We start from the raw sequence: 111,163 nt of genomic DNA, 5'->3' as shown, positions 1-111,163 counted from the left end.
GAGTAAATACATCACGGCACGTCAGCGCAGCTAAACAAACGCCCCCTTCCGATGAAGCACTGCGAAACAAATTGGAAGCGCTTGACTGCAGATTTCATTATGAAGTCTGGTAATAAGTTCAGTACTCCGAGGACTGAATAACCCACAGATACTACGATTCACTTCCATCATGCAATTTCCCTGTGTAATTTTACTATGAAAAACATGTGCAATCTCAGCCGGCCCCTTCCAAGACAGCTTATAATGTACAAAAACACAATGCAACTGGTCATTTATTGCTTTCCGTTACAAAAAATCTCATCTTTTTTTTTCTTGTAAAAGATTACCATTTCAGGCAAAATGACAGTGTGATATTACCAAGGCTCTGGGCGTCTCTCTCTAGCCACAATGGGAGCTTGGAGATTCGGTGACAGTCAGAATGGGGGAGTCAGCCACTAATGTATCCACACAGCAGGATATTGGAACAACAAGGCAAATGGCTCTCCTGTGAGGAGCCAAGGTCCATTGCACACATTTTCTCGGTTTATTCCTAACAGGTGCACACACACACACACACATACCGGCGCTGTGTGTTGTACTCTCATTTTGTCTTAATGCTGAGGCGGTGATTGCTATGCCCCAGAGATCATAATATGAACAGGGCCCTCCCTGAAGCGGTTTGTACAGCCGAGAGCACAGTCAGACATGCATCTCTGCGCTTCATACCGCCATAAATCCTGTTCCTGTTGAGGGGGAAGCAATTTGGTGGGCAGAGCGATATGGGCCGTGACAGGACCGGGTCTTGGGCCTCAGAGCCATGACACAGGCCTCGTGGCCCGGAGCAATGCTGGTCGGCTTGTTTGCTGTCAGCACATGCAGTAATGAAGGAAGGCAGAGGCTCTGGACTGAGACTCCTTCCAATCCACAGACCCCAGAGGGTCAAAGCACCGCTTCACTGAAATGAAGCCATTTTCTACCCAGCAATCACTTTTGAATTATTCCACTTTCCCTTTTATACTGATGGACTGAGACTGCCGGTAAATGTTTTTTTTTATTTATTTTTTTTTATACTGCAATCATTTTAATGGGTCATAAATGGTAAAATGCTCCTGCAATATGGAAGACCCTTGCTCCGAGGACCTTAATGTTTAATGCAGTCCTAAAACAAACACTCAATCATATCTCCATTCAAACGCAGCTTGTGATCGGTAACGGTGGAAATCAGCCACGCTTCCATTCGGGGGCCATTTTATGCTGGCCTTGGTGATGAAAGGCACAAAATGGACTCTGGATATTGAGGGGAAGTGTAGAGGAAAAGTCAACCATTAGTGTGTAGAACTTCAAATGGCATCCCTGGTGAGAGATTGAGCTGCCGACGTCCTCTCCATCACAGTACGCTTCCATCGTTCGGCGCGCGTTAATTGTTCCACGCCTCAGTTCGTTAAATGAGCATTCCGGCTAAATGACTCCTGAATAGTTTATCATGATGGAGGGTATGAATATTGCATGCCTGCTTTCTGCTTTTTTTTGTCTTATTAGCATAATGATTCTTTGCATTGCGCTGTGGCCCGTTCTGACAGAGGATCATAGCTAGTCGACAGAGACGAAGGTGGCCTTTGGTGGGTTTGTTGGAGGGTTTAATTGCTTTTATGAGCTTTGACAGCGGCGGTTGACTCCCGCAAGGCCGCAGCTCTGCTCTTAAAAATACTAACTTTTTTTTGTGGGTGTCATAATGCATGTAGCCATGGTGTATAAATATATGCTCCCTTTGAGCAACCGCATCTCTTTGACTGTTGTCATTTTCACACACAGCGGGAGTCGCCGATTACTCAGGGCACATTATTGAGCCATAGCTGCCTTGCCCCAGAGATCCTGTTCTCTCATTTATTTAAATGAAATTCCATGATAATTCTAAGGTGGTACACCTCTGAATATTTTTTAGTCACATGTGATTTCTCTAGTGTTGAAAGGACAAGCAGAAGAGCGTTTTGAGTGTCATTATTCTGTAATTTCGCATACTTACTAAACCGATACTATAGGTCACAGGAAGCATGCAATACCCTGATTGCGCCTTGTTGCAAGTTACCCATGTGCTCAAAGAGATGCAGAGGTCTCAAAAAAAAAAATAAAATAAAAAAAATAATGCAATGCCACTGTTTAAGTGATTGACATGAAAACTGCCTGCGTTCTGATGTGTTGACTTGACCTCAAAGCAGCAAGTTCAAACATATCTTTAGCTGGGATGGATCGCACCACCTCAAACGGGAGCGTTTGTGAGTGTCTTTTCACGGGAGATATGGAGGGATTTGTTTCTCCTTTGTTTTTATGAACGTGATCCATGAAAGGATTGTGAAACCCCGCTGAAATACAGCGAACCCAAATGTGGGAGTTAAAGAGATGGTTCAGAACAAAACAACAACAACAAAAAAAATCTGTAATTTTGTGCCTTATTTCACTCTTAAAGGGACCAATATTTCATCTGAACCTTCTTCACAACCATTTGTTTTAATTGTAAATATTCTTTTTGCTTATTAGAACAAAGTACGAGAAATCATGATGCTTGCCTCGATATGCAAGATGCATTTTGATAGTAATAAAATTTAAGGTGCACTTCTGTTAGATTGCATTATGCTAATTTTATGCCACTTCAAGCAAAATCAAAAGACATGCATTTTGAAATCTCATCTGCAGTGCTAATGGAAATTGAGAAGTTGTGCTTTTGATGGCGAAAAAATAAGCCAAGGGCATTAAATTCAACATGATTTGTGACAGCACAAAGCAAGCATTCTTTCCGATTTCACAAGCACTTAAAATGCAATCTCTTCCTTATTTAGACTAGACTGGAAGAGTGAATGCTTTCAAACAGTGGAGTCCCAGTCATGCCAGCCCACTAATAATAGAAGTTCCCTACAATGAGAGCACTTTAGTTCCATTTCACCATGGTACACTAGAGATCAGCGACTACGCAAACATGTTTTGCCATTTTGGCAGGGAGGTGGCTCGATTCCACTTGAAGAAATTATTTATGAATGGTCAACACTAAACATGACTCCCTTGGTAACATTAATTGCTCAAGAAACCTTTTCCCCCCTCAAAGCAAGCTTCGATGAATTCACTAAAGATGTTGCACTAGCATTAGCAAAATGAGCTCAGCTTCAGTTCAATGCGACAACAGCTGCTATAAATTGTAAATTGTTCCAGGAAGCTCTAAAACGGCATCCTGATGGATGTGATTGCTCACAAGGGAGACTCAGAAACCACCTCTTGCCTAACAAAACACCCTGGTGACCTTTTGAATCTATTGCACCACTGTGAACAGTGTGCAATGAATCATCACGCATGCTGAAAAACGCTCTTTCAGAAATGGGATTTTTAAAGGAAGGGGGGGGGGCATTCCATTGCCGGTTAAATGGCTCAAGGACTACCATAACACAAATAACAATCATTCAATAGAGCACCACAATATTTTCACAAAGGACAACATTAATTTTCTTCAGTGTGGACATGAATATGCAATTCAGCTATGTTGTAAGATGAAACCTTTTTTTATGGCATTCCTGTGGTCACATGACTGAAATTTCAGTATCATGGTGGTCATAAGGAAGACTGAGTCTTATGGCTCAGTTCTCACAAACATCTTTAAAGATGCACTTATACAGCAAATGACAGGAGCTGTAAAAAGCACATCAGGTCATAATAAGTGTTTTCCCAAAAGGCTTTGGATCCAAAAACAACGTAGATTATTGAGGCACTTCAGAGCCAGAGGGTTTTACACAGTCGATTAAATAGCAAAAAAAAACACAAAACAGACAAACTCAATTCCATTTCATGACGTTTATTGATGAACTAGAAAATACTGAGATATTAAAAGAATTGAAAAACACTGATAATGCTGGTTGCGTCTGTGTAAAAAAAAAAAAAGTAAGTTCCAATTCCATACGTTCACACACACAAGTCAACAGCAATCTTTAATATTGGTTTCAATGTTTAAAAAATTTATTTTGTAATTTTGCTTTTTACAAGATTAAATGTGTGTACAAAGTATATCCATACTCATCTCCCCCTCTCATAAAGGATCATTTACAAAACCTTGATGCTTTAAAATTTCAAATAATTTCAAAACTATAGCTTTTTATTATTATTTTTCATTTTGTAACAGGACCGTATCGATGCTGAAGGAACAGCAGATGAAGACCAGTGAAGGACCAGCCTCCAGTCCACGCTAACTTTCTCTCGCTCATCTCCCACATTCATGAACACGTTCCTTCCCTCACTAGCAGCTACCTCACAGAATCCAAATTCAGCAGTATTGCACATTAAGCATGGAGGACGATTGTTCCGAGAGGGGGAATGTCAAAGAAAGAAACGAAAAGAAAACGGCTGAACAGAATCATGCAAACAGTGAACTCTATAACGCATCTACTCGGCTATACACTGTTTTCTAATAAGCCAGTTAAACCTTATACATGGTAAGATACACTCAAACGGACCCTGGACAAGTAGCAGAGGACTTGAGCGCTTCATCCCACATGACTGCTACCAGCAGAGGCCACTGTCTCATTCAGTGACCCAAAGGGAAGGGGATGGACTCCGGCCTCCATTCACGTTACACTACATCACAATAAGCAAAATATATTTTCGTTGATTGCTCTAATATTACTCCTAGAAGCATATATGCGATTTCTAAAACATGCAGACAAAAATACTCTAAAAAGTGCTTTCAGCTTGACTCAAGCTCAGAGTAAACGTTTGTTTTGAGGGGCACTTAAATTGTACAACTCGCTAGACAGGCAAAAGTACTCGACACAGATCGTGTCAAATCAAAAAGAGCTTGCTTAATGTTGCTTCAGATTCACTGTGCATTCGAAGATCATTTGGCATTTGAATTAGCTTTGGGTATGTGTAAAATCCTCAACTAAATTAGGTGACTTAGAAAAACAGTCCGAACCGGAATAGGCTGAATATCGTTTTAAGCCTCGAAACCACACATACAATGATAAAACATGTTAAGAAATACAACCTATTGAATATCAACAAGATAATATCTCTTTAAGAGAGACTGGGCAATGCAATATGAAACGTACATGAAAAAAATATATATTTCAGACGGTTCTACTGTACTTAATAGTGTCAACATTTCTATAATAGAAAGAAATTTCCAAAATACTGAGTAGGCCAAATATTTTCCCAATCGCAAAAGACTGGAAGTCTCTAGTGTCCATACCCTTTCATGATCTCCCTATTCTCCCTCTAAAAACGGGGGAAAAAAATAAAACAAAACAAAACCGAAAGAACCAATAAGTATCCGACGACCATCATTCACAGAGACATCGGGGTATTCATCATGATGAAAGAATTAAAATCAGGCAATGGTTTAAAAGCCCGCATGCAGTGACATTTCTTTCACAAGTGTAAAAATACCACCAAGAGAAAATATCAAACAAAAACATGAAACGTTGAACCAAGGTGGGAGGTAGAATTACAAAGTTAAAAAAAAATTTGGCTGGGCAACTGCAGACAACAGCAAAAGTAGTAGCCTCTAACCCTTATGTTTTCTATAGATCTCGGTAATCATAATTGTTTAAAAAAAAGATCAGTACAGATCATCCAATAGTTTTGTTTCATTATTTAAAAAAAAAAAAAAAAAAACAACAAAAAAAACCCATACACACAGACATGAAAAACGTTTAAGAACAATTTCCTTCCAGCATCAAACAACACGTGTACTTGACTAACACGTGCCCAACCTTTAAAAATAAAAAGACATTCATACCTCCTCTGAACCGTAAAAACGAGGCACAAATAAGAACCATTATTACAATTAAGCAAATAAGGTGTTTGCTAGTCTCTTCATCCATGCAAGGATGCCATAAATCAAATACATTTGACTGGTCTTGATTAGACAAGCAGCAAATACATAGCCTGGTCCTAACTGCTTCTGATGACTGATGCCACTTATATCAATATCAATCAGAAGGACCCATTTTCAAAGACAACATTCAGACTTTGATTCTGCCGGCACATGGCAGCTTTTAGGGACCAAGGTTAAGGCTATTAAGAACGAACCAGAAAACGGCTTGGAATAAAAATGGCAAAAAAAACGTAGACGTGGAAAGGCAAAAAACAACTCCGCTTTTGACTTTCAGCGCTAACAGATAACGTCACCTGCACTGCTGCTATTTGTTTATTCGAAGAAAGTGCTTTCATGCATGAGATGTAATTGCTTTCTGTGGGGGATAATTCTAGAAAAAAGAGAAAGCCGAGTAAAATAGACATAAGCAAGCGTAGCCTGATTATATGGTGCTTTTAAACTCTAATTCTCCATCTCTCACTGACCCTGAGAAGCAATGAGAGAACTAAAACGGTTTTCCCGCAAAGCGCTTCACGTCCACCTGAACTGGGGATTGTCAAGGGAAGTCTGTCCTGTGTAAGACCAAGGGCAGAATTTAAGTGCTTTCTGTTGTAAAACTGCATCATGGGACAACTGGCTTTCGAACACTTTTAAATCCCACAAACCATTTGTCCTGTAATAGTAGTTTCGATATCAAGATTTACATTACATTACGTCGTCAATGTAGTGGGCATCTGAGATTCCAGTAACGACTTACAAGATCTGTACTCTAAAACTAGTTCCTGATATTTGTTAACATTTCAAACATTATTCACAGTTTATTAAAGCTTTTTTTTCTTTTTTTTTTCTTTTGCCGCTTTAAAAAAATTACTGTCACATAAATCTATGGTACATGAAAATAAAATATATTTGTCCATATCATATATAGCTTGTATGCATGTATTTACAAACGGGCGTCATCTGCATCTGTTTCTGTCCCAGTAGAGCCCTTGACTCGTAAAAAGAAACCTTTCTGCCGCGAGAATCGCGTATAAATATTCCGATAGATCTTCTGGGCCACTCGGTGGAAAAGTGACTCACACTTTCCTATTAATAAACAGTCCTTGCAGGCTCGCAGACCACAGTTCAGTCCTTTCTTTAAGTGCTTCTCACATGGGCCGCAGCTTTACGTCTGCTATCGTTTTACCCGTCTGAGTTCATTAGCCAGCCCTTGAAGCTCTGCCAGGGATCTACCAGTAGTAACTGGACAGCGGAGCGTGTGGTGAAGACGACTCTCTGGGCAGAAGTGTGACACAGCCTGTCAGCTTTAATTACTCTTTCCGTTGTTGGTCCCACGACCAAAGAAGCTGGTTCCAAGCAGGCCTTCTCACCCGCAGAAGTGGTGTCACCTCTATTTTAGCCGCACCGATGATGGCTGAGGCAAACAGGACTCAGCGGTGCAGGTGCAGTTGACCTTCGAGACATTTTTGACGCACTTTCACTTTCTTCGCCACGATTTACTCTTCAATTCCGAAAACATAATTTGTCCACCACAATCACAAAGCAGAGCAGTCCATTAATAGACCAAACAGTTGCGTTGAACTTACAAATCTTGCGCAATTTGACAATACCATCTTGTTTGAAATAATGGGCATCTGTTGAAGTGGTCTCTGTACTCGTCTGATTGGTCAGGCTTTGGGTGAAGTCAACACACCTGTCTAGCCCCTTGTATCTCATTCGTTTGGGTCCACTTGTCTTGTTTGTTGATCTTCAGCAGATAACAGGAACCCCATCAGTGTTGAATATCATTCCCGTGGTGGGTTCATAAGTGCCGGCCAGGTAGTAGAGGTCTTCGCTGTCTTGGTACTTCTTGGTTTTAATCATCTGCTCATATTGCTCAAGGCTGACCACCAGACATTTATGAGAAATGGTCTGGACGTCATTCTCATCAATGTGAGAGGACTGGTAGAGTGCCCGCTGAAAAGAGAAAGCAGAGAGAGCTATCAGCCTGTTTTTTTCCCACCAGGATGAAGAGGATCTAATCATTTACTGGATTGGCTTCCTTACCTCCATGAAGTCTTTTCTCTGGTTGGAAGCCTGCAGAACAGCAGGAAGACTTTGGCCAGACATTTGATCCCAGTTCTGCCAAACAAAATTTGATTAGTTACAAACCCAGATAAAGGCAAGACTGGGACAGATCAAGTAACGTCATAATGTACTAACGTCATAATGCTGTGCCCGCAAACCATTATTCTTGTTTAGCAAAGAGAGATGAAAGTAACCTTTTTGTCATGAAGTTTCTTTCCAGGGTTGGTTTCCTCAGGATGATAGAACCATTTGACACGGACCACCATGTTGTTTCCCCAGGACTCCCACATGCTCTGGATGTGTCCAATGAAAGGAAGGTTGGGTCGTCCAGCAGACAGGAATACGGCACAGTCTCCAATACGGATCATTTCCTTCCCACGCATTATGGCTTTGTAGAAAAGCTTCTTCGCCTTCCCTTTCATTCCCCGCCTCTGTCAGAAGTTGAAGGAAAAGCAAAAAAAATGTTTCTTTGGGCCCTTTTATTAAAACCTTTATCAAAAACAGATTTTCTAAAAATACTATGGCACTTAAAACAAAGAGTGAAACAACCATTTTTAAATAAAAAATAAAATACATTCAATAAATTGTATTTAGTATACATACAATGCTACCTTAGAATTTTTTTTTTTAATCATAATTCAATTAGCAAAATCTATTTTATACACTCAGTATGCATTTAGTGTGAATTTCATCAACATAGTACTGCACAGTCAGATCATTCTAACCATGCATACATGCATAATATTTTAGCATTAATTGGTCCAGGCACGTTGTTTTCACAGTAAAAAAAAACATGAAGACAGAACAACAACAAATAAAAACTACTGGAGATGGCAACAACAGACATCTATATCAATGAGTACTGATAAACGCCACTCCAGTATAAATGAATACAAAGACATTTTTAATCAGTCATCACTTCTGAGGAACAGCGCAGACACTGGACAAGGATGAAGCTTGTGTATGCATAATTTGAGATGCTGTGGATATAGCATAGGTAGGACTTTAAGAAAGACATGATCCTAAAATCCATGGGCTTACCTGAGTAGGCTTTCCAAACCACTTCCACAGCTGTCTGGCAGGAAGGAAAGCAGAGATCTTGGGCCTGTTCTCAACGGAGGGCAGCCTCTGTCTTTTTGCCAACTCCTTAGTAGTTGGGAGGTGGATTCCCTCTCGTCTTTTGGGGCGACCGACTCCCTGCTTCACCTTCTGCTGTCTCTGGGGCTTGTGCTGCTGGTTGGCAGACTCTTGCTTCTGGAGCTTATGGATGCTGGCAGCAGGCCCCGTTTTTGACTTGGTCTTCTCGTCCTCGTCCTCCTCCTCCTCTTGAGATGGTACATGCTCTGTGGCTGGGGACAGTTGAGAAACAGCAGCCGGTTCCTCATCTGAGCTACAGGAAGATTCTTCATCACTGGTGGTGGAGGACGAGGAGGAGGATGAGGAGGAGTGAGAACCAGCTGAGGATGAGGAGCTGCTTGTGGATGAGCTGGAAGAGGTGGGACTTGATGCCCGTGAGCTGTTGGAGCTGGTCGAATCTTGTTTGGGCTTCTTTTCCTGCGAGGCCCCTCGCTCTTCTTCTCCCTCAGACTCTGAGCTGCTGCTGCTGCTACTGCAGTTGGGACACTCCAGTTCTTTCTTTTCCTTCTCCCCCGATTTGCTCACCTTCATCAGACCCTCGCTTCCACTGCCAAGCTTACGGACACTGTAGGTGGACACGCTCTCACTAGTAGGCGGGTCTGCCTCACTCGGCTTGTTTTTAGCTTTCAGTGTTTTGTCTGCAGTGGATATTGTAGTGTAGCTGACACCCATGACAGACTTATTCTCTCTTTTGGAGAGATTTTGACCCTCCATCATCATGAGGGCTTTGGTCTTCTTGGTTTTAGGTGACATGACTCCCTCATGGTCCAGTTTGATAAGGATCTCAGTCTGCGGTTGCTTGCGTTGCGTCTTCACACCAAATCCAGGTGCCTCCTCCTCAGGCTTTCGCAATCGTTTGACCGGCTTTCCTTTCCCCGTGGGAGTCACAGTCTCGTTGTTGGATATAAAGGAGGCTAGAGATGTGGAGGGCTCATTATAAAGATCCACAGACAGAACTTTTCCATAGAGCGGCGACGAATAGACAGACTGGGGCTGGGAACGCACTTTGGCCGGCGGCTTGATTCCTGTGGTTTTCTTCTGGCTTTCATTAGATACGGGGATGGAGGGGCTGGCTGTGCTGCCTTGCTTAATTTTTCTACCTGGCCGTGGGCCGCTTTTCTGGCTGGACAGGGGCCTCTCGGGGACCAGCGTTGGGGTTGGTGTGTCAGGTTTTTCATGCTCCTTTGGAGAGACTTCAGGCTCTGGAAAGCAGCACAGGAGGGAAGGTTTTAATATGCCAGACCAAAAACACACTTACCTCCATAAAAATGCTGGGAGGCTAAAAGCAGTTCCTGTTCTGACAGTAAGCTCTTTCCAAGCAAGTATGTGATTTACTATCTATAAAACCACCAATCCAATCCACTTTTGTAAGATCACTGCATTTCTCATTTCAGCAACACCAGTTCTGATGTATTAATGTTTAATTTGAACCAAAGCAATAACCACTTTTACAAAAATGCCAACCATGTCAATGAGAATTCAAAGGAGTGGAAATTACCTGGCTTGGGTTTGGGTTTTCTTCCTCTGCCCTTGCTTTTTGGAGCAGACTCCTCTGTGTTTTTGGGTGGTGTCTCTTTGCCATCAGGTACATCCTTACTGCACTTTCTTCCTCGCCTTTTGGTGCTGGCCACGAGGAGCGCAGGGGATGGTTCTGCACCTGTTGAGATAAATTCAGTTATTAATGGACCCCATAAGGACATTTGTGACAGAAAAAATTGACAAACACACAAAAACTGGCAGATTTCCATGTGCTTCTCTATTTGATATATTTCAACAACGATCATTCACAAACATTTCCACAGTCAAACACACATGCACACATTAATATTTACCCAGTGCTCTTAAATATTACACACAAGCCTTCAAATCTCTCAGTCGCGCTCTCAATCATATGCAACCCTCTGGCAACTAGTGGAAAAACATCTTTTACTGAATCCATCATCAAGCTTCAAGAGCAAAACCAAACACAAATCAGTGGCCGCATGGACTCCAAATCAAACAGAGCGCATGTGGGCTGTTTACCTAACTCTGACATTCAGGTAACGTTTCATGTGCTCCTTCGTGTCTTGGCTTTTACTCCCTGCTTTCGCTGAATACTCACACTGAATCTTGTAGTCTGCCGGCAGCAGCCTAATATGAGAGAGAGGGATCCGGCCAGTGTCTCCATCGTCAAACTCCACTGTAATCAAATCGTCCACGTCTTCCATGTCCGGGCTCCCTGTGGACAAGTAACAGGGTTGACGACCGACGCAGAAGAACACGCATCACCTCAATTTACGTTTCCACTGAGTGAAACAGCAAGCGCTGCTGTGCAAAAAGAGCGACCGCATATTTCTCAGCAGCTGCCGGGATTCATACAGGGCCTTTTCATTCTCATTGGCTGACAGCGGCAGTAGCAGCGACCTCCCTTTAAGAGTTTCTTGACAAGTCTCCAGCTCCCTCCTTCCTCAGCGGGAGGGAAAATAAATAATAATAGAGCAGAGCTCTGCATGTAGCTAACCACACCATCCTTCATTCCCCGGCTCGGTTTATCTGGCAGCGCTTATGGGCTTGGCTAAAAGATTTAGATTAAAGGAAATGAAACAACCCTGAAAGGTTCTCTCACTACGCCTCTATGTGGAGGACAGTGGACATTTGTGCATATTTAAGAAACGCAGATGCTGTAAAACACATCGGTTAATAGTCTGTAATAGCCAGTGAAAGGCGCTCAATTAAGCAGAACAGGAAAGCTGTACCTCTGACGACCGTGCCAGGGTAAAGGCAACGGTACTGCTGGCTCCAGTAGGCTGCAATCCGGGTCCCCTGAGGAAGGTATCTAACGGAGGGAGGTTTCACATCAATAATCTGTAGGACAAAGGCAGTGTGGATCAGAGAGGATTATTAAATCAACACCTGTGTGCATTCAGACACTTCTCGGTCGTCTATCTTCTAAGCCGAATAACTAATGAATCATTTTTTGGCGAGGAAATGTACATTTTGTGTATATAATCCATCTTAGAGAGGCGGTAATGGCTAAGGTTGCTCTTGGCAGTGGTCCGCTTCCAACGGTACATTAGGAAGGAAAGGCGGTAGCCGCGAAAGCGCGTGTGCCTAAACCAACAGACAGAGGTACTGGAGCAAAACATGCCCTTAGCTTAATAGCAGGAGAAGGTGCTAAACAGCTTCTATATTACACAGTGCCTCTGGCCTGTTAGCAGAGAGAGGAAACAGAGGAGTGTGCCTGGAGTAAAAACACACAGGCCTGTTTTGGTGAGCCGTAACGTGTATGTGGGTCAGCAAACGGTGTAGGGCAGTGTACTGACCGCCTCCTGTAGCAGCTGCTCCAGGCAGTAGATATGTGGCCTGTTCCCTCTCTCGCCCTCCACCACCACACTGTATCTGTAAGACAGGACATAGTCATCAGCCCAAAACAAAAGGGAACGCACATCCTGTTGTCATGAAAATATTAACATTAAATGAACATTTCCTTATTTCGACTTATTTCAGAACGAGACAGGGTATTCAATGGAACAAACAAAAATGTAGGCCAGGACGTATTTCATCCACCAGGAATTGATTTGACGATAGAATAAAGTGATTGTCCCATTTTGGAAAAGAACTACTCAGTTTCTGAAATACAGGCACTATAATTTGTGAATATAATCTTATCTGGCATTAAATTACTGAAAATTACTAATAAACAGTGACAGAGCTCTTGTATCATGTAGTACATTGGAGTCCAATAAATCATTTAAATCCATACAAAAAAAAATATAGGGTAGGGATTTAATATTTACTATTTCTTGTTATGATTTTAAATCTCTATTTTACCTCAGAATGATCTCACATTCTGAGGTAAAAATAGGTGCTAAAGTCTGATCCGAGGTGGCCGTTTTGAAAATAAAGTTATTATAATCTTAATTCAAAGGATGAAGGATTTTGAAAGTCCAATAGAAATAAAAAAGTTAACATTTTAAAATGATAAACATTCCTTACATACATATACATACATATATATTTATTTAAAAAAAGTAATCAGAGTATTCAAAAATTTATCAAGAGTAACAGTTTAATAAAAGTGGACTAATTCAAAGAGTTACACTACGTGAAGAGGATCACTTTTTCATGCTGAATAGGTAAGAACACACGTGAAACTGGTGAAGGAAGCTGCCTGTACCCAGTGCATTACAGTTTTGTCTAAAAATATATTGTAGTAGGCTGTTGAGAAGAGATGTAGAGAGGCTGAACCAAAAGAGTCAGCAGCCCAAGAGCTTGAAGACAGGGCTCTTTTGAGAAACACACAGAGCTTTGAAGCAGCCTTTATTCACAATGCCCAAAGGAGCTTGGCTTTCTCTCTAACTACCCTCCCTTCCTTATTCAAGCTCAACCTTAGGGATACAATTTGGAGGGGCTTGCCCCCTTTTTTTTAATTCCTTGCCCGATAAATTTATCCTTTTGTGGTGCTTTTATTGTCTTTACTGTCAAGGAGTCAGAGCAGTGGGGATATGTAAGATAAGTCAGTTTCTTGACATCACATGTGAGCCAAAATGGGCTCTGACGCAAATGGAAAAAAGGAATTAAAAAAAAAAAAAAAAAAGAAAAAAAAGAGGCAGACCAGGCTAAGTCAGTGTGTAGGCGGAGCACAATCCAAACATAGGGTTCTCTCTCCAGATTTGGAATATTATTGGAATATTATTTCTTGAAGTTGGCAGATTTCACCTTTGAAAAATCTGCAACACCCACTTCCAGCTAAACTAGTCTCCACTGCCAAAGTGAACAGACAAGCAAATGCATCAATACTGTTAAATAAAAAAAGGAAGCGTTTGGACTTTTATTGGTTGTCTGAGGAAAAGAGAAACAACAGTGACCGGTCCTTTAAAGTGCAAGTCACTCTCTGTAATTGGATGCAAGCACATGAGCCTTATAAATCAGATTGGGTGCATACATGCAGCTGCATATGTGACATCCAAGATGGTGCTTCTGGACTTAAAAAAAAAAAAAAAAAGCAGTGACAGTTAGATGTTTGGCCTTTTTCATTTGGATTCATGAGGGTGCCTGCAGTTCAAGCATAGACCCAGAGCCAGGCTTCAGAGGTGTCCATCACCGAGTGGCAGTCTTATTACTGTGACATGGACCTGGGAGGTGATGTGGGACAGCGTCCCCCAGATCACTTCCTCCTGGATCTGGCCTGAGGGGGAGGACTCTGCTGGCCAAACCTGATTGGTTCTGTCTGCAAAGCTTGGGATAAATTCACACCAGCTGTGTCAGGGGGGAAAGAAGACTGACCGGACAAGCAGGGTTAAATATCTGTCGTGTCTGCGGATGGCTCGCCTGATGTGGGCTTGGGACATGGAAATGATCATGGTAAATTTGTTTTTGTTTCTTAAGTGAAAGGTATTTGGTACTAAAAGTCTTTACAGAATAATCTGCAATAAAATGATTCTGACTGGTCAAACATTTTTGTTTAATGACCACAATAGTTTATATTCCCAAGAAACTGGTTTTCCCAAATAGCAAGTAACTATTGTCATTGCAGAGATTTAGTTTGTTCTCAAATAAAATTTTTTTCATAACATTGTTTTATTTATTTTGGGAAAACCATTGTTTTATTTTTATTTTATTTATTTATTATTTATTTTTCAGCCTTACCCTGGTTGCTCCGTGTGGGTTTATTTTAGTGTTGAATGTCTTAAAACTGTACTTGATTCACACACACACACACACACACACACACACACACACACACACACACACACACACACACACTACAACATCACTTAATATAAATAAATCCTTCAACATTCAGCAGAACAGCATAAAAAACAGGTAAAAAAAAAAACTATTTACATGGCAATGTAGAAAACGGTGTGTGTGTAGAGGCATAAAATGCAATTTGACATATTATATTTCTCTCCGAGATGACATGATGACATTGAGAAATCTTTGATTATTGTCGGAACAGTGAGAGATGGGGAACTTTAGCTGTGAAAAATCACATTTTTCTCTCTCTTTACATAGTGCCACATCTCTAAAACATAATTAAAGATACAACAGAGGCGAGCCAGTGAAGGATGGAGTGAAAGCTTCAATTAGTTTGCCATTACCCATAAATAATGGGCCTGTGCCATTAGCATGGTCTTCACGTCGGAAAGTGTGACAATGGCTTTGCCAAAGGACTTTTCTGAGCAGAACACAAAGGCTTCATGAAAGCCGAGGCTCAGGCTGAGAACAGACACTTTTCCTTACCCTAGATTTCAGTTCCAATTCGACACCGGCTGTGTGAGCTATTGACTGCACAATTAACCAGTCCGCTCTTATGTACTGCAAGTATGTTCGTGCCTGCAGAAGCCCAGGCTCTCCACAACAGGCTCTGTTAATGAAGACAGGCGAGGCATATAAACAGCATCGGCGGTGGCATATAAACATCCGAGTGCCCAAGCACAGATTTTCAATCTCTGAATGCGTTTAAGGTGTCTTGTAGCACAAGCCGTCACAGAATTACATTTCTAGAGGGCAGGGTGGACAACAAGCGATCCGTTGCAGTCGAGCCCTCCGCACTAGCGCCTGCTCTCGTCATATTAAATCCTCTCGCAAGCAGTTCTCACCGAACTACCCGCTTTGAAGAGTCGCGGTAACACAGTCCTGCACAAAGGCACCTTCCCTCGCTTGGCTGGAACTGCTATTTTTAGTACAAGAGACACATGCAGAGCAGGCGATAGAGGGAGAGATTTTTCACTGCCAAAATACGACAAACATATCTCATTATGCCACGCAAATGTGCTGCAAATGGACAGATAAAGCACCACCTTCCCGCTCCCTTAATTTCGGGTTTCAGGTTTGTGAACAAGCATCCAGATTTTCAACACGTCGCCTGACCTCTGGCTCGCAGACCGCTGGAGTTTGGGAGAAGGGATTGTGATGGCTGCTCCTCGCTTTCGGACTGATAAGAGGAAGACGTGTTTCTGTGCTGAATGCTAAACACGGTCATTGAGCGACAGTGGGCCACCGTTCTAATGAAACTAAAATGGAGGACAACACATTTCACAGAGGGCAGAAACGCAACAGAGCCCCTCTCATTAGAGATCCCCGGACCAGATGCTGCACCAGTTTGACATTTTTCACCAAATGAGATTATCTTTTATAGAGTTGACTTTGAGAGGAACTCTCTCACCCCTCGATGGACTAAAACTCGTTCATCCAAGTGGATAATAGGCCATGGGAGACTACAAAGTCCAAACAAAACAAAACTGCCCATTTCTGTCATCGCCTCCCGCAAGACACTTCACACCCCTTCTGTTTCCTGACCAAACAAAATGTTGTACTTCCCAATTTTTCCATGGAGAACCCTGAACCGGACCTTACAATAGGAAAAAACTTGGCAATATTTCACTGACTGTAACACCGAGTGGCTCAAGTAAGCGGTAAAAAATATCTGTAAATGGCCAGGGACCTACAGCTAAATAGGGCACAAAGATGAACGCCATCTTTTTTAGTGGCCTTGGTTCAAAGCCTTGAACCAAACCAACTGCCTCTGAGATCAATCAAAACATTAAAACATTCAGAGGAAAACTAGATGAAACTTTAGTACACAGAAATATGCAATCAAATGAGGGAATTTTGTATCACTGTAATGCATCTGCCTACAATAAACCATCTCTTCTTTTGATTTACACATGCATCAACCACCACTTTCAGGTGGGATTTGTTTTACTTAGCCATCTTTACTTGGATTACTGTTACAGATATACTTCTCTAATAAGTTGATGTCACTTTGTCAATTAAACACGATTATAAATAGCAGTAAACAAATACTAACTTGCTGGCTCTACAGAAGGATGTACCCTTGCCAAAGACTGTTTATATACCAGACAGTTCACGCATATTAATAAAATGGTAAGAATCCACAACATGCAATGTGATACGGTGTAATAAATCCTACCTTCTAATAAAAACATCTAAATTGCAAATTTGTAAAATTGTGTTACTGCAGCTTCTGTGACCTTTCCCAATCCCGACCCCCTCTCCCTCTCTCACACTACACTTCCTGCCAGTTCTGATCGGTCCTATCATAATAAAGCCAAAAAATAAATAAAAAATAGGAGGTTCCCACAAAAACAATCAGTGTCCTAAAATGTATGTGTTTTATGTTATTTAACCATTTTAACCGATATATTTGTGCAGATTTGAAAAGGTACTTTAAATGTGAATATGGCATTTTTCAAATTTCAGTATTTCTCCATTCAAGCAGCTCGAAGTGGGATCCAGCAAGCATTTTACACTGTATTTCACAGATGCTTCTATGAGTTATTGTAGCCTATAAGAGATTTATGCCCAGACAAAAAAGAAGCAAGACACAGCAGAGGGTATTACGATAATGAAAACAGCTCGGGCGGGGGGTATCTTACATGTCAGGAGAGTGAACTGTGTTGATGTGGCCGGCATACAGGAGTTTGTCATCCATAGGGATGAGGACCCGTAACCCATCCTGCAGTTCGTCTTTGTTAATGACACAGTTCCGAGGGGCTGGGGGAAACAGAACGCAGGGAGATGAGAAGAGAGACATGCCGAAACTTGTGCTATTAAATAAAACCAGAGACATCTCATCACCACCTTAAAACTGCAAATGTTAGAGAAAATAGCTAGCTTCCAAAACCCAGAGCTGCTTATGGATGCAGCATCTTAATGTGAAAACTGTTCCCAAAGGCAACTTAATTATGCTGCTCTCCAAGATACCTCATTTTAGCCAAATTCTAAGGCCCTGTTTACACTAGTCAGTTTTCATTTTAAAATTTATTTTTAGAATGAAAATGATCCCCTGCTGGGTCTCCGTTTACACAGCATTAAACGCATGTCAGGTACAACTATAGATATTTAAAATCTATATGGTGATGATACACACACACACACACACACATATCTAAAAAAAAAGACATATTTATAAAAAAAAAGAAGTATCATGTTTTTACTTCATGTTTTTATTCCATTTAGGAAAGTGACGTGAACTGCATTATAATGCTCTATAATCAGTAATTATACATTTACAAAATTTTATATTATTGTAACAGTTTAATATGGTTTTATTTTACATTACATAAAAAATAAATAATCGATTTAAACAAATCTACTGTCAGTATAGACCGTCTTTGGCTGTGTCCATTGCATCCATAATGTTTTCTTACAGATACGCCTCCAACTTGGAAACTCTGGGCTTAAAGAAAATTTAGTTTGCCCACTCGTAACAACGATTTTATGGTGGCGTTCATGTGAGTTCAACTCGTAAATACAATCTATCTGACATGACTTGAACGCACCATAAAACATAAAATAAAACCATAAAACAGTCACGTATTAATCGCAGAGAAGTGAATTTCAGAGTGCATTGTGATAAAAAAAAATCTGATTTAAATTGAATGAAATAAAAAAAATGGGTAATATTATAAATTCATGTGCTATGTGTACAGCAGAGGTAGCTTAGAAACATCCTCACATCATGAAATCAATTGTGAACAATTGTGCCTCTCTCTCTCTCTCATGGGAAGGGACTGTTTGCGGCCTATGCACACTCTTCAGAATCATTCACTTTGAGGTTTCATGACGATTATGTGCAGTGCAGGTAGCAACAGCTCACAAGCTAATGCATGCAATAACTCTCAGCTTGTCCCATTAATGTATGAACGCAATCAGGCCGAATCAATTTTCTGATTTTTAATGCTGGATTAAGATAAGATAGGCTGTGAAATTATCTCTTCCTCACGTCATTCAAAAGACATTCACTTTTAATTGCATGCACGGACAAGAAAATGAAGTCTGATTTAGTCATAAAACAGCAATTAAAAGCGGGGGAGCAGCGAATGGAAAGCGCTCTGCGGTCCTGCTGACGAGAGGGAATGTGAAAGCGTCTCACCGGGGGTGCAGGGTCTTTCGGGCTGAGCGCTCACAGGGGGATTCTCATCCTCGGAGAAGCTGCTGTCCTGGTTGGGCTCAAAGTCCTCATCAGCAGCCATACTTTCCATCAGTTTGCTGACAGCACCGCCCTTCCCTCGAGCCTGCTGGGGGAATTCAAGCACATTTTGCCCCAATTCCTGTGACAATATGAAATATTGAACACTGAGCCATTGTTGGTTCAGTTCTAAAGATGAGACCCATGTGCTTACTAGAGGAGAATTGATTCAGTAAAACCCATTTAGATGAGTGACAAGCTTGGCTCGTGAGATGTAGGATTTCTTGATTTCGAATGCGCCAAATACCCAGAGGAGTTCCTGAGCTTCTGCACTGTGCATTATAACATGTGATTTATACATAAGATGAAAAAACAGCAGCGGCGGAGAGTTTTTAAAATGCAGTGGAGATTTATCTTTAGAGGAAATAAATAAATTGTGCGGAAGGGGGGCGGAGAAATGGATGGAGCGAGATGTCGTTTGGTTAATTTCACTGCTTTCCCGCTGAGTGTGCAGTCTAATTAGGCTTGCTGCTCTACTGCACTCGCCCCTTTTCTCTCTCCTTCTCCTTCCCCATCTCACCTCCTTCTCTCCCTTTGGTCACGGTGGGTACGGAGAGCAGGCCCATGCAGACTGGGACAGGGGAACAGGAAGGGGTGGCTCATTTAAATGCAAGGCTTCTCCCAATAGGCCTTGAGCCTGCCAGGTAAAATTATTCTAATCCCTCTCTCTGTTTCTCCTCGGCGTCACAGTGTAGCACAAAATGGCTGCTCAAGCCTAAGTCCGTTTCAAATATTTATTATGTGGCATGTTAAAAAATTGAGGTAACGCAAAGTGCATCACATATTTTATGAGTGTTAAGGCAGGCCAAATAATAAAAGCATGATATTTTTGTCATCAATTGTATGAGAGGCCAAAACATGTAATATAATATAATATTAAAGAGGTTGGTAATATTTTTGGGGTTTATTGAAAATTATCTGTAACGCTGCCAAGGCTGCCTGTTAAGTATTATTCAAATTGAAAAGATCTGTTTTCTATTTCATTATATTTTACAATCTAATTTATTCCTAAGATGGTAACGTTGAATTCTCAGCAGTCATTACTCGTTTTTTCCAATCTCATAATCCTTCGAAATCACTCTCTTATGCTGATAAATCTTAAAGACATCAAACTTCTAAACGGAAATAAATACTGAAATATTACTGAATGATATTTAATGAACGTAAAATGACATTTGATACAATTGCATGAGCCTAAATAAAATAAATAAGCTTAGCTTGTAATACCTTTATAATGCAATAGTCAACATTTGAAGTGGATCAAAACCCTTCATCAAATCTGTCATAAAAGCAAAATGCATTCTTGTCTTAGAATCATTTTGATACACTTCAGATGTTAACTACTGTTTTCAAGAAACAATACAAAAAGATTTATTTCACGGTTGATTGGTAGATCTTGGCACTGACTCAAGAGAAAACTACTATTTCTGTTCTTCATTCCAAATATTGAAAAAGAGTTTATCAGAGAGTTTATGATTTGATAGCATCAAGCACCAAGTTACCTCTCTGGCTTTGGGCTTCACCTTGCTCTTGCGCCCTGGGCTGACAGGGAGAGCTCCGGTGCCCTCCGCGGGTGTGCTGGAGAGCTGGGGAGGGGGCAGACACAGGGGGGTCTCTTTAATCCTCTTCTTCTAGAACATTCACACCAGATACAAAGCCAAACCATCAGCATGGACTAGAGTGAAAAGCCTCACACAAATGCACCACACTGGAATCAGGTCTCCCACACATTACAGCCACTCAACACTGGACAGATCAGCAAACATTAACAGGCAGTCATGCACTAAAATACAAAAAAATATATACATACATAAAAAAAATATATATAAAAAAAAAAAACACGACGGAGGATTGGGAGGGTGGAATGGTGATGGCTGGTAATTGTAGTCTGGCAAGCGGCAGTCATCCTTTTGTGTCCAACAACATGACACTCACAGCGGGAGGCTTTCTTGTCCGACAAATGTAGCAGGACACCTGCTGGTATCAAGCGCCCGCACCGTTTCGTTGGGTCTGGCGCATACATGACTAGATCTACATCAATAAAACAAGGGCTTACCTTGTTGGGGTCTTTCGCTTCCTTGCCTTTGGCCAGCTCCTTAGGGCTCTGCGGGGACGTTTTGGGTCCACGGGTGGGTTTGGGAGTAAGCGGAAGAGGAGTTTTGCTGGACGGGGAGATGGGGTTGGCTTGGGCTGCATCGTGCAGGAAGATGCGCTCGCTCCTCCGCCGCGTCCATTGTTCGTCCTCGCTTCCGTCAGCGGTGAGGTCGAAACTGAACTCCCGGGGAGACTTGGGTTTCTTGGGTTTGCGTCCACGCTTGCTTGGGCTACAGTCGTCACGCATGACGCTCGCAGGAGGCAAAAGCGGGAGCTCAGGAGCCGACCGCTTGCCGTGCAACAGCGACGGAAACTTCTTTCTCGTCTTCACATCGCTCTCAGAATCGGTGAACTCGAACTCCGTGCCTACAATCAAGAAGACACAGCCTTCAGTTATCGCTAAAGCATGCAAACTAATCGCACTCGCACAGAAACGCAAAGTGCCTTTTATGAAAAACACACCAGTAAAGTAAATACTAGGCCATCTGCTATAATTTAAACCATCTACATGCGGTCAGCTCGTTTGCAAACGAAGGACAATATCATGTGCACATGTGAGATATAAACGGGGCCAGATGTGAAAGCAGAATTAAGTCCGAGCGTCGTGGCGGGGTCTTGGAATAGTTAATGAAGGGGGCTGTTGGTCTCTGCTGGCAGGCCTGTCGTGTGCACTGCTGGGTACCCGCTCAGGATCACAGCCCAACCTCATCAAAGCAAAGCCTGTCAGCATCACATTCTCAGCGAGAGCAAGCGGAGCAGCAAACACACACACACACACACACGGATGCGGCGGGGGGATAATGACACTCCATTCTCAAGGTGGGGCACAACTGATGGGTGTCTATATTGAATAACACCCCTACTGAGTGACTGCTCCAAGCACAATGTGTTTTCATCTGCCAGCACCCTTCAATTCTCTCACTCGTCGGCGCACATGCACTACACAGCGCAACAAAAGACAGCCAATAACAATGCATCACCTTGTCACCTGGGAATTCAAGCCTCATGGGCTTGGGAAAGCAGCTGATGTCACATTTAAGAGATTACAGATGAAAAAAATAAAAAAAAGCACTTCCTTACCCAGAAGACTCTGTCGTTCCTCTTTCTTCTTGGCTTTCTGTTTAGCCTCCAGTTGGACAATGGAGAGCGGATTGGTGACGATGGGGCTCGGGATAGCGCTGGCGGCGAAGCGGGCCAGAAGACCCAGCCCGCTTTCTTCTATAGATGATGAACACAGGCCGTCGCTTTCATCAAGCTCGTAATCATAAAGATCTTCGTCCTCATCATCATCCTCATCATCATCATCCTCATAATCATCCCCTTCGGTAAAATACTCTGTTAACAGTGGGAAGAAAGTCATTTAGGTTTTTTGACAAAACATGAACAGTTCAGAAATTGATGAAGCCTGCGATATAATGCAGAGCTTTTCAACTCTAGACCTGAAGGAGTAGTGTCCTGCTGAGTTTAACTATAACCTCAACCAAACACCCAATCAAGCTAAATTACAACTCTTAAAAACAAAGGTGCCAAAATTTTTTTTTTTTAAGAACCATTGTGCTGTTAAACCATTAATCGTGATTAATCACATCCAAAAAAAACAATTTTTTTAACAAAAAAAAATCAGAGTACACACTTTTTTGAAAATGTTTAAATGTATATAAATTCATCATATATAAATATATTTCATTTAATATATACATGCAAGTTTGTGTGTGTGTGTGTGTGTATATATAATATTAATGTAAATAACTTATTTTGGATACGATTAATTGCTTAATCGCACTACCAAACGATTTCATAGTATAATAAACATTTTTATAATCTAAACACCTTTTCACTAAAAATTTTTGTGCAGTGGGAAAATTCTTTATGGAATTGTGGATGGTAATAAAAAAATGTATATATTTTTAAGGAGCATGCATGCAAGTAAGTTAAACAGTTTAAAGTTTGCAGGGCACTGGTCCTCCAGCACTGGAGTTGAAGTGACCAGGTTTAAAGTGATAGTTTACTCAAATAAGAAAATTCTGTCATTATTTGCTTACCTTTATGTCGTTCCAAACCTGTATGAGTTTCTTTCTTATGCTGAACATTAAGATCACTTAAAGAATTTTTCTCCATACAATAAATGTTGGGTCTATCAATGTTGTTTCAGACCCTATTGAGTTTCATTGCATGGAAAAAAAAAATCTTTAAAATATAATCTCTCTTTATTGTTCTGAATTAGGAAAAGATAAAAAATAAATAAATAACAGGTTTGGAATAACATGAGGGAGTTTAAATGGCAAAATTTAAATTTTGTGTGAACTATCCATATCAATCATCCTCCGTTAAATCAGAACTTCAATCCCATGCAAATAAATAAGAAATATCCAACATATAAAGACCGTTTTTTCCTGCTAGTTCTCTTTGTAGAACAGTAAAACCATCAAACCCAATCTGCATAGCTATGAATACTAGATTACTATCACTAATGCATCATTCTGCCAGCAGTACTGTTCTTCTCACTTTCACGTATCCATTGTAATCTAGCACCGCAGAAGCAGACTTTCTCTAGATTAATGTGTTCTTGCTCAAACACTGCAGCCCACCCACCACTACACAAGATTACTGGTGGGGGACAAAGCCTGGTTTCATGCGGGCAGCATATACTAAGCTGGGTAGGCAGGATCTAGCAAGTGCAGCTTTCAAACCTTCAGAGCTTTAGGGCAGGATTTAAAATCAGCATGGCTGCTGGCTCGTTCCAAATCGAGAGGGGCTGGGAATGCAAAAGCCCAAACCAAATAAGAGAAGCCAGTAAAGTGGCCTTGCCCAATGTGCTGAATGAGCTGAATCACTGAGGGAAAAATGGGAATAGAAATAAGCCACAAGCGCTGCAGAAAGCTAAGGTTGCTGGCAGAATCCCTGACTAAGAAAGTCATCAATTATTAACAGTCTCTTCAGCTCGGAGCTTGTCTAAACTGATAAAGGACGAAAAAAAAAAAAAAAAAAAAAAACCTCAAGGACTAACTGTAAGACAGTAGGTACCCACTTTAAGCAACACCCCTTTTTCTCATTCTCTGGAGGGTGAGGAACACACTTGGTGATGGACACAGACACACAGGATGTTTCAGCGTGGTTGTGAGTAGCTGAAGCCAAAGGTGAGTTTGTTAAAGACAGAGACTTTGTAGCAGACAAGAACTTCCGATTGGTTACGTTGCAAACATAATTTAATAGACGCAAAAGCGTTAAAATCTGAAGCATGTGTTAAGTGAACTGACGGCAAGCAGAGGATGTGCACAGGAAGAAAAAAGCTGAGGAACACAAAGCAGGCTCTGTGAGGACAGTCCTCCATGGCTCCTGAGACTCAACTCAGACCATTAACCACTTCAACCATGGTTATGTTCTTTTTCAATTTAAACCTCTCGCTTCCTTTGCGGTAAATTATAAATTATGAAGAAAAAAAAAATGAAGGGAAAATAATAATAAAAACTGAATCAAAATTACAATTAAATATTATACATAGCAATCTTAATCATGCAATAAATTCTAACCAAAATCAAAGAGAAATGCTATTTATATACTGTATAACAAATGGCAAAATAATTCCAAATCCTCCAAAAATGTAGATAACTTCTAAAACAATTTTTTTAGGCACTAAAAAAATAGTGGTGGAGAAAAAAAGTGAAGGTAAAGAAGACTGTGAAGGTGAAGGAGGTAGTGAAGGAGAAAAAGAAGATCAAGATGAAGAACAAGGCTGTGAAGTAGATTGAGGAAGAGGAGAAGATTATTATGATGGTGGTGATCTAAAATAAAAAAAAATAAAAATAAAAATAATAAAAAAAAATAAATAAATAAAAAAAAAAATCAACTTTTGTTCACCAAATATAAACATAACCATGGCTTCAGGGCATATATAACAGGGAGGTGAGCATGTTACTAAAGTATTTTTAACACCTCGCCTGTCATTCAGTTTTTGTTTGTTTGTTTGCGTTTTGGTTCTGTAACAGTGTAAGCACAAATTAGTAGATATTATTGAGAAGTCACAGCAAAAGAGGGTGGTGGCCTACTTACAGAACAATGCTCAAGGCTCAGGTGACATGGATAGTGACCTCACGCTGAACAGCTGGCTGCCCTACTCCCAGCCAAGCCCTTTGCTTCTTATTTTGTTGCAGCAGGACAAGCAAACGCACAGACCGATAGACATTCAAAAGCATCATGGGTAGGAGAAGGGGTCAGAGGTGGAGGGGTGGCCAAGCAGCTGCAGGGAGAGAGCGAGCAGTCTAGAGAAGCTAGGTTATTCATTTTTTTTTTTTTTTTTTTTTTTTTTTTTTTTTTTTAGTAAATCAGGGAGCTCCCTATTTTCCAAATATCCCACAATGCTAGTTCACCATATAGTTAAAACACTTCTTTATGATTGCAGTTTAAGCTTTAAGGTTCTAGACATTCTGGTTGTGCGTTTAGTGACATAAGTGTAGTTATAATGGTAGTATGCTCTACTACCAGTGCTTTCATGTTAGTTCATAGAACTAATTAAAATGATAAATGTATACGATATTGTCAAATGCAGAAAGCATTAGCCAACATCCATCTTATCCGGATTCAACAGTTTCCCATTTGTTAAATGTGTGATCTCTTTGAAGAACCTAACAAGAAGTTAGTTACGTTGCTCAAAGTCATTTGGCCTAATGAATGTCATCAGCACTGCTCATGAGGGCTGAATTTATGCAAAGATCTCCTTGTGGCAGCTCTTCACTGATGAAAGGGATATTTGAACAACAGAGAAAACCAGGAGTGTGGAGCGTTGCAATCTAACACTCTACAGCAGGAGATGTAGCGAAAGAGACAGAGAACACTGCATTTCTTTACTTTCAGTAAAAATGAAATCAGCATGTTTAATAAAGCTTGGGTACCAAACTGCAATACAATAAAGAACACTTTCCACAGCCACACACATTTTAATGCACAATGGCAAGACATTCCCATATAAAAAGTAAAACCATTTCGAAGTGACTCTAACAAGAGCCGATTATATTATATACTGGATGTGAGGTAGCAAATTCTGACGCAAGCATCTTAAAATGGCTTCTCAGGAAAAAATGTCATCATGACCAATGGTCATGGTTAAAAATACAAGACAGACAAAAAAAAAAAAAGAAAAGGAAAAAAAAAGGGAGCTAAAACCGAGAGGCTGCCTTCTCGATTCTGTGCATAGTGAGGTATGCTTTATTAACCTTGGTCAAATGAGTCCTCAGAGGAGCTGACTCCTGCCTCCTGTAGCAATAAAGCAAAGTGCTTATGTTTCCTCTCTTTGGCCGCCTGCTTGGACTTGAGTGATGAAGACGAAGATGAAGAGGCTCTCTTGGACGATGAGCGCTTTTTCTTGGATGGAGTGCTGCACAGGCCGGGGAGCTGTGGACGTGACCCTGTTCTTCCCAACATCGAGCTGGGAGGCCAGCCATCCTTCAGGGAATCGTCCTCTTCTGAGTCTGTGTCTGGCACAAATCACAACAGATTTCACTCAGGATGGAAGGCTGAAAGCACGATAAACTAAAAAAAACGATTTAAAACAATTATACTAGACTATTATTACATATACTTTTTATATACTATAAAACTTTGCTTAAATTGATAAAAAGTGACAGAACTGACATTCAAAAAACAAAAAATTCAAGGAAAAATGCGGTTCTTTTGAACTTTCTATTCATCAAAGAATCCTGGACAAATGCATCATAATTTCGGAAGAAAAAAAAAAAAAAAAAAAAAAAGTAAAATAATTAAGCTGCTTTGAAGTTTTCAACATAATTCTTTCTTGAGCAGCAATTCAGCATAACTGAATTATTTCTGAAGAATCATGTGACACTGAAGATTGAAGTATGAAAATGCTGAATATTTCTCAATAGCACTGTTTTACTGTATTTACGGTAAAAAAAAGCAGCCTTGAGCATTAAAGACGTCTTTCAAAACATCAGTAAAAATCGTACCAATCCCAAACTTTTGAATGTCAATGATTACATTTAAATATCATTACCACATTTTTGTTTATTTGTTAATTTTGATTAATACCTTTATTCATACTGCTTTGATCCTACACATCTAAATGCAGTAATTTATTACTGATATTATCATTAACACATAATGGTAGATGGTTATCAACAATAACTCTCCATTATCCGATACAACCCCCCCCCCAAAAAAACAAAAACATATTTAGCAAGAAAAAGCCCCTGGGGTTCTTATAACCCATATTAGTAACAAAACACTGGCAACAACAACATAAAAAAATTTACACTTACAAAAAGTCTGACTTACTGTTAGAATAGCTGCTGATTTCTGACCTCATTGGAGAATAAGGTGCTTTCCGCTGGCCTTTTCCCTTAAGGCATGGATCTGAAGACTTCGTTTTGGCTGCCATTTTGCTTTTACCTCCTTTGGAAGACTTCTGAAAGATGCTGAGATCTTTCGAAAGGCTGGATTTTCCCATCTTGACTCTTATGTCTATATCATTGAGCATGGGGACTCTGTTTCCAGAACTAGCCCTGGACTTCCCGGAGGAACCGTCTATGAACTTACAAGAGGGCTTGCTGAGTTTACTGAGCTTAGTGAGGGACAAGGCCTTGTCGAGTTTGGATGCCAACTGCTCCTGCTCGCTCACTCGGCTCTTCTTCACAGCCATTTTAGGTGCCTGTAAAAGGAGATAAAAGCGACGAATGGATTTTATTTGATACAGCATGTTTGTTCAACAAAAGCAAAACTGTTCAGATATTCCGGCACTAGAAATCCACTCCACTATACCAGAGACCAACCTCATGAGAGAAGCTTGAAGATGCCTCCTGCTCACTCCAGCTCTTTTTTTTCTTCTTCAATCTCAACGCACTCTCTTCCTCCTCCTCCTCATCTCGGTTAGAGGCCCGAAAGCGCTTCCTCAGCACCTCCCCGCTCTCAGAGTCCTCTGAGTAAAGCACGCTTCTGCCCAACCTGCAAAACAACAGAGCGTTCAGCTGCAGGGCAGGCCGTGTGGAGCACAGCTGGGCCTTATCGGTGCTTGAGCTGCACACTCACTTCGCACACTTCGAATCCAGCTTGCTGGAGGGTGGAGACAGTGCGCATAGGCCATGTTTTCTCTTTCGGGGACGTCCCGGGCCCCTGCGGGCTAAACTTCTGTTCCTCTCCTGCTGCTGGATCTGTTGTTGCTGCTGCCGTTTATCTCTGCGAATCACAGAGATCACAAATAGCAGACTGTTTGTTAGAGGGATTAAACGAGGTTGAATTGCATTACTGGTTTTAACGAAGATGTGTAAAGAGAGGTAATGTTAATTGGGAGGCTCACTCTTTGTCTCTCCGCCTCTGCAGTTTGACCAGCTCTCGTTGCTTTTCTTTGTAACGCTGCTGAAGCTCAGCGAGTCTCACACGGTAGTCCACTTCCACTGTGTCCATTCCCTCCAAAGAGGATTTGGAGAACATCTAAGAGAGGAAAACAAGATTACCGCCTGTGGTTGGACTCCCATAGCCAGTGCTTTAAGCAGCAACAAAAATATTATTAGCTAAAAGCGAGATAAGAGGTTAGGACCCCATGCAAAATATCTGAGGTAAAAGCCAAATGTAAAAAATTTAAATGCCATTGGATTTTGCATGTTAACTGCATTTAAAACGTAAAAACTACAAATGCCTTTGACTGAAAACAACTAAAAAAAAAACTAAAATAAATGAAATGCCACTGGAATTTGTAAAGACTGCTCAAATGTAAGAAAGCAATGCCACCATTTGTAAACATTGTCATGTTTACAAATTTCTATAGCATTTGACGTGCTCATGTTTTTAACAAATTTAGAAATGTCAACATCGCTTGTATTTACACATACAAAAGATTTTAGATTCAACATTCTTGAGCAAAAAAATCCCAACCAAACGCTTAAGCACATGTTTATAAGGAGGAGAAAAAAACAGTAATAAAAAGGCAAGCATACAGGTTCATCTTTCTTCTGTCTCCAGCTGTATTTCTTATTAGGGTTGAGCTCTCGTGGGAGGCGGATGATAACCTGAGGTTGACATTCGATGGCCTCCAGGAGGACCTGCCTGCCAGCTTCCAGCAGACTCTCCAGTCCACAGAGCATTACAGCTGCACACACAAACACACGATCGATAGCAACATTAATTACCTCTAGGGAGCACGGGGCAGCCCCACATTCTCCAATACATCAGTATATATATATATATATGGGTGTTTCTTGTGTCAGACTGCATTAATGGAGTTAACATCCAGACACATCCAAAAGACCGGACAGTCACATTTACATATTCTTTAAATGAATGTTGTTTTTTTTCACTCTAAAAGCAGCTTGAAGAACAAGCAGCACTGTCACACCATTCAACGCTCCAGCAAATTCTGAATATATTCACTAGAGCTGAAACAATTTCTGAGCTTGTTTCAGCACATTTTACTTTATGGCACACTACAGCGAGCAAATCTCTCTCCCCAATCACCCCGCTTCCCTGAGAACTGTTGGAGCGCGCTAGATCAAGTGCTGCATCCTTCAGATTTCCCATCCTCCTTCTGAGATGAGACTCACCCTGTGCATCATCTCTGGGTTGCCTCTGCATCTCCAGCTCCGCCATCTGGCTGAGCAGAGCCATGCCTTCCAAAGCAGTGGATTCAAGGGGACTGACACCCACGCAGAGTTCAGATCTAGAGCTGCACGCGTCTGCTAGGATGGACACCGCTCCGGCCTGCGGAAGCTCGCTCGCTGTGACCAGGGCAAACATGCCTGCCATGGGGTCTTCGGGCAGGATGGCCACCGGTGCAGAAGCGGGCTGAAGACGAGGAGGGCTGTTATAAGGATTGTCAAGTTTGGACTCCAGATGTGGAGAGTCCGGGACAGGATCACTGAGGTCTTCTGGGTTCAGGCTATCAGAAAGATCTAAGGGCGGTTTTGCTGGTTGGATGTCACAAACCATGTGGTGTGTTTCCGTGTAACTAGAAGAAGATTTGTAGACTTGGTCTAAAAGACCAATCGAGGACTCCGCTGTTTCTGTTCTAGTGGTGGAGTCCAGCCTAGACGTTTTGTACAGCCCTGGAAGGCTTGAGGCGGCAGCTTCAATTTTGCTATCTTCCTTATCTAATTCCTCCTCTGGAGATGGTGTGGCTTTGTCTCTAGGGTGGGCTTCGGCCTCTGTGGGGGTATTAGAGTCTTGGGCGGTGATGGCTGCAAGCCTCAGGCTGTCCTGGCTCAGAACATCTTTGCTGTCTTCTAGATTTGGCTCTTTTTTGAACACCGTGCCACCCTCCTCCATGACCTCTGGTTTTCTGGACGCCTGCAGTGGCTCCACAACCACTGGAGAACACAAGTGCTGGGGTTTGACATCTGCAGCGGCTGCCAAGTGCTCGGAAGTCTCGGCCGGCAACGGGACATCTGGAGCCAGGCCGTCAGCATCTGCCGCAGCGGCCGGCTGGAGGAGGTAGGGGTAATGGCTGCCGAAAGGTGCCGTTATCGATTGGTACGGGTAGCCAGGAGGAATTTCTGCCAAAGAAACAGAAGAGACAGGTTTTTGAGGTGCTTATGCAAAGAGTAGAGGGACTTTAGTTCCCTGCGACAGAGTGACAAAGTGATTAATAACCCCACATGTTCTTCGGCACAGGAGCTTTATGAAACTTTCATGAACCAAATGGCTTCAGCACAAGCATCCCAAAAGCCCTTATACAAACATAGGCCAACACGTTCGTGCATACTCATACATTCAGAATGCACCGTGAGCAGAAAATCTATTTATTCTGAGCATTGAACATTTTTAAAGGGAAACCGCCAGGGGATATGGGTACAAAAGGGCTGCTGTCATAAGAAGTCTCTATTCCAGTGAAGTGGCAGCTGGTAATCCCATATGTGAGGATATTTGCAGGCTACTCATTAAGACTGCACTACCCTGCACATTCTGACATGAAGAATAGCACACTGCGTTTGACTGCAGTCCTGTGTGGATTCTCGATCCCCTCCCAAACAGATTTCCTTAAAAACGGCGCTATGGTGATTAATGACCCTGCATTATTAACCAGCTTTCCTTTCGGTTTTTGATTAGTGTCTCTCTCGTTTACTGTGCAATATGCCAACAAACAATTATTTAATAAGGCCGTGCAAATCTACAGTTGAGACGACTGTGACAAATAAAGCAGACTCAATCCTGGACATTTTATTTTTAGGAAAGCTGATCTTCTCACTTACCACGGTACATGGATGGGAAGGGAGCAGAAGGTTGCTTCTGTAAACTGAGTGGTTCTTTCTCAGGCACTTCCAGAGACTCCTCTTTGGTCTGGATGGGGGAGGCTGGAGAGGGCGATGCTGAAGCGGGGCTGACTAAGAGAGCGACAGGAGACGACGGATGGGAGTAGGGCTGTTGAGTGAGGGACTTCTCCACTTTGGGTCTGTCCTCAGACTTCAGTGCAGTGACAGGTGAAGGCAGTGGTGGGACGGGTAGCGGAGGGCCGGGCAGTGGCGTCAGGGCTTTGCTGTATGAGGTGGAGGGGGTCGGGGAGCGTGGGAGGTGCTTGCGTGAGTGCAGGGCTGGAGTGGGGATACCCGAGAGACTGAATTTGGACCCTTCGGCTCCTCTCTTGTCTGGCTTTTCCTCCAAATCGGTCCTCGATTGACTTGCATTTAATCTCTCCTGCACCATCGATAAAACAAATCAAAACATTTTTAACACATAATTACAAGCCTATCCAATGAATATACTATCAGGAAATTTGAATTCTGGAAGTGTCCTTTCAGGACTACAAAATGGGAAATACAGGCATGCCTCCCAACAATTATAATGACATTGACAGACAAAGAGCCTCGTACCACTAACTGTGCGTTCCTCTGCAGCTCCATGACCTGTGCGGTCTGGTGTTGGATCATGTAGAGCTCCTGTTGGCGGAGGAGCTGCTGGTGGGAGAGGAGCTGGAGCTGATGGGCATGCTGCAGAGTGCTTCCTGCCGGCGGGTACATGGCCGACCACAGCGGGGGGCCTCGCTCTAACATCTCAGCTTTTAAAAGAACAGGAGGAATACTTGAGCATCACGCATTGAGTAGATTTATTCTACTACATGTCAGGCATATCACTCCCACTCAGTTTTAGAAATGCATGTTTTATGCGTATGTGAGAACGGAAACAATGGAAAATATAAACACAGAAGCTGTGGCGAATACATGATGGGACCTACCATAGTGTGGCAAATGCTCTGTCGGAATAACAACCACCTGCCCGGTTTGTGGATCTCGTGCAAACTGGTAAGGTGGGGGGATGGAGCCCGTCAAGGCAGGAGGATATCCTGGAGGCAGAGCCTGATGAAGGGAAGGCGGACCCAGACCTGTACAGAACACAGGGGGAAACGGTTGAGTTCACCATGCTTGTAGTTGATGGTCCATTTGCACTTGCTTTCTGGCAGCTTCGTGAACACTCAAGAGTTAATTCCCAAGAGAAACACCATTCCCACCATAATCTCACCCTTGAGTGTGGAGAACGGACCTTGTTGAAACCCTGCCAAGAGGCACAGTACTTTAACTACAGCAATTTACTTAGGGGACATTTTTGTTTTTAAAGTAAAGTCTAGACAGAAACTCAAACGTCAGACAACTGTGAACTGACCGTGCTGTTTGCTGTTATTCTTGGATGGAAGTTGTGGAGTGAGACTGATTGTTTCTAAGAATGTCTAAAACACTCAGCCTAGACAAAACGCTCGGGCCGTCTGGCAGGGCAACAGACTGCCTCGAGGAAATAATTCAGCGTCCAAATCCCATTCACAACACAGTTCTGCAGCATTCCAAAGTCCATGACCCACAATCATTTATTACTCATTAAAACAGGGATAAATGCAAGCCAATTGCTTGTTGTAACATGACATAATACTTATACAACAGGCATAAGCAAAGAAAAGGTGGTTACCATATGGAGAGCCAGACAGCCACATGGAGGGGGCTCCTGGCCGAGGTAGCCATGGGTGGGAGGCTAGATGGGAAGCGGGGTCAGAAGGCCAGCGGCCCGCACCAGCCAGAGAGGGTCCACCAGTCACCATCAGGTTGGGGTTCAGTCCACTAGCAGACATCATAGGTGGATGCAACTGGGTGTAGTCTGCCAACTCTTTATTCTCTCTGTAAATGAGAAAGAGACTTACTTGTTAGCATTTGACCAGTCTATAGTAATTAAATAAATTTTTTTTATAAAAATCAAAAGTAGTATTTTAGTGGGAAAAAAAAACTATTGCCAAAAGTCAGTTCTCTCATTTACTTTTTTACTAATTCATTTAATTATTAATTTACTATTTAAAAGGTGTTTATTATTTATAATATATATATATATATATATATATATATATATATATATATATATATATATATATATATATATATATATATATTTTTTTTTTTTTTTTTTTTTTTTTTTTTTTTTTTTTTTCATTTTTTTATTTTGCTACTTATTAATGGTTATTAAAGTAGTTGTTAAATTTAGGTATTGGGTAGGATTAGGGATGTAGAATACGGTCATGTAGAATAAGGCATTATAATGTGCTTAATTACATTTACTGAACTATCCCTAAAAAGCTTAACTGATTGAAAGCACAGTTCATTACCATCTTCAAAATCTTTATGACCTTTTGTTTGAACACAGTGAAATAAACAAAAAAGGTTCTTAAGGTGTTTTTCTTATCATTTGAATCTCACAGGACTATAACAATATGAGGGCAAGAAAATTATTACCATTTTTGGCTACACTATTCCTTTAAGTGCCCAAAATCCAGGCATTCACATTTGACAACCAGTAAAATGTCATGGATGTTTTCACATTGCAAAATGTATGCTTATTCAAGCCCAACAGGAAGACTGGTGGCCATTTAGCCCTGACTGAGGCACAAATTCCCCAGTCCATGACTTCTATTCTGCCTTACACTTAAGGACAGACACTGAGGGCGGAATCCTGCTGAGAGAGAAAGTCGCTTTTATAAGCACCAATTTCCCCACTGGGGAAGACTGACTTTTTCTGCTCCTCGAAATGAGAGCCACACTTTGAAAATGGGCTCAGATTTGCCGAGAACTGTTGCCATAAATCTACCACTCTAAAGAAAACCACACAGAGTGTGACCAATGAAAGTAAAACGTTGCACTATTAAGCCAGTGTGTGGAATCAAAGAAACAAAAATCCATTTGCATTGGCTGGATATGCTTAATCCTTACAAGGTGAATTATTTTAAGAAAAAGGTGCTTTTAATTAACAGACTTTCATCCAGGCCTCTAAAACCTCTAATAAAAAAAAACAAGAAAGCATCTTTTTGGCACATATCAGCACTTCAGTAGTGCTGCTAAATGTCTGCTGAGATTATAAACTAGCTTCGACCAAGGCAGCAGACAGAGTATCTTTAAAGATCCACACATTTAAGCTGTCAGTGATTTGTACTGAAGTGACTTTAATGAGTCACCTTCACAGGGCATCTATGCATTAGCTGCCCATATCACCAGCTTCCACACAACATCAGGGCTACAAAAAGAAAAAAAAAAAAAAAAAAAAAAAAAAATCAATAGCTCTTTTTTAGATCACTGCTGTGCTTTTTCAAGAAATCTGTAAAAATGTCCCATTCCATTTTCAATCAAACCTCTGAACCAAGACTGTTGACACATTTGAATTTGTATGACCAAATAAAATGACACTGTATAATATACTGTTTGGCATTAGGAAGTGAAAGTTGTAGAAAATACCAATGTTTTAATGCAGGGACTCTAAAAGGTGCCCTTATTCATTGTTATCCATCTTGTGCTGGACAATATGTTAGTGGTCTTGACAGCTAACAATGTGGACACCAGCATTACCAATGAAAAACTACATTTGTAGTGAGTAATGATGCATTTACTTTGAAAATGGCCAATCATGCGATGCACTATGTAAAATAAAATGCTTTTATTAGGCTATACAGTACATATTTGAGTGTATGGCTTACCACAAAAATGACCAACGTCAATGTGATTTCAGCCCTCAGTCTTGTTTAAGGCAACATCAACAGCTGTCACCACACAGTTAAAATTTACAGCCAGTGAAACATAAACCTTTATAAATCTCCAGCGCAAGAGTTTGAAAAGTTATCCTAAGAAATTACTTGTGAACTAAAACGGAGACGTTTACATAAATATAAAAAGGAAGGTTCCAGCGTCTTTCCAGAACTGCTGAACTAATGCAGCTAAAACACAGGATTGAATTAGCAGCTAGACCAATGCCCAGTACATTTCTGAGAGCTGGCTTCATTATGCACTCAAAGTGCTCAAGGCGCTTTTCGCCAGCGCTTATAAACTCTCATCTTACCTTAACACTTTCTCCTGCTCACGCTCCACACGTCCCGACAGCAGACGCTCGTCCCCATGACGCGTCCTCTCATCTCCTCTCTCTTCTTCTGCGTGGATTGGGCCTATAGGATAGTACATCAATTAAAGACACTGACATATTTTAACCAAGTATACTAACTTGATCCTATTTTATTTTAGGTGCCCTTAACAACAATGTACTTACATTTTAATTAATCATTTGGTACAGGGCACTTATTGTGTACGTTATATGCTTTTACAGTATACCTAAATTATCAATGTATTTACATCTTTAACTTCTGTAATTACACTGTTGACCCATCTCTTACGCATTAACCCACTCTTAAACCTATACCTACCACCAAACCTGTCCCAAATCTTACCCATTCCCCAACTCAATAGAGGCAGAAGTGATTTGCAATGCAATATGAACACAATAAGTACATTTTACTTATTTTTTGATGCAAGTACATACTAGGCAAGGCCATATAAAGTGTGGGACCTCTAACATTATGGTGTTTGACAATGATATCTCATTTTTCACAATTTAAGATCTGTTTGATACAAAGCACATTGCTTACCATTCTGAGCTTACGAACAACTGAAGTCTCCGCCAGTCTGGCAAGACTTAAATGTTACGGTTTTCTCTTTATAAATACACCGCTCCAGAAATAGCCCAAACTCTAAGGGTGTTTATCAGTCCTGACACTCAGCACCAGTCATAAGCAGTGTCTTACACATCTATGAGATTACAGACAGACCGCGCAGAGGAAAAAACCCACGAAGAACCTATGCAGAGCAACATATCACATTTACAAGAACCCATTGAGGCCCATCAATCACTTATCAATGTTTCAACACCACTGTGGTGTCATATACGGTTCAAATTGCTCTTCATAGAGACAGCAATTTGGAGAATCACCAGACAAAACAAGCACTGTTTCAGATTTCGAACTAAACTAAAAGAGCCTTTGAAGTCGGTGTTCAAAATACCACAGCAACACAGCCCTGTATAGCAAAAGATGAATGCGCAGAAAGTATCTGAGCGGGATTTAGTTAGGAGTGTATTGAACCTTTCAGTACTGACAGACAGCAGCTGAGAAGAGATTGTGTTCTTCTAAACCGAGGAGGGGGACGAAAGTGCACACAGATCTCTGTCATGCTCCAGGGAAAAGGTTTCAGTCTGTTTCCAAGGTTACCGAAAGCCTGTCCGACATGCTATCCGTTTGCATCAAAAAGAGGGCAAATTAGTCAAGCAAAGCTCTGTCCCCAACACTTGTTTTAGATGTAAATTCAAACCTTCTCTCAGAGTGTGGGGACTAATGTTATTACTGCAATTTCCTTGCACACAAGAGGACATAAATTAATGCCTTTCTCCCCACCCTTTTCTGTCCCTTTCCGAAGCAGATTCGATTGCTAAGCAACAAACCTAAAGTCATATTAGAATGCACTGCTTGTTTGCCACCTTTAGTAGAGCTCTGTAAATTATGTTTATAAGCAGGCGGGCATCGGTGTCTCAGTGAAAGGTTTAACACACTCCCTATGCTTACAGGAAACGCTGTGGGCCAAAGCAATAGCAAAGCTCATGCTGTTTAAGAAATGAAACGAAAGAGGGAGTGACCTTGCTGTCAAGCATGCCCACGTAAATGGGCTGTAACCACGGAAGATAAGACTGGGTCAGTGTGTTGTTCTTCATTTCGTTAAAGGCACAAAAGCATTTAACAACAGAGGCCAAAAATGTACACTTTTTGCCACCTCAAAAGGGTTAGTTGTGCTGCTTTTTTCCTGCTGCCCACAAAAAAACTACATAGAAAAAAAACAAAATAAAAGTCAATGGGGCCTGAATTAACATAAAAATAGGCTTTGTATTTTTCCAAAATAAGTGACCAGTGGTGGCAACATGAGTTACAATGAGCAAATAATTTTTTGCCATTTTTATATGCACATTCTTCACTAATCCACCTTAAATATGAATCAGCACAGTTCTGAAGCAAAATAAGCAATGTTAAATCTTTTCCTCCAGTTTCTGTCTGTATATTTCAGCACAAGGTGCGAGTGGACATCGTCATAAAGTACTCCTCTCAAAAACATACAAATTAATATCATTCTATATGTTTATTTACTATTTGGAGCATTATGATTGGCGTAATAAACACCTCAATTTATTTTTCACTTTTTGTGCCTTGAGATTAGCCCATTTCAAGTCATTTTGCTAACATGGGTTCACATATATCCTGTGTTCCATAACTTCGTAACCGCATGATGATGAGTATCAGACTACAAAACTATCATTTTTAGAATAGTGCATTTAAAGATAAGCGGCAACACACCTTTGATGGCTCCTCCAAGAATCGGCCTGTCCCTGTCTGATACCGAGCTGGGCTTGCTGCTGTTGTCCCTCTGGCGGGCAACAGCCACCGCAATGCCTACCGGTGGATGACGAACCTCGGCTTCTCCCTGAGAAGAGCTTCCTTCTCTGCCAAAGGATTTAGCGCTCTCAGGTCTCTCAGGTTCCTTCTTCAACTGTTTTCCAGACTGCTGGGGCGGAAGGTGCTGAACTCTGGACACTCCTGGATAACCAGACTCCAGTTTCATGCTGCCCAGTCCCCCAAATGGACTACGGCTGTCAGATCCGTGCCTGGAGCCAGACTCGCCGGAGAAGTTGCCACTGTACTTGATGAGGCTCTGCATGGCTGAAACCTCCCCATGGCCCTTGGGACTCCCACCGCTGCCTACCGGTCTATGTAAGCCAGTAGTGTCCAAGTACATTCTCTTGCCCTCTTCTTCACCCCGGGTGCCATGGGTGTGTTGGGCGCCAACGCGGCAATGTGACTGGTTGCATAATTGCCCATCTCAAAAGGCTTCCACTTAGGTTCAGTGGAACCCAAGGCCTTCAACGGATGTTGTTCCGAATGGAGCGTAGCCGGATCCATTCCAGAAAAGGGATGGGTGGACCTTTGAACCCTATCCCGCTCTTGGATGCGGGATTCGGTCTCGAGTCCCGTTTTGATCGTGTGTTTTGATGTAGTGTTCGATAAGTCCCGGGCATCTGGGCTGTTTCCAGATTTATTTGTGCACATTTCCAAATGCAAGGGCTTTTTCATGGCCAAACCATTTGACCTAATTATTGAGCCTTCCTCTCGTAAAATGTCTTTCTTAACGTCTCCGTGAGGGGGAGACTCGCTCCTAACGGAGGACCGACCGTGGTCCATATGCGTTCTCTCATTCCCCACCTGCAGGGCTGATCTGTGCGAGTCCCTCTCCCTGCTCTTGTCATTTTTATTATCTCGAGCTTGGGAGGCAATTTGAATTGGCCCTTTTCGCTCGTCGTAAACCTCGACAGAAGGCACATAAGTAGGAGCTATCACTCTGTGTTCTTTGCCTGGCTCTTTTGCTGTAGAGTAGAGCGGGTACATGCTGGGTGGCATGTGGTGAGGGGGAGGGTAGGTGCCAGAGGACACCAGCCTGGGCGGGAGATGGGACGGGTTGGGCTGCAGGGAAGAGGGACTGGCATACGACACATGCAGAGTGCCAGCTGATGTAGCAACCGAATCGCTTCTTTTCTGCTTGTCGGAGGAAAGGTGGCCCCCCGGTCGGCTGGTTTCGTCATCCCGGTCCCTGTCCCTCCTGTCCTGTTCTGTACTCTGGTGTCGGGTCGGCGTGCTGCTCGTCCCGCAGTTACCGAGTAAACTATGATGAGACTGTTTGGATTTAGTGTCCGTGATGCTCAGAGCAGGCGAGTGCTGGTGAGAGAAAGGCCGAGCGTGCTCCACAGCTTTTGCAGACCTCTCCGAATGGCTCACTCTACGCTCGTCTTCCGCCTTGACATCCAAGGTAAGGTCCACCACGCTGTGGGGCCGTGACTCCTCTTTTGCCCTTTCTCGTTCCTTCCTTGGGAGGGAGTGGCTGAGGTCACTCCTACAGGGCTTCTCTTTTCCCAGATCCCTGCTCGAGTCTTTAGAGCTTTTGTGAGGAGGCAGGACCTCCTTTTCCCTGGAGAAAGAGCTGGGCATGTGAGCCACTGGGCTCCTGGCCATTGCAGACTGGGAGTGCACTGAACCTGGCAGGTAAAACCCCTCTGAGAAAATGAGAACAAAATAGAAAGAGTGAGCCAGACAGACCTTAAGACATCTGGTGTAAAAGATAAGACTGCTCGAAGGCCCTAAAGTGCAGACAGTACATAAAAAGATCGACCATATACTATTAAAACGTTAAAACACTCTTAATGAGACACACTATCTGCAAGTACAGCTGAGAGAATGTAAAAGTTCACAAGTTAGTGAATGTAAACTTCAAATGTAAAGGCTTCATTTAGGGTGACTTTCTTCACAGTTTAGAGAAATTCACCCTGATAGATAACTTTATATACACAAACAGGCCTAAATGTTATGATAGTCATATACACACATAAATCACAGTGATAATGGTTAAACATGCTATTTCACAGACATATACAGACCTTTTTGTGAGTCAAAGAGTGCATGTTGGCTGAGCTGCGGATGCTCAAGGTGGCCCAATGGAATGTAAGGGCTGGGGTACAAACTGCTTGGCAAATGAGGAAAACCTGGAAAAAAAAAAAGAGAGAGCAGAAACTTGTTAAGTCATGTTATTCAAGAGACTAAAGGAGTGGCCCAAGCTGTCAGTACTATCTGTATCTGGCTATCATCAGGCAGAAGGAACGTTAGTACAATAACCTTAGAAAATAGTTTATGACAGTGACACTCGAGTCGCTGACTGTACACCGGTCCACAAAATCTTTTTCCAGGCAAGCAAAAACCTTTCCGTGTCATTATTCAAAGCCAAATTATGCACACTTACAAATACACAGATTTGATGATTTATTATCTTATCAGTTCATGAATCTGCTTCATAGCTTTAGCAGCAGCTCACCTCGGCCCAATCATAAAACTGACTTATTACCACCCAAAGCAAAGGGAGAGAAATATTTCTCAAATCTGACATCTGGTAACCGGGGAGCGGCCATTCACACATGCAAAGTCATGAATTTCATCTAAGATTTCACCAAGGGCAAAGACGCACAAATGCACATTCATAACCTCAAACACTACAAACAGCCATAAACAAAAGCACAAAGGCACGCACAAATAGCGTTGACACATAACATTATCCCTCCTTTAAAAAAATAAGCTCTAATGAAAGACAAAAGGGCTGTCAAGGCTAAGAACAAACTGCCTCCTAAAGATAGAAATGCTCAACATTCAAAGGGGAGGATGAAATGTTTAGAGCATAATCCTCTGGAAGATATATAGGGTCATGCAAGTGCATTCATCATTCCTGCTTGTAGGAGATGCATTCAAATGGGGTGGATCGCATCCTTCACTCAGAGCCTCCATTGTGAAACTTGCACTGCATTGTGGGTGGGGCACGCTCACATTTAAAAGCAGCAGGACCCGAGGGGCACTTTTATGGAGTGAACAGGCAGGCCCCCGGTGCACACCGATCCGAGAGCGACTCTGCATGAGGACAGGCCAATGAAATGTTTGTTTTCAAACGGACGCGTCTTAAAGCTCGCAATTACTCAAAAGACCAGCGGCTGCGTCATGCAGGCTTGGCACTTTTAGCGAGAGGTCAGGTGGTGTTGGAATGACTCATAAGAACACCCTGAAGAGATGAGTAACCACTAAATCAAAGAGCGCGGTGTAAACGATGTGTTCACGCTAAATGCTAGCTGCCGAAACGGCAAGCGAGAGCAGCTTCTGCTGCAAACGAATGAGGCCGGAATGCGCGCTTCTCCCATCCCTCTGGCAAAATTGCAACACGTTCAGAGAGGCTTTGCTAGAGAAAGGTCAAGCAGCCGTTATATTGGATTTACAGCCAAGCTACGGGGGCACATGGCTGCCTTTTAAGATTTCACAACAAATTACTGCAACTCAAGAAGAGCTGAAAGCAGAGGGTTAGAACTGAATTCCAAATAAACAAAGATTACAAGAAGTGCATAGAAAACTCTTCATCCTTTGCAATCAAATGCAGCGTTACCAGACCGGTCTCCTCTCCATGCAGATATTGACAAGTTCAGTTTATGAACAACAGCAGGAGTGTCTTAGGTGTAATGGATTAGTTCTTACCATCAATGCAATTCAAATCAGGTCACATCAAGCATTATGGATTGACTTGTGTGTCAGTTCATCGACGCAAAGTTTAGAGAGATAGATACAGGGTACTGGAGGGGCAGGGTCAAAGGTCAGGCCATTTCAATGGGTGTTACCAGAGCTATGAAGCAAGTATTATTGGGGGCACATGGAACCGGCCTCAAAGAAAAACGAAACTGTGTCTTTAATCTCTCTGTGGATCTCATATGTCATAGATTAAATTCCTCGAACAGAGCAGGCAGGGCTTCTTAAAACACATAGTGTCAACAACAGGCTAAATAAAGGACTGAGTCAGCCCACAAAACTAGTGCGGTAATATTATTTAGTCACACGATTGCCAAAATGCCAGTGGTTGAGCTGTTTATTTATGCTTTGTATGGGTGGTGAAGCCATTCATCGGTCGATCTGTCTAAATAAGCTGCATTTACGTGGAAAGACTGCGTTCGTTTTTTATTTTAATTGGAAGACGGAGACCAAACATGGCAAATAAAACACCAGGGTTACTCAACACTTATCTATGATAGCAGGCTCGCAGTCAAAGCAAAGTCTTCATAATTAGTGATAACAGTAACGTGAGAACATTAAGTGTTATTGACGGTCTAAAAATACAACCTTGTTTCAAAAGTGCACGTTGCACAGTGTGTATCTTTATGGCACTACATGCAAGACGAGCGGTGGTTCAAAGGCTGTCACTTTATTTAGTACATCTCAGGTGACTGGGTACTGCTATACCGCTGATTGCATTCCCACACCATACCGAGAGATGATTGAAGGCATCCTACTCTTAGCAACAGAGCTGCAGCGACGCATTTATTTCTGTGTTTTTCTGCATGCCTCGTGAGGGGTGTGGTGGAGCCAGGCGTGCTCTCAATGTAAGGCACATCTAATCTCAGTTAATCTCGCTTTCTCTAAAGTGAAATAGAGAGAGAAAGTCTCAGCCTACATGATATGTGCAGACTAATTGGTTTTGATTGCCACTGCCATTTCCTACAGTTCTGCACCACAATGTGTCTAATGCTGAGAAACTTCCTGACAAGCCAGGAAGCTAGATACAGGGTTCCCACACATTTTGACCAATGAACGTATATGACTTCTCAATGCCCTTGCGATTACTGGAAAGATTTTTTTAAAAATTATTTTTTAGGTATTGCCGGGCAGAATATCCATTAGTTTGCATTTTAATGAACAGATGTATACTAGGGGTGTGGCGAGACGTTTATCTCACAAGACAAGACACTGGGTTCATGAGAACGAGATTTTTAGGCTTTTTATAGTATAAAATAGTATTTTATTCATAATGTTTTTGAAATTAAACTTCTGTTTAAAGGAATTACATGCAGTAATAAACTAAAAATAAATGTCATTAAACTGAAAGTCAAGTAATTAGACAAAATAGTATTAAAAAAAAATTAATAATACAAAATACAAAAGCGTAGTCAGGTCAAATACTAAAACTTGTAGCCAATCAGCAGTATGTGAGAATTGTAGTTACTGAATAATATTAGTAGCAGTACAATTAAAATTTTTATATTATAATTTTACAATTACTAATTACCAAATACTAATTGCCTCCTACTACTACTACAATTATTTAAACATGAAAAACTAAAAATGAAGGGGAAAAACTAAAATCAAAATTATAATGAACTCTTAAAAGTTTCCATTTATTATACAAATATATTTAGAAATGCTAGTATTGTTAGTAAACAAAATCAATAATAGGAGTTATGAGAGAATATGTAATTTATTTTAAGAGATTTTTTTTCCTTGCAGGAAATTAAGATTATTACTTTTATGAAGTTTCCAAACATTTTTAAAATGACCAAAACTTCCAGAAATGTAAGAGCTGGGAGAACAATATAGATAAAAATACCCCCTGAAATGCCCTATAACTGCTTTAGTCAGTGTGACTGTAGAGAGTAAAGATGTGTGTGTGTTCTGGAGCACAGAACCATTTAACCTAGCTCATTCTTTAGGGATCTATTACTAAGGACAGTGGAAGGTTACGTGTAAGTGGGCTACATGTGGAGAGGGGAATTTAGCAAAAAGGAACAGTCAAAAAAGGAGGCCATTAACATTCAAAAGCAAAGATGCTACGACATACCCTTGCTGACATAAAAGAGAAAAACTGTTCCCTAAGGTTCGGCACTATATAAAAGTCATAGAAAAGGGCTTTGAAGGAGAGGAGCTGGTTCAAGACCTGTATTTAGGCACAGAGGGTCTGGAAAGGTCAGAAGAAGCCGAACGAATTTCAACAAACCCCTCTGCATGCACCAGAAAGAGGCACCTTCCAGAATTTCTGCCTGGTGCATCCGCCTCCACACTCTCTCTTTTCATTATCTTTATTATACATCTCCAATTTCACAAACACATCAGTATTCAAAACCGTCATCTGGACCCCAGGGATGCCACAGGAAGCGCAGCAGAACATCAAAGCGCTACCTGCGCCAGCAAATCCATCATCACAGTCAAACAGGGGCATTCCTTTCAGAGCACAGTCCAGCGCGAGCAGCAGACACGGGCGCCCTATCAATCACACAGCGCCGCCCTGCAGCCACCAGCATCTCCTGCACGGTCCAAAGGTGAGCGGACCTCAACGGCCACGCATCTGATTACAAACCACAGACCGCTGCAGATGATGCCACAGACACATGCTCAGACCAAACGCAAAGCAGCGATGCAGCTGGGAAAGCCACAACGGCCCGTGGATTAAAACCAGGGAGGACACATTCCAGGGATACTCCGATTCTTGTCTAAAACAAACAGAGACGAGGTTCAAACCATCACACAGGGCTCCACCGCCGTCCTCTCCAAAATCTCGTCCACGTAAACTGCTTATTTTTAAGTTAACCGCCACGCGAGCGCATACACGAGCCTTGCATCCAAACAAACTAACATTTCACAGTTCGCGGCGATTCATGTTTATTAATTGAACTTCAAAGATAATCCGACAGCGACTTTTCTCCCTCTGATTGTGGAGCATTCGCAATGCGCAGAGGAGGGAGTGCGCGGCGTGCCTGATTGTTTCGCACGTTTCGTGTAAAAATAGCCAAATTCCACAGCTGCTACTTCGACTTCCTTCAGTTAATAAGAGCCAGGTGCACCCTTCAGAATAAACAGGCATGTTCAAATATTTTCACAGGCTGCGGAGACAGAGTACACTTCAATGTCAGCTATTCATCGCATTTCTACGCAGGCAGAGCGAGGCAGGCTTGCTATGATCTGTGCCAAGGTTTTAGACAATTCATCTGTACTTTCTCTGTGGGGACTTGAAACAAAGGCCTATGGGTACAAGGCCCTTCAACAAACCTTGTTAATAATCCACCCACGCCCTTTTACAGAGCTAGCATTGCTTTTCTTTCGATTGTTTGCTATACATGTGAACCATTTTGAGAGCTGAAATCTCTGTCTTCTCAAAATGGCAGGGGCTGGAACGGCTTCAGTGCCGAATGAATCATCTTGCTTGAGTGTGCAAGTTTGAAGTTGGAGCACAGATAAGGGCTTGACTTTACACACTGGATGGGGTGAGGAGGAGAAAATATGAAGGAAATGCAACTGCAGGGCAAAATAAAGACCTCAAAATGCTACAGGGCTCCGTGAGGAGAGAGGTTTGGTGGGCCGCTGAGATTTGGGCAAGCTGATGTAACACTGCGCCGACACTAAAGCTTACATTGGTTGATCGTATACACTAAAATATCTGCTCATGATCTCATTATCTAGCTAACATAAGCAAAGTTTTATGGGAATTTCAGGAAATGCTGCAAGTATAACACCAAGATAAAAATACATTAGAGAATGTGCATAAAGCTTTGTTTGTGAACAAAGTTGAAAGTTGATTTATTTATGCACTTTGTAAGATGACATGCACATAAACTATGGTGATTTATTATTTATGTTTTTATGACAGTCAGATTTTTTTAACCTGAGTGGAAACTACAGATATAGAATTTTTTTTTAACTGCAAGAATGATTTGTTATAGTCTTGGAAGCACTGGTTAAAATGGATTAAAAAAAGAAATCATTAATCATCATATAACACTGCTGCCACATTGTTACATTTTATGTCCGATTCCAGATACAGATTTTATTGCCATGTATACACTTAAAATTTTATGATTCGGAATCAGCAACACTTTTTTTTTTTTAAAGAAATGAATACATTTATCATCATCAAGGACACAATAAATTGATCAAGTGTGACCGTAAAATCATTTATAAAATGTTCCAAAAAAATTCATTTGAACTTTCTATTTATCAAAGAATCTTGATGATGTATCAGTTTCCACAGAAACATTAGCCTAATCAGCTTCTCTAAAGTCTCTCTAGTTCTTGGAAGTGACACAGGAAAAAATTACATGTTAAAATACATTGAAATAATATTGTATTTCGCTAAAAATAAATGCAGCCTTGGTGAGACTAAGAGACTTAATTCAAATCACATTTGAGATTCTGAACTAGTAGTCCTAAAACAAAAAAAGAAAAAAAAAAAAAAAAGCTTCAAGTTAAGGCTCTGTATCTAAACACAGCAATACAATATAATATACACAGCACTGTTACATTAAGAACTGCAGCACTAATATCTATCTTAAGCTCTGTCAAATCTCTTAGATATTGACTATTGACCGACACCAGCTATTTCAAGAAAAGAATTGGTTACAATTACGTTGCAGCAGAGCGGCTGTCAGATGTGGCCTATTCTACATTAGGATTGCAGGGACGAAATTGATTTTTTATTGTCTTTTCTACAGTCGTTGCACACCATTCACACAAATGTAGTTTATTGACTTCGAGAGAGAGAGAGAGAGAGAGAGAGAGAGAGAGAGAGAGAGAGAGAGAGAGAGAGAGAGAGAGAGAGAGAGAGAGAGAGAGAGAGAGAGAGAGAGAGAGAGAGAGAGAGAGAGAGAGAGAGAGAGAGAGAGAGAGAGAGAGAGAGAGAGAGAGAGAGAGAGAGAGAATGAATAAGGGTAATCCATCGTAGACATCAGACATGACTGCATATTACACATCACTGGCCGACAGCCTTAACCAGCCACACACACGCACACACGCACACACGCTTATCAAAAACAATACTGCACTATCTGCTCAAGCACAGTCCACAGCACATGCTCGTACTTCCAATACCACGTCGATTTCCATTAACTTCAAATACAAAGCCGCCTAAAAGTCCCCGTGGGTCGTATAGTAGAGGGTGTGTTTTTTCCATTAGCCCGTTCACCCGGTCCTGCCTGTCACCCAGACCTCTGACTACAGTCTTTGTCTGAGTTCACTGAACTGCCAACAAACCTAATCGTTAAACCCAATACGTTTCAGGCCGTCTCGTGCGAATGCAGCTCTCAATTCTTTTTAGGCTCTAAAACGCTGCAACGTTTCTCCCCATCTCTCGTTTGGACACATAGAAAGGCTGTGATTCTTACCTTCGTGAGGGTGAGCGGGCCAGAGCTGGGCCATTTGCAGGCTGGCTGAGTTAGGGGCTCGGAAAGCCGGATCCGACGACCCGTGAGCACCGGAGGCGCTGACGTATCCGCCGAGGAATGGGCTAGAGGCACCTGGGAAGGCATCACCTGCGAAAGAAAGGATCAAACGTTCGCTTATGAAGTGATAGAATAAAATGAGGCCCGTAAAGCGTCCGTGAGCGCTGTCATTTGATATGATGACATTCCACTCAGGAGAATAGCCTCGGCAAAAGTGGAATGATTAGTCTGTGAGGCTCTGCGGTTTTCTTTTGAAATCCAGGAACCGCAAACCTGCTTCTACTGCCGGACGGCCTTTTAATTCGCTTCAAAAGAAGTATGTTTACCGAGAGGCACAGAAAGACCACAAACACAAATTGCTTTTGCTTGTAAACAAATGTCACGAATAATTATTACTCATTCTAAATGTTATGTTAACTGTCATTACAATAGCCACCAGATGTGCGGCTTCAAAAGGGGGGAATGTCTAAATAAAAGAGTGTTTTCATTTTTCCAGCTTTGACATCGAATGGAGAGACGACGCAGAGACACGTATGGCATTCTGTCCATTGCTTCATCTGAGCTTTTCAAGTCAAACTGATAAAAAAAAAAAAACAACAGCGATAAGATCTGCCAAAGCTTTACAAACGTTGGCCGAGTCTGTAACGACTTTGGACGGGTCACTGAAAATCCACAGGAACGGATACGTGCTTGACGTTTCACCCTAGCACGGGATATTGCTTGCATTTAAATCAACAAAAGGTCCATCTACACGGCACACTATCTATTCAAGCATGACGTACAAACAGGGATGGCCGTGGAAATTAATGAGCCCTTCCCCCCAATTCCTCTGATGCGACTGCTTTTCGTTCCCACATGCCTTTCCTCAATCCAACGTGGGAGGAGCACTTCACACTTATTACTCAAACCAGAGATGGAGTCGGACACACTTTCACAGATACACACACACACACAGAGCACTTCCTCCTGTGCCGCAGACACCTTGGCACAATGGGTCCATTTTTTGCATGTGTAAATAGTGCATTAGCATGACAAGAGGAGGAGGAACAACAAGGCATCAACGGCAACATGAGCCTTTTGTAGTAGAGGTTAGCATGCGATTAACCTAGGAGGGAAGCAGTCTTGCTCTGCTGATGAACCGTTGGGCCATTGTATTGCACATCGCTAACAGCAGATGTGAACCCTTTGGACTACATCTAAACATTAACCACAGGACAGATTAGACCTCTGGATGGGGTGCAAATGGAGGAGAGGAGATAGCAGAGCAGGAGGAGATCCATACTTGGGAGACCTATTCTATGGGTAGGTTATTCTTCAGAACCCCAGAATATCGTTTGCATTAACATACGCCTATTCCCTTGAGGAGGATGAAAGAATGTATTCTTCTAAATGAAGGAGTGCAAAACCACTGGGCTCGTAACTCTAGATCTATTGACTTGGCTAGGGGTGCATTTCACACTCGTAAGCCTTTTCTTCTAACACACAGCAAGGGCACTACCTCATTCATTTGAACAGAAGCTCTGGACTATTGTAGGGGTCACAAACCAAGAAGCTATGTTTTTTTTTTTTTTTTTTTTTACCTATGAGTTCAGTCCTATAAATGCAAATAATAAGATGCACAGGAGACAACACAAAGCAAAGAATGGTACATTTTTACTACAGGGTCATCCTCCCCTCAGGAGTGCAATGGTTACTGGGTAACAGTGACTGTCCAGTTTGCAGTTCTCTCCTTTGGTTTGAATGGAGAACTTTAGGGTTACTCTTTAACCACTACGCCAACACAACGCTGGGATCATCAAGACTCTTATTTTAAAATATCAAAGCGCTTATATTGAGTTGGGCAAATATGAAACTGGGTCACAATTCAGCCAGGGATAATTATGAAATTATTCTTAATATTCTCCAAAAATATGCAGAGGACGGCAACTGGAGAGACGGATTGTACTATAGTCAAATAGTAACAGAAAAAAACCAAAAAAACAGACTATACATTCACAGTCCCACTAACTGAATGTTGAAGAAACAGTATTTACATTTGGAAGGAAAAAAAAAAAAAGTAAAAAAGTACTTTTACGGTAACAAATTTAAAAAAAAAAAAAAAAAAGAAAAAAAAAGGTAATTGGTATGCCTATCAATATATCTACTGAATGCCTTGTTTTCAAAAAAATTACCCAAATTCCCCCTCCAATAGGAAGCTGATTTAAAAAAAAAAAAAAAAAAAAAAAAAAAAAAAAACTCTCAGATGGAGCTTTATGTTTTTGCATCCGAAGTCTTCATTTATTATTGATACAAAAGAAAATGAGTAATATGGAGTCTGCAAAGTGACAAACAAACACACAGACAGTTTGGTAATGTCTATTAAATATGCATTACAAATTTGTATACCATGTGAAATGTATTGAATCAAAAACATACACATTTTAAATCAAGGAGACTTAAAGAATAAAACTGTACATTAAATTAAATGAATGCACAAATAATCATCGAGATCTGCATTAGGCAACACTTCTAAATTTATCCTCCACAACACGCATTTAAAAAAAATAAATCTTAATTACCACACTGATGCATAGGAATGCATTTTTGCATGCCTAGTCCCTATTTGATGTTGCAATGGGTTTTGGCTCCATTCAGCTCAGGAACATTAATGTCAGGCATTGGTATCAGGCATTCAGACGAGCTGGCATTCAGCTCCATCCCAAAGGTGTTCATTCAGGTTGATTTCAATGCTCTGTGCAGGTCAATCAAGTTATGCAATTCCCCATCCGATTTCTTCACTGGCCACTTTTTGCGCATGTTTATACAGACCTATTAAAACAGGAAAGGGCCTTGCCTAAACAAAAAGTCTGAAGCATCTTTGTGTTTCCTCTCCATATTTTTGACCGCAAAAAAAAAAAAAAAAAACTGAAAAGTGCCGATTTTAAAGAGATGGCATCCTGTCTGTGTTGGCTCCACATCACATCCTAAAGCTCCTCAATATGGTCCATTTTACTCTCATTGTTTGTCTATGGCTGTGTGCTTTGCTTTTGGGTGCGGCTGGAATGACTGAATCACAAGTTTGTCCAGACATTTGGCCATGCACAGTAAACATTCTTGCATATTATCGAGTTTTGGCTGAGAACAAGTTCTTTCTGCGTTTCTGCATGGTGAGCGCTCCACGCGAAAAGGTATCACAGCGACGTCTGCGCCACGGCCTGTAACATAAGCAGCAGCTCCTGTCAAATAAATACAACTAAACCTCAAAGCCAGCATCGTGTCTGCGTGCAGTTTCTGAGCGCGGTGTGAGAACCACAACACAACAGCAACCAAAAACTGTTGCCCTGATCAGTGCCGCAAGATCGTTTACCTAGAAGTACGTCCAAGAAAGTCTCAGTGGGAATTTACAAAGTCAGTTGTTTCACATCATCTCTGAAATATTCATATCCCATCTGCAAACATTTCCCAGTGCCATATAATCCCTCTGAACCCAGAGTTTGCAGGGCATGTTAATTGTTTCCAATCACTCAGCTTTATAGCGCTCACAGTCGTCATCTCAGATGCATGAAGAAAAACACAAGAAGTTCAGTAGGTCAGAAAAAGTTCAATTCCTTAACATGAGAGTTTTTCCAGGAGGATTCGACTCGATTTTCCTCCTCCAAAAGAAATGGCCACTGTCGGAGACTAGCTGAATAGGACGCAGGAATTTCCTAATTGCTCATGTTGCTCAACTCGTCTGCAACCCAACAGGCCTTGCGGTGAGCTTTCGCAATTCCCCTACCAACACCCCTTATAATTAAAGCCAGACCCTTAAAAACAATTCCGAAAGAACTGTTGTAAATTAGAGAAAAGAGAGACACTAATTAGAATAAGGTCTTAAACTGAGGCAAAGAAAACGGGACCATTAAAATACTCAGAGCCACTCTTAACTGGTCCTTCAAAGCCCACCACCTGCTCTGAAAAACATAAAGAGCACTCCCACACGACAATAGACCACATTATGATAGACATTACAATGCTGTAGACGCAAAGCATGCTCGGCAGACCAATTCACACATCAAGGGGAAAAAAGAATTTAATGTCACTTAAAGCAAAAACCGTGACAGAAATACACAAGAATGCAAAACATTGCAGTGAACATGCAAAAAAACTAAAGACATTTTAACTGTGAAATGGACAAAGTTAAAGTACTTTCCTTCCTACCTTCCACTTGGAAATGTGTTACAATATGAAAGTTGGTCGCAATTTATGTGTCATGCTGACTTTTAATGTGCAGACAACTATATTTAAAAACAATAGTAAAACCAAGTACAGCATCAGGCAACAATCAGCCTAACACAGCAATGCTGTTTCACTCAATGGAAACATCTGTTTGTCGACCAATAGCAGACGCTAAATTATAATTCAAGCTTTTTTTAAAACCTGAACTGGAAATTACTTATTTTAATCTTAATGTTTAGATACCCTAATACGTAACAGAAGGGCAAAAAAATCTTTGCGAAAAATCTAAGCGGAGATCTAACAGGGTCCTTATTAGTTTTTGCTGTTAAAAAAAAAAAAAAAAAAAAAAAAAAAAAAAGTTTATGTGCCAGTTCCTTTTCAACTTACCCTACTGGTAGCCCAATGATTATGGTGGAAAACAGCTGTTCAACTTTTACTACTAGCCTACCAATAAGATTTAAACACCATCCTTGTAGAGCAAAGCAACGCTCACTTGGGGAAAGCATAAATTTAAGTTGCTGTTTTTTTTTTTAATCTCTTTCTGATGTTTTGGTTATTTTTGCAAGCATTCCTATCCATTAAGCTCTGCACATTTTAATGGCCCAATGAAAAACGAGTAATTTGGGATTCTAGCCCAACTCAATGCATCACCTGCGAAGAAACAAAAACATGTCAAAACGTACCAGTTCTAACAAGTCAACCTGGATCTTATACAATGCACCGAATTCCTGCACCTCGCTCGCACTGCAGGGCTCAAACTGAAACTTTGTTCAGATGTTTTGACAGGAAAGAGTGACAAAATAATTGCTGCCTATATTCGTAAATCCAACGTACTGAGGTAATCTTTGTCTAATAAACAAGCTTCTAAGCGTCAAGTTTAGGCGTCACTGCCTATTCAACTACCGAGCCTACAACTGTGTTAAACAATGCGTCTGGGCAGCAATTCATCCGAGAAAATGGCAAGGATTATACATGGCCCTTTGTTGTATACAATAGTGGATGTTTAGTTTTGCAAGCAGAGTTTGTCCTTTAGTTTGAGCAGAATAATATGCACTCATAAAGCACACGGGAAGTAAATATGATTCAGGACAAAAGGTACTTTTCTTTATTATTTAAACGGACTCGATACACAAAGGCTCAACTAAACATATAATCTAAATAAAGTATGTGTTCTATTGCTGTCAGAGGATTTTCCTTTGAGCTCCACCCAACACCTGATTGGTTCCCAGCAGAGGCAGAAACACGAGCCAGCAATAGAAAGGTCAAGCACATTTGTGACCATCAACATTCAATCCTTCCTTTCAAGAAAGAACGCTGTTAAAGTTACAAAAGTAGCACTTGTTCACAGCGTGTCTTTTTAAGGTGCTGCCAGCAGCCAGAGCCATGACCTTGCGGCCAAGAAATGACGCGAGTGTGCGATAATATTTAGCAATTTCTTACCCACAATGAGACTAGGGGAAAAAAAGCAGCGTGGGGGGAAAAAAACCCAACAAAAACAGAAAAGCAGCTCTGTATTATGCAGCAGCTTTTTCATCATATCTACTTCAAACAGCTGTGCGATGTGACGTACTGGCCGACTAACATTAATATCTGCACTGAAGAAAAGCTGCTCGTCACCTTTTCATTACACAAGAACAACGCTGCACATCAGTGGCTTCGTGTCCAAATTCAAGTTCCCACCATTTCAGATATTACACGGGGTGCTGTGATTTCACCTGACCTTTTCAGCATTTTTCTGACAAATTAGGACATGATGACAAACGCCTCAGGAGAAAAAAAATTAAAAAATTCCTTTGAACTATTGCTGCACAATTAAATCGAATTTCTAATAGCAATTACAATTACGGATGCCACAATTACACAGTCGTTCAAAGCGGCAATTAAGGGTTTTTATATTGTTTTAGTATAGCATTATAATACAATGCATGTTTTTACTTTTTTTTTTTTTAAAAGAAGAAACCAATCCGATGTATTGTTCACATTTGAGGAGTAATACTTTAGAAAAGCATTAGGTTTTTCAGTTGTTTAGATTCATTTCTTCAAGGGAATAATGAACAATTATGATTTGTCATAATAGTGCAGCCCTGCTGTGAATTATTACGATGGTTATTAAATACATTTCCATACAGGCGTATCAAATTTCTATAATAAATATCTAAATAATAAAGATATACCTAGTAGAATTGACCATGTGCTGGAAAACATTGTAACCACAGGAAATTTCTTTAAACTGCAGCTGCACTATAAATTTTAGTGTAACATAACCAAATTCAAGCCAAGATTGCTCAAAGTAAAAGTGGTTACTTAACCTAATACTGCACATTTAAAGAACCAAAAAAATTTAGTAAACTAAATGAATACAACGGTGTGCATTTGGTAAATGTTTGCCCCTGCTAGGCAAGCTAAAATAGCATGAGCGTCTTCAGCACTTTGTATCAGGCACTGTAACTGGAGTCAGTGATATGAGAGCAGGGCTGCAGTGCTGGCTTTCATTTCACATCCTTTGTTAGCTTTTCAGAGGCACGGCCTAATCCCAGGTCAGGTCACTGCTATCCTGTGTGGCCCTTCCCCCGACAAAAACTACCCCATCCTCATGCAGGCCGGCCTCGACACCACCCTCGCTGCCCTTTGGCCCATCCTTCAGACCCGTGAGCACATGCAGTCTCAGCAGCTTCAGTCGAGAGCACTAATTAATACTGCCAGTGACTCAATGTACAGTAAAATGCCATTATCAGCCTATAAAATGAGTTTTAGATACCAAATTATAAAAGAACTTCCAGCAAAGCAAGCATTAGGGCAAAGGTTTGAAAATCAAAGATGTAGGAAAACAAATAATAATAATTAAAAAAAAAGTATATAAACCAGTATAACATAACCCATCTGAACCATAACATAAGCTATCTGAGCCATAACTTATAACAAGTGCTTTTGTTTACATAATATATGTATATATAAACACACAAACACATTACATGTACATATACAAACATACAAATTATTTTGTAATTTTGCAATTAAACAATTACTTGTTTGACAGAACTACATGTATAATATAATAATGTATCATTACTTATTTTACAGCCACTTGGTATAGCGATGCCAAAAATAATGGAAATTTTAAATCTCAATAATGAAGTGATAAATTAAGCGAGCAATAAATGTGAATCAGTTCGCTTTTTCCGTTTTGTCTTTTAGCAAAGAGAGCCAAATTAAACAGCACAGACAAACTGTTGTTTTTCTAGGCCATGAGGTTCTGCGACACAGAAACTTGATCTTTTCAGCCTTCCAATCAGTTCAGTCTAATTACATTTATTAACATTTTCACCCCACTGACTTCATGCAGATGTTAAATCGAGGATGTTCCATTTCCCACTCTTGTTGTACAACGCTATCATCTAAAGGATCAGAAAAAAAAAATACCCTAAAAATCATCCGGACACTTAAAATAGGAAATAAAAATAAAGCTGCAAGCCGCCCTCCAGTGAGACCCCAGCGCTTCTCATAAAACACATTCACATGAGCATGTCTAACAGCCAGGGCAGTTTATTTCAAACGTGCGCAGCGCATAACCCATGTAGGATGAAGCAAATGGGGTCTACGCGCCAGGACACTAAACACTTTATGTTTAATTCAGAGGAAAGTCAAGGCTGCAGGACGTTTACACACATCCTCCCCCTCCTGCTCTGTTTCCATCAGTCCCTGCGCTCCTGCCATACCACTCAGGACGAGAGGGGGTAGGACTCCTGCATTTTACCATTCACCCTTTCAGCTGAGCTCCTCGCCTGTCACAGTAGATCACGATGAGGGACAGGTCTCATACTGTCTACTACAGCCCGCTCCTGGCCCACGCTGCAGGCGGACCACAGAGTAAGTTCCACTGCCGTGATACAAGCAGACAGCACCGAGGACTGCCACACATTAATTCGGCTCTCGTCGCATCCCGTTGCTAAATAAATGGCAACAATCGCTGGCTTAGCTCTTTCCCCCTCCCTGCACTTTATAGGAAGGCTCCTGTAACCTTGAAACCTCAACGCACGGAGCGGGAAAGGATAACACCTGGATGGCAAAGGCCATTTTTACAAGTGGTTTTCCCCCCTAAAAACACCCTTCAGGTTATAAATAAGGGTTTGTTCCCTTCCCGATTAAGGCAGCGCAGACATTTCTGGAGAAGCCATCAAAACGATGGTGTAATGTACAGCTTATTTCAGCCTTTTCCATTTAATGACAAAACACAGCACAACAGGAACGGCTCTGTATACCCACAAGCTTCTGCAACCAACGGACGGACAGTTCTTCAAAAATAGAAATATTCGCACAAAACCGAGCTGCCGTATGGGGTTTCAGAAAAAAAAAAAAAAAAAAAAAAAAAAAGGAGGGTGCTCAAATGGAATCAATAAAACAAACCCCAAAATCTAGAGGGGAGTGAACCATGTGGAGGCAGTCATTCCTATCTTGAGGCCAAACACCAGGGTCCTCTATTAAAAACAGCCCATAAACCAACAGCAGGGCTGCAACCCTGGGATCCTCTGATGCGCCATATGAAAATCGATCAATTGTACATTCCAAAAGGCGGCGCACTTCAAAGGCATATCAAGCGAAGATTTGCATTTTCCCATGATGCACGGGAACCTTGTTAAACGAGTGGGATGTGGAGTAGAAAGGCACTTTTCTTGCATTGCGTTTCAGCATGTTCAACAAACATTAACGTTCTCCTATTAGTGAGGCTGTTACAATTATTAAGGCTAGCATTACTGGTATAAGACAAGGGAGTAAAAAATAATGCTTTTTCAGTCTGAACAACAGACAGTCACTGATTCGAGGACATCGAGAAAGAAAAAGCCATCAACCAGAAAATGCAGGTCAAAGCAAACTTGGTGTATCATTCTCTGAGGTTCAGTAAGCCAAATAATCTTCAGATTAATATCCTTTTAAACTCTCTGAACATGTCAGCCATTAAGCAGACACTAAACATTACACAATTTTGTGTTCTCCTTTCCAGCAACAGAAAGACTGCATTAATTCTACCGTCCTTAAAATACAATATCACAGAAGATGAGTACATCCACCTAGATCCGTCTCCTTAATTACAATGACATATAAAATAATGTTGTAGAGATGCAGCAATTTATTATGCATAACAGCATATTCCTTGTCAGTGGTATGTTCAGTGTTAAATGTGAAGACCAGCAGATGGGCAGGTTATGTCCCTGTAAAACACTTCTGGATTCATGTTTCTCAAACCATCTCTTTAAGCTCTCAACATCCGCTGCCATTTCCTACCAGATGCCCAAAAACTCAGCCCTTTGGGTGATGATTCATATAATTTCTGCCATGTTTACAGATCTGTTTTTAAGTGCTGTGCTGTAAATATCAAGAGGTGCTCAAAACATATTTGAATCAGTTGATCTTGAGAAGAGAGTCAAATGAGGAGGTAAACCTAAGCAGTTGAAATGAGAAAGCCATTACCCAAAGTAAAACAAAAATCAGCATTAAATACAACATTTCGTAAACACACAAAAAAAATAACACTACATAAAAAGCAGACCCTAACCATATATATAATAAGTAATTAAAAAGAAAAAACCTTTTAAAACTATAATACATTTTTTTTTACTTGTTTTTAATAACATTATGATGATTTAAAGTTCATTAACAATGTGCGCAATGCATTTGTTGCCATTAATGGCAAATTATAGATATGTTCTGTGGGAGAAAAAAAAAGCACTTCCTATAGAAATACTCTGCAACCACTTTTCAGTAAAAGCCTTTCCATAACAGCAAAGCATTAAAGTTAAGGGACAGAATGTCACTTTGAAATCCAAGAATAACAGCCATCTGGTGAGTTGGATTCATGCGTGAAATTTTTGGAACGAGTGTTCAATGTTGTACATGTTAGCTTCACAAGCTGGTGCAAAAACTCCAAAAGGTACACCCACCCCTTTCCCAAAACAGAGCCTCGCTTACACTTCATTTAGCTTGCTCAAACATCCACTCTCCATCAGCTTAAGAGACAAACAATTTTACAAAGTAAATCAGTCATTTATTCACGGTTCTATCCTCTCCGCTCAACTGCTGCCGCTATTCTTTTTTTCTGGACAATTCTACAAAGCCTTACAGTATCAAACAGTGGCAAGTAATGCAGTACGGCGAACAGCTGGGTGAGTTCTGAATCTGTTGGGAAGCACGCATATGGCACAAACTGAGATTGCTTTCTTTCCACCCACCCCACATGTAAAAATCCATGTACATTCAAGACTCAAATTACACATTTTCATATACTCGACATGAAATTCCAGGAATGAAGTTTTGCTCACATGTCTCTCAAGTCTCTCACCATGTGACTTGGTTTAAATCCAACAAACCAGAAGCCACCCTCCCTTGTTATCTGGAGCTGAAACTGGGGTTCAAAAGCAGCCTTCCTTTACAACTTCAACATGTCCTTATACAAAGTGCTTGAAAATATAACACGGTGACCCGTAGTGAACGGTGATCAAATTCAAGCTAGAGTGCACTTCCATGCTGCTCTTAAGTCTTCCAAAAACTACATCTCTCCTGTTCAGTAACTAATGTATCCAGTCACAAAAACAACATATTCCATAGAATCTGGTGAACCAGCAAAACAAGAGCGAGAAATCTGTTTTCTCTTTCAAAGAGAGGAAATTTGGCTATTGAACAGTTATTATTGGAAAGAATGGAATGTTCAGGCAGTTCCCAGGAAACTGAGTCATTCCATAAACATATGATGTATCCGCCACTCATTACAGCTACGCATGAAGACCATATATAAAAAAGGAATTACATACAAACAAATACTCCATTGAGAAATCGGTGACCAATGCTGACCACTTGGAAGGAGTTTAAAATTTAAAATAAATGCATTTATGTAATGTCAAATAATAAATAAATTATATATACACACACACAAACTCTCTTTTTTAACAGAATTATGAAGGACACTGTGTGGTAGGTTAAAGCCACAAAAACTTTTTAGCAAACATACTGACAGATCAAAATAATAAAAGCAGATATTTGGACTCATGAGCAAAGAGTGCCACATGCCCTTTGAAGGTCTTGTTTCTATTGATTACTGTACCCCAGAAATTGCTAAAGATAAAGATAGACATGTATGCTCACACACACCAAAGCACATTTTTAATTCTTTAAAGAACTAGCCGATTCAAAGCTCCAGGCAATAATAATGAAACAATCATCTCTGAAAGGTAATCATCCAATAAGGGTAAGGTGCTATCAAATGCAATGACAATTTATTACAACACCCAAATCTTATCAGTATAAATCATCAAATAACACTGTGTAAAAATGTCATGGTAGTTGAAGGTTAGGGTGAGGGTGACTAAAACTAATACAAAGCTCTCTCTCTCTCTCAGGTAGATTAGAAATATGCATAGTACTGCTGAGATCTACACACCACTAAAAGTCAAATCTCCTTTCTTTAGAGATCTAAAGGCTCTCTTTGACATCTAGTACTACTCACTATATAAAATAGATTAACAATATAGCAGTGATATAAAACAGAATCGGATTTTAATATAGGTTACTACACTGGGGGAAAAAAAAATCTGATTTGTTTCACCACACAAACAATCCAAGCACTATTGTCATTCATGATAAACTTTGATGCAGATGTTGGTTTTATTCTACGTTTGTTACAAATCATTTGCATTGGGTCCAGCTCCAGGACACAACGCAGCTATGCTATAAAGCATCATTAACGCCGTTTGGCAGTCATTTGTTTAATGAAGACTTACATTTTAGATTTTCCAACAACTATTACAATAAACAACAACTACTGTATTAGTTTAGCAACGTAAGCTGCAACACATTCATTTCAATTATTGCACATGACAGAAAGCACCATTTCACAATAATTGACTGAGACAGTAATAGAACCTCAAATCTATTAGTTGCAGAAGCACATAATACACCAACAGCTCTTTCTCTAAACTCAATATCCTCACAATAAAGCTGTTTTTTGCAGTCTTTAGGACATCACGACGCAACGTTCTTATCAGCATCCAATTAAACGCAGCAAAAAAAATGTCCCCAATACCTATATGCAGAACAAACTAGTGGATTTTTCCCGAGAAGGGTCATTAAGTGTGACATTTTCAAGTTAAAAATAATTTGCGCAACACGTCATCTCGTAATGACCTCAAGATACAGATCTATATTTCTTAATAAAAACAACAACTGGGCCTACACAAGAAACATTATAACTAAAAGTCACAAAACCACAGAGCGTATGTTACTAATGAATCCAGCTATATGTATCTAAACAACATCACAACGTTTACAGGGAGGAAACATGTTTTCCTTTAATATGCAGGGCAAACCGTTAAAGAGTATTTCTAAACACAAGGGTCAGACACTGTGACAGGGAAGGCAATAGTTCACTGGGAAGAGCAATAATTGTAGTGTTTGCCCCAGTCTGAGAGGGGGGGAGGTGTGGTGGAAAACAAATGGGGCAATTTCAGTCACGAATCTATATTGTCGATTTTCATTGAATGCTGGTTAAAACGTTAGGTCTTTTACCCAAAAGACACCTCTCGTTTAACTCAAGCGGCTGAATAATTCAACTTGCGCCAACACGCATTACTTTCCACGTTTTTAGCATTTTTTTCTTTCGTGTCGTTTGCGAGCGAGGATACGGGTGCTTTGAGCGCCGATACTTGCGCTGCTTTTAAAAACAACTGTTCCCATAAATGTTTACGAGTAGCCTAACGTCTGAACGCCAATGTGAATGTTTGTGTTTATCTGTAACTGAAGGCGAGTGCCGTGTTTTGTGAACAGCATATATTAACACGTATTTAACAGGAGTATTCGCGCACGGCACCCGCACGAACTTAAACAGAAGAATTAAATCGCCATTAACACTATTAAACATCATTAATTCCGCCCCATGTTTCCGTAAAGCATTACCGAGCGCTATATAACGTGAAAATCTGAATCGTGAACAAAACGCTAAAAAGTTTTTTTTTTTTTTTAAAGTGACTCGTGTTTTTATGCTTTCATTTTTTATGCTTTTGCTGAAACGACGACAAATAAACCAAACTGCACTTACTGTGGTGAGAATGTAGGTTCATGGCCGATGAAAGAAATTTTCCAGTGTGTAGAGCCGCCGGGTGCCCCGCGCCCAGATGACCGGGAGACGGTGGCATTCTGCCGGCCGCAGCCGCCGCGCCGAGCCGGTGTGACTCCATGGGCAGCCCCGAGAGAAGGGGCGGCGGTACGTGAACGGATCTGGGGGGTCCGAAGTCTCGGCCATCCATCATCCACAATGACCCAACTTGATCAAAGAAACAGTCCGATCGGGTAAATCCGAATAAGCCAGTCTTAATGGCTATAATGTCCCTAGACTCCTAGGCAAATCAGTGTCCTTATCCGGCATTCTGCCGACCTACAGAAACAAAACAGAAGAAGAAATAGTCTCGAAAGATGCGGACCACCACTGAAATGAATCCAAAATTACACGGAGATGAAGACGAGCAGTGCTGTCATATAATGACGCAGTTTTAATCTCAACTAGATCACTGGAAAAAGAGAGTAATCTTCTCAAGCGCGAGCGCCGAGGATGCGAGCGGACATCAAAACGCGTAATATCACTCGCGAAAAGTCCGTTTTAGGATAAACAGACGGTAAAGCCTCTCGTAATCTGCTCGCGGGCAGCATACTGGGCGAAAATCCAGCCGTTCGGTGGAGACTTGTCCGATCATTCGCGCAAAGTGACCTATAGGTCCACTGAAACGGATCGCAAACGCAATTATTATCGCTCGTGTATTTGTGCGATTCTACGTGAACGGTCAACGTTAAAGGCGCGCGTGCTAAAAACACGCGGCGCGCGCGGTGTAGTAAAAAATAATAATAATAATCGTGCAAAACGGACGAACGTAACCACCACCGGCGAAGGTCTCCGTCGATTTTGGTGATCTAAACCTGTTAATGATTGCTATTTTCTTTTCCTTGCTTCTTGCAGGCTACCTTTTAACGGACTGTATTATTGACCTCTGCCGAAACGTTTGTCTGCAAACAAACCAGGTTTATCTACTCCATCTACTTCAAATAGGCTACAAGGCACAACACATTTAGGTCTGTTTTAATATCTAGATAAGTGCATCGTTGCGGTAGCACCCCCATTAAACTAATAACTAGTTTTACATGCACATTGAAGCAATTTTGTTCGTGTAATACCTCGCTGAACAGTTTGTCACCGGAGCCTTTTCGTTACATGAGGCGTTATTAACTAAAAAAAATACGCGGCTGATATTACAGGACTATGATTTGATGAGGCGGCTCCACTTCTTCCTTTTCAAACACAACATTGCGTATTACTTTAGCCGTTTTTTATCACGCAAATTTGCACCGCATCCAAACGGCTGACCTTTTTTCGCGCTGCAACTTTTAGCAGCTTGAACGTCGCCGCAAACGTCTAGATTAAGTTATAAAGCACTCGCGAAAACGAGGACGAATCAAAGTTTGGACGCGCGCGTGTTACACAGCCGCGCTTCACGATGGCAACACCGAGGCGATCGGCGGCCACGTTTCAAACTTTCCCGTTTCCATTTCCAGCAGCAAAAACTTTTCCGCCCAAACGACAATCTTTCGCAAACACTTCCCGGGGAGCAGCGGGTAAACAAGCGGCGTTACTAAAGCTCGCAAGCCGAACTATCCCCCGCCTTTTCACCGCGTAAACACAGTGTTATTTTGTTTAAAAGTGCCTCCGATTTTGCTTCGAAAACGTGTTACTGTGTAACGGATCGTGTGCGCAATGATAGCTGGCGACGTCTTACTTGAAATGGCGACTCAGTTTATAAAATCCAGTTTCCTCGCAAAATCCGTGAGACGTGTGGTGGAAAATTTCTTAGACTCCATTTACAAACCATCCGTAGTTACGCAGAGCGAAAGCGCATACGGGGGGGAAGGCCCTGCGCTCAAACCACTGTAGCTCTCGGTAAACTCTTCTGCAATGAAACAAGCATTGTTTAACAAGCTCCGCCTCCGCGAATCTCACGCGACGCGTTCCGCAGCGCAGCGTTTGATTGGTCCGCGGAGGTGTCTATCAACTCCGTGTAAACACTTTGGCTCCTCGCCAGCTCTATAAAACCAATTATGGAACAAGGAGGCTGAACTGTTTCAAGCTGCCCTTCCTTCAAGACTTGAATGATCAAAACAAGCGAAGAATTTTTGGAGGGCAGTTTCAAGGCCGCTCAAACTCGGCTCATTAAAAAGACGGACGCGGACCTGGTTATAACTCAATGAACGCGCGCTGCATCGGTCCGCTTTCTAAAGCGTTCGTGCTACGAGTTCCTTTGTAGATCAGACCGTTTTCGGAGTTGAGTCCGAGGACCGCAAGGGGGCTATCGGCGTTCGCGAAAAATTTGGGGGCCACCGAAGTTACGACTTATTGGGGCTGTTTAACGGATAGGGATATAAGACTAAGCCAGGACGAGGCCTTTGCTAAATTAGTCTATTTTAGCACAGCTCTAACATTTATATTAATCTAGAACTAGTCTTAAACCCTGTTCCTCCGATATGTTTAATGCTTGACCTTTTATTATCTGATATCATTACACTTCCATCCTGTTTGTCTTCATTTCGAGATAACTATTTTATTTTACCGACAGGCGTAGCTTTTAGATCAATAAGTGGCATGCGTTTAAGAATATAATTAAATGCATTTATATATTTTGCAATTGAATGTGTTCAGTAAAAATATTAAAAAGAAATTATTATATGCTGTTTATAATAGCACTACTATATTTTTACACACAGTATAAAATGTTTTTTTTTTTTTTAATGCAAAGCACCCATTTGGCGGTCCCTGTCTTACATTAAAAAACCCGTCTTTATTTTTAAAGTGAAGTTGAACACATGAGAGATTCTCTGATACACTTTACCGAAGGCTTGTTATTTCTTAATGCATTTTATCATCAATCAGTCGTAACGTTGTGCGTGCGTTTATTTGTTGAAAATTGGGAAATTTCCCATGTCAGCGACCCTTTTAAAACTGTAACAACCACAAGGGAATACAAAGAAGCTGCAAAACTGACTTGGAGTTTGAACAGACAAAATCACAGCCTGTGAGACAAGCTCAGGCAAGAAATATCAAAGTATATTGTTCCAGTTTTCCGAATCACACGTTCACTTTCATTGTCAGTCGCTGAAGCATGACATCGCGATTTCGTGTGAACTTGAACTACAAACTCTAGGCGATCAATCGATCGGTTCACGAGACTTTTCCACATTGGGGGAGAGAAAAAAAAAGATGATTAGAAAAAAAAACTGGCGCGGTTTCTAACCGCCCCTGTCGTGCGCCTCTCCAGTGAGGCGGTTTCAAGGCGTCCTCACGAAGGCAGTGGAAACGGGTCACACGGGAGGATAAGACCTACGTGTATTGTCAGGTTTGAAAGAGCATACCTCAATTGCAACTCCTACTGAAATGACAACGCTTTCGGGAAAACACCGCGCCTCGGGACCGGCCGGTTTCTGGCGGGAACAATAGCGCTGATTTGCCGTGGAAAGCGCTCGCCTCGAGACGTTGCGTCGGTGCGGCTCTACAGCTTCACTTTGGCTCCTGCTAACGCGCGTGTTATTAACGGCCAGCGGATATTTTTAACTGTACAAAATACCGATTGTCTTTCGGATGCCGGTTAACGTACAGCCGTGCGTCTTACCTAATTCATAAAAAAACCAGCATGGATTGTTGATTTGGGATCCTTGCTAGCGTCCATTGTTCACGATGACCCACCGTCTCGATGGTTAAGGTGGGTGTTTCATGCGTGTCGTGAAAATACATATTTGACATGAACCACTTGACGTGTTTTTTACGATTCTGTGTGTTAGCATGATTGTTTGAGTGCTCTGCCGCACAGTCCGTAAGAAAGCTGGACTGAAAATACAGTGAATCTTGGTTGTTTATTAAGGAAATTAATATAACTGTAAAATATAGAATTGTTACATATTGAGAAGTCAAACGTTGCTTATTTATTTTTTCAAGTATATTGTACAATATAATATGTAGTTCAATGGAAAATATGACTTGAATGAATGGGTCCTTCGTGAGGCTTTTATTTTATTTTCCCTGTGATTACAATATGCAGATATTTTATGTTATTTGTATTTATTTAAACATTATCTTACATGCCTTACAGTTGCCTAAAAGCAATGAGCAATGTATTCAAACATATAGGTAATAAAATAAATGAAAAAGGAAAAAATAAATGTCTGGTGTATTGGATGTACACTTTTCATTTTTAATTTTTAAAAATAAAATGCTACAACTTTAAATCTTGCACATTGAGCCAAACAATTTACAACATGTTAGAATCTTGTGAATGCCAGAAAAATCTATATAAAGTAAAGATGGTTTGAGATTAGTGCTAGTTGCATTGTTAATAATCTAATAAGTCATGAATTGGTGCGCTGAAATGAGTAAAAGGTTAAACAAGAAGTTTACACAATTCTCACGTAAAACATGAGCTGTAATGCACGGCTTGACATAAAGAATTTTGAGCCATGCAAAGCCTCGTTTATACAAACCAGAAGGGAACTAAATAATTTAATAAACAAAGTACAGAAGTAAAACCCACACATTTTGCATGGTGTGCCTAACAGGCTTTTTCCTGAAATGTGGAAATAAAAGCAACCTAATGCCCTCCAAGAATTTGCAAGTCACACTGGCTTGTACATCCTTTGTACACGTGAGATGTTTATAATTATAATGTAAATGCCTACAAAATTCATGATTAAAACACTGAAACTGAATCAACACTGACAGTAATTGCCAAGCCAGAGATTCATTAGCTTGTGCCTTTTTACGGTTTCACAAGCCTATATATATATATATATATATATATATATATATATATATATGATTTAATAATGTTTCATTATATATATATTAAAAGTTTGCCTATATATATATATATATATATATATATATATAGACATCTGACTTTAGGTATCTTGTAGCTTTTTTGAAACTTGCTGTGTTCACAATTCAACAAAAATAAATGTGAAATGGTACTTATAAATATTTTGTGATGATCATGAAAAAATGTCTGAGGTGTTTGTAAGTCTGTCAGTTTGACAGGATTACATGAGGAATATATATATATATATATATATATATATATATATATATATATATATATATATATATATATATATATATGGCATATTATCAAGATGCTAAAAGTCTATATGTCAGGTAAACAAACATACTTTTTTACATACATTTTATTTATTTGCAGGGGCTTGAACATGCTGGGACAATATCCTACAATCACGATACAGTCAAGTTTCCTAAAACAATACATTTTGAGTCTTTTGAGGGTGTGTGAACTTCTGACATTTCTAAACAGCTCAATTTCAACATTCACACGTTCTTGGCAGACACGTTTTTACCGAAAATAAGTTCCAAAGTAACAAAAGGCCTAACTTATTGCAATCAAAGGTATAATTCTATGATGTTACCTTTCTACCATTTGAGCGAAAGGTCAATTCTATAAAATAAAGATATGATCTGCCTCCCACAGCCTCTGTTGCTTTTCAATCAGATGACTCATGTCAGCCTGTGTGTGTGTGTGTGTGCGTGTGTGTGTGCGTGCGCGAATGAGACAAGATAAAAACATAGATTGTTGTGGCTGCCATTTCCTAAACATCACAAATATATCTGATCCAGTGCATGTTTAAAATGCTTTTTAAAACCACGAACGTGTGGTTTGACGGAAAGTCGGGACCAATTTGAGTTTTTTTAGAATGTGAATGTTTACTCTGTGTGTGTCTTTATTCGAGTAGGTTATTGTGTATAAAACAAAATTAAATCAGCCGGTGGTTTAGCGCACTCTTTTTGTTGGATCGGTTAGGCCAGTGAAGCTTGTGTTCAAAATAAAAAGACCAACTCTTCATAATTTCACCTCGTCTGTTCACTGCGCAGTGCATCTAAAATTCTACATTTCTAATTTTAATATGCCACTAACTCATTAATGAAGATTGGGGATAAAATGTGCGTTCGGTTCGGTTAAAAACGAGTCATGAGATCCAGCGCCATCTAAAGGTCTATATAGCCGGGGTAAGTCCGTGGGCTTTATTTCTCAAGGCCCTGAGAAGGGAGAGAGACTGACCTTCGCTAGCTATGCAATTCGACAAACTTGTATTTAACCTTTATATTTTAACAGCTGGCTAAGCTCATTTTGTAACTTATTACACTATCAGTTTTATATAATACTTTTAGGGCAGTGAGGAGAAGTGACCCCTCCTGAGGAACAAAAAAACAGACATAAACCAAAGCGCAGACGTTAGCGCTAAGCTCACATGATTAACTCTGCACATGCACAGAAAAGCTTATTGTTGTGGATGTTAGCCAAGAGTGCAATCTTTTCTACTCCATCGGCAATAAAGATTACTGTTTATCAACAGATATCATTTACAGGCAAGAGCAGAGTAACGCCATGTGCTGTGACTAAGCATAGAAGAGGTGTTATAATAACCTTCAACATCTACGACAGTCGAAAGTTTCAAATAACTAAGATGTTTTGAAAGAAGTCTCTAATGTGCAAAATGCAGTAAAAATAGGAATATTGTGAAATATTACAGTTTAAAATAACATTTTTTAATGCTATTTACTACTACACAAACTAAAATTATAGCAGTCATTACCCCACTCCATTTTTAGTCTCATGTGATCGCTTAGAAATTATTTTAATACGCTGCTCGATTATTATTGGTACAACATTTTTTACAGTGTTCTTTTATTGTTGAATCCATTAATTCAAAGGAAAAGAATTTATATGAAATAGAATAAGCCAGTGACTGTGTTTATGCCACAGCATTCGTGATAATTAGCAATATTATATATAATATAATACATTACATTTTAAAATACATTATACTAGAAAACAGTTATTTTAAATTTCACAGTATTGGTTATATTGTTAGTGCGTTTTGATCACATAAATGCAACCTTGGTGAGCTGAAAGTGTTTTATTTCAAAAGAAATCTCAATCGTTCCTTGACCATTAGTATGTGATTATTTGATATATAAAAATTATTCATATGAACTAAATTATAAATGTGTTGGAAATTCTAGCACAAACCATTCACACCATAAAACAAATATTTAGATCATCAGAAACTGGAAATGAAAAAAAAAGATGAAAATTTTGTTTATCGACAATTAATGAAAAATCGTGTATATAAGTCATATATAACTCCAGCAAATTCTGGGCACATGGGAGCTGCAATGTTTTTTTTGCAGAAACGGCAGCTCGGGAGGAATGATGAGAGAGAAGTTCATTTGAACATCTGACAGAGCGATATTATGTTTTCAGGAATTGACATGCACAAGTAAAAATGAGTTAAGTTCAGCCGTGCCTGTTTGATTCCAATGGTTTTCCTATATCTGTGATTTGAGTCACACAAATGCTTCACATTGGTCCCCCGGGGCAGATGTAATCTACTTTACTGCTTTATCTGCAGTTTATGGAGACACAACTGCTCCCTGGCAAAATAGCTCAGTGCATCAAAAGGTAAATAACCAGCTTAGAGATCTCTTTTGAAAGAGGAAAACCCTTTTCTTACGTCGCTAACCACGAGGAAATCTTCTTGTATTTTGAATGCCACTTATCTAAAATATCGTATGTTTGGATACAGAATTTATTGCGCCTACAGACTCGCATTTCTGAGGGATCCTTGGTAGAAATCCTCAGGGAATGCAGCTTTCTGCCTTCCTGTGCCTTCGGTCTTATAGGCAGTGACAACTCAGCGCTTGACAGGCGAGTGAGACAACCTGCCAGACCTTCCCAGGATGTCAAGCCCTTCTGGGGCTTAATCTCAGTATGGTGGGCCGCTTCTATGACAGCTTTTAATTCTCTTTGGGCAACATTCATCATGCACTGTCTGCTATGGGCGCTGGATCAAATGGACCCCAGGATATTCGCATTCCAGCCAACGTGTCCCAACCCACTTTACACCGTCACATATATTCATGGCTCTTTTATTCATGAGTTTGTTTGCCTTTTGTTAGGCCTCTCTCTCCCTCGCGCAGCGTCTGTCTGCGAGTGACAAGAGAGCGGCCGCTAGACCAGACCGCTCAGTGTAGCCCAAAATACAAAAAAAAAAGATTACACCGTTAGATGTGATATTCACGGTGCATATTTCACTTGACATGATTCTTTCTAATTCAATAGGAATTCAATGGGATAGATAATGAAAACTTTTTTTTTTCCAATATTTTAATTCACAAACCGCTTATTGAACTGACGACATGTCAAACACTTGAATTAACCGTAGCTTTAACAGGCTTAGAACGGGAATAGGATATTGGGATTATTTTTAACAGTTGTTGGGGCAAATGCAGTAATAGAAAAAAATAAAACAGAAAATCTAATTATTAAAATAATATGAATAAATCCGCTGTATCTAATAACGCGTATACAGTCTTGTTTAAACTTACATTATGCTTTTTCTTTTTCTTTTAATTTATATTTCAAAATGTATTCATTGTCATTTGCATATCAATGTGTTGAATATCAAGCCAAAAAAAAAAAAAAAAAGCTATCAGTGACAGCCTAGGTATCTCTCATTCGTGCTGTTTAAAATCTGTCATTAACATTTTCAGGCAGACTTTTAAGACATTCATAATCATTTTTTAAGAAAACTACAATACACAAGAACATGGCTTGGCATGTGCTAAATAAATGTCATCGCTAACTTCTCAACATTTTGATGGAAAAAAAAGAAAGAAAAGAATCAAATATATTCAAACTGCAGAAACACGCCGTCTATCGCAAGAAAGATATTCATCTGACGTTCAGAATTCTGCAGTCGCTTTCCAAATATTTCTTAGTTTCCAGTTTTTAATACAAGGACTGTACAGCAAATCCATTTGTAAAACCTTAATCTTCCTCTGGAAGAAACGTTGTGAATAAGAATGTTGTTGTGGCTTAAACATTTCCAGTGAAATCCAATCAGGGACTTAACACAAAGCGCCTATCAGACTCAGAGGGGAGAGAGAGAGCTTTCAGGAAATTAAACTTATTTCAATGAAATATTAAACGCAGTTCAAATCAGACCCTGTTGAGGGGGCATTCAATGCGGGTGGGAGAGCGTTTGACATTTTTAATTAACTCTGGCTTTGTAGTAGCCCTGGGTTCATCACAAACCAGCAGTGTACCTCAGTAGTCGAGATGCAGCTTTTCAAAAGGGCAAAGCTTCAGTCGTTTCAGCCAGAGCCCAACGATGCAGAGATCATATCATGAGCTCTTCCCCAACAACCCTGCCCGTCTGACCTCCGGTGACCTTCCCGCTCTCTCTTTTTTTGCCAGCTTCTCCTGACTTCTGGTCCTCAAGTGTCAGTCTGAATAGAATTCTGTTGCCAGAGCAGAGTTGAAGTCCATCTTCTCCCCTTGAGCTTTGGCTGAGTTCGCACACACATGACACTCCGTCCTCGGCGCGGTGAAAATCGGCTTGCCACAACGTTCACAGCCCACGCGTTTCAAGAATCTGCGTCTTATGCGTCTGGAGAACATTTGACGTGCTTTGTTTTAAGCTCTGTGATCATAATCGTATCACGATGGCTTGGCTTTTTAAACCATTTGTTCCCCTGCTCATATGTGTGCTTGGGTCCCGATGCTTAATAGTGAGATTAAATGGACTGTCGCTGTAATGATGTTTGTGTTTCGTTACATGCAAACAACACTCTGATCCGATGCACATCAAAGCTGCAATTAAACCTTAAAACCAAAAAGAGTTCTTCGGGGCTTCAGAGTTGGGAATAATATCATTTTAAAGTCATTTCTTTATTTATTTAACCAATTGCACAGAAAGACTGGCTGATTACACACTTGCTGATGTGGATTATAAATGAGACTGCAGAATATAATCAGCGCATATTTATGTACCGGTGCTTCTGTTTTCGATCTCTTTTATGTCATCGGATATTTGAACGTCTGGATCGCATGTTTTCATGATATGGGAAAATGATTCGCTTTATCCTCCGCGGTGGGAAAAAGTGTGCCGCTCTTGTTGCTTTTAAACAGCTGCTGGGTACAAAGGCAATATAATGAAGAGTACACAAAATCAGAATGTAGACGCTTTTTTGCTCCCACTGTCTTTAAATAGCACAAAGCTGGCACTGTATTTCGGCGACGGCGATGGTTGAAAAATTGCTATTCAAAAGTCATGGGAAAAACATAACAGTAAATAGTCGCATGCGATTCTAAGGAAAGAGGGTGATTTTTAGAGAAAAACACGGTTTATCTTAGATTCTCATCTATGGTGGAGTTTCAGCGGGTGTCATGGGTGCTCTGCGCCCACAGTCAATTAAATCCGCATGACTTTGTGGTATATAAATAGAAATATTAATTAGAAAACAGTATTTGTAGTAATAAAATGTTGTGAGCAATTTTGCCTATTTTCCATCATTTACATCTTTACGGGTATTACACAGGAGGGACCAGGAGAGTTGTAATACTATTCGTGGTATTTTTTTTATTCATTTCTTTGAATAAAATATTCAAATATAAAGAGTTTTGTTTTTAAACCAACCTACATGAAGCATTTCCCCTAAATTCACCCAGAGAATTTAAATAAAAAAAGCATTTTCATTATATATATAGATATTATTTTAATTCAACCAAAAGGTTACAAAACATTGAGGTGACAGTCAATGTGGTGCCAGTTCTGTTGTTTAGTATGAATTAACCTGACCACAAATCAAATTATAACCCAGAAGTAATATGAGGTGATATGAAGTAATATGTATTTCTAGACCATTTACATTGGAACCAAGTGTTTGCAACACCTGTAAATGGTTCAATTTACAAAAATGTACCAAAGTGTTCGCTTTTAAACTGATTTGACTCAGTTTAAACTTGCATACACACCAGGGTCACTTGCTGCTTTACTTTTCCCACACTTGCTTTTCTTCTGATTGATTGTAGCAGTGACTGTGGTTAAAAAGAAGAATGTAATAACAGCACAGAAACCCTAAAAAGGAGCATGAAAGCAATTAAAGTGTTTATCAGCGAATAGTCATCAGAGGTCCACAAACGATTTAATTTGCGAAACGAGAGCCGTGACAAACAATCAGTGAAACAAAAGCCTCATATGACATTTTCAGAACTCATTGTACGCCTATTGATCCATAGAAGAGGGACAAATGACAGTCATTTTCTGCTTTGTTACTGGACTCCATGAGTTCTGCTCATTTGCTCTCATTTTGCTTCATGCCATCAATCACATACAATAGAAATCATTTTGTTTGACGAATTTGCTTTTTGTGTCAATACAAAGTCTAATAAACGGAAGCCTGGCATCGTAAATAAACAGTTTATAGAAACCTCTTCACATTAAACGACTAATTCTAAAAGCCAGCGGTTACAAATGCTTGGTAATAATGAAAGAGCGACGCGTACATTTAAATGAACAGATGTGAACTCCATTTCAGTTCATCCTCAAGCTACATTTTAGGAGATAAAAAGATAAACATGAAGTACGAAAATCAGCATTTGTTTTCAAGTGATGTAATCAAAGATTGCGCCACAAATGAGTGTTTCTCAAAGGATACATCTTAGAAACAAAAACACAATATTGATTTTGTGCTACCGCGATGTTTATCTTGGAGTCTAAATAGTCTTTACGTGCACGAAGGTGACTCAGAGCTGGATGGTAAGCGTAGCTGGCTGTGAATTCTGGGAAATACAATGTGATGTGCTTCAACTGTTTGCCATTAACCCAGGCGCACCGACCTAGGAAGGTCATCTGACCTCTCCCGTGTTAAATAAAGGCCTGATGCTTTGAATAAATTGGTCAGATGAAGAGCAGGATTGCTTTGGCACAGCGTGAGCGTCACTGCATTGTGATACAATGACCCACGATGCCTGCGATTTATAGCACAGCTTTTTATTTAGTGATAAAAGCTGCGGTGATGGAAGGTGACAGCTTCTAGCACAGAAATAAATCACACAGAAAATGGAAGGCTTTCGCTTTGAGCCTGCATATAAAAAGTGTCATTTTGCATTATTGATCTCTTGGAAACTATGACCGGGAAGATGGATGCCTAAATTTCTGTGAACCTGCATGGATTTGAGAAATATCAAGTGCGTGCATTAGGGATGTAAATATATAGGAAACGGGTTCGGTATTTCATTGCTTCTGACCACAATCAAGGTTATGGTTTTCTGTTGTTGGTAAATGTATCGTGAAATATTGACTGTACGTGCGTATGAAAGGACAGAGCTTGACAGAAAGAGGACGATGGCTTAATACAAGTGGCCAATAAAGCAAACACATCGCTGTTTAAAATCAGCTACGACAACCGAAGTTAAACGTTTTAGTCTTTACTAGATCACAGTAATCATCACGTTCCGGCAGCTTCTGCATCAAAACAATCTCTTTTTTTTCATTTTCATGCAATAAAACAGCTCTGAGAATGTTAACAAAGCGCCAACCGCATGTGCAGAAACCCAGCGTGGAAGCGGCTTTGAAGTTCACCAGCGATTGTGCAGAAATAGCATAGCGTGACAAAAACAAACTCCCGTTAATATGCACTGTCTTATTCTGAATGCACCCACACAGCATTTTCATCTACCCGTGTGCGGTTTGCGTAGTCGGTGAATCTGAGGCCTCTGGAGTGCAGGCGTGTCAGCCCCTATCAACCGCAACATGCGTGCCATTTCTGGGCATGAAAACCGCAGCTCACCCCCGGAGCCGCGACGCAGCTTGCCAGACAATACCTTACAGTTACACTCGCTCTTTTCAGCGTTCTTTTAATCATGACATCATGAGTATCGGCTTCCTCGTCTGAAAGGGCGCCCAGATGCAGCTGTTCGTGTCACTCCGCGAAGCAGACAAGTGCGCGCAGATGAGAGGGGAGCTTTGCCGCTTTGGCACAAAAGCTACTTTATATTACAAGAATGAGAGACAAATGTTTGAAAGACTTTAATGAAACTGTCATTGTCGATGATCTATATCCAGCTGACGGTGTCGGGCTAATGCTCGGGAAATGTGTGCATGTTGCTAACAACACTTTCAGATGGTTTCCTGAGTGATGGCATTGCAGTGTGCCGCAATCACGCCGGCTTTTATGATGTCTCTAGGGTCGTATTAGCCTACTCATGATAACTTGCATATGATTAAGGTGTATAATAATGTATCTTCCCTTATTATACCCTACAGCCGCTGCTTTTGTTTCTTAAAAAGTTGCTGACACATACAAACACAAAGCACAGAGACTTTTCGCTGTTTATGAACCAATTTGTTCAAAACAAGTAACTATATAATGAACTTCTATGCGTATTAAACATCTTACATGAAGTTCCTAGCAACTATTGCGGATGGGAACGCATGCACATTCAATAGATGTGGAGACAATGTGTTTGAATCACTGCATTTATTTGTTCAAAAACAGTGGGAAAAAGTTGCCCTCATTATATATAATCTCATTCTTTATTCCCTACATTACTAATAATATATGCCTATGAATGTAGGCCTATGGCTAAAACATTTTATTTTTGGGTGCACTAACCCTCTAAAAACATTGCCCATTTCATGTAGTTTTACAGTAAAATACTGTCAAATCTATAATTTTCAGAGGAAAAATAAGTCACCATAATTTAATATAATATATTTTTTATATATTAATTGATATCCCTGCATTTCCAAAATTTCATGGGGGTTTTTCCTTTAAAATAAAGCTTCTTTTTATATTTTATATTTAGATTAATGAAATATACTGTCGAACCAAAATGTATTCAGACACCTTCAACATTTCTCACCGTAAATCACAGCTTATTCACCATAGCTTAGAAAATGGTAATAAAATATGACAAGAACTCAGAGTTAAACAAATTCATCTTGATAATGTCAGATAACTTTGATAGAAATGGATTACAATCAGCCAATAATTATTGATTATTGCTGTTAAATTTAAGTACACAATTAAATAATACCAATTCAGGCCAAACTATTACCAAGCGATTCTTATTTTTGTTCATTCTGTGATATAAAAATGTCGCATTGTGAATTAAAACAAAGCCCGGACAGGTCAAAGTGTCTGAATCATTTTACTGGGAGTACACTATATGAAGACTTTTTGGCTATATCACAGTTCACATTATTTTGCTATCCTCACTTACATTTATGAACCATAGTGTCCTACATCCACTAGTCTTTTTTTGGTTTGACTGTATATCATGCTTACCGTAAATTCAAGATACATTTTTATATCTTCAGTAGCACCTTTTTTACAGTAAATGAAGGGGTTTTATTTTACAGTGTACTCAGTATTAACTAACGAAATCAATATCAAACTTGCAAGTGTTTTGTTGCAAACACGTCAGCTGGATAATAATGTTCTCACTTAAAACGTAGCGTGTGTGGTGAACGCAAACCACAAATTCCAACGACCTTCAGCGCCGTGCAGCTCTAAACTTGAGCCACGCATTCTCTAATTGCAACTCATGTCTGCAGGGACCGACTGTCAAACACATTTACAACAGCATCGCGAAGCAGCCCGTTCCGTCTTTGAATGCTACATACAAGCAATGTTATTTCTCTGAGGATGTAACGTCTCTAAAATGTTAGTCATACCGCATGGGAGGAAACCTTCATTACTCATTTTGCCTTACGAGCTTTCTGGCTCAGACCAAATAAGCTGCTACCAGCACTCCCATCTCCAAAACCAGACACCCAGCTGTGTGGGGAGAATAAAATGATGAAACCTGAATAAAGGATCGCTAGAAAGGAGAAGTAAAGCATACATGCTTGCTATTTCAAAGCTGATCGCACTTTGTTTCCTTTTAATTTCTAATGGCTCCATCTTCTGTGCTCTCTGGGGTGTGTCCAAACGCATAGAAACAGCTGTCTGCAAATCTGGGTCATACCAGCCCAGCCTTCACAGTCTTTACCAGAGCAGAACCCAAGGAGCGTAGCAAACACAAACCATCCTGGAAGAGATTGGAATGTGTTTTTATAATTGCGCACACATTCAATCAACATGTTTTATTACAAAAAACTCGCACCCACGTCCTTGCTGTCAACCTGTGTTCCCCGGATTTGTGATTGCTTGAGCGGAGCAATTTTTTACAGTCATCCCAGACATCCTTGGGGTTGCTTTATAGTGACAGTAAATGTGGCTTGGATATTGAAACGCACCCTGCAATTCGCATGACAAGATCCGATGCTTTCTGAATTGCCGTGCCTTATAGCTTTATTCAGTAAAACGGCATTATCTAAATACTCCCATGACTTGGCTGTCTTCTTTTGAACTGGTCTTTGCGGCGCATTTGTCAAGATTTGAATCAATGCCGCTTTTACGGTTATTGTAAGTATCCCTACGGAAAAAAAACCCAAAGGAATTTTATCAAAAACTATAATGAGGTCAAATCAAGTGTGATCTAATGAGAATACAGGATTCTTTGATTTTTAGTAGTTAAAAACTGCATAGGAAATATATGAGCTAGCATTTTAGGCATCATACTGGTTATTTTATCAATACACTATATTCTGTTGTAAATAAATATGTATTGGAGTATGTTCTACCTCAGTTTCATATTCAACATGTTTCTTGGCCACATTCTTTTCTTTGTTTGAGAAATTTACTTAACATTTGTGATTAAAAACTGTTTATACAGCAAAATTAGATTGGTTCCAAATTTTGACCAAAATTCCAAATGGATTTATTTGGGATTTCCTGCCTAAGGTAAAGTTTATTAAAACGATACGTTTTATAAATTTAAAAAACATACACGTCAGAGCTTTGTTAGAATGTTTCAGTAACCAGATCACTTTTCCATTGTCCAGAGAGTAGTTTTCAATAATAAAACAGCCTAATTGTTACCTCGGCAGTCATTCAATAGAAATTAAATACGAGTTTTCCTACAATACATAGTGCAGTCCATTTCAAAGCATTAACACTGTGAAAGGCGTTTGTGGAACAGGAGAACGGTGGTTGTCCTGACAAACCAGCTTTATAGAACAATAAAACACACTTGTACTCAACTGTGAAGCCTGACTGGAGAAGAGTTATGGCACAGCTTCAATTCATAAAATGACTTCCATTGAATTCTGGCCCACCAAAAGTGACGTCACAAGGTTTATATGCTCTCCTTTTCGACACAATGCAGTAATCCTACCAGCAGCCATTTCACTGGACTCATGCTGGGTAGCTGTAAAATGGAGAACGACCATATATTGAGAGCTGATGGGAAACCAATTTTCTTTTCTTTTTTTTTTGAGGGAACGTATTTCATGTGGTTCTGGTACCACAAAATGCTTTGAAAATTGTCCTGAAAAATAATAAGCAGATAAAAAAGTTGTCCTAGAGAACCCGAGGGATCATGGACATGGTCAGTAATGCCATTCAATACTGTTAGACACTTCCTGGCCCACATTTAAAAAAAAAACCCACCTCATCTGAAATTCAATCCCATATTGAGTGCATGTGTAAGTGAAAATTGAGGTCATGCTAATCTGTACCTCTGTCTCTTTCTGTCAAATCATAATCCAATCCATAACCTGCCACTGAAGCCATATAAAAGTAAATGCATAATCCCATATAAGCCCGGGTTTTCACCAAAAACCTGCAAACTACAGCTAATGCTTTGTGTGTTATAAAAAAAGAGTTCATAAGTGATATCCCAAATCAAGGTTGTACCACTTTTAACCGTAAAAGAGGTTTAGCATGCAAATGCATGAATGGGGCCTGAATTATAATCATGACTTAATTTGTATTCAGGACCATACAACACAATCATAATCCTGATTGAATTTGCTGCTCAAAGTGGATCTTTTGCCTGCGCTTATCTCCTAATCCAGAAGTAGAAAGACAGGATGTGACGCTGTGAGGAAAAAGAGAACAAAAAAGAGAAAGAAAACAGAACCAGCATGTGGTCTCTACAGCGATTCCTCTGTTACTTCTGTCACTGTGATATCAAAGAGAAAAAACGCAACGTCAATCACTTTCTGAAATATCTCTGAAGTAACAAATTAATTTGTATCACTGTCTTAGAAATTGCCTTTACAGTTTCATGTTTTAATCATGGGTAATATTTTTTTTTTTTTGCACATCTTAAATGAATTATTCACCCAAAATAAAAATTTGCTTAAACTTTACTCATCTTCAGGCCATCCAAGATGAAGATCAGTTTGTTTCTTCATTTCAACAGATATGGAGAAATTTAGCATTATATTGCTCACTGTTGAATCCTCCGCAGTGAATGGGTGCCGTCAGAATGAGAGCCCAAACAGCTGAAAAAAAAACGTCACAATAATCTATAAATAATCCACACGGTTTATGAAGCAGAAAACTGCATGTGTGTGAGTTAGACGCAGAGTCAACTTCCAAAAAGTTGCTACTGAATTAAAATAAGCACTTTGTCCATAATATTTGCTTTCTCCACTAAAAAAGTACCCTCCCTGTTGTTCACTCACATCAGAATCTACCGTCATATATTGGTTTTTGCAACAACAACAAAAAAGACAGTATTCCTTTCATTTTTAAACAAAGTATTCCTGGTAACCACCATGACTTTTTGATGTCCCTCGCGTAAGATGCTGGCTCGTTTCAAATAAGCAATAACCAGCATGATCTAGCCTGGACCGGCATGAAAATTCATGCTAAGCTGGTCTATTCAGCAGGGACAATGTGACTGATAACATGATACATTAAGCTTGTGTAGAACAGGACGATGTTAAGTGATACTTCTAGTTCCTAAACAATGTGTTTTTGTCTTGAGTTTCAGCTGCATCTGTCCTTCCCAGTGTTTCTCCTGCTCTCTGAGTCATCTAGTGTAGCCACATTAGCACCTTCACAGTCAAGTCCGACTCTTAGCACCGTCTGGAGCAGCTGTGTCAAATGTAACCTTCCCAGTCTGCTCATTACAGTCCCTGTATCCCTGCCATTAACTGGGTCACGGTAATTCAGACACCCACAAGTGGCTATTACAAGAGCCTTGACTGTACGATAACTTGAAACCGGCCAACATGGAAATGAATGCGCTGCTCTAGAACAGGACCCACAACATGAGAACCCCATCTGCTGGCCGAGTCGAAAATCCCAGTTTGAGAGAGAGAGAGAGAGAGAGAGAGAGAGAGAGAGAGAGAGAGAGAGAGAGAGAGAGAGAGAGAGAGAGAGAGAGAGAGAGAGAGAGAGAGAGAGAGAGAGAGAGAGAGAGAGAGAGAGAGAGAGAGAGAGAGAGAGAGAGAGAGAGAGAGAGAGAGAGAGAGAGAGAGAGAGAGAGAGAGAGAGAGAGAGAGAGAGAGATTCTGTTAAATTTTGAACTACTTAAATCTAATATAGTTTTTTTCCCAGAGTTTAGCTGTATAAGATGGGGGTACAACCATGGTCCTCATTAACATATGGTTTTTAAAATAAACGATAACAAACTGGAAACGTGCAAACTACAAACAAATATATATATAATAAATACATTCAGCCAAAACACAATGGTATATTTCTAAATCGTTAACAATTAACTAAATAAATGAATATGGTGCTGAATTGCCGAGCATAATTATGTAGCCTACGGCGTTTTCCATTTTTCCTCGTCGTGCAGTTTATAGCTGTTTTCAGCCAACATCAATACAGAATACAGAACCTGTTCTCTTATCACACGACTCTGTGACTAAGTTCTGTGTCACGATCATCAGCGCTGCCTGGGTGACCGATGGCGGATTGGTCGGGCAGCGCCGCTTTACGCTGTCGTAGTATTTGCCTTGTGCACTTTCGTGTGTGCTGATATCGTGGAGGTCCGCATCCGCGATCGGCCCACTGGGAACGTCCCTGGACGGGAGCAATATCACACTTGTAGCTGTGTGATATTGCTCTATATCGGCTTACATTCGCACTGATATAGATTGATATCACGTGACTAAGAGTGTCATATTGAATTTATACAACAGTTCGATGGCACAAGTGTCTAAACAAGTAAGAAACAACCGCGGAGTGTCTTAAAAACAAACAAAAACTTTTGCTTGTCGAACTACTTTCTTGCGCCACTGGTTAAAAACAAATGCACCCCGTTACTAATTTAAAAACATAATTTTGAAACTAGCAACAAAATAATAATAATAATAATAAAAACATATATAATAATAGTAATGGTAATAGTAATAATAATAATAATAATAATAATAATAATAATAATGTCCTTGTTTACAAAAAATGAGTGAACTTTAAATAAAAACAGTATTTTATGTTATAGTATGTCCCAGCATTACTGAGTTAGCCTTTCACCAGCAATGTACATAGTTTAGAAACAGGCTGGTAAAATAATGTTTTATTGCAGTGCAGAGTAAATAAACACATTTGTCAACACATTAGTTGTTGAATTAGTCCCTTATATGAAGATTAGAAATCAATCAATATAAAGCGAGACTTGCCAGTGCACTTGCTGGTTAAGTAGGCACAAGTCACAAGATTGGGGCCACAGTGTCTGGCATGTCATTAAACATTCAACACTGTCTCGATTAGAGATCTCACAGCGAGAAAAAAATAGTAGAACGATAGCATGATGTTCACGATGTGCTCCACTCCTTGAGAGTGCACCTCCTTGTAATCAGCATGTCTGTCACGGCAGAGGCTCTCGCTCTGACATACTCACAATTTAAACCATTCACATGTCTTTTTCATGAGTTTAACCCTCAAGCAAAATAACTCCATTGCCTGCGCACATTTTTATTGGACCGTCCGTGGTAGAAAGCAACACATACACACCTAGTATTTGCTCGAGTGTGCTGACAGTTGTGCTCGATGAAACAGCTATCAGATACTGCGAGAATGTGTGTGTCAGAGAAAGTGTATGAACGCAACCTTGCCAATGTCCTTGACTCGCTGAGAAGCTCGCTACAAAGAACAAGAATGTTCTGGCACAGCCGGCATGAGAACACAAATGAAAACTTCACACGTCTCCCAAGGCGATAACTCTTAACGATCACATTTAGAGATAATGTTGCGATTTTAGCTAAGGAACGTGGTAAACTAGGCAGTCGGTCGAAGCGGTGAGAGCAGAATTTTGACAACAATGATAAATCAAGGAGACGGACGGCAATTTTTCAACTCTAACAGTGTGATTTAGAAACGAGCAATTTCAGTGCTTTGGAATACTTGAGTCTGATTGGTCAGCTGTAGCATTCAGCAGTCAGATATATAATATTCACCATTATCCATGACAATGCTGTCAAAGGACTCGCTCACTCTTCTTTTAAACAGAAACAGCTTGTGTCATCTTGTGTCTCATTGATTGTAGTGAAAATGATCTTAGACGTAGAGAGACGTTCTTCAGTATTATCATCGCTGCACGGCTGCTATATTGCTATAGGCTTAGTATATAATACACATACATATGTAACAAGATTTTATTTGTATACACATAAAAAAACGCATAACTGTTTTTATTCATTTTCATAAATCATGTTTTTTTGTGTGTTTTACTGTGTTAGTTAGGTACATAAAAAATTGCAATCTTGACTAAAATGTTGTATGGTTTGCACAAAAATATTAAGCTGTTAATCATAAATGTAATCATAAATCATAAATTCCTGTGCAAAAAATCAGCATATTACAATAATTTATAAAGGATCATTTGACACCGAAAACTGCAGTAATGATGTTGAAAATTCAGCTTTGCCATTTCTGGAATAAATTGTATTTAAAATAAAAAGTAGAAAACAGTTTAAATTGTGATATTTAATATTTTTGAGCAAATAAATACAGCCCTGGTAAGCATAAGAGACTTTTTAAAAAGTGTAAAATACTGAAGGTCAAAGAGCCATAAAGTTTCCTGTCTGACATTGTTCTACTGGTGTATATCCAGTGTGGAGGACAGTGAGCAAAGTGGGATTATAACAAAAGATAGAAAATGATTCCCAGTGATGAATTGGATGTCAGTTGGCACATCCTGGCCCGTTTAACTTTCACTGAGTTGATCCATCTTCTCCCGAGTTTTGGAGGCTGCTCAAAATACAGCACCGGAGAACTGGAGCAGAGTGAAAAATGTTCAGGAACTGTACTATTAGACACCAGAAACCCTCCAGCGGCTAAACCAAAATTAGAAGCCTCATTGTGACCGAGACTACACCCTATTTTAATTCTCTGTGGAGTTAATTAGGCCAGCGCGGTTACAACACTACTATACATAATGGCTGCGCAGTGCTCTTCTCAGGTGGTTTTGTGAAAACAGGGGTGTGTGGGAAAATGATAGCAGATAAATCCTCACACATGACAAATTCTTGTTATTTTATACTTGAGGGAAAGTCAGCTTGTGGCGTAATAGCATTGTAATAATAGTAAGAATAGTATAATAGCACGGTGTAATAATTTTCTATGCATATAGACATGAAAAACGCATTTAAAAAATGTATATTTTAAAATGATACATTGTGTGTCGGTATAAGATTTTTTTTTTTTTTTTTTTGAGGTAACTGGAAGCTATAGTCTAGTGGTTATATAGGCTCCAGTATATATAATAAAATATATTCATATATGCATAATATGAACAGAAATCATTTATATGTAATGAACAGGTTAATGGATAATGCATGTTTTCACAGCGTGGTGTCATGTGTGTGACACAAGTTGAGCCGGGTTCATTTTGTCTGCTCCATAATATATCATGTCTTTTCTCTGCTATATATACCTGTCAATAAAACATTAAGGGTTGCTATTTGAAACCCCGGCAGAGTCAATTCATGCGCTGGAGAGGGACAGGGATCTCCCATCAGCATCATGCCCTTGAGCGGCCTCGGCTTGCCCCAGGGTGACTGTACATATAGCCTGGTAAAAGTACTGCAGATATAGTGTCTCAAATATTTGAAAAGTATGAAAATAAGCCCTTCCTGCTGCACGCAATTAAACCCTAATAACGTGACTGTTGTCATTATATTCAGTAAAAATAATTGGGCGAGGGCTAATACCAGCCCAGCAGTTTTTCTATGAATGTATTAGCTAAGAATAGGTCAGATAAATTAGGAGGAAATCTGTACAGTGCCTGCAATCTAGGCAGAAAGGCATCGACTGCCTAGAATTTGATTGCCTATTGCATTGCTATTCTCGCAGGGTAGCTGTAAATTGTCTGGTGCCTTAATGGATTTTGGTGTTTGCTGATTAGCCCACCATCCTCGTGGGTTACTTCCTCATAGCAGCATATCGCCACAGTGCAGAGCATCTCCACGATCTTCTTCCGTTGAAACATCGTGAATCATCTTCTCTCTTCACTGGTCCGAAGACGCGGCCAGCACTTGGCTTAAAATGAAGTGTATACGTTAGATGCAATTATATTAGGCTAGCATTTTTTATTTAATCGGATTTACTTGTGAACCGAAATCTAGCCCATCTGCACTGGTTTTAGACTCTTTTTCTCTGTCGTGCCTCTAGGTACCCCAAATAAAATATAAAAAAACTATTAAAAAAACAGCGTTTGTCGAGAAAGACCGCTGAACAGTACAAAACGTTGTGCAGCAGCGCCATCTGCTGTCTTGACAAAGTTAGCTTTAGCTACTAAATGTAGAAGGCTTAATAAAAACACCGCACAAAATGTCCTCGCTGTTTAAATCACTCTTCCGATTGAGTCTAGTCTCGAAATCGCTAAGAACGGTTAGGATATAAAAACACGACAATGATTGGATTAAAACAAATGAGTGAATTAAAAAGCTAAACTCGAAGCTTAACTATGCTAGGTGATTTTACAGCCTGTAAATTGCGTGGAAATATGTTTTCCTCGTAACATTTTCACAATTTAATAAACGTCTAGTGTTGCGAGATACAATGAGGTTTGTTAATATCACAACCAAGGACGCCAACCGATTTCCGTTCCTGTGAAGGCATACAACAGTTTTAAAATAGGCCTAATAGTCTTCACACACCCTAAAAGATAACTTAATTGAAAACGCAAAAAGGAAAAAGGCAGGAACCTTTACAAAAGACCCTTTATTTAGAGACGTTTACATTCAGTTAGCTTTAGCAAAAAGGTCCAGAATCCATATTGCACTCAAAAGATTAAGGTTTACTTTTCGGCAAATCCCTTTTACATGCATCTAGACACAAATGACCCTCATTTAGTACATTTCACCAGTCCTTTTAGAATATAGACCTACTCATAAACGCTCATGTTTTACACTTATCTACTCCAGCTTCATCACGTTTGGCATCATAACGAACGCACCAAAGAACTTTTGGCAACATGAAAAAACACTCTTAGAGAACAAGAAGAGGCAACACAACTAAGCACACATATAACTCTTTACAGTGTCGAAGCTTGTTTCTTCATCCTTTTGAGTACATTCACAGGCACATATTGCAGGTGGGCTGAAAGAAGCCTGCAGCAGAGGTCTGATTTATGGGAACTGCGAAGTTGCTACACAGAGTGGCTAAGGTGCCACCTGATGAGATTGATGACAGGAACAGACATGGTTTTTTGGCTTGGACTAGGGTACTAGTACCCCTGGGTAAAGTTATAGCCAGTCTCTGAGTGGAGGCTGGAGCCCGAAGCAGTAAAACTGTAGGCAGCGTAGGCCACCACAGAGCCCAGCATCAGTCCAGACATGTAGGACACAGTCATTATGTTCCCTGTGGGGGGAAAAAAAATCACACGAACTTCAGTTAATGACTGCATCTCTAGAGAAGAGATTATAAATGCATCCTTCTGAAGGTTTAGGCTTGCATACAAGCACCTGTTCATCTGCATTTATGCTCTATGAATCTAAATGGAGTAATAGATTTACCTGCTAGTTCCCTCTGCTCAGGTGCCACCTTGCCTGCGGCATGAATCATGGGAACACTGCCAAAATAGCCATTAGTGATGCCCATGAGGAGAGAGAAGATGCAAGGCCATGCCGGATGGCTAAAGGTGGGCTTCTGGGCCGGATACACACACATGATGAACAGAGGGATGAAAACCACTCGCACGCACGAGCAGAAGAGAAGACGAGTCCCGTTCCATTCATACGGGACGGCTGCCACGATCTAAACACAAAGGAGAGACAAAGTTAGGTCAAATTCAAATTACTTCAGGCAATGTAGAAGATGACATATACGTGATAACGAACATACTTTGCCCACAAAGTCGGATATGTTGAAGATGGCCATGATCAGGATGGGCAGCCATTCCCCCAGCGTGACGTTCCTGATCTCCGACTCCAGCCCGGGAAAAAGACACAGCGTGATGAAGTAAGTGACGGCAATAGACAGCATGTAGGTCCAGATCACACGGGCAACCACATATCGATGCAGGATCATGTCTGCAACAGAAGGGGTCACTGCTTGATAAACCAATAACATGGCTTTAAAGAAATTAATACTTGTCTTCAGGAAGGATGGATCAAAAACAAAATTAAAGACTTTCATACAAAAAGAAAGTTTCACATGAATGTGTTTTTTTTTTATTCACCAAAGAAAAATAAATATTGTGGGATTTACAAACATATTAAGCAGAACAACTGTTTTTGACACTGATAATAATGAGAAATATGCAGCGAATCATCATATTAGAATCATATTTGAAGACTGGAGTAATGATTTCATTGCCAGACTGGAGTTCATTGCCTGATTTCCTCTTTAATTTTCATATATTGTTTTCATGTTTACATATTGTATAATTGCATTTGAATTATTTTTAAAATATGCATTATGCATTATATTTTATGTGTATTTTGTATAATTAATAATAATATTTTCAAACACATTTTGGGAATGTTTATGCAAACACTTGATTATTAGGAATGCAATTTATCCTATTATATTTTAATAATAATTACTTTAATAAATTTTATTGTTCAATTTTCATTTTAATATAATTGTGTATAATACATTTATTATATTACATAAATAAAAACCATGATGTATTATATTTTATATTTGTATATTATATAGTTAATAATAATAATAATAATAATACAATTTTAAACCTTAAACATTTTAATACAAATACTTCATTATTAGGAATGCATGGTAACATTATTATCTAAAAATATATATTATATTATTAATGTATAATTTTGCAGATCTCATAATGGATATCTTTAGACAAATCATATAAACTGCTATAAATTATTATCATAAATTATTTGTTAACAAGGATTAAAATAGAAAACACAGTATTATAAATGAGATCCCACCTTTGATGCCCGGCCAGCACTGTTTAATCTTTGGTTTGGGCACATCAAACCTTACGTAAGTGTTTCCTCCAGCAAAATCTGTGCAGCCATCTTCAGCAGGGGAAGAGCCCACCGCGCCATTACCCTTGAAAACAGACAGTTTGTAGTGAATACATTACACATCTACATAGAACAGTGGAGTGACGATCAATATATGTTTTTCAGTTTAATATGGCAAAAACATTGCATTTTTTGAAGTAACAAAAAAAAACAAAAAAACAAAACAAGAATCATCAGAAGCAGTCACCCTTCCAAGCAGGTCACTGCGACTTTGTAAGAGCGTGCAGTGCATTCAGATATTGTAATGCTTTTCTTGATGAACTAGCATTTTTGCAGGGCTTGCTTGAGGAGGGCCATTACTTGATTAAGTGTCTGGCTGAGCTAGTAAAACCACTCTCCTTAATTTGCTGAGAATAAAACAAGAGCATTCGGGTCTCACAGTAGCACAGACGGGGGAACTGCTCGGGAGAAACACACCTTCAGAGTATCATAAGGCAACAATGAACAGTAACCATACAAAAATATCTCATTCTGAGGTATTTTGTCTTTGCTAGATTCAATTCCAGTCCGCAGTGTAGAAATATTAGAGCAAACTGCACTGGATTTATTACATTATTTAAAAATGTGAACCGATTCTAAATACCCCTAATGGACCCTTGTCGCATTTTTAGGGATGTCACAAATTGGGTAAACGTCTATAGTGGCTAATCCATGACAGGCCTATGAAAAGTCTGGAAGAAGATGAAGAAATCCTGAGAGGAGGAACAGAGTGCTTAGTCTGTCAGGCACAGGAAAAACAAGAGGTTTATCTGAAGTACTTCCATATATTACTCCACCCAAACTGTCTGTGTCTGAGTGAGCACTTAAATCACGCTCTCCCTGTGTCCTTCCCAGGGCCGCTCAGAGCACTGACCGGCACAAATGAAATGGAGTTATGGGAGAATTTAGAGAAAACACAGCTGAGTAGGCGTAACTAAAACAGCTAAAAAGAGCTTTACGATTTGACTTTCCAATGAATTTCGTCACCACTATATAGCAGGGAGGAAAACGTCGCTTAATTTACATAGCATTTTTGAGGAATTTTGTCTGCAAAAACTGACTACATGTGTTGGGTTAGGCAATATAATGCAAAAGTACGAGACGGCTAACAGCACATTTACTATTCTAAACAGTTTAACTCAGTAACACTAGTATAGGGAGCGATTCTCAATATTAACTACTTATTAGAATGCCTATTATTTAAATATTGGCTGTTTATTAGTGCTTATAAAGCACATATAAAAGCATTTTCTGCATGGCCATATTCTATATCCCTAACACAATCCCTAAACTTAAAAACTACCTTATTAACTATTAATAAGCAGCAAATTAGGAGTTTATTAAGGCAAAAGTCATAGTTGTTAGTTTGGTCATAGCAAGCAAGCTATTTTGGATATTTTCCAAGTATTTCATTGTTTTACTCTTGGTCCAGACTTTTATATTTAATCATGGATTATATATTTTATATTTGCAAGTTGCATTATTAACAAGAATGACAGTAATGTTTAATAACTAATCTAATAACAATATAAAAAATATAAAATACTCTATATAATACAATTATATAAGAAATTGTTATATAACTGTATGCATAGGAAATCATTAAATACTTTCTTCTGCTGAAAACATTTTACACACAGGGTATTTAAACAGGGTTTTTTTTTAAATAATAAGAAAATGACATTTGTTTCTTCAGAAAATCGATGAACTCACTAATTGCGAAAGGCCTTAAAAAGGTTCATAATGGTATGCCCTTCTCACATTTGGCATGCAAAACTTACAAATCTTACTTCTTCTGTAATGACATCATGGTGGACCTGGTACTGAGTCCCGTTTTGTGAGTGGTCTTTGGCGTGGGACAGGCCCTGTCGTGCCAGACTCGTGTAGTACTGGACAAAGCGTGTCCTTCGCACCAGGACATGCAGGACAAAACACAGTAGCACCATACATATAGAAATGATGAAGAAGATGATGGTGTTTTTTCTCTCGTTTTTGATCAGTAGTTTGGTGAAGATACGACTGAGCGAAATGATCACTCCTGCGGTGCCTATAAAGGGAAAATTCAAAAAACAAAGAACGAGAATCTTGTTTTTGCATTTTACCCCAACGCCATGGATTCTCATGACCACATCTGATAGCAAAACGCCTCTTACTCTCTCCGGTCATCACACCCTGTGTGTAGCGCTTGGGAAGCATCCCCATGTAGCCATAGAAACTGGACTGCTGCACTGGAAATGCAATAGGATGAAAAACTGTTACTGGAATGGCTGACAACACAATGTGAGGCTGAAAAAAAGAACGGTCACCCCCAACAGGCTTCTGCAGTAATGATGACTTTGGAAAGAAAATATGGATGAATACCTGTGCAACCAAAGGCCACAGTACCCATAGACATCAGATTGATGACGTACGACTGCTTCGTGGTGAACCTCTCCAGCCACAAATCAAAAATGGTGACAAAAAGCAGAGGTCCAAGTGCAAAGAGGTATCCTACAGGAGAAGAACTTGGGTGTAAAAACAAATCTGAGATAGCACTAAACTAAACTAAAGGCTGGAATACACTGCACAACTAAACAGATTTTTTTAAAACACTGGGCATCATGCATTTACAGACTAATTAAGAACAAATAAAAACGGGGTATAACACACTAAATGACTGAGGATTACCAGTCATTCCGATCACAACAAACTCATGCAGACATTGTTTGTAGGAGACACATGACAAATGAAAACAATGTTTAATGTCACCGCAGGGTTCCTAATTCAGCTTCCTAAGAAACCTGTGACTGAAGCTCTGCTGCAGGTGTGTTCTAACATCAGCTGCAAATATGAAATGTTTGATCTGCGACGACTGGATGGAAACTGTCAACTCAATCTACACACTGACTTCTGGTAACTAGCGTTGACTTATCAAATAAGGAGATAAGTTGCGCAAAACACCGTAGAATATTCCAGCCGTAATAAATAATCCATGCACTAAGAAAAGCCTGCAGAACCGGTGTAGGATTTCAATTAAATTTGTTTCACAAATAATTAGAAAGAAATGAAAACTTAATTGAACGTGATGTTTTTAGGCAAAGACTGAAATGATATTTTCTTAATTTGTAATTCTTTATTATTTCTTTAATTATATTTTCAAAACAGTGTGTTTGGAACCAATATCCCATTATTTGAACCAATATCCCATTATTGTTGTAATTTTCCTGTGTTTATCTGCTGTTGGGTTACATGTAAGCCATCCTCTCCGTGTGTATTCAGCAGTATTTGGTGAGTGTTGTTCCTCAGGTTGAGCTGAGTGATGCAGCTGTCAGACTGGACGGTCGCCCCTCCTCCCTCTCCCCTCGGGCCAGCTCTGTCAGGTCAATCAGGGCCTCCTCCCCCATCCCTTTGTGCTTTACTATCTGTCTGCTCTAAATAAACACACTCACCCACAGTGATCCTGGTGTGCAGGCTCAGCATCTCCACCAGGACATTGTTTAGAATCACAGCCACTAGGGCCACAAGTATATATGTTAAACCCATGTCAAACACAATGGATGTTCCTGAAAGACACGGAAGACAAAGAGGGAATGACCTCAATGCATTTTTTACATACAGAAACCTTATGCTCAATCAAATAGATTTTTTGACATTTCTCAAACAAACACAAATGTCAAAACCGATTATCTTTATACAATAAAAGTACATGATCATCACAAGTTTAGGTTTGCTTTAAAAATTGATATTTGGATAAAAGCGTCTGCAAAATGACTAAATGTAAATTGTGCCATAGATCCCATACAGGGTTCAGGTCAGGCATGTTGGCTGGCCAATCAAGCAATATCATGGTCAGCAAAAACCTTGGAAGGTGCTAAAGACCCGCTGGAAAAGGAAATCAGCATCTCCATAAAGCTTGTCTGCAGATAGAAGCAGAAAATGCTCCAAAATCACCAAATATATATATATATATATATATATATATATATATATATATATATATATATATATATATATATATATAGTTATTATTCTGATGTTGATCGTATGTACATATACATACAAACACTCCAATTTCCCAAAATGATATCTACATTTTAAAAATACATTAAAATACAAATCTGTTATCAAATTGAAAAATATTTGAAAATATTATATATTATTCATTATATATATATATATATATATATATATATATTATAGTATCATAGTAAACTGGCAAACACCATGAAAACACAAGTATACCATTTTTGTTTTAATCTTTAACAGATATTTCAACCATAATTTGTTTCATGTCAATGCTACCAGAAACGTAGATCCATAAATATAATAGAGTACCTTCAAATTTATGATGCAGGTAGTCAACATCTGTGATGAAGCTATTGTAAGGCAGCAGGAAGCCCACTCCAGCCAGGAGCATGGCAAAATAGATCCCATGGTAACGGTCATCTGGAACAGGTTCTTCAAATGCTACGTACAGAAATCACACGCATTTGTATGCAACAACAAGAGAGAGTTATAAACAAGAATCCTGTCTGTGTTTTATTTGAAAGACATTTCAAAATACGTGAGTTTTAAATATTTGTCTTTCAGCCTGTGAGCTGTCTCTTTGAAGTATATTTATGCATATGTATGAGACATTTGACATTTTGCTCTCTCTCCCTCTTTCTAAATAACAAACCGATTGATGGAAGCACTTCTGTGGCTCTTGCTGGCTTCCTAATGATTAGTCCTTTAACACTACATTTAATTTTAAGAGATGGAAGATATGAAATCGTAACTAAAAATGTAAAACGTATATTTGTTCAAAGGTAGACTATATCTGCATGCTTAGCCGGCTTATATATATCTAAAGATCAAACCCTAACGATCAATGAGTATGTTCTCGTGCTCCACTGATTTAATAAGCGTGACCTTTGTAACCAGGCAACATGAGGGGACAGCAGACTCTCCAGCTAACATGATTACACATAGCTAGTACATGCCAAGCATTGTAACCTTTTAAACCAAGGCCAATCTGTATTATTACACTCTGTAAGAGCACAATACATATGAAATAGTGACTCAAATTACATTTTGTGGTTACAATGAGGCACACCATATACTCAGCAGAGACCCACCGGGTTCGGAAAGGGCCAGGACTCCTTTATCTGAGATGTCTTTCACCTGACAGTCCTCTTCCTCCAGCTGATAGCTCTCGAAGCTGAAGCTCATCACCACATTGCCCTCGGGGGTCTGGCCAGGGGTGGCCTGTTTACGTCTCTCGACTCCTTTTGAGCCCATAGTCCCTCTTTTGGGCTTGGAATATGTGAAAAGGCCTTCTTTAGCAGTGTCAGAAATGTGATCTGCAAGAGGATGAAAATTATGAACAGTGGTTCACAGGTAGTGCGCGAGCAAAAAAATTAGACGAAAGACATTACATTCAAAATATCTTGATTATAGTTTTAATCGACATCAAACTTTAAACTATAGTTAAGATGTTTCATTTTTAAGCGTTGTCATCACACAAACATTTAATACACTACCAGTCTAAATATATTAGGAATAATATTAGGGAGCAAAACTGTTTTCAATATTGATAGAAATAAGAGCAACTAAATTATAATGATTGCTGCATTTAAATATGCATAGTCTATTGTTATTATAATAGTATTGAAACCAAGACAGCGTAAGTGTATATTAAGTGTTACCAAAATAATTTTTATAGCATTTTATAATATTAAAATATATTCATAATTCTGTAAATGTAGCTATATCTTAAGATATGTCTATTTTATGTTTTCATTTGTAGCTATCTCTGATGTTGATAAAATTCAATACACTCACTATAAGCATGGCAAATTTGAGTTTTTAATATTATTCTAGTTCACTGAGATGAAAGGGGCCTGTGATGTCAAATTGGCTCTGGTGACTGAACAGCGAAATGTAATAAAAGCATGAGAAGAGCAGCCTCAAGTCACTTTCTGTTAAATCAGCCGTGCCATGTGACATTTTACTTTTGGCTATATGCTCTATGCCTTTGTGCAAAGTAATGTCCTTTTTTACATACGGCATATATGTGCATCATTAATAATGTATTGTCAAGGGATATATTCAGTCCCTGTGTGATCTAAATCAGGAAAGAATAATCAGACGATCACAAATAAATCTATATCCTTAATGCACATCAAGCGCTTCCAGCAAGAAGAGCCTTAGCAGAGATGCCACATGCTTTTGGAATATTCCTCATCTTGGAAATCTGCCAATGCGTCCTTTGAAGAGGCTGGGGCTGGCAATGCACAACTGGTTCAAAAGAAAAGCAATCTTTGATATCGGTGTTACGTCACTGACTAGAGAGTTGTTGGGCACATTTTGTGCCTCATCCGAATATGTTGCATGGTGATGATTACAACCGAACGGAATAGTGCTTCGTTTGTAACCGAACGCAAAGCAATACTGTACAAAACCATATTCACAACGCTGTCATGTGGCCTTTGTTATCATAGCGGCTGATGCTGTTTAACTAAGATACTGTATGTAAACAATGCTGAGACGTGAAAATAAAAAGCACACCTGCTGAACCATGAACTGTCAAGATGTGTCACTCATTTTACTAGTCATTGCATATATAATATGCACTAGAAAGAGAGTAAATATATTGCGAAACAGAACAACATGTATAAAGGTGGTCATAAAGCCAGTCATAAAGAAGAATGGGCTGATGAACGCAGATGTAGGATGTAAAAAGGAACAACAACAGGAAGAGATGATTAGGATGATGATATATAGTGCAGCTGTGTGTGTGTGAGACATGTTAAAACTGAACTTGTGTGGCAAATGATGGTGAAAAAAGTCTAATAAGACGGAATAAGTCTTTAGGAAAATTCTTTATTTCCTACGAAAACTTTCGTAGGCAAAAAAATAATGAATCATGCGCTTAGATAAATATCCTACATATAGGCTATGTTTAATTAGCTGTAAGCCAAAAAGCAGCTGTATACATGTCAACGCGCCTATTTAATCACTTTGCTCTTTTCAAAACGCCGTCCCTGCGAAAAAAAAAGCTTTCATAATGTTATCCGCTAACCGTAGGCTGCTTTGTTGCTCTCACGGGACTTGTTACAGCTAGCATATATTTCCATTATTCATCTAGCAGCGCGCGCGCATCATTTTAAAGAGACAAAAGCGATACAGTCGTGTCCGAAAGACAACAGGTTAAATCTTACCCCCGGACAATTAAATGCGTCTTTCCTCGCTTGTTCGCATGTTACTCCGCGTAACCGCGACCCTCCTTTAGATATAAAGCCTGTTCATCGTTGGCGTGGTGTTGTTTGGGTTCTCCGGTGTAAATATCCTCCTGCACAAGGTGAAGAGGCTCAGAGCCGCTGTCATTCTCTCTCCCTTCCTCCCACTCTGAAGCCTCCAGCTGTCTGCCAAGGCAACCCGCTTTCATTATCGCTTTAAAGGAAACAGCACTTGTTTCCATAATGCGATGGATAATAAGTGTAAGCCTAATCAATGATTACAGTGTCGCAAGTACAATATCTTAGAAAAACCCAAAACAAATATATATGGTAAATTCTGATTGGTCAGCTACGGAATTCAGCTTTCATTTTTCCTGACTATATATATATATATATATATATATATATATATATATATATATATATATATATATATATATATATATATATATATTTATTAAAATACATTAATTATTTATTATTTATTTATTTATTTAAATAATTTATTAGGAAAAAATATATATAATAAAAATAAATGAATACAAATATAACAATGTTATATAAAAATATAACAAAATAACAAGCCTACTGGCTTTTACATTGTTACTAATATCTCTTCACAGGTTGCGTTTTTTTAACTTTTGTTTCATCACAGAAACCTGAAAATATCACAGTTTCTACCAAATATTAAGCATTCAACACTGACAATAATAATAAATGTTTGTTGAGCGGCATATTAGAATGATTTCTGAAGGATCATGTGACACTGAAGACTGGGGTGGCGATGCTGTAAATTCAGCTATGCGTGACAGGAATATATTATATTTATAATAAGCTATGTTCAAATAGATAACTCTTATTTTAAACTGTAATAATGTATCACAATATTACTGTTAATAAAAAAACATCCGTAAAAAAAATGATTGCCATTGTGGTGTGTGGTCTTATTTGAGAGTCTATTAACTCAAAGCATCATTATTTAAACTATTACATTGGTCGCAATTAATACCTTGTGGAAAAAATAATACACTGGCTACAGATGGGAACAAGTGGAATCCAGTGCAAACATTTGTCGAAGGTTCATTTTGTCATTATTAAAACTTGACATCTTTTATATAGTCAGTGCATTGTGCTCAATACATGACTGGGCAGCATTCAGCCTTGAACTTGATTTTGCATTAGGCAGCATTCTCTGGCAAGATCAAAGCTAAATAGCGACTCTCAATGAGGAAGGAGCATATGATAGATTGCTTTATTTGCATTTCAGAGAAATCAATGGGACGCTTTTGCATTTTCAGTGTACTAGCGGCAAGGTATACATAAAGGTAAATGCATAATGCTGTTGTTATATATCTGGCATCACTTATAGAAGACAACAAGAACAAAGAGTGCAGTGTTCATCTGTCAAATTACCTGCCAAGGCAACAATGCCCTATAAAGGGTCCTCTGTGTGAAGGAGAAATGGACTTTCTGTTTCCATTTGATAAATAACATATCGCACACTCATTCTGTAACTAAGAAAATGTCAGCTTTATGTTTTTCTTTTGAGGCATTCTATTCGATCAATATTAAAAAAGGTCACCAAATACAGACATCAGGATGCTTTATTATTTAGCATTTACCAGTGAAAAACAAATACACATTGTTTGTGACTGAGCTCAAAAATATTCATCAGTGTAACGTTTGCTATCTTCTTTCCATTCAAAGTGATTGATTTAGGATATCTTGGAGACCATCTAAAACAATAAAATATTAAATAACAAAAATCAAAGTATGGCTGAATAATATTGATGAAGAAGCCAATCAATATCATTCAGTCAATATCATATCATTTGTTTTCACAGCAGCATTTCTAAGCACAAGGAACTTGCAGAATGAATCCTTCTTACATGAGTCTGATCTAAGTCTGGATGTTCTATTTATCCAGTGGGAATTTAATTTCCTTTCCGATGTCATTTCCACAGAAGGCCTCTGTGCTTGTGTATTCAGAAAGCTGACTGGGCTGTTTCATTACCTCCTCTATCATCTGCTCTGTTTTGCTATACCCTGTGGATACGAAACGGCTCAAACGCATTTGCCCAAAGGCTTTCCGTATGTTTTGAGCCAAATAGTAATAGCAGGTTGTAACAGCACTCTTTGCCACGTGCGCGCGTGTGTTAAGGCCCCGATATACTTCAATCGAAATTGAAGAACGGCTGTTCAAAGCGAACTTTCTGGGGAGTTCGTTTTAGCTCCTGAACACCTTTGAGCTAGCGGTGGTCCAAGAAGGTTTTTTCTCACCCGTTCGTTTCCCATTCAGTTGAGGTCAGGCGAGGGAGCAAGATCTGAAGTATATGTATATATTTTACATATATTTAAGCACCTGTTTCAGTTTTTCACTCCACCAAATTGCAGGCATGAAACTCTTTTAAAGACTTCATATCCAGTCAAATCCACGTTCTCATATTCACCCAGTGCATTATTGACATGAAGATATATATATATAGTGTTTATAATTCCTGACATGATAATCCACAATGACAAGTGCAAGTGCACTCAGTATTTTGTCCTCAATAAAAGGTTTTAAAAATAAAGAAATAATAACAAAGACGGGATTACCAAAAAAGCTTTAGCTGACAAGGTCCTGAGATTATCTATGTGCCTTCCAGCTGGGTTTTGAGTTGGTGTCTTTTTATTCAGTTAAGTGCTACTATTAGGGCTGCTGTTTCAGCATATGTTGCTGCGGGAGACGAGTGATGAACCAAATCATGCAGGAACAAGTTCCAGACCTGCTGGAGAGTAATGAGATATGGCTCAAACACTGGCCTGTCATTAATCGTGTCTACTGCTGGGGTTCGCAGCACATCGTCAGCTACATACTTGTTTGACAAACTGGAGGAAATGTTCCCATAACATGCTGCGGAGCAACTGATATAATAAATCAATGCACGTTTTAAAGATTCAAGTTGTTATTCCAAGCATTATTCGGAAGGAATGCTAAGCACAAATATAGCGCTAATGTCTTAGATGAATTATGAAGTTGAAATGCAGACTGCCCAACCCGAATTACTGGGACGTTTGCTTTTGAAAACTAGACGAATTTCAAATTATATGAGCCAATATTCTGTTCATAATACATAGATAACAAATGTTTAAACTGAGGAATTTGACAATTTCCATGCACAAAATTGGTTGCTTTCAAATTTGATGCTTGCTACAGGTTTCAAAATAAATGAGACAGGGCAAGTCGATCAAGGTGTAGCATCTCTTCTTCTTTTCAGAACAGCTGAAAATCGAGGTTATGAGTTTATGAGGTTTGGTGTTGGAATTTGGTCCCATTCTTGCCTGATATCGTTTTCCAGCTGCTGAAGAGTTTGTGGTCATCTTTAGAGTATTTTTCATTTAAATCGGCACCGAATGTTCTGCCTTTATAAGACATCCCTTTTACAGCTAATCATATTAGAGACCTGATGTCTATTAATGTAATGAGTTGCCTGAAGTTGTGTGAATAACTGTTTACATAACGTGAAATAAATGAAGAAATTGGAAACCTTATCTACACCTAACTAACAAGGAACGTTCTCAGAAATGCTGGCTAACATTGCAGCCAAGTTATCTAATCTCTAATGCTAGCACAAAACATACATCATTTATACATCATTCGTGGAACCTTTTTTTATTTTTTCTAAAGCATTGCCGATTTAAATGTTACTTCTTTTTAGAGAACATTCAAAAGTAAAATTGCTGTCATGGTTGCAAACTGATAAAATAGAATGAACATTCAAATTAAAAGAAAAATGTTTTAAACATTTAAATGACTGGAAATCTTCCACTTTCAGAGAGCATTCAGAAATAAGATTTTCATTTTCAACATTACTAAAACATTACATTTCTGTCAGCTGGGATAGTGCCTTCTGAGCATCTAATAGTCGTATCTGCAATGTATTCTAAACTGCTTATAACTGCAACTTTATTTCATGATTTTGAAACATACCATTGCAGTTGTGATTTTGTATCTCATATTGGCTTAATTATCTAAACAGACTCCTGGGTGGATGTGAACAGTGCAAGTTGACTTCAGCAGAACAGCATAAACACTGCGGGGAATTACAATTGGCTGAATTTAAAACATTTCCCTAGAAGTGAAATTAGGAATGATGGTGTTAAAAAGTGAGCCTCAGGGAAAATGTATCAGAGTGAGTCTGTCTGTGTTAGTCTGCGCATTAATATCATTTGGGAGATTGTAGGAGGGTGAAGAGTTTACAGGAGGTGCTGTTTATTGTACCGTAGACCTTGTGTCTGCAGTATTTGTAGTTTAAGTCTTTATAACGGTTATTTTCAGTATATGTAATATAATATTGTAAATTAGAAATCATTTTGCTATACGCGTTCATTTCCATCGTGACAGATATTGCAGATATGAATGTATAATGCAAAACATAACAGCCTCCAGTCTCTTCCAGACAGATTTTTGATATATTGTCAAAAGCAATTTGCTTGTGAGACATGCAATGAGGAAGAATTTCTTGGACACACTTCAAGGCCTTAATTTTATTAATACAATCAGTGTAAACTGATCTTCCTTGACTGCTCTCATAAGATTAAAAACAAGGGCTGTGTTGTGAATGCATTACTAGCACACCGAATACTAGCTGCACTCCATGCACTGCACTTTGCTATTTTTGTTAAATAGTGAAACTAACCGTGTTATTTCGCAATGCTTGAATTTTTGCATATACTGTATAATTAAGCAAGTCGATCTTAAAAATAAAATGCGTTTGTGTGCATTTTGAAACAGATTCTGTAGAAATATCTTTACATTTATATTTACATTTGGCAGTCTAAATAATTCCCATATTATCCCATATTGTCAAATGATAAGTGATGTCTAGGGGCTATGGAACTATCCTATACGTTTCAATACAGTCAGTCAACAGTAAGCTGCACACAGCCATCATAAAGTCGCTGTGATTTTTCTCAAGCCGTTGTGACTTCCGCCTTCAGTCGTTCCCTGAGCACTGGCCACCGTCCACGGCACTGCTGAGCAACAATAACACGGAAACATGTTGAAAAACTTAACTTTAACAGACGAAACCAGATCGGTTGACCTCTGCGCTCACTCCAAGGATCTGACAGGATTTTTCTGATAAGAAGTGTACAAAAATTTTTTGACTGTCCAGTCGTTTTTTTTTTTTTTTTTTTTTTTTTTTTGTCCGGCAGTGGCATCTGTTATATGATCAAATTTCTAATTTGAGGCTGTATTACTTTATTATAATTTATAGTATATATAAATATACTGAATAAATAACACATGCATATTTGTGTATTTATATATAAATAATAAGTATACACAGCACACACACATATATATATTATGTATACAAAAACCGGATGTGATTAATCACAATTAATTTATTTCAGCTAGCTTTTCTCTCTCTTTCTTGTTTAACTATGAAATAAACTGAAATATCTTCAGGCACAATTAATTTTTTTTAACTAATACAAATGACAGCAAAACACAACAAAATTAACACAACTGTATCTAATGTTAAATTAAAATAGAATATCTAAAAATAAAACTGTAGTATTGCAGTGATACTAAAATAACGCTGGATTTTACTTCTGGTTCAAACATCAAATAGCAGGTCAAGTCAAGTGCATTGCATTGTGGGATACAGTACTTCATGCAGAAAGGTCAACATTGCACTGCTTGTTTTGGCAAATGTAGGTCCCATTGGTATCCTATTCATATGAAAAAGATACTACATATAATGCAGAAATAGTATGAATAGCATGGCAGTATTCAACATGGAACACTAGCAAATAATTTAATAAAAACAAGCAGGCGTTTTATTGCGTTGAAACATTACAAAAAATATATCAAGGAAAATGGAATCCACTTGCACAGAGGGAATTGAAATATTCTCTATCCTTCACGCGGCTGATAAACGAGCTAGAACAATAACATTCTTTCCATTACATAATTTTCCTAATCACGAGGATTATTAACTTATTCAATTAGAGTGTGGAATTGAGATTGGCCCGATCTTCCATCTGTTCGCAGGCATTATGGATGAACTAATAAACCCTGGTTCTCTGAAAACGCAGTCTAGAAATAATAATATTGTAAAATGCGATAACCCCACTATCATATGTCCTGCAGCAATGAAAGAATAATATTTGCGCAGTAAACATATGACCAGAGAAAATCAGAGCAGATATGTGAATAATGAAAATCAATATAATGTAACTGCACGTCTGTAACTCCTGAAAGACTGTGAACTGATGTCTCCTTTGATGCGACTGCGGCACCATCTTAATTAAAATCTCAAAATTAGAATTCTGCCTGGGATTTTTATGGCAGAGCGGAGTAATGAATGGCACTTATGCCTTTGACCTCCTGTCCGATGCTCCTAGCGCAGTGAATCAGGCAGCTGTGTGTCTCTCATACATTCTAATGAGATCAGCGTCTTCTTTCTCATTTATTTAATGGTACAGAATAGTTTGATTTGCAGCAGCATTTTCATCGTAAAAAAAAAAATGCATTTATTTGTTACGCTCTATAATGATTCTCCCTAACAAACACACATGTAGTCGTTTTGGTTACACTGGCTTTACTTTACAGCGGGGGCCAACACTAGTATTTTCAACAGCTAGGAATGGCTTTATGTCAGTAATTTTAATCTTTTGCTGTTGCTTCGTGAAACCTACCTGCAGAGCTACAGCGCTGTTGAAGGTTGTAGGCACTTTCTTTACCGATCAAGTTCTGTGAACTAAATCAAATCAACATTTGATGTGAGCATCGTTTGCGTTTAAAGCAGCTTTTGTCCTGGGTGCACATAGTTATTCAGGCAGCTTTGCAGGCAGGTCCCTTGAAGCATCTTGGAGATATTTCTACAGTTGATACAGTCTGTCTTATTTTGTTCTGTTTCTTGATGTGATTACAGACAGACTGGATGAAGATGAGATCAGATCTCTAGCTGCTGTCAGACTCCTTGTGCAAAGAAAAATCTCACTGGATTATTACAGCTCATGGCGAAATGAATGTTCGGAAATCTAAACTGATATTTACTACTGACACACCACTGCAAAAAATAAAAATATCTGACTTGAAACCATTTTATCTGTTGAATGCACTAGTGTTCTATAACAATTTTGTCCACCACTGTATGTTATATGGAAAATTGTATATTGTAAAGAATAATGTTTATAGCATGTACACTGTAAATACACTAAGATCTACCTATCCATTCAAGCTTTGGATTTCAGCCATATGTTAAAATCTACGAAAAGACTCGGATTAAGGTTCACTCGGGGCCTTCAATTAAGCAAAGAGCCTCTAAGCACAGATGACTGATGTGCTGTATGACTTTGAAAACTTGTGAAAAATAATCCACACCGCAGCTGAATCATCACACTTTGTAATGCTGCAAAATGCATTTTATTTAAAGACACTGGCCTACAGACATCCCAAAAAGGTAACGCAATTTTGCAACGATCAATTAAAAGGATGTTGGTATAGGAAAAGGTGATGTTTTACTGGAATTGCATTGCGATGCATTTTTCTCATGCCCCAGGAAATATGTGTATGCAGTAAATGTCTCCCCCCGGTGGTACCAGCGTATACAATAAAAAAAATGAAAATAAACTAATTATAAAAACAAATGGTCTTGTTCTGTTTAAGATCCAGATATTTATTCATAAACTATTAACGCTAATAGTTTAATTATCAATTGCGTGAAAACGTAGGAGTATCTCAATAGCGTATTTGCTTTTGTGTAGCCTGTATGGAATTTAGATAAAAATAAAAAAAGATGATTAAACAGATAACACTTGTACGGCAGTTGGCATGCCCTAGTCCAGCCAGGTGTGCCGTAGGAAATGATCCAGAATTATATTTCGTAATTATTATTATAAATCATAGGGATTTACGAATACTTTCCAATGATTAGCAATAAAAAGAGCTTGTCAGTAAAACCTTATATCGCATCCTCAATCTCTCAGCGACACCTTCGCCCCGCCTCTCTTCATATCGCCCATGTGGCTACAATACGAGCCGTAAAAGTCGATGAAAGCTTAATGCGATGCCGTTCAAAACGCAGGTCATCGTTATTTGCTGAATCTTGTTAACGTGTTAATCTGAATCATGTTCATTTGAGCTAGACTTTCGTGTAATGTCAAGTGCACGTGTCTGATAAAATACAACCTCCGCTTTGCAGCAGATCAAACAGGTCATTTCTTTATTTTGATAGGAAAGCTAAATAGTAGTGTCCCGCGATCACGTGATTTATAAGCCCCGCCCACATTTCGATCGTCGACGTCACTCCATTTCACTCCCGGCGTCCTTCGCTGCAGCCATCATCTTGGATTTCAGAGCAAGATGGCGGATAAACCAGGTATGGCTGAATGGGACATGCACACTTGAGTATAGATATGACTGTTGTGTAGGAAAGCGCTACGTGAACCGCAGTCTTTCGTGTACCTCTGTGTCTGGAGGCACGTGTGGAGTGAATGTTTGTGGAGTGGTTTGTGCGCGGCGCCGCTCAAGGCCTCGACGCGGGCAGACGAGTCATGTCAAGGACTTTCAGTAACATTGGCCGCACTGGCTTTAGGATTACGTTCACGACTGAGTGTCGTTCAGAGCATGCGAATTCCTGTGTGGCGTTTTGTGAGGTATTCGTTAAATTAAGCGTGCTGGTTAGTTAGCGACGCAAAACTACGCTCCGTGGTGAACTCCTGCCTGACAGCTTCCATTCCACAGTAACGACCCTTTAGCGGCTACAAAATGTTTAATTTCGCAGATTTACAATGTTGCCATTGTGCTGTAAGTGTCCAGGATATTACCAAATAATTTTAGTAAAATAGTAACCATAAAAACATTTTGTTCAAGCAGAAAGTAACGTTAATAGTTCTATATGTGTAGTTATCGTAATACCGTCGTAGTAATGATTATTATTTTCACGTATGTCAAAAGCAAGCTAACAGTGTTCTGGTGCATTTTGCAAAAGCTTCAGTGTCAGACTTAAGTCTTGCATTGTTTAGCTTTCTAAGCAATGCATACAGCTATTATTTTTGCGTTTTTACCAACTAGTTTTATTTGAATGCACAGGAAACTTGCTAATAATTTAATTTAATACATTTTCCCCCTAGTGTCCCTGGCCCAGAAGAGGCTTATGGATGTCAAACTCGGACAGCTGCCGTCGTGGCTGGGAACAAGAGACTTCACCCCAAATGGACTTCTTGGTAGTGTTCGTGGAGGTAACCACCAGTGTATTTAATATTATAAAAGCATCTTTAATCGGTATTATAATTGTTTGTTTTTATATTAGCTGTTGTGTAATTTTTTCCCCCCAATCGTTACTTCTTTCAGGTTATGAGAGATATGTCAACAAATACATCAATGTGAAGAAAGGTGGTTTTGGTGGAATCGCCATGTTCCTTGTTGGTTACGTTGCCCTGAGCTACCTCTGGGAATACGATCACATCAGTAAGCACAGACTCGGTGTATTAAAAAAATCAGTAGCAGCTTGCACTTCACTGTTGTGCAGTTTAAATGTAACGTCACTGATTAAGTGTTTTCTCGTCCAGAGCACGACAGGTGGAGGAAGTACCACTGAAACCCTCTGGACCACCAGGCCACTCGAATCTTTTGTCTGCAGCGGCGTGATCATCACACCTCTCAGCTTTCTCTGTTTGACTGTTGTGACCAAGAATAAAATGAAATTTATTTAATTTGGACTCTTTATTCAAAGTACATAAATGTTGGCTGTATGTCTAAGAGCTTGATTATTCTTCACATTGCTTGTGATTTTAATTAAAGCTGTATGAAATTGATTGGGGTGTAATAGTTTCTGTATGTCTGTAGGTCAGTAACACTGCAGCCCACATTACTAAGGAAAATGAGAGAAGTGTTTATTCAGGCAAAAGCTACTATTCCAAGCTAAAACCACATTGTGGTACTTATCTACATTTACAAAGATTACATATCGAAGGTGATGGTTTTACAAATCCAGTAAATCTTTATTTGTAAGAAGTACAACAACCCAACAATCACTTTCATTTAATATAAACAAGTATCTTAATGGACTACAAAGTGATGTCCTTTCTGCCTCTCTAATTTCGGGTAATTTTGTTTATCATTTTCCCTTAAAAGTATATACTTCGCTCTAATTTCAGCTTCGCTTTAAAGTTCAGGCAATCAAGACGCTTGCTGCTCCAATACAAAAGACTATAAGGTTTCATGTGAAAGTAAAATAAAAATCTATATGAAAACGGTGGTCATTGATCGTTTTTCACTGTGTACTGAGATGCACTTGGCACATGGACAGTGAGGTAGAGCCACACTTCTGTCTCTCAACTATAGCTTTTGCAGTAATAAATTAAAGAAATGGTTCACCCACAAAAAATCTAAATGTACTCGCCCTCAGGCCATCCAATATTTATATGAGTTTGTGTCGACGGATTGAGAAGTTTAACATCATTTGCTCATCAAAATGAGAGTCCAAACAATGTTATGCAAAATTTCTCTAAATCTGTTCTGATGAAGAAACTTAATTTCTGGATAGCCTGAAGCCAAATCAGCTTTCAGCTAAATTTAAATTTTTTGGGTGAACTATTTCTTTAATGTACCAGGAATGAAATATGTCACTTTGCAAGTTATAGTCACATTTATTGGAGATCCTTTTTGTAGAAAACTTTACTGTCCGCTCAAAAACGCCAGGTGTCCTTTGGTGCATTTGTTTGCGTAGTGGCCCTTCTCACCACACTGGAAAAAGCAAACAGAAACCGAATGTCACTGTACACTGTATGTGTGTGGGGAGGGGAGTATATTATGCGCAAAATCAAATGACATCCCACCTTGTAACACGTAACTTGATCCAGTGGACGAGGACCGCGGGGGCCACCCATGTTGTTGTTAGAGTGCACTATCCCAACAGCATTTGGCATTCTCTGGTTGTTGTTGATGTTGGTGTTGGTTAACTGGATGAGTGACTGTGAGGACCTGTTTGTAGGCTGCATGTTTTGCTGCTGGAGATTAAACTTAAGATGAAACATTAGTATCAAGGTAAGAATTAAACATGTTTAGAAAAAAGGAATGAAAGAAAGAAAGGAACTTCAGAAACCTTTTGCTGAGACTGGGCCTGCTGTGGTAATGGTGGCTGTTCAGTAGCACCCATAGGGAGTTCAAATCTTGGGCTAGGAATTACAAAGTAAAAATCCTTATGCTTGGAATGAATGCACAAATGTTTTAAAATCACACTAATAAATATGCATATGCATAAATTGCAATCAGAGATACTCACTGCATAAATTTGCATGACTTGCCCTCTGGGCAGAAGCCAACCAGGTAATTTACACAGATGACTCTTCTTGTGTGTCTGTGCCTGCAGTCCGGACCTGAAGGTGAATAAAAACATCAGTTTTGACATCTATCTAAAATAATGTAACTTTATAAAACACAATGTAAAACAATGCTGTGTCATGCGACTTTCTTCAAATCCGAAAAACGCAGCAAAAGACTTACCATGCTTACAAAACCCTCTATCATACCATGGGCAATCTTTAATCTTAGATTCTGGGTCAATGTGCAAAAATGGACACTCTTTATTACTGCACTCCCCTGTAAAAACAATATAAATGATTAAAAGCTAAATTACACACATACAGGGTGATAAGATAGATGGATGGATAGATGGATATTAAAATGCTAACCAAATTTAGAGTAGAAATAACATTCAGGCATCTTTGTCATGTCATACTCGTGTAAAAATTCACACTGGTCTCCCTTCTTGCATAAACCTCTAAGCCAGTGCTTGCACACCACAGTCTTTTCTCCGCTGATGTGTCTGAAAGGACACATTCCACCTGTCAAAAGAGAAAGCTGTAGAGTCTGATCAAAGCAATAAATGTGATTTGCATATGAAATCCTTAAACGAACTTGTATAACACATGCCTTTCATACAGGCAGCTCTCATGAAGAACTCGCATACAGCTGCGCCAGATTCTGAAAAATAATAACATTTTGCATCATTATTACAAGTCTTCTGGCCTAAATAAACTTATCAGGCAATATATCATATATGTTGAAAATAATAAATCAGAAACATAATTGCAATTTAAAATTAACCAATGCTCCTATTAACTTACTATCCATTCCTGGAAATGGCAATGGTTGAGCGCCTAATTGTTGTTCTACAGCAATTTCTAAATCAAACTTGATATGATCGACACACGCGATTAATTCCTGCATTTTTGTAGTATAACCTGTATATTTTTTCTATTACCAGACGTTGAAACCCTTCTCTTTATAACACCTAATCAGAAAACTAAAAGTCTTAACGGCTAACAACTTATCAGTTTGCCGTTGGTCAGGTTTAATTCTAGACGTAAAAAGAGAAAATAGCAAAAAAAAAAAAACACAGATTTATTAACGGGGTAAACAGTTTTTACTGTAGCTCATCAGTAAATCGGTAAAGATAAAGATAAACATTGTAAATAAACAGTTGATTTTAGAACCGTCTACTTCCACAGCGCCGCTCACGAGTGACCCTTGAACTCCAGGACATGCAATCGATTACAATAGCATCGATTTTCTAGCAACGCGCGAATGCTGTTTGTTATTTAATTGTATTTGTTGACATGAGTAATTTCGTCTTGATAATATTAAAACGTGTTTCAATGATCTGTCGTTAGATGGCAACTTTGGCGGCACAAAAAAATATACGAATGGCTGGTCTTGATCAGTATGTTGGTAGTCGATTAAAAGGTCTGCTGCAGTTAATAACGCCATGCAGTTCTTAACAATGGTGCTATGAAGAGTGCTGACTATTGTGTGTCGGACTCGACTAGCTGACCCGGGATTACGAAAATGTAAAAAAAAAAAGAGATAACTGAATTATATAAAGCTTAAATTTTATAGGTGTAACTCCCCAACAGAACCTGTTCTTTGTCTGTTCTTAAAGAATAACAAAAATATATAGATTCTATAATTTTCAGCATACCATGACTCAAAACGGTTATAAAAATCAAATAATTTTTGTCAACTAACAAAGCCTTTTGCGTTTCTACAAGTATTTTTTAAACCGCTCACTAGTGTGTTAAATCGTTTACTTGATAAAACATAGTAATAATTTTTATTTCAAATCCATTTCTGTACTAATATTCTCATTTGGCTCTGATGACTCAGATTTGACTAACATGCTCTAAACTAGCATGTATATTTTTAGTTTTTATTCTAATTATTCATTCCTAGACTTCCCTCTAAAGATGGTAAAATTCTGAGTTTTCACTTTCTTCCTAATTCACTTTTATTACAAGATAATTCTTAAACCTGCTAGGGATCGATTTGAAAACTGATATATTTTACATTGATTTTAAGGCTATTTTTGTTGCCATACTGCAGTGGGTAGGCAGTTAATGCACAAAATAAATTACATTACAAAATATTACATATACAGACATTCTGATTTGCATTTGTATGGGATTAGCATGCGTTTACAACAAAACCTAATTAATACACAAACCCAAGCACAAGATTGGACAGTTTAACCCAGAATAATTAAGACAGTTTAATACAAAGAATAAAATGAAAAAAAAAAAAAAAGAGCATATACATACAATCATATCAGTTTTAAAAAAAATCCAACACTGTAATGACAACCAAATAAATGTATTAAAATACAAATTAAAGTTCAGTAAATTCAAAAAGTTGTTGGCCTCTTGATTCATCCAGAACATCCTCTGCATCCACAGTGAGTGCACTCAATGATACGACCCTAAGAAAAGAAAAACAAGTAATGGGTTAAGTAATGGGACAGTTTTTTAATGAAAAAAAAAAAAGAAAAATCTGGCAGATGTATGCGACCTTGCATATATTTGACAACTTTATAACTCACCACTTCAAGCTTGCCCTTAGGAACTCTGCATATGCAATTTGTTCCAAAGTTTGTGTCGCGTGTCTGAATGCACCGCAGACAGCACAGGTTTTCATAGCCCTGTTTTTTCCATTTGGCAATCAGATTCTTGTCTGCATAGCCCTCTCTGATGCAATACTCATAGAGCTCTGCGAATGAAAATCAAAGTCAACAACACAGAAACAGAGATCTGAATAAAAACAAACACTTTGAGATTGAACCCCACCACCGTACCTCGACTGATGGCCTTCCTTTTGTAGAAAAGGTCGAAAATGTAACGGCTGCGCTGATGATGAAGTCGGAAGATTGGCCAGAGAGACTCAACCTTACGTTTGCCCTCATGAGGCTCGGTTTCAGCTGCAATCAGTAATATTTAATCAGTAATATTTATACAAGACGTAATAGTAAAATTCATAATAGTATATAGTCAATAGATTAAGAAAACACAGTACAATTTCTCATTTTAAATAAAAGAATTACACTATTAATGTTAACTGAACTAACGTTCAATCTGAACGATTAAAATCACAAACAATCGACTTGTTAGCTTTATGGCTAGTTTGTAGATTGCTAAACGAACCTTCGCGCATTTTCTGGTCCAGCTCGTCAAGAGTCGGCTCTATGAGCTCCCAACCATCTGGAGGTGGTTTCCTACTCCTTTTCACCTTGGGCATTATGCTAGTTAAACAATATAAGATCCTCAGAGTTATTTAGCAACAGCGAGCTGCTGCTGCATGAAGAACTTTCCCGATTTCTGTCGCCGGGCGGATGACGTCACGACAAAGGTCCTTTAGTAATAATCTTTACGTCAACGAGCTGTCTTTGTTTTTACACACAAAACACGAAATATACTTATTTCCAGCCTCGCTTCCAATTGCTTAAACGGACCGCATTAAATCCTGACTGTTTCACACATCAACGCTGGTTTTATTACGGCGTCGCTGTGGCGTTATTCGCTCTACCAGCATATTGCATCAGGCTAGGTGTCTGATCAAGTGCCTGTGATTAAATATAGGAACATGGACCAGCTGGCTATATGCTAATCGATGACTGTACCTACTTAATCGTGGGATTTTGTGTTTGCTTTATTTACTTTATCGCCCTGAGCTAAAAATAAAACAACCTATAATTAATTGCTGCTATTCAGTATCTAACGTTACAGAGTTGGACACGCGAGAGTGTGGTGAAGTGTGGCAACCTGATATCATAACTATACCACGCTTTTGCTGGGACTGGAAGAGTGTTAAAGTCGACTATTTATATATATATATAACAAGTGAAGTTTGATCTTCATCATGCCTAAAGGAGGTAAGGGATCGTTTTGTTGTGTATGTTGTGGAAGCACACGTCATGGGCTCGAGTGCTCGTGCTCGTCGCCACACTGCTGTCATAACCTGTTCATATGACTGACATTAAATACTGTCTGTGCGATTTAGTTTTAAACCAAGTCTTCCGCGTTAGCAGGATATTGTTTATTGAGAACAGTATTTTCAGAAAGTGATCTGCTTTTTAAAAATTTGTTTATTGTAGGGAAAAAGGGTGGCCATAAAGGTCGCATGAGAACTTACACAAGTCCTGAAGAAATAGATGCTCAAATGAAAGCAGAGAAAGAACGGAAAAAGGCAAGTTGTCTTACAAATTCACACAGAAATATGAAATATATTAAGAAACTTAAGAATGGGTAAGAATGAGGTTGACACTGAAAACAAGCATTAACATTTAAATGGTTGAGATTAAATGAAAATCTGTTAAAATGTTTTTAATCTTTTAATCCCACTGTCAATAATTAATCAATGTGCATCTTTAATTAATTTTATATATATATATATATATATATATATATATATATATATATATATATATATATATATATATATATAAATATATATATATATATATATATATATATATATATATATATATATATATATAAATAATTATAACGGTGATTATTCATACCATTCCAGTGAAACATGGAATTCATTCAATTTACTTTATTAATTTCATTTATTAAACCTTGTTCCTTTGTTACAATCAGCTGCATGCTCACATTCAGGCTGGTCTTTCTTTATCGAGTCGACAACTCTGTTTTACTCAAATCTCATCACAATATGGAAGAAAAGCTCTGTTGCTGCGTCCATTACTTTGCAGCTTTATTTAACAGTAGTCAAAGCACAGCAGAAGATTCCCTGGAGCTTCACTCACTACAACCACTTTCTGATTCAGTGTCCATCCGCAAGTCAAATCGACTAAACAAATTCACTGTTGCATGTGGTAATGGTTTATTTTACATTGTAGAAGGAAGAAGAGGAAGGTGCAGCAGTAAACGACAACCAGAGCGAGGACAAACTGACAGCATCAGGCTCAGAGGACAGTGACGATGAGGGGTCTGACGTAAGTGTTCTTGTAGAATGGTGGCGAGTCCATGTTCCTGCAGAGCTGTCCTCCAGATCTTCATTCATCTGAGATGACTGTGGCAGGACGTAGACATTCAGCCAAGTGTCAGACACACTCTTACTCAGTCTAATTAATGTGGAATCTTATTGGGTGGAGCAGAGTTTGTGTTTTGAGTCGCTCAATCACTGTGTTTAGAACGTAGGAACTCTTTATGGGGAATATCACAGTCATCTAATGGAGGAATAAACTGTAGGTTGGAGATACAACAGATGTAGTATCTAATAATTTGGTCCAGTTGCAGCATGAGCTTTTGTATGAATCCACAAAATGCCTATATGAAAACAAACTCATCTCTTGTCTCCATTAGATTAATTTAATATTATTATTCACTTACAGTATTTATTAATGCCTTTAATTAGCTTCTTATATTTAAATTTGTGGACATCCTTATGCTTTTGTTGTATTTTAGTTTTTTTTCTATTTCTTGTTTGTTGTTTTGTAGTTTGTAGTAGGTTTTTCACTTACTATTCATATGGAATTTTTGTTTAAGCTTTATTTAAATATTTAATGGGCTCACGAACTGAGAAATCAAAATTCCCTTGAGCTTTTGGCATATCATTGTACTATAAAAACATGTTAGTCTAAAAACAGTTTATACTGAAGCCGATCTGCCAAAGCGACAGCTTGTGAAATGTTCTTCTCTATGTTGTAATAATGTGGATAAAGAAGATGATCCACGCCTGCATCAATACCGCTGCCTGTTTAGCCCCACCAAGCTATTCACGCATGCAGTGTTTATGAAAGACACAAATGCGCAGGTTCACGCAGAAACCAAGCGATAAAGGTAAATGCAACATTGGGTAAAAACATTGGATTAAATTGCCTTCCCTCTTATCCTAACATTAGTAAAGAATGGATGAACTTTATTTTAAGATCCAGCCCAGAAATTTACTTTATCCTAGCGAGCAATGGTTTACAATTCAACATGGGATTTTCAGAAAGATTGAAACAGGCAATGTTGTTCTGCCTATATTGTATGGTACAGTAATGTCAAAAGCGAGAGTAAGGCTGATTATACACTGGGCAGCTTTTGGAGCAATTTTCCTTAGGCACTTTTCAATTAAGAATAGGTAACAAATTTTAACAATCAGTTATGGGCCCTGTGTTTCACTTGGTTGACCGTTTACAGCAACATTTGTTAGAGTTGCCCCGTGTATCATCTGCCTGTTTATTATGTGCTTGTTTTGTCTGTTATTACAGCTCGTTTCAAACATACTGAGTATTTATGGATTTTAACCACAGCAGCGTCCTCGTCCTTTCAAACACACACAACCAGTCACAGCCATGCTGGCTTAAAACAGGACAAAAAATAACCTGTCATTTCTAAATTATGTATTTTGATGTAAAAATGACCCCTTTTAGTTTCAGTTAACAATAACAACAATGATCTCTATTTTGTTACAGAAAAGGAAGGGTGTTGAGGGATTGATAGAGATCGAAAATCCCAATCGAATCGCCCAAAAAGCAAAGAAAGTCACAGAGATAGAACTCGAGGGTCCCAGACAGCTTTCCAGAAGAGAAAGGTAAGAGACTCTGGGGTGAGTGAAGCTAACAGCATTTTCCTCAAAGCTGCTTAATACCCTCTCATTATTTGCCATCACGTTACGTCACATTTATTATTATTGCTAGACATCTAGACATGCGATTCTGTTCTTTTGCAGCTCTTTCAGTAAGCTTCTTTTCATGTTTCAGAGAAGAGATCGAAAAGCAGAAGGCGAAGGAGAGGTATATGAAAATGCATTTAGCAGGAAAGACAGATCAAGCTAAAGCTGACCTCGCTCGACTCGCCATTATTAGAAAGCAACGCGAGGAGGCCGCACGGAAAAAAGAAGAAGAACGTAAAGGTAAATCGGCAGCGTTTGATAATGTCGTAGAGCAAACAAATGTCTAGCTGGAAATCAGAGATTCATTATTGTATTCTTCTTTGTCGTTGTAGCAAAAGAAGAAGCGCAGGCGGCGGCGGCAGCGGCTAAAGGACTGCATACACTGTCTCTCAAATAATCCAAATAGTGGATTCTTAAGAGGTTTTCATGCATTTGTGGACAGTATACGGTGATATTGACAATGTTATTTTTGAAGACAAAGCAAACGATAATGTGGTGTGCTATAACACAACGTTTCATGGAAAAGGAATATTTCAGAGTATATTAACCCAGAAAGCAGGCATTTAATTGTCCAAATGAAATGCCTTTGTGAGAGCCTGACGCTTTCATTAAATGGCTAA

At 39.4% G+C, this 111,163-nt stretch overlaps 6 protein-coding genes across 9 annotated transcripts in view; 2 read left to right on the top strand and 4 right to left on the bottom strand.

The window, feature by feature from the left end:
- Window positions 1-3,798: 3,798 nt before the first annotated feature.
- Window positions 3,799-62,156, bottom strand: tnrc18 (trinucleotide repeat containing 18). Its single transcript, XM_043235658.1, is given in 31 exon segments — window positions 3,799-7,786; window positions 7,877-7,951; window positions 8,092-8,328; window positions 8,939-10,236; window positions 10,533-10,691; window positions 11,136-11,252; window positions 11,770-11,878; window positions 12,337-12,412; window positions 17,419-17,536; window positions 18,918-19,095; window positions 20,516-20,644; window positions 21,070-21,473; window positions 22,188-22,442; window positions 26,318-26,578; window positions 27,396-27,768; window positions 27,890-28,061; window positions 28,146-28,292; window positions 28,414-28,547; window positions 29,051-29,202; window positions 29,654-30,601; window positions 31,298-31,739; window positions 31,916-32,100; window positions 32,278-32,424; window positions 33,000-33,205; window positions 35,403-35,505; window positions 37,732-38,217; window positions 38,220-39,479; window positions 39,861-39,965; window positions 46,929-47,075; window positions 60,265-60,600; window positions 61,991-62,156. Coding segments are annotated over 30 exon segments (8,841 nt in total). The 5' UTR covers window positions 60,476-60,600; window positions 61,991-62,156; the 3' UTR covers window positions 3,799-7,579.
- A 20,952-nt stretch (window positions 62,157-83,108) lies between these two features.
- slc29a4a (solute carrier family 29 member 4a) lies at window positions 83,109-92,788 on the bottom strand. 3 transcript variants are annotated; one of them, XM_043228555.1, is made up of 11 exons: window positions 92,573-92,788; window positions 90,488-90,712; window positions 89,706-89,837; window positions 88,820-88,933; window positions 87,753-87,881; window positions 87,545-87,619; window positions 87,173-87,438; window positions 85,314-85,437; window positions 84,250-84,437; window positions 83,922-84,162; window positions 83,109-83,766 (listed from the first exon to the last, which is right to left on the bottom strand). In XM_043228555.1, the coding sequence occupies exons 2-11, from the start codon at window positions 90,648-90,650 to the stop codon at window positions 83,633-83,635; spliced, it is 1,566 nt and encodes a 521-aa protein (XP_043084490.1). In that variant the 5' UTR covers window positions 90,651-90,712; window positions 92,573-92,788; the 3' UTR covers window positions 83,109-83,632. The 3 variants fall into 3 exon arrangements, with proteins under 3 accessions (XP_043084490.1, XP_043084498.1, XP_043084506.1); XM_043228563.1 differs by having other exon boundaries at window positions 87,182-87,438; XM_043228571.1 differs by lacking the exon at window positions 92,573-92,788 and having other exon boundaries at window positions 90,534-90,671.
- Window positions 92,789-100,824: 8,036 nt separating this feature from the next.
- atp5mf (ATP synthase membrane subunit f) lies at window positions 100,825-102,403 on the top strand. Its single transcript, XM_043234642.1, has 4 exons — window positions 100,825-100,965; window positions 101,720-101,827; window positions 101,940-102,056; window positions 102,158-102,403. Exons 1-4 carry the CDS (start codon window positions 100,950-100,952, stop codon window positions 102,184-102,186), a joined length of 270 nt encoding a protein of 89 aa, XP_043090577.1. The 5' UTR covers window positions 100,825-100,949; the 3' UTR covers window positions 102,187-102,403.
- Window positions 102,404-102,460: 57 nt separating this feature from the next.
- On the bottom strand, window positions 102,461-105,959 carry cpsf4 (cleavage and polyadenylation specific factor 4). Of its 2 annotated transcripts, none has more exons than XM_043234637.1 (8): window positions 104,717-105,959; window positions 104,523-104,573; window positions 104,282-104,434; window positions 104,094-104,189; window positions 103,873-103,966; window positions 103,693-103,765; window positions 103,427-103,609; window positions 102,461-103,334 (listed from the first exon to the last, which is right to left on the bottom strand). In XM_043234637.1, exons 1-8 carry the CDS (start codon window positions 104,817-104,819, stop codon window positions 103,266-103,268), a joined length of 822 nt encoding a protein of 273 aa, XP_043090572.1. In that variant the 5' UTR covers window positions 104,820-105,959; the 3' UTR covers window positions 102,461-103,265. The 2 variants fall into 2 exon arrangements, with proteins under 2 accessions (XP_043090572.1, XP_043090574.1); XM_043234639.1 differs by having other exon boundaries at window positions 103,427-103,597.
- Window positions 105,960-106,099: 140 nt separating this feature from the next.
- bud31 (BUD31 homolog) lies at window positions 106,100-107,300 on the bottom strand. The gene is made up of 4 exons (XM_043234641.1): window positions 107,063-107,300; window positions 106,717-106,839; window positions 106,465-106,631; window positions 106,100-106,344 (listed from the first exon to the last, which is right to left on the bottom strand). The coding sequence occupies exons 1-4, from the start codon at window positions 107,154-107,156 to the stop codon at window positions 106,294-106,296; spliced, it is 435 nt and encodes a 144-aa protein (XP_043090576.1). The 5' UTR covers window positions 107,157-107,300; the 3' UTR covers window positions 106,100-106,293.
- Window positions 107,301-107,497: 197 nt separating this feature from the next.
- The window catches only part of pdap1b (pdgfa associated protein 1b), a 3,912-nt gene continuing 246 nt past the window's right edge, over window positions 107,498-111,163 (top strand). Inside the window, exons 1-6 of the mRNA XM_043234640.1 lie at window positions 107,498-107,790; window positions 108,013-108,104; window positions 108,781-108,876; window positions 110,344-110,462; window positions 110,632-110,783; window positions 110,876-111,163. The exon at window positions 110,876-111,163 is cut by the window's right edge and continues 246 nt beyond it. Of these exons, the coding sequence (XP_043090575.1) occupies window positions 107,778-107,790; window positions 108,013-108,104; window positions 108,781-108,876; window positions 110,344-110,462; window positions 110,632-110,783; window positions 110,876-110,940 (537 nt within the window). The 5' untranslated portion in view covers window positions 107,498-107,777 and the 3' untranslated portion in view covers window positions 110,941-111,163. The remainder of the gene's footprint in view (window positions 107,791-108,012; window positions 108,105-108,780; window positions 108,877-110,343; window positions 110,463-110,631; window positions 110,784-110,875) is intronic.

Source organism: Puntigrus tetrazona, chromosome 3 (assembly GCF_018831695.1).
Source record: "Puntigrus tetrazona isolate hp1 chromosome 3, ASM1883169v1, whole genome shotgun sequence".
Lineage (NCBI taxonomy): Eukaryota > Metazoa > Chordata > Actinopteri > Cypriniformes > Cyprinidae > Puntigrus > Puntigrus tetrazona.
Note: the sequence above shows the minus strand (reverse complement) of the source record. Positions and strands in the feature narration are given on the sequence as shown.

What these genes read in the sequence shown, in the direction of transcription:
- slc29a4a (XM_043228555.1), bottom strand. Translation starts at nt 90,650, where the DNA reads ATGGGCTCAAAAGGAGTCGAGAGACGTAAACAGGCCACCCCTGGCCAG. An exon ending in TTACAGAAGAAGTAAGATTT is followed by an intron (nt 85,438 to 87,172) that starts GTAAGTTTTGCA and finishes TCTGTTTTCAAG; the next exon opens with GGTAATGGCGCGGTGGGCTC. An exon ending in GTGCTGGCCGGGCATCAAAG is followed by an intron (nt 84,438 to 85,313) that starts GTGGGATCTCAT and finishes CTTCTGTTGCAG; the next exon opens with ACATGATCCTGCATCGATAT.
- bud31 (XM_043234641.1), bottom strand. Translation starts at nt 107,156, where the DNA reads ATGCCCAAGGTGAAAAGGAGTAGGAAACCACCTCCAGATGGTTGGGAG. An exon ending in AAGGAAGGCCATCAGTCGAG is followed by an intron (nt 106,632 to 106,716) that starts GTACGGTGGTGG and finishes TTTCATTCGCAG; the next exon opens with AGCTCTATGAGTATTGCATC. An exon ending in CTAAGGGCAAGCTTGAAGTG is followed by an intron (nt 106,345 to 106,464) that starts GTGAGTTATAAA and finishes TTCTTTTCTTAG; the next exon opens with GGTCGTATCATTGAGTGCAC.
- cpsf4 (XM_043234637.1), bottom strand. Translation starts at nt 104,819, where the DNA reads ATGCAGGAATTAATCGCGTGTGTCGATCATATCAAGTTTGATTTAGAA. An exon ending in GAGAGCTGCCTGTATGAAAG is followed by an intron (nt 104,435 to 104,522) that starts GCATGTGTTATA and finishes CTCTTTTGACAG; the next exon opens with GTGGAATGTGTCCTTTCAGA. An exon ending in TAGAGGGTTTTGTAAGCATG is followed by an intron (nt 103,967 to 104,093) that starts GTAAGTCTTTTG and finishes ATTCACCTTCAG; the next exon opens with GTCCGGACTGCAGGCACAGA.
- atp5mf (XM_043234642.1), top strand. An exon ending in TCTTGGTAGTGTTCGTGGAG is followed by an intron (nt 101,828 to 101,939) that starts GTAACCACCAGT and finishes TACTTCTTTCAG; the next exon opens with GTTATGAGAGATATGTCAAC. An exon ending in CTGGGAATACGATCACATCA is followed by an intron (nt 102,057 to 102,157) that starts GTAAGCACAGAC and finishes TTTCTCGTCCAG; the next exon opens with AGCACGACAGGTGGAGGAAG.